This window comes from Falco cherrug, chromosome 8 (genome assembly GCF_023634085.1).
Source record: "Falco cherrug isolate bFalChe1 chromosome 8, bFalChe1.pri, whole genome shotgun sequence".
In the NCBI taxonomy this organism is placed as follows: domain Eukaryota; kingdom Metazoa; phylum Chordata; class Aves; order Falconiformes; family Falconidae; genus Falco; species Falco cherrug.
The window spans coordinates 17932468-18050190 of NC_073704.1; the positions used below are offsets into that span (position 1 = coordinate 17932468).

The 117723-nt window shown below is 38.4% G+C and overlaps 1 protein-coding gene across 4 annotated transcripts; it reads right to left on the bottom strand.

Annotated features, from left to right (window-relative positions):
• Positions 1-4894: 4894 nt before the first annotated feature.
• Positions 4895-113729, bottom strand: OSBPL6 (oxysterol binding protein like 6). Of its 4 annotated transcripts, none has more exons than XM_055719106.1 (25): positions 113620-113729; positions 68154-68391; positions 51676-51771; positions 48382-48504; positions 44968-45021; positions 43553-43666; positions 43270-43434; positions 42641-42773; positions 42101-42204; positions 41109-41201; positions 36698-36772; positions 32299-32464; positions 31222-31352; positions 28996-29103; positions 26461-26598; positions 25023-25110; positions 24569-24822; positions 22143-22280; positions 21735-21798; positions 21049-21127; positions 19620-19764; positions 18366-18510; positions 17212-17338; positions 16503-16625; positions 4895-15562 (listed from the first exon to the last, which is right to left on the bottom strand). In XM_055719106.1, exons 2-25 carry the CDS (start codon positions 68253-68255, stop codon positions 15454-15456), a joined length of 2874 nt encoding a protein of 957 aa, XP_055575081.1. In that variant the 5' UTR covers positions 68256-68391; positions 113620-113729; the 3' UTR covers positions 4895-15453. The 4 variants fall into 4 exon arrangements, with proteins under 4 accessions (XP_055575081.1, XP_055575082.1, XP_055575083.1 ...); XM_055719107.1 differs by lacking the exon at positions 113620-113729 and adding an exon at positions 113410-113497; XM_055719108.1 differs by lacking the exon at positions 36698-36772.
• Positions 113730-117723: the final 3994 nt, after the last annotated feature.

Genomic DNA, 117723 nt, shown 5'->3' on the forward strand with positions numbered 1-117723 from the left:
TGGAGTTTGTCTAGAGACATATCCCGTTGTATAAGCAAAAACAGTCAGTTTAAAATCATGATTTACTATCACTTCGGAGCTCCTGAGTATGAAGACAGTACCACTACCATGTTGAACTCCTGGTCTAGCAATTTGCAGGGGTACTGGGGTCATTTGGCATAACGCTAACAGCAGTCGCAGCTGTTACCAAAGCATTATGGTATTTACAGACTATTGTGGGAAGAAAAGTAAGTTAAAGCAAGATGAAGGTTTTCAGCACTTCGCTTCAGCAGAGATAGTTCCATGTTGGATTTCTTTACTGTATTGTTTAAGTGCAGTGAAAATTTTAAATCAGTTCACAAATGCTATTTTAATTATACAGTATAGGGGAACAATTAAATTAGCTATGGCGATATTTTAATTTTGTGGAGACTTACTTTATTAAGCTTTCAATTTGGTAAACAGTAAAATAATGTAGTCACTTCCTGTGTTTCTGGAACTTGATTGGTTCCTTATGGAAACCTCTCTGTGCAGTAGGATAAACAGACCATATCAAAATTAGAGAACTCAGAAATTCAAAGAGGCAACTCATCGGAAGCCTAGTCCTAAAATCTTTTAAGTTCCCCACATTCAATGTTTTACTTCTTGTGGAACCAGACCCTTTTGAATATTCCACTACTGTCTTTAGTCTCATGAGAAAATGTTAATAAAAGCCCCTAGAGGTAAGTATTTTAATGGACTTTTATGTTTTATTTATATGAGACTTCTGTGTGTGAGCAGTTTCTTCACCAATTAGAATGGATTTGAAAAAAAAAAATTAAAAGATGCTGGAAACACCGTTGTCCTTTTCTATACAGATCTCTAAAACATACCATTAAGGCTATTCTAAATTATTTTCAAGGTCACTTTTAACGGTCTGTTTGGAAGACACATACACATGCTCACTATTACTATGTTTCCTATATAATAGTCCAGGCTTACAGCTCAAGTAAACTCTGTTGGAACCTCCTTCTGTTCTGTCACAGAACAGACTGCAATAATACATATTCATAGTCTGTGCTACAGTACACATAAAAGGTAGATCTCCTGCCAGGAAGAGCTGTATTATAACATGACACTTGCCCAGCAATCAAAGTATTAAAAGCTGCACTGTACTACTGTAAGCGTTACACTAATGAACAGATACAGGACGTGGAGTTCAACTGGCTTCTCTATGGCTTTTGGTTGACATCATCCCCCTTTCACCTTTATACAAGCAACATCTGTTGATTTGATGAAAAGGGAATGTGTTGCACAGTTGGCTCCTTTGTACCACTTCACTGCCTTCTCACTAGAGCCATGTTAATGATGAAAAGGAAACACAAAAGAGATTAAGGAGCATACATTCTGGTGATCGTTTATAGGCTCTTCCACAGACTTACCTTTCAGGTTTCAGACCTTTGTTCACGGATGTGCAGACTACTTAACATATGCATCATGTGTTCATCTTCAAATAATAATGATATTAAATGACTATCACTGGCTAAAGCACATGAAATATCTCAGCTTTTGACTCTTTGCAATTGCCTTAATATTACTGGCAGTATTTTTGGCAGATGGATGTGTTAGCTGTGAAGCATTTACTAATAAGAAATTGAGAAATTTGCTGAGACAGTGTGTTTGCATTTAAACTTACTATCTATAAGAAGCAGGCACATCTCTTAGCCAAAAGAAGTGGTCGTTTGTTACATAAACATTACTGCATACAATGATGCTACTTTCATCATCTAGCATTATTACTTTGTGAAGACAAATCTGGAAACAAACAAGGTCAGTGTGACCTAAAGTAGATTTAATGCTGCCTTCCCTTTGGATGATGCCACCTGAAAAACTAAATCATTTTTTCCAGCGTCTGCGAGTGGATGTATGTGTGTTAGAGGACAGCTTTGTGGGCTTGTGCATCCACTTGTATGAGGATGCGGAACTGTGGCTGCTGCTGCTGTGCCACTATGTCTGAAGAAAGATTGCAAAACAAAGGATTTGTCTACTGTGATACAACTCACATGCTGATTCTGTCTGATGGGCACTGGTACAGTTACCTCTATACAATACTTCCTTCAGTAGTAGACACATCTCATTCCTTGCTTCTCCTGTTTTAATCTGAGCAGCAGGCTTGAACTGAATTTCTTTTTGGCATCGCCACTAGCTGTTCTCTAATACTGGGCGATTAATCTCAGTCTGTGAAACCTACTGTACATGTGGCTGTGGTAATATATCACTTCCCTGAGCATGATACTGCTAAGAACTGTCTAGTATCATAAAGTACTCTCAGATCTTTGGATACAGAGTATTTATAAACAGACAAAATGAAGTAGGTGTTTGCAGGTCATGCAAGAATTCAGTATCCTCTTTCATAATCACCTCCTCTATGCTTATTCAGGCTATTCCTTCTCACCCTACAAGAATACTTCCTCATTTCTACATGTGTAGGCATAAAATAAGAAGATATTTGAGCAGTTTCGAAATACTAAATATTTTAACAGACACCTGACAAAAAATTATTGTCACCAAACATAAAAAGCAGCCTGAGTAATATTGTATTACTAGATTGGCTGATGAGCATTTAAGTGAAATCAGCTCTTGAACTAGAATTGAAGAATGGGTGTGCTGTTGTGCTAGATCACCTCAATTTTTTTGACTGCAAAACATAATGCCAGGCCCTCAAATCTAACCTACTTAAAGAGGAACTTAAAAGACAATCTACACATTATATTTTATCAGTTAAAAAAATAACTCAATGTCCTTACCAGAACTTGTAATCCACTTGCAGTCCAGGAAGTGTAACCTTTTGGAAATGTTTAATTATACTTTTTTCCTCAACTGACTGGTCAAAAAATCTGCTGAAGAAACCTGGGGTAGTCGCGACATTTGAGCTTGTAATTAGTTTCATTTCTTTGCTGAGGGAAATATAGCCAGACAGCCATCAGTGAGAAAAGCAACTACATATTTGATTTCACTTAGGAACTTTTCCATGTGATTACAAATGTAACCTAATGTAATCTAATCACAGGTAAAAAACATCTTCACACCAGATTCATGTCTGTAACATACATTTATGCATACTTTATTATCTCATTCTGAATTCTTTTTTAAATTTACTATTATTAATAAGCACTTGGGATATAGATATGGGATGAACAACCTGTCTCTTAGTTACTCTGCCTAAGTAACTAAGTTACATCTTAGACAAAACTTTCGGAGACAAAACCCAGTCTAAATATAAGACATTTCATTTACTGGCCTTGAGTAAAATTAGAGTCACCACTCAGATAAAATGGAATACCTCCTCAGCTAGCCCTCAGTACTTCATTAGTGCTGAATGATGTTTCAGCTTCATTCCTTTTTATCTGATTTAGCAATGATTACTTACTCAAAAGATAATATTCAGGTGCAGGAAGAGTCAACATTGCACACTTGTGTTTTTTAACATTTACACCAACTTAAATATTTAATAAGCTAATAAGGACTTAGAGAACCATGTGGCTTGATATGTTGGTTGGGCAAAAATGCTGTGTATCATCACATCAGAACAGATTTTTGTACCGGCAGTGAAACTTGGAACAGCTTTCTGTGGGCAACTCCTTTAGCTGAGTCAGGATGAAATCTTGTCAATAGCTTCCCACACTGTCTCACTTCACCACAGCACAGCGCCTACTTGTTTGTGGTTATGAAGTAGTATCATCTGTCTCTTGGTTAGATGAAATTCAAATATAAAATTTACTTCCATGCTTAAGTAATAGTTTTAATGCCAAATTAGATGTCAGATTAGTAGTGCGGCTTTACTGGCCTCTTGCATCTATTCCCAAAGGTTTGTTGTGTTGGGTTTTTTAAACAATTAAGTAATGACATAAAGCTTTTTCACTCTTCACTTATGCACAGTAATTTGGCTAAGCAACAGTAATCAAAAAGTGTTAATTTGTTTTGCAAAGCATTTAGAGGTAAAGTACAGATCCCAAGCATACAAATGTGCAACCACAGCTGAATTTCACTCGTAGAATTGTCTAACAGGGAATAAGCTCCCAGTACACAACCTAGTACAGAGCATCAGTTTGGATGAGATCAGATGTGTACTCTGACACAAGAAAGCAAGCATTGCTATTCATGTTTTCCCTTCCTTTGCTGTTGCTTCCACTCAGGCAATATTCCAGACTGTTTGAACACTTGTTCTTTTTACAATGCCAAAAACCAGCAAAAAACTTAATTTCTCCTCCAAACCAAATTCTTGTTTTCTATTATGCTTTCATTCTAAATAAAATGTAATTAAGGGCTGAACAACTGACAAGAACAAATAATGGAAAAATCCCATGTACTGTTATTTTTCCAAGATGCCGGAAGGGGTGGGTGTCAAATAATAATATTTTTTTTCCATTTCCACACCTCTTTTTTCAATTCTATTAGAGAACATCAGGAACCATTTTCCCTACACCTTCTCAAAAAACTTAAGAAACATACTGCAAGCTCTCTTTAATCATAAAGAGCAAGCTGAAGTGAAAAAAAAGCAAAAGGCTCTTACCAGCTGTAGCATGAAGATAAAACAGGGAACTGCCAAAAATAAAATTATCTTCCTTGAGACTGCAGTTGGTAGCTCCTGCCAGATTTAAAGAAACTGCACAGAAAATCACATGGGAAAAGTTTTATAAAAATAATCCTGCAGCTGGAAAAGGTTAGAAAGGAAGAGGATGATGCTAGTGAGAAGCCGCTGTTTCAAAGCTATTGCTGCCACTATCACCCACCTCTCCAAAATCAATCTGTACAACATATATTAAGAATTTTATGATTAATAGTCAATTCACTTAACTAGTTACAAACTGTTCATTCAAGAACCATACTCTAAAGTGTTCCTTACATTAATAAATCAGAACACAGATGACAGCAGTTTAAACAGTGTACATTGAGATTTATTAGAACAAGCACTAATAGCAGCAGTGTACAGAGTGATGGAGACAATGTACTGTATGCACTGAACAATAATAATTTTACAATTGCACTTCTTCAGAGATCTATTAGAAAATGCTTTTCAGTAAACAGTTTCCCAAATCTAGCATTGTTTGGATTTGCCTCTGAGGAAAAAAATACAAAAAATATGCTTTTTTTTTTTGGTAAGGCATTAGCAACATTCATTGGCAGGCTAAACAAGTCATTTGTACATGCATTATCCAATTACATTGCAACAGGTAAAAGAACATCATGTTTCCTCAAAAACTAGAATTGTGTGTGTGTTTTTTAGACACAATATCCTGGTAAATCCAGCTCAGCCTGAAGGAAACAGATGACATCTTTTGTTACATTTTAGAGCACAACACAAATTATAGCATAGCCAAGTTCACCTTTATTTTCTACCAGAAGCTGTAGGATCTCCCTCAGTTGGAGTTGGTATTATGGGTATTGTGTATACCACATCCATCACTGGAATAAAGTCTTAATTAAATTATTTTCTTTTGTTTACTATACCCCCCCAGCTGCCACCTCCCTGAATCATGTGGCCAAAAGATGCTTGACTGTAATCAACATTAACTACTGTATGAGCCTGTTTTTTATTGCATGAGAGGTAGTCAGCATGAGGCCTCATCTGCATTCTGTACTACTACAACAGTATGTTCAAAACCAACTCACAAGTGCAAAGACACAGAATAACTGTTGCAGCTGCATTGTGTGGGAACTTAAAACTGGTTGTCTTACTGCTCCTTCCTGGCTAGGTTCAATCTCTGAAGCAGCCAGAGAACTTGATATGCCAAAAAAAAAGCAATTCTATTTATGTGCTATAGCCCAGAAGGAGAGAGTGGAGACACTTTCTCACATTCATGCTTTTCTAGGCTGAGATTAGGAGCATGCTTTTGGTTAGCCACCCCCCTTCTTTGCAAATCAGAAAAAAGGATTCTTACAGTTAAGCTTGCCAGAGTGAGACATAATATGATGAATTGTCATTGAGTTAATCTCCTGTTCATTCTTCCAAACATCACACATAATTGAGCTTTGCAGACACACAAAGTTAACTGGGTTTTAAATACTAAAAGCCCCAGAATAAGGTCCCAAAATGTGAGTCAAAGGAAAGTCAAATATATTGCTCAGATGGGCAAGCAGTCAAACCAGCTGTATTTCACACATTTATCTTCCACAAGACAGTGCACACATTCAAAATTAAGCTTAAGTGTAACTAGTTGAATACCTAGGCTTGACTGTACATTAGGCCTACAGCTGAAATACATTTGGGCAGCTAGATCATCCACTCACCTGGAAGTTCAGAGTTCAATGGAGTACCAACAGCAGCTCAGCCTCATCTGCATAGGTGGTCATTTGTTTAAGCATGTAGGATTTTAAATTCATGTACTATAAAGCCTGGTGTAAACAGGAACATAGTTTTGATTTCTTAGGAATGTCACCGTTCAGCCTTTTTATTTGAACTTTAGTACCTACATCTTTTAAACTGAATTCAATGACGGTCTGCAATGTTTATGCTAAGTACCTATTGATGCCTGTGCAAGATCAGAGTCCAAGCAGATGAAACCGAAAAGAAATCTGATATGCATTGCTGATTACCTCTTGCATGTGAAATTAAAGTCTATAGATTTGGAATATACAAATTATATCCTACCTGTGTTATTCCTCAGTTGTTGACGCACAGTAACTGTAAGCAATAAAATTGTTTTTACAGGCACAGTTACAGCCAATATTTGGAGTCAGAATTAATAAGATGTAAAGAAAAATCATCCTGAAAGATATTCCAGACTTGTGAATAGTCAAGCACAAATGAATGCATTTGCAGGAAAGCAATCAAGATCAATCAAAAATTTTTTTTAGATGTTGCATTACTGAATGTACTATGAAGGACCAAACTTGCACATTTAAAGTTTGCAATACTTTAAGTAGTTTATACAATTTTCAAAACAAATATTTTCAAATCAATTTTCTATTGAGTTATTTAGAAATTATGGTACTGACTTTTTTTCCCAGTATCATTTTCTTCTTCATCTCATTGGGGAAGTCCACAGTGAACTTCTGAGCATTAAATCAAGGGTGCTGCAGATGAGGTTTAGTACTACAGTGATCAAAAAGAATGCCTTCTGCAACATTTGGGTAGCTGGATACATAAATGCTTCTTATTTTCTTTCTTTCCCTTAAGTAATTGTTTTCTGTTGCTTTCAAACAACAGAAAAAATTGTCTGGTGCATCTAGGAACAGAGACCCTTTCTAGTTACACTCTGTTATTTCCCTCTGAAACAGACACTGTCTACCCAGTATTCAAAAGTCGCACTGGCTCTATACGTTAGACTTCTAGAAAGCAACTATTTGACTTTAAAATTTATCTTCAAAACTGTGAAACAAGTTTCTGTATACCTTTCTAGCGAACATAACAGCATAATCACAGTGGAAAGACTCTGAGGACCTCTTTTTACAAGTATGCTACATAAAGAGATGTACAAGAAATCAGATTTGGGGTCCTTCTGTAGAATGAGCACAGGGATATGGGCAATCAGCAAAGAATGCTCTTTTAGCTATTTAGGTTTTGACATTTTGGCCTGCTAAGGATATGGTGCAGGGCTGTTTCCCATCTGAAACTAAAGGCTGTTAAAAGCAAAGAAGCTCAGTAAGGCAATGTAAAATAGACAACTAATCTAAACCTTACCCTTTTAATGGCATTCTCAGAGCCTGAGCAAGGTATAAATACTAAAGCTTACTACATTTCATACATGTGCGTATGTGATCTGATCTCACAAAAAATGTGTGACATTATTCCCAATTCATATTAACTTTGTGCAAAAATGAGACAAAATGCAGAATTCTTTGCTCTTGAAATACTGAGAATTCATAATTCACCAGACAGTTAATTATACAAAGGAAAGTAGATAAAGACCCAAAGCAGAGTCTTGCTACTGGTTACAACAAAAAAACCCAAAAACCTAATATCCTAATACAGAACTATCATAATGATCTCTCTGGACACCATGGTAGTTTAATTTTATGATGGCTTTCTACGTGCTAAATAAAGTATCCTCTTCAGACATCTAGCAGCAACAGATAAAGAACAAGAAGTTTGCTATGCATTTTGGTGAAGGAAATATTTCTGACATCAGATGCTAGCAGCTTGATTTCTTACTTATTATATAGTAAATAACATAGAGATAAATCAATATACAAAGAAGAATCCCATCCAGAAAAGCCCACTGATACTTCTTTTTGGTCTAAGGATGAAATTTTAGTGATTAAGCACTGTAGGTCCACTCTGCTCTGAGAGCTGGAGATTTAGCAAGATCTGAGCATTAGGTGCAAGCCAGAAGCCCTCATGTCCGTGGAGTTCCAAACATTGTTTAATTTTTAAAACTCAGACTTCATATGTAATTAATTCTTAGTGAGGAATGAATGTTTGAAAATAATTAGTTTAGAAATAATTATAAAGGAATGAAAGCAATGCTTTTGCTAATCAGAGCAAAAGCTTAACTAAGTTAGAAGTTGCTGTCTCTGCATTTATGCCTCCATACCAAAATACACTCATCAGCATTTATTTCTCAGTTCTTAGCAAGGTCTTGTTTGAGACTTAGCTGAAAATAAAATTTACTGTGATCTGGATTTTTATAGTGTATTTCAACCCCTAAAGAATACCAGTAGCACTTATTTCAAGAACTAAATAGACCTAATTTCTAACCTCAAATTGGAACAATAATTCTCAATGTTGACTTCAAGATAGGTGACAAAGCAAGTTTAATATATTTATGTATAATTTTATTATTGGTGATCCAATCTGAAAATATTGTCTAAAATATTAAGCAAATACAAAGATAATTGAAGATCTCATCTGTATTTGTTGAACAGTTAAAGAAGTTATCTTGAATTTTCCTTTGCCTGGAAAATACTGAGGATTAAACATATTAATTTTGTTAACATTACTGTAATAGTCCTTGTTCAGGTGAATTTAACAAAGGAAGACAGAGCATTGTATTGAGCACATGACTACTAGAAAAGAAATCTGAGTTTGCAATCTTGACTCACACTGATTGTCCCCAGTGAACCTGACAAATCAACCCCTGGGCCACAAGTGCAATCATAAATAGTAATGCAACTTCAGAAAAAGATGTTCCATGTGTGGATACACTGACTGGCACAATGAGTGAGTAACTCAATGGAGAATAGTTCTGGCTGAATATTCATCACTCTGTGTGCTGCTCTTGTATAGCACTTACGTCATTTTGATGCTCAAGGTATAAAAGATGTCACCCACTTCTGATTATTTGAAGCAATCTCCTCACCTATTCCCTTTTTGCATCTCTAATGTTATGGACCAGCAGCATTCTGCACTAACATAACATCCCTCTTTCATTAATGGAGATCGTTAAAAGCAGCAGTCAATGGGGAAATACATTTTACTGTTTCATAGGAGACAACATCTGGATCGTTGCTCCAGGAGTACAAATAAGTAGCTTTACCATACTTCAATGAATTATTCATAGGTCAAGACAATATATTACACACTGCTGACTATATATTCATGGTTTCCTTATTCATAAAATACGTAACTTTTTTTGTCCACATTACCAACACACCTTCAGCCAAATGCTGGCTACAGTCATTTTTATTTATAAAAGAAATATAACCTTCCCTTTACCTTCAGAAGTAATTCTGAGGAAATATCACCAGTCTTCCCTTTTTTCATGCTGTCATGGATCAGTGGAAAGAAAAATGGTATTAAGATAACTTGCCTGAAACGGCTTCAGCAGCTCTGCTGACATTTTAATTCATAAAAGTTAGAAAACTTTCTATTTTGTTACACCTGTGCCACTGACAGAGTGGCTGACTGTTTTACTGTCGTCCATTGTAGTCTCTCCCTCCCTTTTCTGAGGTTTGTCAAAGATAGCAAAGAATGGGAAAAAAATTAAAGATGAGTTTGTAATACCACAAAACTTGACAAAGGAGGACATGAGTATATAAAACACATACAAGTATATTTCTATCACTTTTAAAAACTGCAAGATACCATATAAAAATCCTTTTATAAAGAGGCATTTCAGTTTAGTGGAAGAAAGACATAGCTTACACCAAAGCTAATGAATGAAGGTGGTTTACATTCCCTAGTTTAAAAAGCAAATAACATATTTGCTTTTGTAAGTAGACTCCTTAAAATATATAATACAAACATAAAATAAATTGCTGTAAATAAGCCATTTCTCTGAGCTTACTGAAATTTGCAACGTTCTTGTGGGTGCCATTCACTGTTCTAATGGAGTTCTGTGAGACAGCCTCCCCAGGAGTAATTAAACCTTTATTAACATTAGTCTAGATTCTTCTGTTAAAAACAAAAAGAGGAAAAAAAATAAACCCACAAAAGGCCTTTCTCCATGAAACAACCAAAATTATAATAAAAATCACAAGGGATGGTAAAGTAGAAAATTATATTACTTTTTATACTAAATATACTTCTGCAATTTTGAGCACATTAACAAAAAAACGTAGTTGCCACCATATCCCTTCCTACCTCAAGTTCTATCAATATAAGCTGTAAGAAAAGAGCAAATACAGGTTTTGTAAAATGTTGATGACTGCTGCTTAATGACATACATGAAGAAGACCCAAGATAGTATTTGCAGCTCCACTAGCTGCCCAGGTAAGTGGTTACGACACTTTTAGCTTTCTCCCAGGTCTTTGTATAACACAAGGTGACCAGTGAGGCCATTCCAGTGTTTCTTACACATTTCTGTCAATATTAACATTTTTCCCACAGCTGGACCAAACTCTCTAACTTAACACCTCCTGTCATTTCAGCATGTGAACACCAATACCCTTTCCTTTCAGGTGGATTTAATCTGAAAACTCCTTTACTTCCATTACGCAGCTCCAGCATTAGTCATGACGTCTACACTACAGTTAATTCCTCAGATTATGACTGCAGCCAACAGCACATTAAACAGCTAGTGTTTATCTCTGCACCAGGCAATATTCAAAACCCTATAAAACAAGGAGACCACACAAATCTTCCCTATACAATCAGAGCTCAGCTAATCAAAGCAAGTTCTGCAAAACTCAGAGAGAATTGGCATATTCAGCCCTCTTGGTTATTTTGTGCAAGTGCAAGTGAACCTCTCCTCCCTTCCAGGGTATTCCTAGACTTGGATTTTTGAGAAAAACTCTACAAGCAAGACTGCATTGTGCTGGGCTCCACTCTGTCTGGTTTGATGGTGAGAAAATCCCATGATACCCATGGGAAACAGAGGGCATGGCCCACATACTAGCTCCTCACCAGGAGCCCATCAGCACAGGATCGGTGCTGGCTTCTAGTATGCTTTAAGGTTTGTGCAACTTGCTTCCATAAAGCTCTGACAGTGTTCAGTAAGGAATTTAAGGGCAGTATCTTTCAAAATTGTGTCATGTATATGTACTGCAATACTTGACACATGCCTAGCATGTGCTATTTAAATAAACCCCACAAATGCCATACAAACCAGAAGTTCAAAATAAGACCAAAAAAAAAGGTAACATTATTTGTGAGATGAAAAGAGTGTTATAGTAGGGAGTTCACTTTTAAAGCCAAACACAAAAAAAGTTTATTTCATGCAACTTACATCTGTCTAAAATTAGAATAAGTGTATAGATGACTTTTTAATCACAGTGATACTGTACAAAAATCAACTCATATGCAAATTTTATCTCCCAGTGAGATAACAATTTCTAATATGCCAAAAAATCTACCACCTTATTAATACAGATCTAGAAGTGGAATTAAGCTATTTAAGTCTTTAGAAGACATTACATTTGATGAAAATAGCTATTATGACCCTATTATATCTGCAGTATCAAAACAGGGAACAAATTAATGTACACTTTTGAAATATTAATGGAAAGTACAGTTCACTATTGTGAAACTAAAGCATAAGGATTGTGTATTTTATACAGAAGTGTTTTAGAGAAAACACAGGAAAAAGCAAAGGACATGTCTTTGTAGGGAAAGTTAGAACAAATTTTTTAAAGGTTTTAAATGTCAAATTCTTTGCACTGATTTTCATCACATACCAAACCCATAGCAGTTAAATCTACTGAGTTGATAAGTATTTTTCATGCTTTCCAAGAGGAAATACTGCCTAGATGAATGAGGTGGGCTGAAAACTGCCCGAATCCCCAGGCTTGAAGGGCGCTGATCAATAGCTTACACCCCACTGGCAGCCAGCAATGAGGACTGCCCTGCAGGGGTCAATTTTGTGGCCCATGTCAATCAGTGTCTCACCATTGACCTGGGCAAGGACAGAGACCATATATTAACAAGTTTGCAGATGACATTAAGTTAAGAGGACAAGATGGCATGCCAAATGGCAGAGTTTTAATCTGAAAGGACATCGCTCTGCTTGAGGACTGGGCCAGAAGATGCTTCATGAGGTTCCACAGAAGTGCAAAGGTCTGCACCTGTGGCAGAAAAAGCCCACGTGCTGGGAAGAGACGGCCAAGCAGCAGCCCTGCTGAAAAGCAGCAGGCACTTACAATGCATGCCAGCGTGCAAAGGAGTTCCCATCGCAACATGGGAAACACCATTCTGTGCTACACTGGCAGGGAATGTGGAAAGCCTGTAATCCCCTGTGACTCGGTGCCGGTAAAATTTCACAGGTTGTCTAAAAATTATAATTTGGATAGAAGCCCCCAGACCTATCCTCTGTTAACTCATTCTCCTTAGAAACAGCACAAAATATGCCACAATGTCCCCCAAGGCTATAGGAAAAATTTAATAAAAGATTTTGCACAGAATCCAGATAATTCTGCACTATAATTGCTTTATGGTACATCTGCTAGCACTTTTCAATTTCTGCTAAAGACTGCAAATATTTTGTGATGCATTGTTTTCTGTTTCTTTACTTACTAATTAACTAATTTAACATTCAGTAGGCTTTAAAACTGCCTTCAATAGAAAGGTTTAGTGTATCATAGACTTTTAAAATTTCTAAAAATATTGGTTTTTTTTCAGTGAGTGTCCAATCAGCAATTGTAAAAAATAATTAAATCAGTGATAGCATCTTTAGTGTTCACCAGGTTTCAGTTTGCACTGTAAGTAGTTGCATTCACAAAGCATTAGCAGAACACTGTAAAATTAAAGACCTTATTTCTGTATTTAAATTAAAAGCCAATTTTCAAAAAAAATTTGAGGACATGCAGTTTCTGTCCCTCACATGTACTTGCAGTCATACACACACAATGCTTTCTAATATCACGGTGAACTGCACAAAAGACTGGAGCATGAGGTGGGCAAATGTTTAATAATGTTGTTTCTAAGGAAAGTGACACAGAATAATTGCTGTTTTGCACACAATGTGCCAATTTGATTCATACTGCAATGTCATTAAAGCAAGTATGATGAAGTTAACCAAGTATGATTAAAAAACAAATTTTGATATATTTCCATTTTCTTATAATAACAATTGCAGAACAAAAAAAAAATCAGGGTAAGTTAAACTAGGGAAGAAAAATACAGCATTCTTTGAATAACTCAAAATTTGCTTTGGAAGAAATCCTGTTAATCTGCACACAGGTTTTTTTATACCAAATATTCATAAGCAATCCATGAGCATTCAGAATTCTTAACAAGTCTACTTAATATTTTCTATAGGTTTTCATAGATCTTCCTGATAACAGAACTGTGTGAAGAAATCTGAATTCAATAGTAGCTAGTTGCTCTGCCAGTTGCTTTGTCATACAAACAAGGGGGAGAACTAAATGCATATTAAATAAAGTAATCTCAGTTCTGTAGGGACCTGATTGCAAAAGGAAGAAGAAGGTGGAGAACTAGGTATGTGTGGTAATCTACTGAGAACTGTTCAAGCAGCTCTGCTGGCAGGATCACATACCTATTTCATCATTTTTTTAGGTCTCAGTACTGGAATCAACCTCAAACAGAAAAATTCAAGTGCGCTATGTATGCCATGTACGTATTGAAAAAAATACAGTGTACATGCATGAAATCTAACCTATCATCAGTGCCTGGATCTCTAATACACGCATAAACGGAAGACTAGATCATACCATATGGAACGCAGTTTTTACCTAATAAAATTATTTTTTCCTTTCATTAAAATCTGCTCTCCTACTGTTTAATGTTTCAGAGATTTTCAAATAGAAAGTGCCAAGCCTTCTCCCACATATATTAACTGAGACTTAACAACACCTAAGAGACTTGTTCTTAACCAAAAATATAGAATCACTTTATGAAAAACTGTAAAATATAATTTTGCACAAAAGCTATTCTGGCAACACAAGAAGTAGTTGTTAGCTACAACGCATGGGAGCCTCTGCCATACTATCAAATATAAATTTAGATTAAAAAAGTGGATGAGGAAAAAACAGAGCCAGTAAAGTAAACCTTGTGGCAGAAAATAGTTGCATTTACAGTACTATTCAGTTTCTGGAGAGAAGCCAGTGAGACCTTCCCATGAAATCTTTCTGTGTTTTCAACACTGTTGCAAAGCTTCAGGGAATTCTAGTTGTATAAACAGTTATGGGGAAATGAGATTCACTGTGAGACTATGTCCAGCCATGGTAAAAGTGATGATTGCATCTTGGCATCAGTCATTTAAATTATGAACTTTCTGACTAGCAATTTATATGCATTTATCAAAATTGTCTCAAATTCAACCATTTAGCAGTTTCTTTTCAGTCTGATTACACAGTCAGCTTCCCAAAGGTAAAGCATGTACAGTTGATCTCATTCCTCTGAAATATAGTTAGATGTTTCGTTGTCTTTTGATTTTAAATAATGCAGGTTCTCCAATATTTATATCATGATAAAATTCTAGTGTTTTAAAAATCTGCCCTTCACACAAGCCTAAGCATACATATTTTAAAATTACTTACTGTACATCTTCATATTTTGTTTAAGGCATGAACAATGGCATATGAGTGGGAACAGCTTCCAGAAAAGCATATCTTTTTGACAAGGGCTAGTCCAAGCACATCACACCAAAGGACTAACCTGAAGCCAGAAATGACAGTGTTGTGACCCAAAAGTTTTTAACAAAAATAGGTTGAAACAAAATGGATTTTTTTTCTCTTTTTCATCCTTTTTTTTTTTTCCTCTTAATTTAAATTACATTACTTTTAATGTCTGTTTAAAGCACCGGTTGCAGTTCTGTGTTTACCGCCTCTTCCGAGTGACTTTGGATAACTCATCTGCTTCTTTTGCTCTGAATTTTCAGTGTATGAAACTTTAAAAGGTTTCTGGTTTGTTTGTGGTTTTTTTTTTTCTTTCTTTCTTTCTTTCTTTTTTTAATGGCTGCTGCAAAATTAAAAAGATCCAGAAGTGGTCAGGGGCCTGGTCTAATGCACTTTCAAAAGTCCGTTATAAAGATGAATATAAATGCGAGTGATAGGTTTTTCCATAGACCCACAAACCACGCTTAGCTATAAGAAACATATTGTGCATAGTTATTTTTTTCTTCAGAGTGATATGTTTACTAGATCTACATTCTCAGTCTACCAGAGTACGGGAATTTCTACTTTACTAAAGCCAGGATCCTTTCGTAGTTCCCAGTAGGTGTCATTGGTAACCCAGGCTTCTCTTTGATTAGCATCAATAACTTTTCTGTAGAAAGAAAAAAGAAAACAAAAAAAAGAAAAAAAGAGGAAAAAAAAGTTCTGACCATAGATCTCTGTTCTTATACAATATGAAATCAAATTCCATAACACTCTGATCTAATCCAATACTAAATCTGATTTCATATTTCTAATGGACACAAGAACCATCAGGGTTTTAAAAATCAAAATCAACCTCTAGCTGTGTCAAAAGTGGAAGGTTTTGAAAACAGCCAAGATTGCAGATCTGTTGTCTGATCTGTGTAAGCAGGTCTTAGAGCCATATAAAGCCTCTTTGGCCATTACAGATTCTGATGATGCGCAGTGGATCAATCATGAGATCTAGCTTGACGAATGCAAGCCTTTTATCATTTAATCATTTGTCTCCTCTGTATTTTGCTCATCTTCTACTACAAAACTGCATCAAGCATGTCCAGTGTTTTCACTTTTGATTCCTCATGCTAAGCATGAGGCTATCTGATATGACTATCACTTGTTTCAGAAAAATGCTTAATTAAAAACAAAAACAAAGACCCTCCACATTATTTATATAGACATTTTATAGAGAGTTATATATGTATGATGTTGTTATTCAGATCACTATTTATTACTTTGTTTATGCAATGACTTAAAACAATAATATAGTTAAATCTTAGAACCTAATATGCTTCTATTCCACTTCAGAATTCAAAAAACATTGGCCAAGGGGTGCAGCAGGATTGTACAGCTGTTGCCCATTGTGGGAAAATAATGTTTCAATTATGAAATTTTAAACTATGTATAAACTGCTTCAGGCAGAGATTAGGTAACTGATTTTTTTTCTTAAAATTGCCATTTTCCAGGCTTTCACAATTAACAGGCCTTGTTGGTGGTAATTCTTGTAGTACTTTGTCCAGTCATACTATAGAAAACACTTACTATTGCAATTAATATGAAGAGAATAGACTCACTTAAAAAATTTTGGTACATATTCAATGCTGTTTTCTTCCATGTACCGCCTCCGACCTCTCTGGAGTTCCTCTATTCTTTGCTTCTCAGATGCTGCTGCTTCTATATTTCCTTCTTCCAGAAGCCTGTAAGAATAAGAGCAGGTCCTATAGCAATCATACAGTGTCTAGAACAAGGAATTTTCTAGCACGAATCATCACATAAGACAAACAGAAGCCAAGCCTGTTATCTGCATTGTACTACTTTTAGGTCTAGTCATAACCTCATAAAATAAACTGAGATGTAACTGAGATGTGACTCCTTAGTTACATGTACCTGACCTATATATAGCCTAAGGCATACACTTTCTTTAGTAACTTCAGCATATCATGAACATTCAAGTACTGTGAATTGAGAACGAGGAGGGAATTAATGTTGCTTCCATTCACAGCAGAAAGCCATGACATTTCAGAGCCTGTCTTTCCAGTTTTGTTATGAGGAATCCTACCTCTGCCCAAGGATTGCACAGTTCTACTAAACCAACAAGATCCTTTCTACTTTCCCTCAACTGGGTAAAGCAGAAATTTGACTGCAATACTGAATATCTTCTCTTCTAGCAGAATCCTCCAAAGCTTAGTTTAGACTGTAGTGAAGGCACAGACAGAATTCAATACCCAGCCAAACCCAGCCCTAAAACCACCAAATATTAAGTGCATAAACAAGCATTCTTGCCTTTGATCTGGCCTGAATCGCGCATCTGTTGTAGGAAGAAGATCTTTCAGTAGAGGATCTAATTCATTGAGCTCAATAGCAAACCTCGTGAAGCCATAATAACGTTCATAATTGGTTGGCATGGAGCCTGTATGAGTATGTATGAGAAAGAAAAAAGCTTTTTAAACTATTACTCTAAATATGCAAGAGATTCATTTATTTATTAAATTATAACTGCAAAAATATTAATATATTTTACTCTTAGATGCAACTAAAAAGCACCAAAAGCTATTTTCTAGATGGAACGACATTCACTAAAAATTTCAACTGCTTATCCTGCAGAGGTTGTAATGTCATGCTAAGAATCAAAACGTTCATGATTCTCCTTCCTTTTTAAATAAAAATTACTGTTTTCAGAATTTTCGAGTTAAACATAGTTTCCTGTTCTCTGGAAAGTGGACTTATCAAATGTCTGTATAAAAGCTAACCTTAACTGATCTTCAGAGTTAATTCTGGAGTGTAATGCTCACTTGCAGACTGATTCAGCACTGTCCAACACCTTTAGCACTAACAGAAGTCAGAGCTGGTGTTGCAGAGAGTAGGGTGCAACGTAGGGTTTCAAATACTATCAATACAGAGTAGAGTTCAAAATATTAATGATATTGACAATTCCTGGATAATGACTCTGCATGTATGAAAGATACTATAGGTGCAAACGATGACTAATTCAACCTCAGTGCCTCTAATCAAGTAGAAAGTTGAAATCAGTTCCTGAAATCACAGAAGCTTGCCATCTCTGAAGTCCAATCCTTTAGGCTAATAAAGCATTAAGACAACAAACTCAGTAAATCGGCAGCTCCTGTTTGTTGAATTCAAAAAAGCTGTCCTGCTCTCCGTGAAAAGGCAGGCCTAGATATTAATTTTTTTATATATATTTTGTTCTTATGTTGACCCTAGTGCCCCAGAATATTTGACCAGCAGTCAGACTGAGATGTAGAAGACTATGCCCTTCCATTTACTGTTATTATAAACCCATGTAAATTCTTGGTTATTTGTCTAACCATAAAATTAATCTCCCAACAGTATTTTGAATATTTAAAATGATGGCCAAAACAGCTTTAAATAGTTTAGGGTTACACTACAGTGCCTGCCAGAGTTTATTACAACCTTCTTACCTGGTCTCCATATGCATTTGGCTGAAGGTGCAACCCCACAATAAAGGCCCTCATGCCACTTTCCAAAAAGGCGATGTACCACCTTCCCTTCTTGATCTATCACAACACCCTGGACCTCATTTACATTTGAATTCCAGTAGTTCACCTGCAAGTTTAACAAAGAATTAATAGTTCACACTGGTTTTTGCATTACCCATTACACCAATACATATACTGCATGAATGAATGTGGCACCAGCCATCCAAATTTTGTATCAGAACACCTCACCTGAACCCCTGAATATCAGAATTCAATATTCAGGTGATCTGAATATTAACTGATTTAGTATATGAGTAACTGAATAATTTGATACATGATTTTGGTATAAAGGTATTTCGATTATCTGCACATCTGGCAACTATATTGTTGTTTATTAACCCAAATCACAAAAAATTCAGCAAAATTGACACTTTGAAAGTTGCACGATCAGAGCCAGCTAACTCTCTTCTTTCCATATGGGAAATACTGAATATACCTGTACCCATAAGGGAATCCTTCAACAGGTGCTGCACACTACACTTTGCAGCAGGGGAGAGGTTCCGGCAGTATTACTTGTTATTTGTTGCCTTCTGTTTCTCTGTTTTGCTTTTCTTAGACATATTTATTTCTTACACCTTCCGCTACTGAGCCAGTTGCCCATTCTCAGAATCTACATCAAAATATTAATTTCAGATTTACAGTAACATACCATTGCTGATACTTTAATGGTATTGATGTATTTTGTTGCAATATGAAGACAAACTTAATTTTAGGGAAAATAATTGAGTTACATAGCTATACAGTGATCTGTTTTTATATATAGTCCTTTTCTAGATATTAAAATACTATAAACCAAAGCGGCATTATTTAATCTAAAGACATAAAATATTGACTGCCTAATTCCAGTAAAGGCAGAAGTAAAATGGCACAGAAGTGTACAATTATTTGCAATTTCATTGTGGTAATAGAAGAGAAATTTTGACATTTCATTTTTAACCAAAAACCAACAACAGTATAGCACGCAGCTATACAGCAAGGCAACACACTGATATCAGATGTTCAATGGAATAGTCATACTACTTAACATAGCACTCATCTGGCAATTTAGATGTTTACAAATGTTGATAAGACAAAACGTGGAATGTGGAATTCAGGAATACCGAAGAAACAGCTTGATGTATGCTTAAACTATACAGTTTTATGATTATATGATATGTATTAGATTACATATGTTACCTTGACAAATGTGAGTTTACAAATACAAACACTGCTTTTTGTGTTCCTGATAGTTATCTCTCCATAGTGTTCTATCCACCTCCTTCCACTAAGTATATTATGTATGCAAGTAGTGACTTTGTTCCAGACATAGTAGTCTCCATACCTAAGAACAGATTAACAAGTAGTTGGTAACATAAATTAGTCACGATCGTTACGGATAAAAAAGTAAACTGTAACTCCATTACCATAAATACAGGACCATATTCCTCAAAAACTTTTGAAACAATAGCTTAATTTAATAAAGCATTGGTTCTGGGTACATAACTAATCCTCCATAGAGGAGCTCACCTAAGCTCTAGATCAGAGAACCGAAGAACTGTGCTATGGGTCACAAATCAAAATATCATGAACTACCAAAGCCCTGCATGGTATATTCACTGTCCCTAGAGCATTAAGTGCTTTGGCCACAATTCCTTTAGGGGCAGGACAGTGACCCAAAGATCAACATTAGGTTGAACTGAGGCTAAAAGCAGACAATGTAATAAAATTACAAATAGAATAAACAAATACAGAAAGGAGATAACAGAAAGGAAGTAGGAAGCAGGAGCTCTGTGGTACGTTATCCCTTCCCCTCTGTAACTACTCAGAGTCAGAGCATCTCTATTGTCAAACAATGGAATAAAGTGAGGGAATTACATCATGCAAAGCACATTCTCCTTCAGAGCTGAGGGGCAAGCATGAAGACAGTAGACAAAGATGCTGTTGAGTACATTTACTTCAATTTCATGAGATGGATAAAGAGGTGGAGTGATGCCATACCATTACAGGCAGAAAGAAAGGCTGGCTGCAATATCCAGGAGCAGGACAAGTACTGCAAAAGCTGCAGACACATTTAAAGTATCCCCCTCTTGCCTACTCTCAGGATTTACAACTTGCAACTAGTCTTACCTGTGGGGAAACAACTTCTTCTTACTACTCTGTCAACATCTGAAGAACACATTTTGGCTTATCTACATATTGAAAAATGACCTTACACTGTTACTAGTGGTTGTTCTGAGGGAACACTTAGCAGTATTGATAGCCTTAGTAAGGACAGTACTAGCTGCTGACAGTCCTGTATTGCAGTCTTGTTCTGAGCAGTTGATCACTACTGTACATGTAAAACTCGGGTTGTCACTCCTAAAACATTTCTATCCTCCTCTGTCTATCGCTTTCTAGAGACTTTATATATTTTTCCTCCAAAAACCCAAATGGATCTTCAGGCTCAAAAATGCTTTAGTATAGCCACCTGTATACTAAGGCAAGATGTGAGCTACACACTAACTCTCACCAGTACCATTCATGGGATGTCTGCATACACTTCCCACCCCATTCATGAGGCGTAACAGATTAGATTGCAACAAATAAATAAAATGTGAAATAAAAAGGAAATAGGACAGTAGCTTACTTTGGAAGAGTCACATTCAAGGTTCCAACTGGTAGAATTTCCATTGATTTCCCCCAGAATTTGTTTTTCCACCTGATATCTGAATATAATAGTGAAAGATTTACAAAACTGGAAAGACCAAACTTTACCCCCTTGCAGTGATCTGTGTGGCACAAGATGATCTATGCTAGACCATCCAGTTTAAAAAGGACAGTATGAGGTTGCCATGAAGATACAAAAGAACAAAAAAAAAAAAAACTAGAAAATTACATTAGGTCAGCAAAACTAAAGATATGTTTCATTTTCTTCTAGGAGTCACGCCTGTGCTACATAATTGTCAAATCTCTCATGAAAACACTCAATACAAATTAAAGGCATATGCCAGCAGATAGAAGAAAAGAAAGCTGCTTGTTCAGCTGTGTAAAAAGAACTGCTTGTGTTTGTAAAAAATATTAATTTTCCTGGTAAACGAACTTCTAAGTGGAAAAGCATAAACAGACTGCAAGTGACAAGGGAAGTTGTAACATGTCTGCTCACTCTTACTGAGAATTTGGACTGAAATATTTCAGATCAGTTTGTACTATGTTACTACAGAAAGAATAAGTATAGAAATTTTTAGTAAGTTCCAAATGCAAAGCTCAGCTTGTACAAAGTTTTTACTTGCTAATAAAAAAATAAGAGTGTATGCTTTTGAATTAAAAATATACCTTGCCAAAACACAAAATTCTTCGATTCACAGTGACAGGCTGAAATGGGAGGATGGTGGCTAACCTGAAAAACAGTTTGGCTAAGTTAAAACAAATCATTTTCCTTTCTAAGACAATACAATTTTTACTGCAATATGAAAGTAATAAATAGCTATTAGCCTATGTTGCTATGAAAACAGATGCAACCCAAGTTTGTACTTAAAATGTTATGTACTTAAAACAACTCCTTATAACTACTATAAAAATATATACCTTCTACCATTTAATGAAATTCACTCATACTAACATTTCTTTACTACTAAAAAAGCAAACTATTCTAACTAGAAAAAAAACCCCAAGATTATTCTATAAAAAAAAAGAAACCAAAATCTGAATTTAAACAAGTGTCTATCCAGAAATATGCTTTACCTGCTCTGAGAAAAATCGAAACCCTTTGTCTTCTCTAATACATTCATAAGTTTCACCAAGCACTGGATTAAATGGCTTGCTTCCTGCTCTAAAGTATGTAGAGGCATAGCCTGATGCTGCAAAAGCAGCTATGAGAACCTGTGAAAATACAAACAGGAACGAAAGTGAGAATAGGCAGAGATTCTTGTGTATATGCCATCACTATATGATATCACACAACTCACTCCACTCAGAGTGAAATCTGGGTTAATGAAGCATGCCTCAGAGTGAAGCCATGCAACCCAAACAGAAGCAGTATAAACTGTTATTTCTTTAGTTGATACAATTTATTTTTCTTCATGGCCTCAGTCAGTCTCTTTCAATGGTCCCCTACAATAACAATCTGCACAATATACTGTTTTTCCACCTTTAACCAGGCTTATCATTAATAATCTAAAACACAGAACCAGCTCTACTCTATGCTACTGGTGACTAAATATTATATGACTACTTCAATGATAAGATTGCATACCATTTTCCTATGGGAACTATTTTATTTAGTGCCAAACATAAACAGCTCTCACTCAGGATGTCCTTAATCATGAGTTATCTCAGGATCTTCCATGCACGTACCACCCTATCAGCCCCCTTGTCTACATGTACAACCAAAACTCAGGAATCTCTAAACCAGGCCTAGCTGGGAGTAATAAACTAAATGACATGCCACAGTAATTTAGATTGCAGCTCCCTTTAGCAGAGTTTAAAAAATCACAACAGGCACTCAAGACATCCAAACAAAGCTTCAGTAAAGCAATACAGGGATAAAAATCTCTCAGCTGTGGATAATCTGCTAACAGCAGGCTGAACCTTAACCACATCCCACTCCCCTCATACTAGCAAGGATGCAACATTCATGTGAGCTTTCACATGCTTTGTTTTCTTCGAACAGTGTAATGGGTGCTCCATTCTTTATTAATTTCATATTATTCATAAGTGCAGCATCAACAGAATTAACGTTCTCCAAGAGCTTTTCTTCAACAGTAAAAACCTTCATTCTTCCAAAATCTGCTTCATGAATTTAACTATAAGACACTATAGAGAAATGAGGGTGTTTATCCTTATGATATATATCTATTCTTATGATATATAGAGCAATGAAAAGAAAAAAGTTTTTCCTATTTTTGGATACTTATTTAAGATAGCAACGTCCTGATTTTTCAAAGAATGGTGACAAAGCAGGTAACATATTCACAGCACTGCTACCACTGATGCTTTGGATATTCAGCACTTCTGTAAGGTAGTCCCACATGTCTCAGTGTGGGTGTGCGATTCATATTTTTAAGGTGCTTGTAATTTGGCTTGTATCCCCAGTATTGCAGTAGATATCTGTAGATATCTGTAGCAGAGAAAGGGATTGAATCCACATTTCCAAGGAAGCTTTCGGTTGCACTGTGGCTTTTCCTTTCTGAACTCTCCTGACTCCTTCAATACTCACCTTCCAAGCTTTTCAACAAAGGAGGCAGAGTCCTACAGCCAACAGGCTGCTTTATTCAGTACAATCCTGCCCAGTTCTTACAGGGTCTCCCTTTTGTGAGGGACATAAAGACTCTTGTAGGAAAACAGCATGTCATGATAAATAATCCAACCCCCTGTATCATAAGGTAGGTCCAACGTCTTCAGTGACAAGGAAAAAATACCAATGTTTAGGACCCCTCACTCTCCTGCAGGCCACATGAACATGGCAGTTCATGGACCTGAGCATGTGGTCATATGACAGCCCCAGGCAACTTCTCTTCTCCCAGTTAACCACAGCGCTGCCAACCCATACCAGGGAACAGTAGATATGTTCAGCAAGAACACTGCCAACTTTCCCCTAACAGCCTTTCCCTGCTTCTTCTGAGGAAAAGGAGACACAACAGACCAAAACACCCTTAGAGCTGAACATAGGCTGCTGGCTGTCAGTTAAGAAAACAAGACATACTTACAGGGGAGCTGAAGTCAGGCTGCCCAGGCAAACTTTGTTTTGGTGTTTTGGAACTTCTCTATTAGAAATTGCCTAGGATGACATCTTATTGACATCTACATTGATCATAAGCCAGCCACAGACTTGATTAGCTCTTGGAGGCTGCTGGACTTGATCACTGAAAGCTGGGAAAGGATGCTGCAGGGTTAGAAACTGCCAGTGCCTACATATACAGTCATGGAGAGTGAGATCAGTTTTCACATCAGTGAGTCAAAATTGCAGGACTTCGTTTGAAGTCAAGGAAAGGCCCTCAGCCTTGTTCAGATCAAACCTACTACTTGTAATTGTTCACAGCATTCATCTGACCCAGCAGGGAGGTCTGTTGTCTGTGAACAGGAAGAGGGAAACAGGGCCCTGCAGAGACCTTCACTCAATAGGTCCCTTTTTAATATAGACATAAGAAGTGCTACATTAAATTTATTACCATGCGTTCATACGGATCATCTGTTTCAGCAGCCTTGTCCAACAGTTCGCTGTATTCCAGCTCTTCACAAAGATGTTGCAAGGTATTCAGAGGTTCATTTAGCTCAACTGGCATGGATACTTTGGAAAGATCTTTGCCAATGTTATTTCTCAAAATATTCCACAGATTGATGTTACTGGTGTCAGGGCTGGGAGCTGGGAGACAAGTTCTCCGTCCGTTCCTGAATGCACCTCCCGTTAGGTCACCATTAAGAACTGGGAAGGGAAAAAACTATTATCATAAAAAAGCACCAGATTAAGAAAAAAAGACTTATCCATTGAACCAAATCACTGCCAGAACAAGCAAGCCCAGCTTCACTGATTTCAGCTGAGTTGGTCTTGTACAGACATGCAGTAAATCTGGTACATGAACACAACCAAAGTAATTTCCCAAAGTTTAAAACACAGCAGTATACTTTGTCGAGAAATGTTGTCTGCAACACTGGTGTTGTCCTCAGATATATTATCACTCACGTCACTGATATAAGATTCATCATCAGAAGCCTAAAACATAAATAAAATATTAAGTCAAATGCATATAAAATATACTGTCAAATTAGAAAAAATATAATTAATTGAAACAAAAATATTCAAAGAAATCAACTCTAATTAGAGCTTTTAACTAAATCAACTGGATGTTTCAGTCAACCCATACTGCCAATGCACTAAAATGTCAAAACAAATGCTATGCTCTCCTTATGTTTCTGAATTCTTTATTATGAAGTCAAACACAAACATTAAATTTCGAAAAGGGTGACTACAAATGAGTTCAGAGATAAACAAAAAATTGACAATGTAACGTGCTGGGGATGGGAGGTGAGAAGAGATAGTCTGATTTGTACTCTTTATAAAAGAACCAAAGAATAAAATGCAGCTTGTTTTTCAGCAAAAAATTATACAAACATCAACCTACCATTTTGAAAAACAAGAACTACATCAGTGTTAGATTATTTTTTAGAATTTTTTTAACAAAACTAACTTTTTCTCCAGAAATATGACTTTCAAAATATTTTACAGTTTTTACTGATGACACAGTATTTATTATGAGGCCTATATCATTTGGGGGTGATTTTGTAAAGATTCCATTTTGTTTATACCATACAGATGCACCAATACTCCATGCTGATATAGACAATCCAGACTATTGAGATAACATGTACTTTACAACTAGAGAAACAATAAGATAAGGAACCATTCCATCCTTTAGATGAACAACTCCAGCTGTGGTTGTGCTAACTCATGGCACATGAGCAATCCCTGTCAAAGGCAAAATATGGTGGCATCTTACAGAAGAGTTGTGGTAGACCACAGCACTACTGTGGCTTTATAAAAAGGTATTTTAAAAAAATAAATATTTTTTTTAAATGGTAACATTTATTTAGGGTAGCACAGAAGGGCTGTGGAGAGCAACTTGATTCAGGAGCCTGAACTGTATCTGACTGCTTCAACTTTGAGCTTGAGTGAGCCAATTTTTCAGGCTTTTGTCTACTTCTCTGACAATAACTTTCTATGTATACTAGAAGACTTTTTTTTAAGAGACTATTTTAAATTCTAGATTAGTTGACTGCATAGTCAGACATAATTTCTCCTGTCTATGTCATCCTTACGCGAAACTGCCATCATCTAGCAAAGACACGTACTGAACATAAGCTACTGATGCAAACAACTTTCAACTGTTTTACCAGTGAACTTCTGCACCCCATCACAAGGGAGTCTCAGGTTTGTTTATCTAAACCTTATACGTGCTGATAAATTTTATTCTAATAGCATTGTAAAAATAAAAAAATCATTCACTAGTGGAGTAATATCTAAATCTGTCCAACAGCAAAGCTGCAGCATGCTGTCATAGCCTACCTCATTTTCTGACGAGCTGGCAGACAGAAGCACTTCCTGTGCATCAAAGAACTCTGAAACAGATTCAGACATAGAGAGCCTGCTCTCATTAGAAACTTGCTGAGACAGTGGCAAACTGACATGAATTTGTTCACCTGTCTGTAAATAAAGCACAGAAAAATAGAAGTATTATTTCTAATATAAAATAAATATGCATAGAAGGGGTAAATCACCTGAATAATTTTTCTATGCCAAATGTAAGCATAGATAGGAAAGACAGCATTTTAGCAAGGCTTTGTGTGTACCTAACAGACAAGACTTTGACAATTACAAAATAAAGTGCATTCTGAGCAGTGAGCTACATGTCTTCTACATGTCCTCATTTGAGGCCTGCTCAGCATCAACTGCCAAGTTTTAACAGTGTGAATAATCACAGATTTAGTTCTGTCTCCAGAAGAGTGATTTTGTGGACAATACCTCAACTGTCAGACAAGTTCAACCATGAAATTCAGATGAAAATACACCTGGTCATAACAAATGACATCACTGGAAGCTACCTTTGATCCAATCAAATTTCAAATATAAAGCTTTATAAGGTCAGGGAGTTATAAGTTACTTTCAAAATAAATGCACTTGTCAACCGGTTTAGTAACAACTGTTTGAATGTTGGAATATTCAGGAGGATGGCTATAATATGTATTTATGTGCTTTTATACCACGTTTGTACTCCAAATCTCACTTGAATTATGCCATTAACACTGACTCAGTACTACTATAGGGAATGAACTCTCTATTGTTTATTATAAAAAGAATTTAGCAGCAAAGGCAAGGGTTCAAAACTGTGTTATGTATAGATCAGTAGGGGGGCAGCTAATTTAAACAGCAGAACCTCTTCTTCCTATCGATGGGAGGAACACCAGGTTTCAATGTGTTACCCTATAGGATATTGCTTTAAGAAGGGGGGAAAAAATTATTCTCTCCCTGTACCATTCCACCAAAGGAGCTGCTGCTGTGGAGGGAAACAGGCTTCTGACTTAATCCCTTCATTTTTACAGCATGTTGCTTCTGGGATATAATGCAGATGAAACTACTGAAGCCCTTTTAAACAGTTAACTCCAGACCGCAACTCCATCCCCATTAATCTTCCTACAGTAATCGTGCAAATGTTTTTGTTGACATCTTAATTCTGTAGAATTATTCTATATAGTTGCCTCAAAATGCACCAAAAACAAAAAAAAAAATCAAAAAACCCCATAAACAAGCCAAGAGGTCAAAAGGTCAAAACCCACCCCTCTTTCACTGGGGCTTATAAGCTTGTAGACAGTTTACAATGTTTGATGAATTATAATGGAAACAGAAGCTCATTTCACTGTTATCTTTACAGAAAGTGATTAAAACTTCAAGATTTTGTATAAGCTAGAGGAACTTGGAAAAATACACATACCCCTAACTGAAAAAGATGTTCACACAGGCCTTATCTATACACTGCAAGATTATACATATATAAATATATAAATATATATAACACAATCAAGAGAAGTGAATGACAGATCTGGGAACCTCTTTGAAAAACTCCTTTAGTCCGACACACTGGTACCAAGACAACGATGTACATACGAAAAAGAAACAGCTAACCAATAACAAATCCAAAATAGAAGACATGGTCATTGTTCAGAACTTCACAACAGATTCCTGTGCTGTGGCACCACTTCACCTCTATCTTCTGTTGCTAGTCTCCAACATGCTGGACTCTTGGAAAAATTGCTTGGACATTTTCAAAAAAACAAATAAACAAAAGTAATTGGAAACACATTTTCACCTTCCTTTCTTGTAGGAAGAAATAATTAGGAGACAAAAGTATGTTAACTGAAATGACATATGCATAGAAAAAAATTAGTGGAAGTGACAGATGAAAAATATTTTGGTAAAATGTAAGCAGAATGGTTGTCAAAGTGACCACATTAATTGTAACATATTACAGCTCACAAATTCAGATTTGTCCTTCTCATGAGGGAAGCTGACTTGTTATTAATACAAATGTTAGATAATCTCTTGACTGAGGAAAGCAAAACCAGATGTTGCAAACATGGTATCAGCATAGTATTTGGTTCATAGTCTAAATCTTTTTGATTTCAGCAGTGTCACTTGATATTAAACATCAGGCCCTTTAGGCACTTGCAGGATCATGCCATCACATACTAAACTGCTCTGTTGATTTGGCAAGAAACTAAGATACAGAATTGATTAGCTACTGTGTGTTACATTCAAATACAGTAAAACCTCACTAATTCCCACAGCCAACAATTAATATTGCAAAACCGGAGTCCCTCCTTGTTTCTCTGCAGAGACTAAACTGAGTTGTTTCATAAGATCTGACATATGCAAAATTAAAGACAGAAGTTTTATTTCACATAGGGAAAATATAATCTGACTTTATCTATAAATAAACACTTGCCAATCTGAAAAATCCTGTAATTTGCCAGATGTGTTTCAGCTGTTAGTGAGAATTAGCAAGGTTTGATTGTACTCTAAATCCATTAAAGGCCAAAGTCTTACCTCATCAGGACTAGGGATAATATTTACACTGACAACCTGATCACAAATAACAGATTCTGAATGTATTCTGTTCAAGCGACTCCTTAGTTCAGCATTCTGGTTGAGAGCCTTAAAATAAAAATTGCACATTTCATTTAAAATTTTAAAGTAAACATTAAACAGGGAAAAAAAAAGAAGAAGAAGAAAAAAAAAGAAGTAGCTTCTTCCCAGCAATTTCCCAAGAAAACACAGAACCTCCTTTTTTCCATTTTTAGAGAGATACCTATTTTGAGATCCTCTCTAAAATGATTTAACCTTTTATTTTGCCTTCATTGATCTTTTTCAGGAGGCAGTGGGGACAGATATTCTTCCACAATATAACAGTGGCATTCTACCTTAATTCTTCGGATCTCTCTTTGGCAGGTATACTGGTGGGTTATGTACACTATGGAAACAGGGAGTGAATGCAGCAAGGAAGAATGAAGCTGCAGAACAACAAATGGGAACTACCTGCACAATGCCCAAAGAAGCAATTCTTGGTTTACAACTACTCAGCTCTTTCTGAGCCAAGGGTATCAGCACTTAGACCCTGCAAAAGGAAATGGCTTCCCTTCCAGCAAAACCAATGTAATGGCTAGTATCATTGGGTGTTTGCCCATCCAGATCAATTGATGTATTTGCACACATGTACTCATTTCAAACTACTGATATTAGAGTGTCACAAATACCAACAGCATTCAACTGGTGTCTTATACCTGCTGATTTTTCTCCTTTTTTAAAACCCAACCTAGATTGTACATTTCGGTGCATATATAAATATTGTCTGTTATCTAGAAAGACTCACATGAAAGGCTCTGAAATTCAGAAAAAGCATGTTACGTATCTACAACGTGAACTGACTTCACCCTAATATATCCCCAGCACTGAGGATTATAGAAAATAACATACTGTTTTAGTAGAAAATTACTGTTGTAATGGAGTAAGAACCTCCTTTTGCCTCCCCCTAGTGCAGAATCAGGAATAGATTGCATGAATGTACTGAAACAAAGTAGGACCAAAGTAAAACGGGTTAGTTTAAACTGTCACTAAACAGTTTAAATTACCCCATTTTGCTTTGCACTGAAATGGACCAGGCATGTTCACAGTTGCCATCTACCAGGAAAGAAAGGTGATGACAGCAGCCTGACAGTACCTTCTTAAACTGCTCAAACCTGGTTCAGGAGGCTGATCAAACCCAGCCATCTAAGGTCAAATTTCCATTTATTGCCTATTGAGACTATAAACTAATATGCAACCATGACTTTTAGACTGACAACGGAGGGCAAGAACAATAAGAAAACATGACCACCTATTTCATACAAGTGCTAATAAGTCTCCACAGGTCTTAGTTAAATTTGTATCAATAACCAGAAATGGTTACCCTTACCTCTTGTCCTTAACCTTTCTTTATTACAACACACAGTAATCAATCTGTGTAATATAATATCATCTGTATCTATACAAACGTTGTGCATCAATATTATCTCTTAGCAAAAACCTCCAACCCAATAACAATAACAGTGTATGAAATTATATACACATTTTGGTGAAGTTTTATTTGCCTTTAAACCTCTGCTCACATTTCTGGCAGATGCAGTACTCCATGCCAATGCAATCTTCAGAGTAAAAGCTCTTATGTTTTTCCTTGACAATTAATTAAAAATTTTGAGTTATTTTGCATCCTGAGGACTTACTGTTGCTTTACCTCTTCTTCCCCACTAAAGCCAATGACAGTTTTTCCTTTGGCTTAGGTGAGAGAGACGCTGGAGAGTAACAGATGTGTTATTTGAAAAAATCCAATTTACCCACGACTATCCTGTAACCCAAGATTCCTTTTTCAGTTAGAGACATGGACATATAAAACAAATCTGAAAATATAGAGTAAAAATTTAAAACTTAATTAAGAAAAGAATATTTCCTTGGCTGTGCTGGAAACAGTCCAGGAAAGATATCTAGCATTTGTATAAAAACATTTGATCCTTCTTTGCTTTGGAAAACCATAACAGATGCATGCTTACACAGACAAATGATATCCTTCACCTCCACATGCATTGAGGTCAGACTTATGTCATAACAGAATATGTCTCACAGTTCTGGTCAAGAACTTGGCTTTTTCTTGGCTCCTTCTACCTCAAGAAATGGCCAAAATACAAAAGAAATAGTGCATCTGGCAAGCTAGAAGTGCTTGAAATCAAATCAAGAACATACCTGAGAGAGGGACTGTCTGAGGTGTGCTATTTGAGCATTGTGGCTTGCAAGATCCTGCTCTGAAACAATCTGCTTAAGCTTCTCCTTCTCTATAGCTATGCTGTTAAAGGCAGACTTCAAAAGAGAATGCACTAAGCAAAAAGAAAAAAAAAAACCCAAGTTTTTTCTCAGCTATAGAACTGCTCATTGCCATCTATTACAATATTTCAGCAATAGAGATATTTCCATCCCACAATTACGGAAATTTGAAACAAGAATCTGAACTTCAAGTAATCCATTCCAAAGTACAAACACTTAAAGCTTGAGGTTGTAATGTGCATACAGTAAATTCAAGCATATGTCATCAGACAATATTCTTGGTGCTGAACATACAGTGAGATGCATATTTGGAAAACCTATGTCCAATGTGTGTTGTTTTCTTTTCTTTTTTTTTTTTATTTTATTTTCTGAGTAACAAAAAAAATCAGTTCTGCTAAGAACTCAGTATTGCACTAATAAAGAGTATTACCTGGTCTTTGAACAGGTTTTTGACATTTTTTAAGATATCAGTCTCACATTTGTCCTATGTTTGTTACAGCAACTGATAACAAACCCTTTTAAATAGTATTTTTTAGTCTGTAGGACCATTCATTTATTGGCAATAAAATCGCATTTCTGAGGTACATTCTAGTAATAAGCTCTTCTTCTGTTATTTCCACTGATGTAGAAAACATTGCACAAAAATTAATTGCACAACATTATATAGCAGTGACATTCTGGTTCATCTTTGGGGAGAAATAAAGCATTTTATTGAGAAACAAAATGTTTGTAAATTTAGTCATGTATTTACAAGATACAGCAAGTAGTTCAGAAGACTTCTAAAAAATGTGTCTTATCAGAATTTACCTATCTCTATATTCATGTAATCCACAGAAAGTGTAAGGATAATACATGTCATCTTTATGTAAGCCAGCTGACCATCTAAAATTTCTTACACAATATCACCTAATGCAGATGAATGCCCTGGACATAACTAAGTGAAGGCAATAAACACAACAGAGAAGCACAATAAAGGAAAGACTTGACATTTCCCATTACCTTTTTGCGCCATCAGGCAGAATTCTTCTTGAAGCTTCATGTACTCGGTAGAGCACTCCAGAGGGTCCATTACATGGCTTGGGGGAGTCTGAAACTCGATGTCTGCACAAAGGTTTGGATTGGATGAATGCAGTCGAACGGGTGACATTGTAGCACTGAAAGGGACCTACAGCAAGAAAGAGTGAAGAAATATTGTATAAGGTGCAACCAACCTTTTGGCTTTGTTGAAGCAAAATACAAATTCCTTCTGCAAACAAAAGACTTAGTTCACAATGCAAAGAACATGGTAGGAGTGGACATGTAACTTCTTACTCTCCTAAATCTCATTGCAGCTGATGCAGAATTCTCTTGAAATTTTTCACTGAAACAGACAAAAGAAGGCCTAAATACATAGCTAATAGCTAATGATGGAGAATTTCAATTCTAACATCTACAAAGATGAACCATTTCCTAATGCTTAAAAGATGACAGGAAAATCGAACCATGACATATGCTGGTTTATATCAAGACATCTGAGAATACATGCAGTATGACACTATTGTTATAATATCAACATTTGAAGTATGCAAGCTCCTCCACAGATCTAAAAATAGGATATAGTATCATCAAACACATCACTGAAGTTTTTCAAAACTACTGGTACATTCGGAGTTGAAACTCACTGTACTGGCAACTATGAAGAGGGGAAAAGCATATCGTTTTCCTATATTCCTTCAACTAAACAAATAAACAAAAAAAAAAAACAACCACAAAACTCCACCCGATTTTCATTTAAAGTACATGAACCATAAATAAATACAAAGAGAAACTGTTTAGTAAGATGGAGCAAAGAATTTAGTTTATTATCATTTCCACTTATCTTTCTCCTGTATTTTTCAGACACAGTAATTAAAATATACATGCAATTCTTTAGAAGTTACATACATGTCTCATGTATACTGAACAGTTATCTATAAACTACATATGCGGTGTATGGCTACCACTGTTATATATGTGATGCATGTGTGTGTGAGCCTATGTTGTATTTTATTTTAATTTTACCATTTGCACATTTGTATAAAAATCAGGCCAAGAACCCAATTTTCAAATTTAGATGCAAAGAAAAGACATGCAGAACACATTTTTTTATTTAAATATTAAGCACTGTTAAACACATTGAACACAAATCTAATACATTAATCAAATGTATTAAACAAGAATTTCCACACTGCAGCCCAATGTAATTATTCAGATATGAAAAACAGGGCCAAAATATAAAATGTGTCTTCCAAGGCATGATAAAGAGCAGCAGATAACATAAAAAGTCATATTACTAAGAATTTTTATCAACAGATAAGTTCTATAATACCATCAGTATTTGAAATTGGTACCTTGTTATTTGATTAGATCAGGGAATGGCTTTATCAATCCCTTCCTATAAAAGTTGTCATCAATATACATTTCAGTTTTCCGATTCCCCAGTTAAAACCTCAAAATCCTGTTGGATCTATTCATCACATCTCATTCCACTCGTGAGCATACTCTGGAAAATCCTGTTTTCTATCCTGTTCTTCCTCAATTTCCAAGATACCTATAGCACATAAAATAACAGCTCTATGGCACCTATCCAGTATAACCTTCATTCTCTACTCTCATGTATTTTGAGCTCCAGCTATATCAACAAAGAGGGTATTTTTTATTGGACCTCATTTTAGCCTCATATCAAGATGACTTCACAGGAGGTGTAGAATAAATTCCTTCCATTCATACTGGATATTTAACACATTATCTTCTTTGCAAGTACCAGACTGCCTTTCTCAACAGCCCAACAAAACTAGGTTAATTGACTGATGTGACTAAATGTAGGTTAATTTCAAGTTTCCTTCACAAAACTTTTTCACTTCTTAAATTGGAGAGCACATTCCCAGCACTTTCTGACTGGGAGCATCGCCAAGGTTCAATTGCTCCAGGTGGCTCCAGGAGGGCAGAGCAGGTGGCTACATGATAGCTGTGTGTGCAGGAAGCATGTACCCAGTCCTCAAAGCCCATCCTGAAGGCAGGAAAGAAGCTGCTCCTAAACTATAATGCAGGAGCTTGAGGGAGACTCCCCACAGCCCCATGTGCCTGTGGTGATGGGGCTCGTTGCCCCAGCCCAGCACAGACTGGCAGAGCTGCAGGTAGGCTGCCCACACGTGGAGTGGGGGGTGCTTTTTATTCACTTTATGATGAACCTAGCTGAAGAGACCTGCTTTAGATCCATCATTTCTGCCTCATACCTCAGTTGGCCAGGCTGAAAAGCAAAGTTTCTGCGGTGATATTTATTGGAAAAATAGCATTTTAAAGTGTGTCCTAGAAATAGCATTTACATGTTCTACCAATACTGTCATACTGCTTGCAAGAAATACATTCACAGCACACAGACAAGCAGCTGCTTTGCCAACTGCTTTAAACACAAGAACAAAAAATACTTAACTGTTGATTGACATGAACTCTCCTCGTATGCATCTTTCAGAACAGTTTCCAAGCTACTTTCCACAACAAATGAAAAAAATCCACATTGAACACACAACAGTCCAAGAAACACTGCCAACATACTTCTCTTCCCCTTTTTTCCTTTCACTGCTGTGCCTTCTCTATATATCCATGGTGACTTGATTTTGACTTTACTACCCATTCTTCTTCCGATTGTATTTTTGTTGTTGTTTTGGAGTTTTTTTCAAAATATTTAGTTTCTTGATGCATCACTTCAGTTTCCTCCATACACACACTCTTCTAGACATGACCTCAGATGTACCTTATCCTTTCTGCTTTACGCCAGGGACTTAATACCCACTCATCCATCACCTTCTTCAAAATTATGTGTTCATGTAGGAACAGACTGTTCCTGGTAGAGTGGGTTGTAAGGAAAACCTCCTCTTTCTTGTGTGCATTTAACTGATATAATTCTGTATCCCTCAGTCTATACACACAGCTTCACTGTCTGGGAGAGAAGCACTGTGCTACATCAGCCAGGAAGAATGGGCCATTGCCATGACCACTGCAACAGCAGTACAGTCATTCTGGTGCCTCTGGTTTTCCTTCCTCCTGCTCCAGCTCCCTTTTCTAGCTCCTCCAAGACCTTCCTCAATGGGTCCTCACTTCAGCTGCAGGTAATAACTCAGCGGTTCCCTGGACTCCTACTGCCTTGCAATCTAAGTCCAGCTGTATTTGTTCCCCTGAAGGACTCCTTGGTACAGCTCTTGCCAATGCTATTTAACTACTGCGGAACCTCCTGGTTAGAGCCTCCCACTGATACTGCTCAGACACATAAACCAGGAAGCAGGTTGATTTCTCTGCTAGGCAGGCAGATCGATAAGGTCAGAACATCAATCAATTATTGAGCACAGCATTCAGCGTCAACTGATTACGGGGCATTAAATTTAGATGAGTTAATCTGGGAACTGGAGAAATGCTGACTTCTTACATGTTTTTTAGAAGGGCCTAACAGTAACTGAGTTTTGTGGTTCAAGTAGCAGCAGCCCAAGGTATTTGAGCTTGAGTAGAAGCTATGTCTGATCTAGGGGATTTTAGCTGTGGGCTAGAGCAGCAGACCCTGGAGTACTTTAGCCTGGTGAAAACATTCACTGCTTGGACTAGGTAAGAGGTGTGTATTTAAAGCTCACTTCAGTCTTTGGCTGCACAGGGTCTTCCCTGTCTAGCTGTTGTACTAATCAGTTGATGGATTAGTATTAATGTCTCTGTTGTGCGCCCCTCATAAGTGCTTTCCTGATAAAGCAGCAGCTGAAGATATTCTTTTGATGCTAATTTGATTTCACAGACAGCGCTTTCCCCTCCAGTTCTCAGCCTTTGTCTTGATTTCATAGCTCCAGAAGTCAAAGACTTAAGAGAATTAGCAAAACTAAATACAGACACTAGAGGTAGTAATATGACTTTTTGAACTATGGAATGTAATAGAAAGTGTCTCAAATGAAAAGACTAACCTTATACTACTAAAACCAAAAACAAAAAAACCCAGGAAATTGTGTAATTCCATGGTTGTTTGTAACAACTTGCTTTGGTTCTGCTGTCTTGCTATAGACTGCTACAAGAATCTTTTAACAAAATTTGATCATTTCTTTCCATTTTGTATAGTATATAGCAGAGTATGTCAAGGCATGCTTAAATATTGCAGGGCCCTGAGTCTAAAAGTCACTTGCACTTGCGTAAAGGAGGAGGGATATGTTACCATGTAAACAAGCTCAGACCCACATTTATGGAATTCCTTTGTGTCAGGCTTGACCACTTCTAAGAAACTCAGCCAAAAGTGGGTAGCATGGACACCTCCAAAAAGCGCAAGAAACATTTTCATAAGCTTATTACACATTCAAGTTACACAGCTCCCCATCTTTAGAGCTATCCCTTGATTTTTAAATCCACTCACTGTTGTAGCCACTGCAGCTGCTAGTCTCTGCCGGCGTCGTGTTGTGCTGAACTGGCCCTTCGGTGCCGGCCCTTCCTGACAGTGAATGCAAGAAGAGAAGGAAGTAGAAAAACAGATGGAAAGGGGTGACGGGACACAGGAAGATGAAAGGTGATCAGAAAAGGGAGAGGGAGAGTCTTTAAGTGGATTTCAATTGTGTTAACTCTTATGGCCTACACATTCTGAGGACATATCACATGTTTTCAGTTGTGTATGCCAGAGACATAAAAAAGCTAGATACTTCACTAAAATTATCTCCAGATGAGTTGGACTGCAGTGCACTCACTAAGACTACCAAAAAAGGAAAAAAATTCTATTAGCATTGCCATTCAGAGTCATAAGGCAATTATGGAATAAGAAAACAAAAAGGATGCTATGGCATGGTAGAAAACACAAAAAACAAACTCCTTTTGGGGGTCACTTGACCATCTAGATTACAGGGGTCCTCAAACTACGGCCCACGGGTCGGACACGGCCCCCCAGGGTCCTCAATCCGGCCCCCGGTATTTACAGATCCCCCCCGCCCCCCCCCCCCCCCCCCCCCCCGCCGGGGGCTGAGGGGGGAATCCAAGCAGCCACAGATGACTGCCTGCCACTTCATCTGCGCGCTGGCCCCCTGTTTAAAAAGTTTGAGGACCCCTAATCTAGAAGATGAATTCTGGAAGAGATCACTTTGCATTAGTGGAAGTGCATGAACTGTGGTCACTGAAGATGGATGCATCTCAATGGTAAAACTTTTCAGTGTGTATGTTATAGTGAGCTTGCTTATGTAAACATCCCTGTGCACAGCTGCAGCATTTCTGCATCCATCCTTAAGCCTATTTGTTCATTTTCTCCACACACCACTTTTTTGAGTTCCAGCTATTTTTCCTGTACATTATTAAAGGCTTGGGTTTCGAAGCAACGCAATAAAGATAAGGCAGCACAAATGAAAACTAGGTATTCCAAAAATACTTCCTCTTCTGCATGCCTAACTTGTGGCCTCATCCTGCTTTATTTCGATTCTATTTTACTCTGAAGAAAATTTCATCATGGTACATTACAGTGAAACAAGTAATTGTCTAATACAGAGGAGCTCCACACCTATCATAAACTTTTTATTTAATGTCTAATCAAACCATTATCATTTTTAAATCATTCTAAGATTTTAGAAGACTAGAAAAGCCACCTTTCTGCTTTTAGAAAATTATTTTCAATCCCATTACATTTTCCTTTCCCCATGTCTTCACGTATAGCCACTTCAGCATTTCTAAATCTATACACATTTTTACCTTTTCTGAAAAGCAGTCTGAGTGCCATATAAGTAAAAATGTTAAAGCAAAGAACACAGCATATGCATCATGTAAAGCACTTTGTGCTCCACAAAAGTATGTCTATTCTGTGAATAAGAGTCTGGAAGCATATTCTTGTTTAACTAATAGGGACGTATATAAATATTTATGTGTACAGAGAGAGAGATATGCACAAAGATATATATATATATCTACAAGATTATGAATGCAGGTATACATTATTAAAATGGGAACAATGACTCCTGCAGAACCACACACTCCCCTCAACACACTAGAAAGTGAGGTCAAAATCTGAGTTACAATATAAAGAAGTATTTATTCAAGGGGAAAAGTAATAAGTCAGCCTTTAGGTCTGGTTTCGTTTCTCAGCCGAAAGCCTCAGTAGAGCAAGATGACTTTTCAGGTTGCTCCATACTATATAGTTTTCCATTAAACTACTCCCCGGGTGGAGGGGGCAGGAAATAAAAAAATAAAGAAAAAAAAAGAAAAGAAGTCTTGGAATTTCACAACTCTGAGCTTTTGAGGAAAATTAAATCATCATTATTTCATTTTATTGCTTTTCAGTATTTTTTTTTTCTTTTGAAGATCTTTAGAATGTCATGAGAATGACAAATTGGTCTTTTACATGAAGGGAAAAAAACAAACCACACAATTCAAGTTTTGTACAAAAGCATCATTTGTAAAATGAATGAATACAGGCCAACTAACTTGTTGCAGGCCATTTTCATAAGACTTTAAATAGGCTTTTTAAAAACAAAATAAACCTTCATAAAAGCAATCTTTCTTCAGAGAAGAAGTCCATGTATTACTCTTGAGTCTAAGTCTGTAAATTAAACTAATTCTAAACAATTTAGCAATACTAAATACCCAAACCTGCAAACGTATATACACATGCTATGCTCAATTTTACTTTGTGGAGTAACCCCACTGTAGTCATTGGGATTAGCTGTGTGAGCCAAGTTAACTGCATACAAAACTGGTATGCCTAATTGGTAAATACATATATCTAAGACAAGCAAGTAGCTTTTCATACAAGAAAAAGTATGTTTTAAACACATTATACATCTAGCATTCGTCTTGCAGAATGTGTTATCAGGAATGCAACAAAAACTATCTTCTCAACAAAAAACTGCCAACCAGTACAACACAAAATCTGGATGGGAGAATTCCCTCTTTGCTTTGTACGCAGTGGATGCTAAGCTAGCAAGAATTACACCCTTGTTCCCCATTACTCATGATCAAGACACCTATATATAAAGCTCCCTAATTTTTATGCTCCCCAGAAGGATATTTCTCAACATCGTACTATCAGTGTCTTTTGATGGTAGCTAATGACTGCTCATTCTAAAATAAATACATGCAAGTACTTCAAATGGAATTAATAGTGCAACTAGCTTAGAGTTAATGTTAGTATTAGCATTATCCCCTAAAACAAGCAGCCAAAAAGGAGTCTTCATCTTCCATACAATTTAGAATAGTTTTAATTTCTGTTTCACTGCAAATTAATATATAAATCAGTCAACAATAATTTAGTGCTTTGCTCTAACAAAATAAGCTTTACATTTCCAGGATTACACTTGCCAGGAGTTAATGCTGACCCAAATTAGGAAGAGTTTATTACTGCGCAAGAAGTGACAGACCCATGTAAAGCAGTGCTATGCACACAAACTGTCTCAGGAGAACCTGTAAACCGACCACATTTGAGAATTTTAGGAGCTGAGGCACAACTGTTAAACCACAAAGAGCAGTCTGAGAGTCAGGTGCCAAAATGACAGAAGCCTAAGCCAGTGTCACTTTGGCAAAGTGCAGGCAACACAGGAACAGCTTGTAATTCCTCATGACCCATCCTAGATCATCATACATTAAGTGCTTTCATCATTTTTTCATCATTTTTTTGAAGAGGAATTTCTCTAAGAGCACTGTGGCATGAAAGAAAAACATACAGTGTTGGCACTGTCTCTTCCTAGGCACCAAGTACTTGCATTCATTTTCCTGATATTTTTATTTGTCTATATTATTCAGCAGCAGGGAAACACATTGATACTTCAAATGCAGGTAATTGGACATCATCAATAACCAAAATTCCTTTGTTACTCAATCATTTTCATCCTAACATATGCTTCATTGTTTAACCTACTGTGATTTATCTAGTATAATGGGTAGAAAGAAACCACCTATAACAGCTGCAATGAGAAAGCTGACGCAACTACAATTTCTTCTTTCCTTAAGGTTATTAATTTTAAATGAGTCACAGAAAACTCCTTATTACGCCTCTAGGGGAAATATTAAAGGCTTTCAAAGTTTGCATGAATTTCAAGGAATTTAAATGGATCAAAAGTTGCTGACACTTAATTATTCTGTAGCAGTGGTGACTGTTAGCACCTGTAGTCAGTTGAATATAGTCTTCATTAATGGTTGCTCAACCATTAAAAAAAATTGGATTTTTGATTAGACCTCAAAATACACAACTACTGACAAAACACAGTAAGACACCCTGGATCTAGCAATAATACAAGAATATTATGCTTATTTCTGTGCTTTTACTTTTCAGCTCTAAGGCAGGATGGGGTCAATTTTTTCTTCACGTAACTTATTCTTTGGTTTATTCCCTTTCTTCCCATACTAGCCTTTTCCATAAGAGACGGCTTGTGAAAATACTTCTTATTGGTAAGGTTCCTAGTATAGGTCTGAACAAAGACAACTGGTGTGTTTAGTATTTCATTCACATTTCCTTCTTTTAGCTTGATGTCACCTGTTCAACAGCCCTTCTTGGCAAGTTTGAGATAGAACATCAGTATCCCCGTATGCTGCATGCATATTGCCTTTTTTGCACCTTAATTGACTAGTATTTAGATACCACTCCTTTCCCTAGATGGCAATGTTTTCATATGAATGAAAGTAAAATCAATACTTCTCTCACTACCTTCTCTGAGTTTTAAACAACAAACTGAGATTTAATTTACTTCATCAGGAACATAAGAGACAGTACACCGACTTCCTACTTTCAGCTAATAAATCATTCCATGCTTAGAAGTTAATCTAAAAGTACAGTGAAAAATAAAACATAGTGCGTTCAGTACCTGAAGTTGAATTTTTGCATCTTTGCTGACACTTTTTGTTCTCCATCGTCTCGTGACCCGCTTGTCTTTCTTTGAAATATCTACACAGTTAGCCTACATTACACAAATAGTTAAAAGTGACAAAGTACTATTAAGTTGACAGAAGCAACACAGACGGTACAGCAAGTTAGTAAAGAACTGTAGCATTAGACATCTACAAATTAGAAAGTAAAGAGAAGAATGCCACTGCTGGGGCCCGCAACTACTACAGTGACCAGCTGTAGCTATCCATACACTTCTATAAACACATGGTATCCTTAGCTCATTTACCAAAACTACTGGTATACTTTCTTCACGAGTGCACAATACTTAGGACCAGATCTTGAAATCCTCATGGATTTCTATTCTGGTACTACTCAGAGAAATGAAGAGTTCACCTCTTCCTGAAATCAACGGTAAAGTCTTGTTACCTCACTGGAACTAGACTTCCCAGTGCATCAGCACCACTGGGAGATGTGTGTACTCAAGGGAACTGAGTGAAAAAGGAAGAAAGTATTTAGGATTTACGATCTGCTGTTGCTTTCTTGTAGTCAAGAGGAAAACTCACCCTGAACTGGGAAATGGTCCAACCCTTGGGACCTTTGTACTTATGCCCTCTTTTCTAAGGCATGCAACTTCACCTCTGAGGGTCTTTGGGTCTTCTCTCCTTCAAAACTTAAAATATCTTGTGCAGCACAAAAAAAAACTTCTTAAATACAATTTCAATGTATACAGATATCTCTATTTTAACAGTTCTCACTTTTGCAAATGACTTAATCATTTATTTAACCCAAATAATTAATGTCTTATTACACATGATTAAAATAAACATATACGATAAAACTTTTCATACAAGAGTTAATATAATTTCAGAAAATCATTCTGAGTTAACAGACATCACTGTATTTCCTTTAACACAAAGAGCAAATGTTTCAGTGTGATCAGTGTGATGATTTATATTCAAGCATATTTACCTGCATATCTGTGAAATTTGGTGCTGACTGAGTTCTCTGTAGTATTTCTAAATTTTGAAGAAGTTTACTGAGTTCCACAAGGTTTGACTGACAGTGAGCAAGATCTAACAGATATAAAACAAAAATACATTAGGTGTTTCAGTTCAGACTTTTTTTTTTTCACCATTATGTACATCATTGGCACCTTATTGCATTATAGAAGTTAAATGTCCAAATCCCTAGTAGTAAGTAAAAGCTTATTTTTAGATATGTTGAGCACTTGTTACTTCTATGGAAGTCAGCAACAAGTCTAGACCTCAAAAGTTGATCATATTTTAACAATGCCATCCATTAAGATAATAAAGATTACTAAGATAAATTTTAAAAGCAACATCCTAAAACTTGCAGAGAAGGAGGTTCCCACCACAAGTATCTACCTACCCGAAAAGCTACTTCATGCGCATGTAAAGATGCAACTTAACCACTTTACTGACTGTTTCTTATTTTATATGAACAAGAAGTTTTGCTGAAAGAACAAGCCATGAAAAGGTTAAGACTAACCTTCAGCACATCTGTCCATTTCTTCTGAGTCCTGCAACCAGGCTGCTACTTTACTCTGACCAGTAGTGCAGGTGGCAGGAAGGCTGTTACTACAAGGTATAGAAGACTGCCAGGGGAAGCTATTTTGTTGCACCTACGGCATAATAAAATGCTTAAATTTACTGTTGCTGTGTTTCTCAGTCAATGTGATCCCCATGCTATTTCAGAATAAGAAAACGAAATATGCATTGTGATTTCAGTGACATCTGTGATTTGACTATATAGTTCCCCAAGATGCAGATTTTTCTGATCAGCATACTGGAGAACCAAACCAAGAACCTCACAAGCCAACTGTGTTTGCTAACCACCAGTTAGAAAAGCTGTTGTTTAAGAGACAGAAGGTTATCAAATAGTAAAGAGACAGATTTATCCCTGATGACAAAGGTAAGTATAAATTCTTGTGGGGATGGTGGACTCTTTGCAAGGTCTCTACAGCAGCCCGTTAATGAAGGCTGCACAGTCTCACAGCTTTTTGCTGGCCTTTGGTTCCCACAGTAGAAACTCCTCTTTACTGGCATTACAAGCAAAGCCCACTGAAACTGCCCACAAGCAGGCCCAGCAGGCATGAGTTTTCAAAGAACACAACATACCTTTCCATCCGACACATTAGCAGCTGGTGAAGACTCTGTAGTAGAGGCTGAAGGGAATATATGAAAGCTAGCATCTCTGGGAGATCTCACAATCTCATTCTGACGGTACAACCGGTGGTGGCGTAATTTTGAAACCCATGCATCAAATGAATCCTGGGACTTCACCTGGAAACAAATTCACTATCAAGAAAGCATTCAAAATACTACTTTTCTGCACATCTTTTACATTTTTATTTATTTCCACTGCAGATGAAAAGAGATAAGTATTTGCAACACTTTTTACCTTCAGATGATAGATGTGTTCTTCTGTGTCAAGATCTATTCTACGAGCCTTCTTTTTTATAGACATAACTGATAAACCAACATCAATGCTCCCATGGACTTTGCCTTTTTGTATCTAAAATCAAAAAGTATGGTAAGAAATTGGTAGTAACACAAAATTCTCCACTATATCTAACAGAAAAATATCTGGCTGAAATCACTTCGCATTTTATGAACAATTTAATATAAAGCCATATTAAAAAATAAAACCTGTAGTCAGACTAACCACTGTATGTATAGACAGAAAAAAGCATCTCACAAGTGCTTGGTGCAGAGCCAACTCCAATGTTAAAAGAGTGTTGGTTCACACCAGTACACAGCTACAGGTAAGTCAGAAGCAGAGAAAATTAGACCATACTTAGCTCCCTGCTGCTACCGCTTGATAGTTATTGGTAGCAGATCTAATTTAACACTACCCTTCACATCTCTTGAGTACATTCTAATCAATTCTCTGTCTTATCCACACATCTCAGAATAATCAGCTCTGGCGGACATAAAAGTTGAAAAATACATGAGGCTAATCTCTCAAGTACCTTCATTAAATAAACTACTTTAAGTAATCTAGTTTTTATTTTCATAGAAGTAAGAAAAGGTAGAATTCTTGAGGACAGAATTAAAACCTTACACACTTTCCATACAAGATCTCTCTTTGAATTCATCAACAACTTTCACGTGTGCGTTGTCATAAATATATGCCCTGGTTTCAGCTGGGATAGAGCTAATTTTCTTTTTAGCAGCTAGTACAGTGCTGTGGTTTGGATTTAGTATGAGATCAATGTTGATAACACACCGATGTTTTACATATTGCTAAGTAGTGCTTACTCCAAGTCAAGGACTTTTCAGTTTCCGGTGCTCTGCCAGTGAGGGGGTACACAAGAAGCCGGGAGGGAGCAGAGCCAGGACAGCTGCCCTGAACTAGCCAAAGGGATATTCCATAACACAGAACTTCATGCTCAGTGTATAAACTGAGGGGAGCTGGCTGGGAGGCTCAGGAACTAGATGGGCATTGGTCAGTGGGTAGTGAGCAATTGTATTGTACGTCACTTGTTTTTCTTGGGTTTTATTCCTCTCTCTCTCTTTATCTCCTTTTTCATTACTATTACTATTATTATTCTCATAATCACAATCATCATCATATTTTACTTTATTTCAATTATTAACTGTTCTTATCTCAGCCCACAGGCTGTACCTTTTTCCGATTCCCCTCTCCATCCTGCTGGTGGGCAGGCAAGGGGGAAGTGAATGAGTAGCTGCGTGGTACTTAGTTGCCAGCTAGGGTTAAACCACAACAATATGCCCAGAGTGTGCATGAGATTCGATCACCCTGGCAGGCTGAATTCCAATACAAATTTTAAAATGGTCTTCACCTTTACTTACATCAATTGGTGACTTTGAATATTTCAACATTCCATTATCCAGGACAAAGAACCTCTGAAAGAAAAAGAAATCATTCTTTTTTAATAAGCACATGCAATTTAAACCATGTGTAATAATTCATCTGCGAAAGCAAAGGATTACTCTGTAGCAATTAAGGAATGTTTGTGGTTTGGAAAGAGAGGATAAATACAGTACTGAATAATTTTCTTGCTTGTTTTTGACAACATTTGTCCTCTAAGCAAGAAAAACTATTCTTTTTTCAACATTATGTTCTAGGTTTAACTTAACAAACCTCAATAACGAAGGGTATTTTTTCAGTTTTCCAGCCAATTCAATAAACTCTATAAGAAAGACATTGTAGGTCAAGATTTACGTCTGTTTCTTCATTTTCTTCCCGTTTTCCTTCCACAGAAGCTGGTCACATTTAAAATTAACAACCTACTTTCCCTATCCAAAAACTGAAAAGACTTTCCTAGTGCAAAAGGAAGACCCACATACGGATGTTCTTGTGGTCTCCTTGATCTCCAGCTGAGAAAAAAACCACAGGCTGTGAAATCCGGCTCTACCACCCAAAACTCTGTGCCTCCTGACAGACCTCTACACAGTCAGGTAAAGATGAGATTGTAATTTGTGCTGATTATACCTTTTCTAGCTGTAATCTAGCAAATACAGTTATCAATACAAGTGTAACAGCATTCCCAGCAACATACCCAAGTCACATGAGTGCTTACATTTTGAGCGTTAGCCATTGATATGGTATGAGCCACCATATCTTCATTGACAAAGTCCCCGGGGCTAGGCTCACCTGACGATGCCTATCTGTGCCATTGCTACACCTTCATTTTGCTGACTGGCTCTTACAGCAGAGAGCAGAAATCTCTATTCACAGTGTGTTTCTCCTGCAACTAAAGTTGCCCTAGCTTGTGTATGTCACACCACCCAAGCTGCATTGCAGACAAGTTAGCATAGACTTTGGCACACAGTATAAAGATACAGCCTAGCAGGAAAATTAGACTTGAAATAAGATTCACTAACCTATGTTTACCACCACTAATTTTGAAACATGCTAATTAACATAAATTAATTCATATTTTTAGAGTCTAAACTAAAGCACTCACCTGTGTTAAAATCAAGATCAGAACAAAATATTATCCTAGACTCTCTAAGCTGTCTGACATGGAAAGGAAGGACCGTGTTTTCATGATGTGAACCTGTTAAATTGACACTATGAGCAGGGTCAGTAGTTAAGTGGCAGAAAACATCTCCTGAAGATGGTTCTGGAAATTACGTCAGTCACACAGCAGACGGTACCTATATCTCATGCAGGGCCAGAAAACAGTGCTTTCCTAGACACATAACTTCTTGAATAAGATATCAAAACAACAGGAGGGGTATTGGTTCTGTTGTTTTTTTAACTAGGTATGGTCGTTAATTGACTTCACAAGAACATGATACTCATTTCATGCTGGTCTGAATCTCTAAGTCACACACACAAAAGACAATTATTTTTCCTCATATTTTGTTCCATAGCATACTGCACTTCAGAAAATGAGAAGCTACTCTCCAAGTTGTACGTGTCATACCTGGTATGCTATTAAAGCACATTCAGAACTGTCAGAATACGACTTGCAGCGTTGAATAGACAGAGGATGCTATGGCTTTGGTAGCAACACTAACACAGCGCATGCTACAATTACTGTCTCTAGAATTCCTCACTGGCCTCTCACCACAAAGTATTGTTACAGAAATTGCAGGATATCAAGGCAGCAGGTGAGGGGGAAAAGGGAAAAAAAAAAAACAGGTGGAAAAAAAAAAAAGAAAAAGAAAGAAACTTATTAACCAACCCACAGTTTCAAAACATATGTTCGGCGTAGATCCTTAGGTGAAATGTAAGGCAGAGTAGAGGGGGATGCTGAACTGTGAAGCTCTTAATCACATTAAAAATTGTTTTCACAGGTAACTTCTCTAAAGTCAGCATGAAAAACAGATAATCAGTAGTGATCTCCTTTATAGAAACTGTGACAGTTGGACTCCCCTTGCTCTCTATAAAGTTCCTTACATAAACAGACATGTCCAAGAAACAGAACATTAACAGAATTTATTTTAAAGCAGTAGAATCAATGGGTTATTTCATATATTCTTATATATCCGATTAACTGTTTGGGGTTTTTGGGTGATGGAGGTGGTTTTTGGGGGTTGTTCAGGAGTTTTTTGGTGTACTTGTTTGTGGTGGGTTTGTTTATTTTTTTTAATAAGCTCTCTTTTTCTGTTCTTTCAGTGTTTCAGGTATGTCATTTGAAATTCTTTAAACCCCTTAGACTGAATTCAAGTAGCGCATATGTATTTGGTTGCTGAAACTACAAACTCTGTTTAAGTAAAACAAAACCAAAAAATCAAAGGTAGCTAGGCATGCAAAAAAAGGGTGGCAGGCATATGTCTAACATACAAGAAAGAACACAGAAATTAAAAAAAGGTGTAACTTATACTAGTATGGCCTGCATTCGGACTCAAGACCTGAGTAGGTCCCACAGTATTTAGCAAAAAAACAAAGTGAATGCTTTCCCAGAAAAAACACCATGTATATAAAATGGCACCACTATCCTTTGCAGTAAAAAGCATTCTGTCCTAGAAAATAATCCCGCTTCAAGTACCCTCAGCTACATAAAGATGGCTGAGCATCGATACCACAAATCTTGTTGCCATAAAAGGGGAAAAAACTTAATTCTTATGGTATAAAACACAGACAAAAGAGTTTATGAGCACCAGGTTTAGGGCTAAAATAAAGTAGAATTATACATGGAGAAATGTCTCCAAACCAACTAAACAGAAACAGGAGATTTGGGGTTGAGTTTTGGGGTAGTTTGGTTTGGTTTGGTTTTGAATTGAGACACCTAACGGCAAAAGTGCATTGTCCCACTCCATGCCCACACAGAAGATTGCAATCAAGACAAACAAAATTCAGGGACAAAACTGAGCAAATCTGCCCAGTCAGCATACCTGAAGGGAAATGTTATCCCGCACAAACACCTTGGATCCATGCAAAAGTCCCTCAGCTCTCCTCTGCTATCCTGTGTACTTTAATGTAAACTCAATGCAACCTTACAGTACATGGCTATATTTTGTTATAATATATCAGAAAGAACAAAAGGGATATTGATTAAACCTCTTAAACCACAAGGCATCTGCTGCATTATTTACAACTTCCACTTGGATTCTGAATACATTAGGCAGCAGGCTCTGCAATCTGGAAGCCACAAGCTTCTAGCGCGCAAAGTAATTCTTTACACAATTTGAAGAAAAAGTCATACACCAAAATCCTTGGCGTTTATTGGACATTTTAATTTCCTCTAGACAAAAAATTCCAACTCATAAAATGAAGTAATGAATCTTTTGACTGTTTTATGAGACATTTACCTTGTGCCAACCTTTTAAAGGCCATTTTCTCTTTTTCAGCATGAAACCTTCATGTTTGTCTGGCTTCTGGACATTGGTCTGGCCTATTTTCAGACCCTCTATGATTTCCCAGCTGTCAGGTTCCTGGTGAAAAAGCATGAATACAAGTTGATAATTAACTGTGCACACACATGATAAAAAAATTCATTTGCATGTAGCGCACAAATCCTCCAGTGCAAAACAAATTGTAAAGAAGGGCTATGCTTTTAAGTTAGCTTATTTAGGTAGCAAACTACATGGTCACTGTATTATGTCCAGCTGTATCTCATTTAATGCTACTGAATAAGAACAGTTTCGGAAGTCTAACCCTCACCAGGTAACTAAAAGGAAGTTGAAGCTTTTAAAGAAGTCTGACACTGTAACTGAGTGACAATCTGAGGGTGGGTCTGGATGTGCTGTTGACAACAAGGACTGCATCCCAATGAAATAAATACATCCAAATACAAGACCAAATTGTGGCTGACCTAAGTATAAGAAACGTCAGACCTGCTACAGGAATAGAAGTGAGGTGGCTCTGACCACTTGTTAAGTCCATCTAGAAGGCACCCCGCAAATTAGCACTGCACTGTAGTAACTAAAAGGACTGAAGACATTTTGCAAGTGGGTTATGGGCAGTTTACTCAGATGTAAATGTACCTTTCTTCCGAGTATTCCTTCTCTAAAAAAGATGAACAAAGGAGCAAGAAACCATATTGTTAAATATATGGGCATACATTAACAGTGCTCTTTGTGGTATTCCCCATCACAAAAACCTGCACATTTTCTTATCTTTAAAGTACAATATTTGGTTTGTGTTATATTTTTATAATTTTAATTCTTTATATATTTATATTTATATAAATAAATAAAATATTTATATATTTAAGATACATTGATTCTGGATATTCTAATTTTTCCTTAAAATCAGAAAAACAAGCAGAAGAGGTTGGTTTGTTGTTGGTTTTGAATGTAGCCAGCTCTTGTCTTCAAAGGCACTTTATGACAGTTTCACAGGCTAATTGCGCATTTAGAAATCTGCAAAAGGGATTTTTATTTTTTTAAAATCTTCTTGCATTCACTTTCACTGCATTAAGAGAAATTTATAGGAAAGCTAACTAATTTTATCTGTGGAGAAAAGAATAGGAACTGCATTATTTCAGACCATATATAACCAGCTGTATGCCTTTCAGGGAGGGGAGCCAATTAAAGCATATTTCTTGTACCTAGCACTTTAGGCATGTTGACTGTACAATTCAAGCCAGACTTACAATATATCATAGTGAACAACTAAAGAACAACATTTTTAAGGAGGAAAAACAGTCATGCCTTCATTTCTATTCTCTTTCTGCTGCTATAATCAACAAAATTCTGTACCAATTTAAAAGTTTCATATTGCCTGCTCATTAAGACTAATTGTATCCTACAAAGTTGTAAAATTGAATTTTATCAGCTGATCTTTCACAGCTCCCAACAATTTTATGAAAAGTTATTGAGAGAGGAAGGAGGTCATATAGTAACAAACATTTAAAGGGAAAAAAAGTTTGCCTCCATTTCACACAAAACCGTTCAAATCCAAGCACTGTCAGCCTTTTGTAACATCTCCAAGTAAGTTACGCAGCCCTGATAACGTTAATAGTATGATTATGATAATATGATTTCAAAAGTAACAGCAAATTACAAATCTACAATTTTCAGTAAGGTCTTGTTATTTTGAGAAGGGTGAAAAGCTCTATCCCAAATACTACATACTGCAGTAAATGTTAATCGAAACGTTTACGTAGTTTAGTTTTCCCTGCATAACTATAAAACCAGAACTATCTTGGTGCCTATAAATGCCATGCTCAAAAACCACCTTTTTCAATTCCCTGTGTTTTGCTTGAACGTTCTACTTCCACTACTGTAGAGGGAAACATATATGCATTCATTTTTCCTACAAAAAAACACTTGGCACTTAAGGCGAGCAAATTAAACTATGAGTCCCCTGGGGCGAGCAGAGAAACTCTCCACAGCTCCGCCAACTGATTCTTCACCATATTGATTTTTCCTTTAGAAGATCAGCTGCAGGCATAAGCCTTTTCTCTACTAGATAACATCAGTATTGACTACTTCTCAACTAGAAATCACACAATTTCATATAGCTAGTCATTTAAACAAAAGGCCAGATAGAGAGGGACAAAATGAGCGATTATTCAGCGCAATGTGAATACCCGTCTTCTGCTGCATCAGTGCTACAAGCTGTTCTTAAAACCATCCTAGCAATCCTAACTGTGCCTCATCCCACAGGTTTGGTGTGATGAGGTATGCTTAACACAAGGGACATTATGCAAGAGCAGCCAGAAACAGGAAAACTAGCGTGAAAGTGATATGCTTGAAGGGTCCTCATCTGATGCCAATTCTCAAGTATGGCATTAGTACATTAGAACTTCCGTGATTCTCTACATATTATGTGAGGAAAAGCTCTGCATGAAGCAGCAGGACCAGGGGAACACAAGCACAATTCACAGTCCCAGGGTCTGCATATGCCCCAGGTATTGGGAGTAAGGGAGCCACTACCAACAACCTTCTGAACCCAGAATTTTGACTGCAAAGCATTTCTTTTCAGTAATAGTCTTTTTCATATGAAGTATTGTAAAATGAAGCCTCCTTTATATGGAATTAAACTTATTTGGAATCAGTTATTCCAAAACTTAAGAATTCAGCCAGGAAGAAGTTGACTGCAAAGCACCACTCACAAGGCTGCACCTTTCAGCAACTGGTGATGTTACCCCTACAGTTCTATCCACTTCTCTGCCCCAGGAAATGTATCAGCGAGAGATTTTAAATTTCAAACTTTAAGAAACTACCTAAAAAGAATATCATTAGGACATATTTTTAAAATTTATATAATTATTAATTAGAAGCACTTTTGGACCTGGATATGATTTCCTCTATCTTAATATGAGGACTGAACTGGTTCGTTTTATCAAAGTCCCTTCTAGCCCCATACTCTGAGATTGTAAAACTTGTTCCTGGGGGCCATCCATGAGCAACAACAAAAACAGAAAAGAAACCAGACCACCAGCCCCATCCAAATCCTTGATTTTGTTAATATAATATTTACTAAAGGTTACTGGCCCCTCTAACACCTCAGCTGGGGAATAGGAGCCTCCAGGGCACGTTCACAATATACTCAACAGTAGAATCATATAAAACAATAACCCAAAGCTGTCAGCCAAACTACTTTGTAACTACAGAGGGCAACTCCTCACCCAGATTACATCCCACGTTTTTGCCTACCTTGGATAGAGAAATAGGGTCGCTTTCAAGGAACTGCTTGCTTAAAGAAGGGTCTGTGCTTCCTGAAGAAGCCTTCCGCTCCAGAATATGAACACTCTAAAAAAACCACCAAAAACAAACAAAAAAAATATTTAAAGATAACAACTTATAATTCAGTGTTACTGTTTAAAATACATGTTAGGTAATCAATGACTAAAAATTACACTCCTTGTATAAAATATCAGCATCATGGCTCAAAATGTACCAAGTACTTCCCACGCATGACATAACTGCAGAAATAGTTTATCTTCTGAGGCCATACATCTCTCTCTCTCCTTCCACTCTTTCTTTTTTTATTATTGGTTTTTAAACTAATTACTCTGTCTAGAAATAACTGCAAACTAAAAAAAAACAGGAAAGACAAGTAATACAGTTCTTACCCACCAAGATGCAAAGTGCTCCTAGCCAGACATACTATGTTTTCTGCTAAGATACAAGACCCTTTAAGTATACATATCATTTAGTTGGCACTGTCCTACATTCATTTCTGAAGCAAGCCATTTCTCGTAAGATATTAAGTGCCTCTAACATATTCATTATCACACCTTAGCATTGTGTTATTGGCTACTCAATTGAGGTGAAGTAACTCAGTACATGAGATCACAAGATCAGTTACTGGATCTCAGCTGATGGGCTCACTGGTGAACATTTAGGGAAAGCAATGATCTTAAACAATTACAGCTGGTTTTATGTATGACAATACTATAAAAATTTGTATCTTCAAAGCATGGTACAAAAATAAAATATATAATGTCACAACTAGTCCTGAAAAAACTTCTATTCTTGACATCTAAAAATGTCTTCCCATTTTCCAGAATTGTTTCACTTGTATTTTGTAAAAGAAAAAGCATTTTTGCTACAGGAGAAAATAACCACATTCTGCCTGTTTGAATTTGCATTTCATTCTCTGGTGAAATTTTGCTATATTTCATATTATTATTTCTTATGAATTCCAGCACAACATGGCAGTAATATCTCTTTGGCATAACATAAAACTATTTAATTTCCAGGACATGTAGCACAATGACAAACTTGCAATTGCAATTACCCTCTGAAAAGGGTAAGTTTTTCTCAACTGAAAATGGCAATTATATTTTGTTCACAATTAAGCGTATTTACCTTCACTGAAAAAGATTACACAGGTACAAGTGACAACAGAAACAATCAGGGAATATAAAAATACATAGAAACAGCAGAGTAAATATTATTGTTTATACAGATAACTAAGTGCATAAGGACTATAAACAAACTAAATGAAAATAAACACAGCTATTCATATAAATGCATATATAACACAGACCCCATCTTGCTGCAGAGCAACACAGACCTTCATTGTTCTCTTTCAATGTGCAATTGTGAATGACATTATGAAAATATGGGGATTGTCTCTGTTGTCGGTGGAGATTAATAAGCATCCCTGCCACTATGCAACAATAATCAGCATTTATTTTCAGTTATTTAAAATATACTTTTACAGTGAAGAATGTGGAAAAGCAGCAGTATTATATTACCTGCCACATTCCACAGGGCCAACAAGCAAGAGCTTTGTCATCTATGCTTGGAAATCTTCTGCTTTATCAAAGGCAGGCCAATCTTATTAGTATGTCTATTGCTAGTCAAATGAGGAAAACATTTGTATTTATGTAGCACAAGTTCCTACATTACATGTCAAATAATTTAATATGCTTGTTTGAGCTACTTGCCACAAAGTTATTAATGATAAACTACGATAAAGTTTTCTCATTGAATATACGAAATGCTACTTATGCACACAGTATCACATTGAAACAATATACAAGAGAACCTGAATCTGTTCCTCCAAGAAAGATTAAAATGTCACTTCATTAGCATAATCAGGACGACTCCCAACTTTCTTGCCAGTTTTGTTTGGCAGGCAGGAATCGCTCCATCTTGAGATGGAGCAATGCCCAACACAGATGTTCTGAAGGTCTCATATGTAGCAGCCCATGCAGTTTGTTGTTACATAACTGCAATATCATTTTGTACAATATTTAGAGTGGAGTAACCCAATAGCCCTTGGCTTGCCAGATTACCAGTGACATTTTCAATTGCATGACTTTAAGGCAAGGGGGTTTTGTGCCTTTATTTTTTATTTTAAATCAGCCCTCAGTCATTACAGTTCCACTTCAGTTACAAAATACATTATTAGCTAACAGCACTTTAATGAATGCTGACTTATTCAGCTCTTTGTTTGGAAATAAGAAAATGAACACTTTTGAAATAAAATTGCCTTCTTTACAGTCTTTACTTCAAGACATCTTGTCTTGTTTTCTGTAAATGTCTGCTTTCCAATTTTTTCTGTCATGACCACCATTATACTGACACAAAATAATTTCTTTAAATTTTTTACATGTCTCTAGCATAATATTGAGACATTACTTGGTGCAAAATGTTTTCCATTAATGCATTTTGTTTTTCTGCAAATGTACAGCTAGAAAATACACATTTGTTTGATACTTTGGTAAGCAGATATTTTTGTAATGCAGGAATTTAGTTATTTAGCGTCACAGAAATAAAAATTATTTAGATCTTGGAACCAAAGAATGGTCTGAGTTGAAAGGACTCAGGGCAGGGACACCTTCCACTTTTGACCAGGATGCTCAAAGCCACTTCTAACTTGGCCTTGAACACTTCCAGTGATGGGGCATCCACAACTTTCCTGGGCAACTGTCTTGCCACCCTCACAGTAAAGAATTTCTTCCTAATACCTAATCTAAATCTACCCTCTTTCAGTTTAACGCCATTACCCCTTGTCCTATCACAACATGCCATTGTAAAAAGTCCCTCTCCAGCTTTCTTCTAGTTCCCCTTGAGGTACTGAAAGGCTGCAATAAGGTCTCCCCAGAGTCTTCTCTTCTCCAGGCTGAGCAAACCCAACACTCAGCCTGTCTTCACAGGAGAAGGGCTCCAGCCCTCTGATCATCTTCATGGCTGTACTCTGGATTTATTCTCATCCTTCTTATGTTGGGGGGCCCAGAGCTGAATGCAGTACTCCAGGTGGGGTGTAATCAGAGCAGAGTAGAGGGGGAGAATCACCTCCCTCAACCTGCTGGCCATGCTTCTTTTGATGCAGCTCAGGATTCAGCTGGCTTTCTGGGCTGCAAGTGCACGTTGCCCAGTCATGTTGAGCTTATCCACCAACACCCCCAAGTCCTTCTCCTCAGGGCTGCTCTCACTCCATTCTCTGCCCAGCCTGTATTTGTGCTTGGGATTGGCCCTACCCATGTGCAGCATCTTGTATTTGGCCTTGTTGAACTTCATGGGGTTTGCACAGGCCCACCTCTCAAGCCTGTCAAGGTCCCTCTGGATGGCACCCCTTCCCTTCAGTGTGATTGCCACAGCACACAGCTTGGTGTCATTGGCAAAATTGCTGAGGGTGCACTCAATCCCAGCGTCCATGTTGCCAACAAAGGATTAAACAGTGCTGGTCCCAATACTGACCCCTCAGGAACACCACTTGTCACTGGTCTCCACTTGGACATGGAGCCATTGACCAGAAGTCTTTGAGTGCAACCATCCAGCCCATTCCTTATCCACTGAGTGATCCATCCATCAAATCCATGGTCTCTCCAGTTTAGAGGCAAGGATGTCATGAGGGACAGCATCAAATGCTTTGCACAAGTTCCAGGTAGATCATTTCGGTTGCTCTTCCCTTATCCACCAACACTGTAATCCTGTTGTAGAAAGCCACCAGCTTAGTCAGGCACAATTTTCCCTTAGTGAAGCCATGTTGGCTGTCACCAATCACCTCCTTATTTCCTGTGTGCCTTAGCACAGTTTCCAGGAGTATCTGTCCATGATCTTGCTGGGCACAGAGGTGAGACTGACCGGCCTGAGGTTCCCCAGGTCTTCCTTTTTTCCCTTTTTAAAAATGGGTGTTACATTTCCCCTTTTCCAGTCAGTGGGAACTTCACTGGACTGGCATGACTTCTCAAATATGATGGATAGCAGCTTAGCCACTTCATCTGCCAGTTCCCTGGATGGGACCCATGGATGCATCTCAGCAAATCCCACAGACTTATGCACCTTCAGGTTCCTTAGGTGGTCTTGAACCTCACCTGCACCTATAGTGGGTTATTCTTCATGCTACCAGTCCCCGCCTTTGCCTTTTGTGACTTGGGTGATGTGGCTAGAGCACTCACCAGGGAAGACCAAGGCAAAAGAGTTTTGATTACCTCAGCCTTCTCCATGTCCTGGGTAATCAGGTCTCCTGTCTCCTTCCGGAGAGGGCCCACATTTTCCCCATTTTCCCTAGTCTTCCTTTTATCACTGACATACTTACAGATGCTTTTTTTGTTGCCCTTGACATCCCTGACCAGATTTAATTCTGTCAGGGCTTTAGTTTTTCTAACCTGGGCCCTGGCTGCTCAGACAGTTTCTCTGCATTCTTCACAGGTTACTTGTCCTTGCTTCCACCCTCTATAGGCTTGCTTTTTGTGTTTGAGTTTGCCCAGGAGCTCCTTGTTCATCCATGCAGGCTTCCTGGTGTTTTTTTCCAGACTTCCTCTTTGTTGGGAGGCATCGCTCCTGAGCTTGGAGGAGGTGATCCTTGAATATTAACCAGCTTTCTTGGGCCCTTCTTCCCTCCAGGGCTTTACCTCATGGTACTCTACCAAGCAGATCCCCAATGAGACCAAAATCTGCTCTCCTGAAGTCTAGGGTAGCAAGCTTGCTGTGCACCCTCCTTGATGCCCTAAGGATGTTGAAATCCACCATTTCATGGTCAATGCAGGCAAGGCTGCCCTTAAGCTTTGCATTCCCCACCTGCCCTTCCTTGTTGAGGAGAACAAGGTCCAGCATAGCACCTCTCCTCATTGGCTCCTCTATCACTTGGAGAAGGAATTTACCGACAATATATTCATTAAGGAACCTCCTGGATTGCTTATGCCCTGCCGTGTTGTCCCTCCAACAGGTATCAAGGTGGCTGAAGTCCCGCATGAGGACCAGGGCTTGTGAATGTGAGGCTACTGCTGTCTATAGAAGGCCTTACCTGCTCAGGTCTTCCTGGTCAGGTTGCCTGTGGCAGGCACTCACTGTAAATGTCACCTGTCCCTGCCCTCCCTTTAATTCTGACCCATAAGTTCTTGGTTGGCTCCTCTTCCAGCCCCAGGTGGAGCTCCATGCACTCCAGCTAGTCATTGACACACAAGGCAACATCCTCTCCTTGTCTCCCCTGCCTGTCCTTCCTAAAGAGCCTGTCTCCTTCCATTCCAACACTCCAGTCATAAAAGCCATCCCACCATGACTCCATGATGCCAACAAGATCACAGCCCTGCAGGCCTGCTCACACCTCTAACTCCTCTTGTTTATTCCCCATCTTTAAGTTATCATCAAGATTTTTTTGTTTTAACGAGAAAAATAGTTAGTAAAGGAAGCAGTTAAAAAAAGCTAGTAAGAAAAAGAAAAAAAAGAGGCAGATCAATACAGCTTCTGGGTTTTGTTTATAATCACATAGAAAAATGAATAATCCATTCATCCAGGCATATCAATCAACCTAGTACTCATTCCTTTCAATCCAACAATAGAGGCAGACAAAATCAACCTCTGCACTGCTCCACTCCACACATCCCTCATGTTTCAGGATTACTTGGGCACTATAGCTGGCTTGCCCTGGATAAAAACATCAGCACCATGAAATTCTGTGTGCTCTTGGAAATGAATTCAGCAAGATTACAAATTTAACTGAAATTGCTTTGTAATTCCATTGTTAAATCTTAGTCCTCACTACAGTCCTTCCTTCAGCTGAGATTATTCACAACATACATTATGTATGTAAAGCACATATTTGCCCAAAATGCTGCTAACAAGCCTACACATGGGGAAAACAAATGTTGATTTCTGCCCTGCATTTTTTTCCTTTTTTTTTCCCCAAAGACATGTGAGGATCTTCTCTAGAGGCGAAGAATGGAAAATGTGTTTTACATATCTTTCTATATATCTTGACAACTTCATTTCTCAGTTGAAGAGTTCAGTGACCCATTCACCTCGTCCTCCATAACAAATACCAGCACATGGAGTGTCTGATCTCCATCAGGCCAGAGGCTGAAGACCCTAACATTTCTTAACTGACTCTGACTTCCCATTAACAGAAAAGACATTCAACTGTTTTCAAAGGGAAGGTAAGGAAAGAAAAAAGATACTGGGTAAGCAGAAATAGGAAATCCAGTGAAGGACAAGTCTGGCACTCGTGCCTCTCCTTTCTGCTTCGCTGCTTAATTACTTAATGGAATGAGTAATATTTAACACAGTGAGTTCTCTCTAAATTGTAATTTATTCATTTCCAAGAAAAAGACAAGTTGGTGAGGAATTTATCACTCACATTGGACACATACTCTCTTTAGTTCAGAAATGTGTCCAACGTGGCTAACAGTTAACTAATGAAAAAGATTTGGTGGGTCATTTTGTTTGCTCACAGCATTCAGGAGTCTTCAACACCCATAACCACAGGGCCTAGACATACACTGTTCTATACAGTAATTCAAAATAGAGTTTTTCTGTCTGGGTTTTTTGTGTTGTTTTTTTTCAACCCAAAGGGCTCACTACTGTATCTTTTATTATCCACTATTCACTGGCATTCTTTTTGCAACACAGCTGCCCCTGCACAAACCTATGCTTATTTGAATACCATTTAGTATGAAGTACAATCTTTAATCACTTTCTCTCAAACTAAGAACAACAGTATTCTCCAGTTATCTGAAATACAGCAGCAGTAATAAGGTAGACACAGAATTGACTGCAGACGTACCAGGTTTTACTACCTTTTAAACAAAGCTGTGACATATGCTGAATTAATCTGCAATATTATTTGCAAAGGGAACAACCTTGATGCTTGCTTTTATCTCAGTCAGTTTTGGCTTTCATTTTGTTGATAGTGGAATAAAGAAATTCTTGAATATCATTGTGAGAGAAGCGTGAGTATAAAGCAAAACAACCACATCTCTCTATCAATGTATTTCTCCTTTGTTTCTTCCAGCACATTTTTTTTTTAATTTGTATAAAGCAACCGTGGTCCTATTCTCATCCTCAGTCTCTTCTATTGACACTGCTCCATAGCTGCTTTCAACAATCTCAGCTATCAACCAACAGACAAAGGAACTAAACAATACTTTATGAATAGCACATGTAGTTAATCTTTCTTTTTTTTCTTCTTGTAGCACATGCTCATCTTGTACAGAAATGTGCTTAAGTGCAACATTTTCTCTTTGTAACCTTTTTACTGAAAGACAAGTATATCTAAGCAGCAGCTTGCATGTACGTGTCTACTTCTTTTCTGGAACATGCAAAATAAAACACTTCTTGCATTACAGAAATGTCAAGGATTTGTTAACTCATGAGCTCTCTGTCAGCCCTTTTCGGAATTCCAGCTCTGTATTGTACGTGGTACCTCAGAACAATGCTTTTAGGCTCTGGAAGCAAAGAAGCTTTTGCTTTTCAGGGTACTTTTTGACAAACTCTGAAGAGAATTAAGTTCTTACTCCTCTGAAGAGCTTCTCGAAGGGAAGTACTAGCACAACTAGATAAAACAGAAAGAGCTATCATTGCACCAGCGATCTTCTCTTTGCTATTGTAACAGCAATCTTCTCTCTATGGTTTGGAACGCCTACCAGGTTGCAGCCTGATTCTTTAATGACAATCTTCTCCTTTCACACTTTAGATGTTGACACACTTATCTCAAAAGAGACCAAACAGATAAATTAATTGACACATCTGAGAGAGAGAATTTAAATGTTTGGTAGTGATGCAAAGCTTTTCTATGACTATAGAATAATGACAATTAAAAGGATGGATATTTCACTAGTCTCAGGCTAGCAATTAATTTTATAATTGCTGATATAGTTAATAAAAAAAGGAGGAAAAATAAAATTACATACAGAAAAGAAAACCATTCCTTGATATGTTATTTGGTTAATTAACGAAACCACTTTAGACAAACTGAATGGCCTTCAGAAAATATATGCAATTTTCACTTTAATGAATGCTTGCAAAGGAGTCTAAATTAACAGAAATAATAGGCAAAAAAGCTGGAAACTCACTTTAAAAAGTGTGTAGATTCAAAAGAAAGTCCTTTCTTCCTGGGACTCTCTTTCACATCCTTGTGTAAGCTACCCACTTAGACTTTCTCAATATTCTTTAAACTTTAATATATGCAGTACAAAAATACAGGAGCTAGCAAAAAGGGGGGGTTGAAAAACTTCATCACTTTTTGTTTTTTTTTACAGGAAGTCTTATTGTACTGGGGGGGGTGGGGGATATTGTACTGGGGGGGGGGGGGGGGGGGCTGGGAAGTTTGGGTATAACAGCTTCATTTTCAATCCCAGTATAAAATAGAAGGATGTCAGAACAGCAAATACTTTACTAAGGCATATATTTATTCTGCCTAATACATTTGCATGTCTTGAATGTGGATAAACCCAATCATGCATGTTGTCTTGAAAACAGAAGCCTTCGTTTGAAAGCTGCCATTAACCTCCCTCCCCTTTTCACTTTTGTGTCTTTCCTCTCCACTGAGGAAATGAAAATAAAATCATGCCTCTCTTTGTTTTCCCCCCATTTCCCAGAAATCCTAAATAGCACTTCAGAAGAGTTGCACTTTTTCCCTCTGAATTCATGTGTGTGTGTACATACACATTCCTCATTGATCCCAGACAGCCCATTTTGGATCAAGTTGCAGTTAAAAAATGAGTGCATGTTATGATAATATCACTCAGTGTTTGAGGACACTTTAATTGTATGAATATTCATTTTTTTAAAACATACAACCTGATATTTTAGTTTATATTTTCAAGGAAAGTGAGACATGCACACATAGCTATGGATGTGCATATATGGTAGAGGGGAAAAAATAAGAATGATACAGGAAGAATGTTAAGAGTGACCATGTTCTGAAAACACCACTTTATCTGTCATGGGTAATTAAGCTTTTATGTGAGCAATTTCACAGCTTTTGTAATAGAAGATAACTACATATGCCATTTCTAATCAAACTGACACAGTTTAAAAAATTAAATCTTTCTTCATAGCACATATCTGAACTTTAGCATTCTCCATGCAGTCTATAAAGCACTCCTAGAGGTAAGATAACTCAGATCGCAATGTTTATGCAGCTCAGAGAACACGTACGTGTGGCCCCGTGGGGCAGCGTGGCATGCACACTATCACTGTCAAGAACGGGACCAAGTCTCCCACACAGCCTTTTTTCCCCTCACAGGTCTTTCAGACATTTTATTGTGCTGGTTTGCCTTGTTGTCGTGGTTTAACGAAAACGAGGACACTTGTACACTAGGCTGTCTCTCCTTGACTTCTCCAACCATTTTATGTCTTTAACAGCTTTAAGACCAATTTTTTCTTAGAAAGAGGCAGCATCTCCCTCTATTAATCTCCAGGACTGTACTCTGGGAGATCTTGTGTTCAAACCACTACAGATATTACCAAGGGCAGGGGCACTTGTGATCCAAATATCAGATTGGAAAGGGTCTATCCAGTGCACATGCACACAGATGTACTTCTTCTGGTTGCCATGTATTAACTGAGTAAATTCTAGGCAGAAATATAGGCACAGGATGAGGGACATCTGCTGCATGCCTGCAGGCTGGCTTCACAACATACAGACAGCGAGCCGGCTGCATTCAGTCTTAACTGGGCTCCTGGGCATGTTTTGCTGCCAATACATGCCAGCAGCCCTGCCCCCAAGGATTCCCAGTGCCAGAGCAGGAATGTCTCATACTTTCAGTGCACCCATCAGCATTCGTGCTTGGGGGGCCTGCCTCACCCCTAGTGTCAATCTGCACCAGTCCCCTCCGAGTCTCACTTACACAGGTTCCTATCCCATCACCAGACAAATCTGTAGTCCAGAGCACTTCACTTGAAAGTCTTTACGTTCTACTGAAGGTCTGATTGTGCCACCTATAAATGTTAGCTCACCAAGTAGTTCACTGTTACCCATTTGAGTGATGAAAAAGGAATCTTAAACAGGCCTGAGATTTATGATTTCATTCAAGACAAGTGCTATGACATTGAACTTAATGTAACTCACACGGGTGTTCTACAGCTTCATAAATTACATTGTTTCAGACTTTTTTTTCAGATACTGAAGTAAGACCCCCTACCTCCTGAACTTAAGGAACATGTCTAGACTCTACTATAGGCACAGGGAAAAAAAATATGTTGTGGAGTAGCAGCAACTAACCAATTTAAAGAATAGTTGCATGTTTTTCTTAACAATTTTGGCACTTTATTATTTGGCTTCCTCAGAACATTTGCTTGCTCCAGTGAGTTGTTGCTTTTAAGGTATTCACTTAACACTTTCTGCTCTAATGCTGTTTCAACTGTATTATGTGAAGAGAGTTAATTAGGAAAAAAAGTAAAAGATAATTAAATCACTGTAATAACAGTATTTGGCATTTAGTAGCATCTTCAGTTTGAAATTCTTAAAAGATATTAATAATTATTATTGAAATAAATCTCATAAACTACTGAGAAGTAAAAATGCTCTTAGAAGTCTAAACTTTGCTACAGAGCAAAGCTAGGAAATAAGGCTCCATGTTCTCAGATGTGTACCATATCTACTAGACGACTGTTCATCCCTGCCTTCCTTTCTTTTAAAGTCACAGAGAGACAGGAACAAGTGAAATTTACAGGTAATCACCAAGATTTTTTTCCTAGATGTCACATCAGGCTGACAACAGTGAGCGAGCACGTAGGTTGCTACTCAGTTTAAAAATAAAGAAGGGATATAAATGTGCTAAGACTTCTCTTCCACATAGAATATACTACATTATATTATATTCCAATCTTGTATGAGCAACACTGTCTAAGGCACACTGGACAGATAGGCAGGCATGGTAAAAATGCCAATTGATTATATTGTCATTGTTTATGAGGCAGAAATCTATAATGAAGCCACAAAATTGTCCTTGATATTATGTCACTGATCCTAACTGGTCATAAAACCAAACCAACCAAACAAACAAACAAAAAAAAAGTTGAATTTGAGGCATCTCAATATATTACAACCAAAAAATTAAACTACATGAGCACAAACACTCCTTCCTATCCCTTCACAAACTCTCAGACACCCAATTGTTCCCAGTCTGCCAGGAAAAATAGGACAATGAAAAGAGAGAGATTCTTTCAAAGCACTTTAACTTCCACCAGGAAAGATGAATCTGTGTACGTGATGGACCTCACCCTGCCAACCTAGCCTACCAAGGGAAAAGCACTAGTGGCTGAAATGCCACTGCAGCTGCTCCTGCCATGACCCTTCCCATTGCCACTGCTTTGCTACTTCCCATTGAGCTGCCCAGAAAGGTGTAGCAGCAACAGGAGCCAAAGCAATAGCAACAGCAGGTCTCTCATTTTAACCCCCAGCATTTTACCTTAAGTACCTCCAGTCTCAAATACTAGACCACTTTTTCTGTGGGACAGATTAAAAGTGAATCTGCTATTGCTTAGAATAACCCCATAAAAAGAGCTTCTTAAACATAAAGCAGTTAGAATAAAAGACTGTTTGTACCTATTTGGGTTTTTTTTTTCTTCTACACACCAATCAGCTCTCCCAGATACTCCTGGTCACAAAAAAACCCCACCACCTCTCTCCTTGCTTTCCTTCTCTCTACTCTGCCCTTACTTTTTCAGCCAGTTGTTTTTCTCCCTACAAACCAGGCCTTGCTTCTTAGCTTCATGAGGTTGTAGGACATGAAACATTTGGCCCACCCAGTTCTCTCTGTCCTACTCATTTCTTTCACCTATTCATTTCCTAACCAAGAGTCTCACTCTCTAAATCAAGTACCTTTTCCCCTCTGCACTGCACAGCTCAGCACTCTACTTCTGGCACTTCTCACTTCTCCCCCAGCACCATGCACTTGCTCTGGCATGCAGACGGCCTACATGAACTCAGCTTCACAGAACCTGATGGTCCTGCAGTACCATTTATGAAAAATTTGCAGCTCATTTCTGGGAAAAAACTTGATGGCAGTTTTCTTAGCCAAGAGACTTCCCTTCATGATTCTACTTTTCTTAATCTTAGCTGGAAGCATGAAACTCTAGAAATGACATAGAAGCCATGACATTTTCCTATTATGCACATCTTTTCTCATTATGCTTTATCATTAGTTAATGAAAGAGACAACAGACAAGTCACCTCTCTTTTTCTGCTCCCAATCTATGTCCATCTCATCTAATCAGCACTTTATGCTAGTGACTACCTTTTATTACATGCTTAATACAGTGCATAGGACTGTGAGGCCTAGATTACTACTGTATCTCTATATCTAAATAATGATTAATAGTCCTTTTTGTCCTTTTTTTCAGGTACTATGCATTTTACTCCCAGATACACCTACTGCAATAACTTTGTTATAGTTCTCCAGATACTCTGTAAACTAAGGTTTAGTTAAGGTTGCTGCTGACAAATGACTTGATCCTTCCATCATCATTACAGCCTGTTTATCTACAAAATGCTGATACCTGCCTTAGGAAATAATGCTTTCAGGTGATTACTTAGGCAACTAAAACACAGTGGTTATAAAAAGCTAACCAGGCATTTTCCAGCATAGACATCTAGGCAAGACCAGAGACTTGACTTTGCAATCATGCTCCGCTCCTAAATTTCAAGACCAAGTAAACATCACCTGCCCAAACTCAGTCCTTTCTGTCTCCCTTGAGTACATCCTTTCTCCTGTTAGTCAATATTGCTCTTAAAAGAAAGAAAAAAAATTTTGGACTCAAAGCTCAGCGCAATAAGACTAAAAGCTTTTCTCCTTTGTGTTTGCTGTGTGGGAAAACAACCACGGATTTGTTGAAACAGCAGTCTGACAAAGAGAAACAGAGAGAGAAGGAGATAACAGCTGGTCATCCCTGCCCCGAAAAAGAAAATTGAGACATTGGAAGATAAATCCTTGCATTTAAATAACAGGCATAGCTAAATCCACTTCACATCATGTATTAGCTAGCCTTTAGATGTTGGTCAGAAAAGTCAAAATCTTTCCTTTGTTCAGTTTCATTATTACTCTCCTATATCACTCCCTCTGTTTAAATAGCTTGAGATCAGGCCCCAGTTTACCAAACTGCACGCTGCTAACTCTATAATGTATTTACTTCCTTCTCAGTACAGTATTACTACACATGCATTGCAGAGAATATATAACATATTACAGCATGCAGTGTGACTTGCATACTTAGTCAATAAATAAAATATGGAATATTTATACATAACTCACACCCATCAAACTGAATACACAACACGATTTTATCATATTCAGCTGTACTTTCTAAAAACGGTATTAGTTTTCCTCCTTTTTGTTGTGCAACAGAATACAACTAGCCTTTTCAGAGTTTCACGAGGGATGAAAAAAAAAAATCTCCCTTTCCAGCACAGCCCACATAAAAGGCTGTCAGAACTGCAGTTTTTATGCACAACTTTGTGTGGGGACTCTTAGTTTTCTTAGGGAGATCCCCTAACAGTGGAAATGACAGGGGTTCTATGCTCTGCAACAGCTCCACAGTAGGAAAAACTGCTGTTGCTCCATTCTAAAGTATTCCTATGAAGGACACTACAACTGCCCTGCCACTCCCACTCTGCTCAGCTCAGGGGTTAAACAAACCAAGTTGGTCCTAGGCCACATTCTATCTAATAGTCCAAATTAACCATGATTTTGATGAAAATTAATGACACTGAAATTCCTACGACGACAAAAATCTGAACCCAGTTTTTTGGTTATTGCTGGCTTCAGTAGTCTGTTCATTTACCAATTACTTAGTCATGGAGCCTGCAAATTGGCAATGTCAAAGCTTTTGCTGACTGCTAATTCTCTTAGGTGATGTATATTGTGCAAATAAGAAAGCTGCCTTAAAATGCCAGCATAATGCAGCATGACATTTTCCACTCTCACTGAAATGATTTATCAGTCATGTTCACATTCATTGAGCCTCCTGTGCCATAATTTATTGGGAAACTGTTCCATAATTGCCAGTATGACTTTGACAAGAATTATATGATGAGAAGACTTCAGTCATTAACTATCTAGAAATATCAAGTGCTATCCTCACATATGACAATGAAAGCTACATTGACACTTCATCCAGTCACATCACTTTCCACACCCATACATATTAGCCCTTCAGGAAGGGTGCTTTTCTCCTAGCTGCTATGAAAAGTCCAAGGAGACAGCAAGGCACAATTTTCAAGCCTTTTCAAAGTAAAGCCCAACAGCCCCTGAACCAAAATCCCCTACCTATCATTGAATGTGAGGGAAAGCCTATGAAAATCAAGATAAACACAAATAATGCCAGAAGAAAAGAAAGAAATTAGAAATACAGTTGTTACAGTAGCTGGTATGATGAAGCTGGTTGATTTACTGTGTCTACATGCACAAGGGAAACATTTGTATGTTTATTTCCCTGAATATAGTATCATTGCACCTCACACTGTGTTGTATGCTGTACCTCAGTTTCATTGCAGAAAAAATTGCCCACCCATTCGTTCTCCTGCATATTTCTCTGCCTTTAACACTGAAAAGCACTCTAAAGCAAAAAAATTAACGCCTAGCAGTAGCCTTTCCAGTCCACATTTACATTCCTAAATATGCTTGTTAAGCACTATCAGACATTATTGGATCCAAGAGAGCTCTAGATGCATTACACCGTCGACCTCTTCAGCATTATTTTAAAATCATGCTTCACGTTTCAGTGACCAAATATGAACTTAAGCATCCATTTCATTATGATGACAGGTATACTTTGCTCTACCCCGTTGCTATGGTAACAGATATGGTAGCCATTAGTTTTACGGCAAAATGTATTCCCAAAAGGTAATTTTGTTTTTATTCTCACTTGTATGATCATACCAAACTACTTAATTACATAAAGAACTCAAAGACTATGCTCTTAGCTGAGCTCAGCAGCTCCTACAAGTCTTGCATTCACCTTACTTGGCTATAAATGTGGAAGATAAAATATACTGATGCTTTAAATAAAAGATGTCAAAATTCTTGCTCCAAATGGAACTACTAAAAATTAAGAGGAAATCATATGCTAACCAGGACTTAACTGAGTAAAGTATCCCAAATCCTGTACAGCATGAAAGGGAAAATATTTACCACCTGTAAGAATACAATTTTTGGCTTCACTGAAAAGCAATGGAAATTATTTTTAAAATTCCGGAGTGATTTCTCACATGTTATTGAATACACATCAGAATTCTTCTCCTGGTTTAACATTTTGAACATACCTTATGGTAAGAATATTTACATTCAAAACTGTAAATGTTACAGTTTTCATCAAAATTCTCAGTTTTCAAAATTTTTATAACTCAGGTAAGGGAAAAAAACTGTATCAGCAGCAGTTGAGAAAAGTGTCACAGCTGCCATACAAGTAGCTGTGAAAATGTTCTTAAGCTACAGCCATTCAAGTAAATGCATAACACAGCAAACAATTATTTAAGTTCTTTCTCCTGCCTCTTTTCCTTGTCAAGCTGAAAAGAAGCCAATATTGCATTAATTTAAAAAATTTCACAATATTTTAGATTATGAAGTCATTATATTCTTACATTTTGTACATTTCTTTTTTAAACATAATTATGTTAAACTAACTCAGACGATGATTTAGTGTTCAAGATTTCCATGGATCAAAGTTTTAAAGTATTATGTTTCTGTTCTAATTTTTAGTATCAACCTTTGCATTTGTAAATATACAGATAACAACTATCTGAAATTTAGTGGGTAGCTCTGATACTTTCTGAAGTGATCCCACTGATACTGCATCCAGACTATACTCCGAGTCCTAAAAAAACCACAGGAATGCTCCGGCTGTTTTGAGGGGAAATATTACAGCCCTCATCTCAAATGGATCCTTCAGAAAAGACAAATTACACCCATATAGACAAGGGTGTCGTGAAAATGGAAGTCTGACGTAACTGAACTAGTACTATATGATCTGGGACAATCAGTGTAAATTTTTAGTAAATCAAATAATATTTAAAATATCAGGTGCTTCTATAAAGGATGAACAATGTGTTACTTAAATTTAATTGAAATATCACCTTGTAAAAAGATAATATATCTCTGTAGTTACATTTACAAAAAGAGATATTCATAGAGGACAAAACAATTGGAAGCAGGTAGGTTCATGCTGCCCAAGAAACCACTTCCCAGAAAACTTCAAAGCATGTTTCCTAGTTACCCACATGATTATAACCTTCCTGCTCCAGTGCTACACGTAGTGCCCATGTTGCTTCTGAATCTTTTGTAAACCACTTTAGAAAGTGGGAGTGATTTAAAAAAAAATCAGCAGTTCTTGGCTATAGTAATGTTATCCAGTGCTATAAGCAAGTGAATTTAGAGCTAGTGAGAACTAACAGCCATATTATAAGAATAAATGAATAATTTCACCAGATGTTACAAACATCTAGATCTTTTCCTTACCTGCCTCCTGTCCCTCTGAGACGATGATGAAGAGGAGGCACTTCTATGTGATGGAGTGGATGTTTTGTGAGCTGGAGATACACTCTTCTCCTCTGAACTCATCTTTGCAGCAAACTTGTAGTAATGATCTTGTGCTCTTATCACTCATGTACAAAAAGGCAAAGGATAGTCTTCTGCATCCTCATGTTTCACAGTTTATTGACAGTCAAAGAGGAATTCAGTTTCAGCTGAACTGCACCTTAATAAAGAAGAATGTGAGAGAAAGAGTGAATGAATACACCTTCGCTCCAAATTAGCTCTGCAGCAAAGAAATATGTTGACAGTCACTATTTAATCCAACAGATCTCCCACTTTTTTACTTCCTTTCCTAACAACTACCTAGTACAAACACGTATATATATTGTTCTGCATTCTCACAAAAGATGAAAGTGATATCACATTATTTCAAAAACTCCTACAGAAAAGCTTAAGGAATTTACACCACTTCTCAGGCAAAGTTTACAAATCCTTGACAAGGGGTCGTTATCCCATCTTGCATAATATCAAAACATCAAGTAATTCCTTCGGAGTTCCTGTACAACACACAAACCACTGAACACCCCATTATATTCAGCACTTCTTAAAAATCCTGCCAATTAGACTGAGGACTCTGCAAGTTGTTTTTTAAAAGCAGGCCCCTCTTTCAAAGATGGTGGCCTTGCTGAAGGGCTGGACAATCAAGTTTCACAGATCACCACCTTTCAGATTGTGCAGAGCTCACCACACGCTCACGTCTCTCTCTCAAAGATGACTGAAAGATAATACAAAACGCTTCGACCAGAAAACACTTTCAGCCACAAGACTGTGGCCTGGGGTTATTAATCTTTTCATCATGTATTTGTTGAATCCCAGGTTAAAAAAAAAACCCAACCAACTACTGATGAAGGCAGGAGCTACCCAGGGCCAAGCTGACACTGTGGCTGCCGTGTTGGGTGTTCTAGGCACGCAGGCACAGCCGCGGGGGCTGTGGGGGCGGGCGGCCCCCCTGAGGCACGGGCAGCCCAGGGCCAGACACAGCCAGTTCCAGCCAGCTCTGCAGTGGCCCTGCCGCAGGGCGCAGCTGAGCCCCTCAGTAAAAAGATATTTAAGAAAAGGCACAAAACACCATAAAGGCAGAGGAGGAGGAAGGAGGAATAAAACAAGTGACAAACAACCCTGGGAACACCAGGGTCAGAGAAGGTGGGGAAGAGGAGGTGCCCCAAGCACCAAGGCAGAGACTCCCTGCAGCCGTTGGAGGAGATGGATAATCCTGAAGGAGCTGCAGCCCGTGGAGCACGCATGCTGAGCAGATTTTTCCATGAAGGACTGGAGCCTGTGGGGAACTCATGTCAGAACAGGGGAAAAAGTGTGAGGAGGCAGGAGTGAAAAGGAGAAACTACTATGTGCCAACCACAACCACCACCACCTCCATGCCACTCAGGGCAGGGGGAGACTAGAGGTGTCAGGAACAAAGGAGTGATGCTGAACATGGAAAAAACAGGGGGAAAGGTGGTGTTTTAACGTCCTTCATTTCTCACTACCCAAATCTATTTTAATTGGCAATAAATTAATTTTCCCTAAGCTGAGTTTTGTCCATACAGTAGTTGATGAGTAGTCTCCCTGCCTTTATCTCAACCCACAAGCTTTCTCATCCCATTTTGTCCCCCCCATGCCACTGAGGCAGGGGAGAGTGAGCAGCTGGGTGGGCATATGGCTGTTGGCCAGGGCTAACCCACCACAGACCACAGCTACAGGGGCCATTCTCTTTACTGTTTACTCGGCCGCTGTGATGTATATATACCTCTTTGTGAGTATTAGATGCTTTCTCTTACTTCTCTCCACCCAAGCATTTAATTTCCATCCGAGAACAGAAAAATAGATACTCAGAACTGCACAGAGGATATTTGTGTCAACAGCCAAATGCTACCTATCAAACACTGTCAAAATATTGCAAGTACATCACCAGTTTATCACGACAGTTCAGCAATGGAGTTATAGTTCTCAAAGTTTAACAAATTACTTTGATCTTGCTTCAGTTGATAGATACTATGTCTGATCTTCCATTACCCTAGGATAAAATCGTTCCCTGAATGATGTCACCTGTTTGAAACTCTCATCTATCTACTCCACCACCCTCTAATTTTATGGGGTTTTTTATATATATATATAAATAGTGCCCTTCCCACATACACTGTGATAACAGCACACCAAGGGTCAGCACAGCACAGCTAGCTTTAGGTGGGTGTGGAGAAAGGTGCTGTCCTGAACCATGTTAAATGAGACCAGGACAAAAACACATTAACTAAAGCTCAGATATGACTGCAACCTCAAGAAATTATGACATATTGAAGACAGAGCTCTGACTTCTCCAATCACAATCCAATCACAAAATAAATGGTTGACACAGAAGAGAGAAGCAGCCTGTCAAAATAAATATTAGCAATATCAGAGGTATGGATTTTGCAGCTATCTTGCTTCACGAGCCTCCACCATATGGTAAGTCCATTGACACTGATTAGGGAATCTCTGTCCTCTCCCAAAATCTGAAGATGTTCGACCGAGCCTGGGAAACTGCACCAACTGCAGTCCAGTTTGTGAAAAAGCTGTTAGTAGAAATAACGAAAACATACAAATACATGACTTGCATAAACCCAGTGATAAATAAACCTGCATGTCATATAACAGATAAATGGAAGTTCTCAATGAGTAACTCCAAATAAAATCTGTTGTGTTGTTCCTTACTCTGATTAAGTCTTTTCTGCAAGAATGCCCAGAATGCTTTATAGACTACTTAATATCTTGTGCAGTATTGGGAGTAATTTGAGAAGACAATTTAGGGTGCAAAACTGAGTCTCTAGACATAAACAAACCAAAAATACGTGACTGTCACTGGCATTTCAAGCAAAACATTTTCACACTGATCTATCAATATGGGGCTGTTTCTCATTTGGGAGGGAAGAGGTTTTCTGTGGTGCTCTGTAGCTGTATAACACAATCATTCAATATTTGAGCACTCAGTGGAGGCCAACCTTTGTTCTTACATTATGAGGAATATGTAACAGTCTGTTCCCCCCTTTACTACTGACCTTTCATGTAGGAAAGTCATAACCAGACTTTTGTTACAGTACATGAATGTTGCTAACCCAAGAATATAATGGAAATAAAACATCTCAGTGCGGTAGCAAAGCTGTGGTAATTTAATAGACCACTTATAGGAAGTAAGCAATCTGTCTTTTTTTTTTTTTGTAATAACCCAATCCCTTTAAAGCCACTATATGAGAATCAGCCACATTATTTCAGCAAAGCATCCACTTTTTAAGGAAAGGCTTTAATCAGTTCATTTTGAGATTTGTTTTATTTGCAAATCCTGTCAGAAATAATAAAGGGCCAACTCCAGATTCAGGAAAGTTATTGACATGTTTACAATAGGGGAAAAAAATAGAGCAAACTTTTCTCTTTTAACTCATAATCAGTAATTTTCATCAAGAAAATCCATTTCCCTCATTTTCCTGGCAGTTTTAATAGCGTAATTGCTCCAGCAATAACTTTCAAGGTGAAAATTTAGAGAAGTCATCAAAAATCACATGTTCACCTCTGACCACTGAATTTTAAACCCTAGACAGATACCAAAACAACACTGTTGATCTAAGGGGACCACTGATTATTTTCAGGTCCAATATTTATAAGTAGGAATAAATGAGGTGCTGTAGGAAATCTCAGAAATCTTATTAGCACTAAAGGGTTTTTAAGGTAGAAGATATTAGAATTCGTACGACTGTGTTACCACTGCTCCTTTCAAGTATTTTAAAAGCTGCGTATTCAAGACTTGGATAACAAATGTACACATCTAACTGCAGGCATTTGTAACAACACTGGCATATAAAAACTCTCAAACTGATACTATAAATGGCAATACATACTGTGCCTAAATACTGCTATAAATAGCTCTTTAGCCCATATTCAGGAGGATCTAGAACCTGGCTGTAGGTAGGAAATGAGTCAAGCCCAGCAATACCCCTGGAGAGGAGGAGCTCTGGTACAGACCTAAGTGCTGTACTTGGTCAATGCAGTTTGCAATTTCCATGATCACAGAATCATTTAGTCTGGAAAAGACCTTCAAGATCTTGTCTAAGACCTTTAACTCCACACAGCCCTACAGGCTTGGGGAAGAGCGGCTGGAAAGCTGCCTGACAGAAAAGGACCTGGAGGTGTTGGTTGATAGCCAGCTGAATGAGCCAGCAGTGTGCCCAGGTGGCCAAGAAGGCCAACAGCATCCTGGCTTGTATCCAAAACAGCATGGCCAGCAGGACAATGGAAGTGATTTTCCTTCTGCATTCAGCACTGCTGAGGCTGCACCTTGAATACTGTGCTGAGTTTTGGGTGCTTCACTATGAGAAAGACATTGAGGTGCTAGAGCATGTCCAAAGAAGGGCAACAAAGCTGGGGAAGGGACTGGAACAAAAGTCTTATGAGGAGCGGCTGAGGGAACTGGGGTGGTTTAGTCTGGAGAAAAGGAGGCTCAGGGGAGACCTCTTCACTCTCTACAACAACCTGAAAGGAGGTTGTAGGCACGTGGGTGTTGGTCTCTTCTACCAGATAACAAGTGACAGCACAAGAGAAAAATCACCTAAAGTTGCACCAGGGGAGGTTTAGATCATATATTAGCAAAAATTTCTTCTCCAAAATGGTTGTCAAGCATTGGAACAGGCTGCCCAGGGAAGTGGTTGAGTCACCATCCCTGGAGGTATTTAAAAGACATGTAGATGTGGCGCTTAGGGACATGGTTTAGTGGTGAACTTGGCATTGTTAGGTTTATGGTTGAACTCAAGGTCTTTTCCAACCTAAATGATTCTATGTGCTGAACCAAGCACAGCAGTGATGATGATCTTCCCAAGAGCATGGAGTCAACCAGCTGCCTCTCTGCTGTGGGGTGATCAGGGCACACCCTCAGCCTCCCTTCTACAGCCAGCACACTGCTGGGCTTCAGCAAAACTCTGAGATCTTGTGGTCGCTTATAGGGTTTACTATGTGGTCAGATGTTGGCACTCCTTCACCTCACGGATTACTTGCTGATTTAGCTAAACATGTAACTAGATGTACATTGTAGCAATGCAACCACTAAACTCTGATTTAAAAAAAAAAAAAGCAAAAAAAAAAAGCCTTGCTATTTTATGTCTTATTTCACATGACGATAGACAAAAGCAGTATTTACCTGTTTTAAACATGCAATTTCCTGTAAACTCTTTCAAGATCAGATAATTAATTGGCTAAAGCACATTGTTTATGTCAATGAGAGCAAAGTCTAAACCTGTTTCACTATTCTTAATTAGGCTACCACTTCTCCTGGACTGATAGCCAATCATGCAGGAAAAGTAATGGAAAACAATACATATTTCATAGATGTCATGTTTTACAGCCCTACATTTGACAACCTCCCATAACAAGCATTTGCTGGAAGAATTGTCAAAGCAATTAAAATGAATTAACATGGTATTTCCCAAAACAGTGAACAGTGACTACGTTTATTAAATGCAGTGGGTTTTGAAGTCCTTAGGCTTTGCTCTGGTGGTTGGGTAAATGGGTAGGGGGTTTGAGGGGGTTGATTAATGGGTAGGGGGTTTGAGGGGGTTGATTGCGGGTGGTGGTAGGGGAGGAATTTTGTGGGTTATTTGCTTTTAAGGTCTACTTCTGTACACAGTCTCTACATCTTAAACAGCATATTCCACAGGAGACTGCAGTATCAGCAAACATCACTGGACACTCTTATTATCATGTCATCCTTAACAGAATGTATTGCCCCCAAACATTTTACATCTGGTATAATTTCTTTAACACTGAGGTATCTTTTTTTTTTTTTTTCTTAGTGGCTAGTCCAAGTATGTCCCAATAATGTAAAAAGTAAAAAAAATACTTAAAAAAATATTTGTATGGGCATATATATCCTGTAAAATACACAGTTAACAACAGACTTCATCAAATAAATGGATGAGGTCAAAAAACAGATAATCAGATTCAGGCAAGAAGAGGTCAGTACATCTGCCTTCCCTATTTTCTGCTTGCCTACATGATTAAGCCAGAGTTTTCCGCTATTCCAGAAACCCTGAAGCATACATGGTAATTAGTGGAGTTCCACAATATCCAACCCTCCAGTTTAAATGATAATTTCAAAATAAGCCCTCAACTCATTTGCAGTCTCTGAGGATTGCCTCAATAGCTGAAGCGACCCTAGAATTTTCATTAGGATGTCTTTGTTGTTCCACATTCCTCAGGCTATCACAGTAACAGAATACTATTGATCTGCTTGGCATGTAAAGATTTTGCATACTACAGACGCAGCACATCAAACTGTGTTGTATGTATTTGTAACAGACTGCTGTGAGCAAAGGGTTAAGCATGTATACAAACTTACAAATTCATAAACACAAATATGCAATATATACCAGTTAAACATTAAACAGGAAAAAGTAACGGGTAGATATTATCAACCCTTCTAGACTATCCTAAGTCTAGGACTTTTTTAAAAAAAAAAAAAACAAACAAAAAAATACCACAACACATACTAACCCATCCCTCCACCCCTTTTATAAACTGAAAACATTGCTGGGGGATTTTTGTTTCCATAAAAATTATTTCAAATATCACATTTTTCAATTCTTGAAAAAAAAGCCATAGAGATTGAAAATTTTCATCAAAACTCAGGAAATGCTTTAAAGAATAAAAAAAGTTTCATGTATCCTGATGTTTTTCATGCGAAACACCCTCACAATTTTCAATAAACTCTTAAAAAAGAAAAAAAAAAACCAACCACCCCCATCTCACCCCAAAAAAGAAAAACAAACCCATGACTTTTTTCCTTATTTTGGTAATGATTTTTTTTCTTTAGTACTGGGCAACTTGGACAAAGGAAAAACAGATTTGAAGCCTAAACACTCTTAAACTGGTTTTTAATTAGTGTCTCAACTGGACAGTGATCTAAAGCAAAGAACCTAATTTCCCTTATTAAAGGGCTAGAAAATGTTTTCAGAAAAATGGTACTAATCTTGCAGAGCACTGGCGTCTAAAAGGTGCTTGTGCCCCTTGAAATCCATGTCTGGCTGCATTTTACTGCCTTTCTTTTCTTAAACTATCTCTTATTTCTCTGCATGTTTTATTTCCACTACCACACAAACATTGCATTTTTGCCATATGGTTCAAACCTACCACGTAAAATTTTGATTCAGAGTAAATAACTGCCTATTTTATTGATCTTGAATTTTAAATGGCATTATCATCATATGCTCGTAGGGAGGATGCCACACAAAAAAAAAAAAAAAAAAATCAGTGCTGCCTGAATATAAATACAATGCATTTATGGAAGCAAATACAAGACTGCAGTTGATGGAGTTTGCTCAGGTCAAAGAGAACAGAGAGGGAAGATTAGTCAAAGCTTCCACTGAACCTTTTTTTGGGGGGATGCTAAACAGAAGGTCACATCCAGGAACAAAAAACAGGATGCAATTTTATTCTTAGAAGCAATTAGCTTGACAAATTAGTGTTTGTAAGTGTAAGTGTCATGGCGGATCACAGCTGCACAGGATAATGTAGTTAATGGCTTATATATAATTTGGGACATATCAAGAAGGAATAGGCAGGCTGTATTACCTTTGTGACTGCTAGTAAATCACTGTGTCCAGTTCTGCTGCCAACATTTCAAAGACAGTCACAAATGGGTTCAAGAGAGAACCATGAGCATGTCAACAAGATTGAAAAACATCACTACTAATAAAAGATTTATAGAGGTCAGTCTATTTAATTTGTCAAAGAGAAGATTGAAGGGTCACTGGATGACGATCTATAGCCCACTACATGGTGAGGGGCAGGGTAGGATGAAAGGAATTTATTATTAGAATTCTTCTCAAAGGTATAACAAAATCTAAGAGGAGAAAAAGAGAGAGATAAATATACACGGGTTAGAAATAAGGCACAGATTTTTAACAGTGAAGATAATTAAACACTGATAAAACACACTGAGGAATTCATTCAAGGCAGTCTAATGGCCTATTCCATGGTAAGAGCTCAGGCTAGATGCAGCCTCTTCCACTTCCTTCCCACAACTGAAACCAATCCGTGAACAAAAAATCCCAGCAAATTAACCCAGAAAAAGAGGGATAAAGAAAAAGGAATAAATTTCTTTTTTAAAATTTTTAATTTTTCTCATTTTTAAGAAAAAAAATCCTTAATCCTGATTCTGGCGCACCCCAACAATCTGTCCACTTGCAGTTCTCCAATTGTATCCTCATATGTTGCTAGGCATTTATTAAACCTGATCTTTTATATGGAACTATGTTAAGTGTTCTTCAAGTCTAGAGCAATATATATTCTGATTACTGCTAATATTTCTTTTTCTTACCACTTTAAAGAAAACTGTCTCACTGACATATATGTTTAAAACATAAGTTTCCATGGAAGAGCAGGAGCACGTAATTTTTAAATCTCATTACTAACTGAATTTCTTTGCACTTTACTAAGTGATGGTTTCATTAGAAAGGTAGAGAACAAAAATAAATTATTATTGTCCATTTCAAGGAAGTACCAAAAATGTCTCAAGCACTTCACAGAAGAATCACAGGCATGACTGAAAAGACCATGAGATGGAATAATCGCTTTTGAAGTTCCTGCAAAATCTAAGATATGTTGACTGGAATTAAACTGAGCACAAGAACAGCCAAGCTGCTCAAAAGTAGTTTCCTGACAGAGCAAATCAGTGGGGGAAAAAAAAAAAAATCCCTTTTCTTTTAATACACAGCCGGGTTACCTCTGGATTCTCTTCCAAGAGGGAAATACATACTATTTCCTATCACCACACTAAACACCAAGTCCTGCATACATCAATAGCTAGATATGCTTAGTTCTTCCAACTTTTGAAATACTAATTAATCAGCATTCAGCTGCACTGACAAAAAACAGAGTGTAAAAACACTCAGAAGTAACATTCATTTTCCACAGAAGGAACTCTCAACTTCAAACACTACTACTGATTTCAGCTGAAATGATACTACACTAAATTGCCTCCTCCTGTGCACCAAGAATGATCTGACACACGAACAGAAATGACCTCAGGCACTCTGCACAGAAAAAAATATCCAAGTAATCCTAGAATATTCTTATCACTGAAAAGCTGTACGTTTTCCATTGGTCACTGATTTCCAAAACATAGACAGAAAACTACTCCTAATATGTATTGATTTTTATACATAAAAAGATTATAAAACCAGAAGATGACTGTGGTCATCTAACATAAAAAGGACCAAGGGAATTTTCCCATTTAGCTTGGGTTTAAAATAAACCATGTAATTTTGTAAATCATCCAACACCAATGCAAAAGCATCCAGTGGTGTGAAGTGACGACAAAACCTACTAAGTTCTTGCAAAAATTAATTTTGCTGCATTATTCAAAATATGCATGCTATTTCTCTTTAAATATGTCTAACCTTAAACCTTAGCTAAAGGCTCTTGTTAAACCTTTGTCTACTACATGGAAGAGCTCTCTTCAAATGCAAAATTTGCTAGTGCACAAATATACCAGTTTTATTATTGATACAACACTTTAGGCATCTAATGTCAGTTTTCACAGCTTTCTGAAAGATTTTTAATACCTTTGATAAAGTTTAGAGAAGAACTGGCAGAATTAAAAAAACTGGCAAACATTTCATAGTCTGATGCACAGAAAGCTCTGTATTTAGTTAATTAGGAGGAGGGTTGAAAGGCTGCTTGAGCAATAATAAGGTAACTTCCTTAGTTCTCAGAGCAATGCACTTGTTCACAAACTTCTAGACTTCAGCATGCTACTTAATCACATTGCATACAGTAGCAGACATGACGTGCTTCAACAGAAGAACAGTTAGGTGTATGCTCAAGCAATTATTCCAATCACAGATGAATTTCACAATAGCCAGTTGCTTATATACCCATAATAACCCACACTACACTCTTCCACCAGATTTATGCAAAACTCACATAAGCTATGCAAGGCACTAGTTACCAAAGAGACACTTCTTGTGAGGCTGTTAAGGCTTTACAAATTATAACAAGAAGCCTGAGGGATGAAGGAAGGATCAAATTATAAGAACATGTCAAAAAAAAATCACAAAAGTTTTTGGTCACAATTAACTTTTGTATATCCAATAACTTAGCAATACAATAAACATGCCAGCTGGCAAGTAGTACTCTCCACTATTTCCTTGTGTGCTGAGAAACAACCATCATTCCCTCCTAACATCAAACGTGAGTATTCTCTTTGAATATAATATACATAAATTCTACTTACACTTCCCGTAATTAGGGACAGGACACTTACATTTAGTACCTTTTGGTGTCTTATAGAAAGCACCAAGGTTAGTAATGCCCAGCTGAGAATCCTGTTTCATCTCTCTAAAAACAACTTGCCTTTTAACACTTCAATGAGTATGATCATTATTGTATGACCTGCTCGATTAACACCGCCTGCAAGATGTGAAATTAGTTTTCCTCTACTTGACACAAAATAAACCACAGTATGTACAACAGCAGCAACGAATAAGACTGAGATACTCAGATGAAGCTATGCAACCTGGAAATCAGGCATATCAAGCTCCGTCAATCAAATGAAAAATAGGTTAATTTTACATAGACCAGAGAGGAGGACTATTCTGTGCTGGCGACCAACATTCACACCTGCCAACCTAGCTAGGTGCTTGCAAGCTATCTGATGCTTAATAACATCTCCAGCCCCCAAGTGCCATATGAACAACCTGTGATAGCCAGCACAGAAGACTTGTAGGGATAAAAGAGCACAGATCCCTAACACGCCACCATATAACATCTTACCTTTTTACTACAAATTTATCCCTCCCCCCCCACTTTGTGATCTTGCGTCACCCCAGATTCCCACAATTACTGTGGGAAATCCCAGATTCCCACAATTACTGTGACAGGTCCCCTTTCCTCTTTCTTTATTCATGCTACTCTCAATAACTGTACACAATCATAATCCTCTGAATTTATCTTTCCTTTTCTAACCCAAGCTCTATACGTGCCCCATGCTCTTTGTTACACAGCCCAGCCTAGAAGGTCAGGTCACAGCAACAAATACTTTAGAAACAATTTGAAACATACTCTGTATTTGCAAAAAACTGTTCCTTCTGGGAGAGGCCACAGCTGCAGATTCCAGTTGTAAGAAAAAAACAAATTAGAAGAACTACAATTAGAATTAAAAGACTTAAACATCTGCACCCTGCCACTTTGCAATACACAGGCCTTCCTCTGTCTATGGCTGAGGTATGAGAAAGTTTTTCTTCAGCTTGATCTGAACAAAAACTAAATGGCATAACAACAAGTGAAGTGTCTTATTTCAACACTGCAAAACCTGTGGCAGGCTATCATTTTATCACAAACTGTTCGGAATTTTCTTTGCAAAACAATTTGTAATGAGGGGCTTAAAGTTATGCCAGCAACTCAAGTGTCAGCACTTACACGGTGTTTTTCAGCTGTACTTCTCAAAAGCATTTTAAGAAATAGTAGTTTAATTTTAGCATGGAGTCAAGTCAGTCACAGCAGATACAGTTTGCAGGTTGCAATCAATTCTCACAAAGTTCTCATTAATGATCTGAAATAAGAGTTCCATTCAAGCTCTAAATGGCAAGTGGCTGCCAATTATGCACAACACCATTTGTCATTGTGCTTTAGCAGAAAATTTACTAGGAACTAATACATTTTCTTTTGTGCCCAAATGCAAAATTCCCAAACTTATCTCAAGAGAAAATTCCAAACTGCCTAATTTCAATACAACTTTAGAGACCCAGAATAATTCTTCAGCTTCATTAGTAAGAAACAAATTCAATTTTTGACAAATTAAATCATGCTTTAGGGTTGCATCTAATTTGATAGTCTTGAGAGCAAATAACTATTACCTAATGTTAATAACAAATGTGAGTAACCTAGTATATTTATCAAAATCTAGTACACATTCCTAACTAAAAACACCACACAAATCCAGTATCTCATATTCAGTACCAAATTTTCGAAACTTTGATTTAGCAGTCTATTAACCCAATAAAAGAAATAAATGAAATACATTTTTTAAAAGGAAATGTTATCATTTCAAAAAATCAATAGATTATACAGGAAAACAAATTTCTTTATTTTAATTTCATTTTTTTTAACTGTCCAAATCATGCTATATTTACAAGGTGCTTATATATCTTACTTTGTAACTACACTGATAAGGACAAAAAAGTTTTAAAAGCCCTCTGATTATTTAAGGTGAATTAAAAACTTTCTTAAAACAGACAACACATAAAATGATATATTGCTTTTCTGTGAATGTCACAGTTTCGTATCTTACATATGTAGAAGCAGACATGAGAGGTGCCTTTTGGAGAGCTGCTCAGAGTAACAGTGAGCTAGGTCAAATACAAAACCTGCAGCAAGCTTTGACACACATCACAGAACTCGGAAGGTCAAAAACTGAGGTTTATTTTAAGCTAACATGAGAGAGAAGGCAAATGGACATTAGGGGAGCCGGGGGGTGGTGGTGGTGGTGTTTCCTTCTTTTCCTGAACAACAACAAGGGCCCCGAGTTGGTCAGCTGCTAACCAAACATGAGCAGTCAACTGTGAGGTTCCATTGTGAAAGCAACACTCAAGCATTCTGCTGTCTGATAGGCATTAATGTCAAAGCGAATAGCAAATGCCACAACTGAAAAGAACAGCCAAAAGGCAAACCCAGCATCTGGCCTGCGCTGGCCAAAGGGAGTGACTCAGCTACAGTGACAGCACATAGTAAGAGACGATGCAAAATCTAGTAGTCGATAGAATTCCTATTCTAGTGCAGAAAGCCGACGAAGATAACAAATACAGCTGAAAGAGAGCTGTTCTGCAGTCTTGACCATTTCCACATTGGTTGGCTGGACAGGATGAGTCATCAGTCACACAGTGATGGCTTTTCATGAATACTGACCTTGCTTAATGCATAACGTTTCTTTCTCCAATACATTCAGTTAAAAGTAACATCAATTAAGGATGAATTTAGATTTGAATTCTGTCTGAATTCAAATAAATAACAACATCATCTAAAATAACATCTTGCCCTCTCATTCTTATGAACATCAATGAAATAACAGAAAGCCTTGACTGTTCAACTTCTGTGTTTCCTACTTAAGACAACAGTTAATGTTGTATCATACGCATAGGGAGGTCTAAACAGCTACATAATATACCACTGAACTACATGGGGGTTTTACCAACTCAGAAAATGAAATCTTTCATGCACACGAGGTAACACAAGATTGATCAAGAATAACGAGTACAGTTCAGGCCTAAATCTGCCTCCATTTCAGCTCATGGAAAGGTCAACAGTGCAGGAACAACCTTGAAAAGGAAACAAAAAGAAGTTGGAATTGTTCCTGCTTTGTGCTGTGCGAAAGCCTGATTTCTTTGGACTCTTGTGATGGACACACTATCATCAGTTTATCAAAAAAATGGAAATGACAGTGGAAAGTTAGTTATAAATCTATATTACAAATTGTAGAAATTTTCACTGTCAGAACTAGGATTACAACTAAATTTTCATAATAAAGTTTTTATACACACACACACTTTACAGAAAAGGGAAAACAAAAAGACACTAAAAATATTTTTAAAATCTTGGAACATTTTATTATAGTTAAAAGTTGAAATGAAATATTTATTTACTGCTCTTCAGTTGTTGCTTAATTATTAACTTATATGATTATCATGTACTATCAACTCAAAGAAATCTAACCAAAATATAGACTGTTTTCCATCTAGGTATGAGTAGGATGAAGAACCAAACAGGAAGCTGCTCAAAGTCTCTTACAGTTCACTCCACCCAGACAGCCTTCAAATCCCGGGAGGAGGATTAAGTACCAGCACCAGATGTTAGCAGTGGTGGTCACATCCTCATTTGGTTAGGTTATCCCTGATGGCCATGCTGCACCTGTGTTTTCTGCATGGCATTGGACAAGTTAGTATGAGAGTTCATATGATGTATTCACCTGTCTGAACAAATCAGTAATTCTAAGGAGTACCTGGAAAATTTTACTCCTATTAGTTACACTTTGTCAATACTAAGGAGTTGGATTACCAACACAACTTTTTTATATGAGCAGCCTTCTGGACTTGGCCTGCGAATACGCCACGTAAATGAAAGGAAATGTGCTTTCAAAACATAATTCAGAGGAGCCTAATTTTAAAATTTAACTTAGTAATTCACAAAAATTGAGTAAGCAAACTGTAAAATACCTCACTTTTATTTCAAAAACAGGCAAGCAAAACTGTCCTATCTAAATTTAGTAAGCAACAAATAACCATAAGTTAAGACCTCTGCATTAAGACCAGTGAGCAACTGCAAACCAAGCTTTATCTGCAGATGCAAGGAAGTTAGTATGACTCTGCAGTATTTTAACCTTCCTTAGTAATTCCTGAGATTTGGGGCAGTCTACTCAAGGGGAGAATAGTCGTTTGCTTTGTGATGGGCTTGTAATGAAAAGATACAATGAGCAGTATTTCAAAAGTATGAAATTTTTAAGTACTGGAAAAAGCACCAAAGACAATCATTTAATCAGCATGCACCTACTGTCTCAAATCATCTGAGTGAAACACTTGCTGCGCTGTATACACAGGATAGCATGTGCAATGGTAGCTAAAGATGTGGCTGTAAAAGTGCTATGCACTCTCAGCACAGTGCCAAGCAGGTTGCATGGTTTTGTCCTAAATAAAACATAATAGAATATGGTCATAACAGTTTCCAAGTTTGCAGCAATCCACCACAAGCTTTTACAATCAGAAAATGTTAATGGGACCATATAAGGTTTTGCATTGAAGTCCACCAATTCCTAGCAACAGTGTGAAACATTTCCAATTTGTGTTAAGACAGCCAGAAAATCGGGGGGGGGGGGGGGGGGGGGGGAGGGGAGGAGGGGGGGAGTCTATGACCCTACAGCAACTTCTGAAATTATGTCATGAAAAGAATGCCCTCCCATGTGTTAATCCAGTGCTGACACACATCTGGTTTCAAAATGAAAGCAACTAGTTACGACACTGGTATTCATGCTTTCACTGCCTGAATCAAATCCCACTACCTACCGCTTCAAGTACACAAAGCGCCTCTACATCACACTATCTATAATGTAACAATCCTCCATCTTCATACAATGCCTCGTTACCAACAAAACCCAACAAATATTTTTTTATTCCCCGTCCAGTTTCCTCTGCTTGCTCTTCCTCTGGTACCTCTGGCTCTATCTCCCATAAAGTTCCATAGCTGACAGCTCAAGAGCATTGCACTCCACATCCATCCCTTGCTTACTGGAGCATGTCCTGGTCTGCGGTTGTTTCATTTACTCTCCACTACCTATCTAGTCTCAACTGAAAGGCTACACATACAACAACTGAACAAACAAATATATATATATATATAACATATAATGTTGTGCTACAGGAGTTATTACTTATATTGTTGTGCTACAGGAGTTACTACTTGTATTGCAATGATTATATTAATATATATTATAGTCCTCAACAAAAAAAAAAAATGGCTTTTAAGGTAGCACCAATTAAAGGTTAAGAATCTGTGCAACTAGTATGTTCCAAAAATAAAACTGATGACTCCAAACACCTCAGGGATTATTCATTCTTGACTGACAAGGCCTTTGTAGGAACCTTCTGCCTCAAAACTGGATTCTAAAAATTTTCTTGAGAACAGGCCCAACATGTTTTACTTTAGAAGAGCAGGGAGAAACTTGCAGAATGTAAACTGCAGATAGATCGTTAAATCTATTACTTTTTTTGCATAATTGTGTCACATTTCAGATGAGTATTTCCCTGACATACTATATATCATAGATTAGAGATGATGGTACTAATTGACCGTTCCTAAGTATAGTCAGCCTGCCACAGCACAGGAATGTAAAAACAGAATGTACAACACAGCTATCTCCACAAGGCAACACTGAAATGAAAAAGATTTTGTCAGTGTCTGGGAAATCATAGCTGGGTATTAGACTTTGCCATTGGCTAAGAAGGTATTTCTGGAACTATTTTTGCCTGCTTTTTAAGTGTTGTTCTTTACACTAACAAATCATTCACAGATTGTGTTTGTCAACACGATCTATAAAAAAAATGTTTTTTCTCACACTACACAACAAAAAGCTGCCATGTTTGAAATGCTGATCTTGGCACAAAGTATTAAACCAAGCTCTGCCCCCAGCCTCCAGAGAATGGCTCAGCAGGAGCTAGCTCCCAAAACCATTTTTATAAAGACGACTAGCCTGCTTGCCCAGACCATGTTTTTCACACAGAGGTTTAAAGAAAAACCCCGTTTCATTATTTATAATGACTATTTCTAACTCATCCTAATGAATCCAAAAAGGAAGCTATAGAAAACTAAAGAGCTTTTATATTCATTAACAAAGTAATTACATGTTGTGGTTATTTGCTTAAACAAGCCTGCAGCGATTACCCTTAGGAACCTGTGGTAGCCAACTGCCAATACCACAGTGTTTGCCACACACTGCATTAATCCACACGCCAAAAAAATCAAAGGCTAAGGATGTCACGGAGAACACGGCAATATTCATTTTACCTGCTAATGCTGTCAGCTTCTTAATCACATCCATTACAGAGAACCTAAAGTAAAAAGAACTGGCACAGCAAGTTAGAAAGCTGTAGCAACTATGCAAGAGCATGTGTATGGTAATGAACTGCTGTATGAAAAGGAATCTGAGGGAAGTTTTTCAGTGGTCGTAAATATTTTGGGTCAGAGAGCTTTCCAACATATACAGAAATTTGATTCCAGCACCATCAAGGATGGTAAACACTTGAGGAAAGGTAATTTATGATCAAAGTCAGCAACATCCATAGGATCAACACTGTGTTGATGCCTCCTTTACCGTCTCAGCATAGCAAAACTGAATGGTGAAGTGCTGACATGACAAATCATGTTCTTGAGATGCTACTTTGAACACAGCTGGCTCCTTTCAACATTGAGGGAGCAGCAACTAAAACATAAAGCAGCAGCAAGTAGAAAGAAAAGGTCCTAGAATTAATAGGGTTCTGCTCCTTATAATATGAAATTTTTTTTTTTTTTTTGGTCCTTTTAACATGAGGCAATGATGCCTTTAGCTTGACAGGAGACAAAAATCCCAGTAATAAAAGGATCATCCAGCAACTGTAACATAAGATTAAGACTGCAATATTCACAATTGCAGGATGATTCAGCACAGAAGATAGTTAAGAGAAGGATGCATTGTAAACTACCTTTAAATTGTCTTTGAAATTTAATTCAGCCAAATATTATGATTAACCCAGCCTATCCTCTAAATGTGGAAGCTGTCTAAGAAAGCACAAGTAAGAGAAACATTAAGCAAAATACTGAGTTTACATTTTTCTGTGTATACCTAGCAAATATTCAGCTATTTCCCTTGACTTTAAAATACGAAGCAAAAGCAGATGGCTAGTATACAATGTAGAAGTCTCATATTGTTTAATTTTATTAAAATGTTTGCATGTTCTCTCAAACCCTTTATGACACTACGTAAGTTGGTCTACCACAAATATGTATCTTATCTTCCTCTCTCCTCCACTGCCTCCTGTTGCTCCTATTGCTCTGAGGCCTTCAGCAAACTAGAGCTGGCACTGCAAAGGTCCCTTTTCAAAGGGAAAAAGCACCAGCTGGTGGATGGCTTGTCAGTACTGGCAAGACCAAGTCAACAGTGAATGTAGAACGTAACTGCCTAGCACACAAAGGACTCAACAGCGGCACTGATGTTGGGACTTTTCTGTACAGCCTCACTCAGAACAGGGTAAAAGACAAGGAACTGGCTTTGTTCTGCCACTTCTATATCAAAAAGACCACAAGGACTTCACTTTTGTATGGTCCTGAGCAAAAGGGTTGTCACATTTCTGTTGCCTTTCTCTTCCACTTCACTTTTGTATGGTCCTGAGCAAAAGGGTTGTCACATTTCTGTTGCCTTTCTCTTCCCCTACCACCACCTTTATATATTTGCATGGCAACCATCACCTCACTAGCCTGAGTGAAGTAAATGGAAAACCAGCAGTTCAAGGAACTTAGCAAAAGAGAAAGAGAAACCTGTCATACACTGCATTTCATTAATCCAACTACTGCTGGTTATACAAGACAAACTATTTCAAGAATATGTAATTAAATCATTTATTCTATTACCTAATTGACAATACCTTCCATTAATTGTAGATAGATTTCAAGCATGTTTTTCTTCATAAATTCATCCACGAGACAAATAAAAGCATACAACATGGAGATGCTAGAGAATTTCATATGCAGATGTCCAACATTCCATGTTTTTATTCAGCCCTGGCTGTCACGCTAATTTCAAAACTTGGTTCCTTTATAAATTGATTTTATTTCTTTGCCTGAGTCAGAAAAGACTTATTAGCTAAGTTATGATGAAATGTTCCAATGATGGTACATTCAATCAAATGGAACAGAGCCAAAGACTTGAGGTACCCTTTTCTTGAAGCATCTTCCAACTACAAATACATTATCTGCTCCAGACAGGCATAAATTGAAGTTACTACTCTTCCCTTTAAAACTGCTGATCGTGACCCTACTACATAAAATAAGGAGGTGAAAACCAACCTGCCTACATTTAATGTTCTAGTCCCACCCTGTCTCAGCTAAAATACTCTTACATTTTGCTCCACAACAAAAAGTTTTTATTTAGAAATCAAAAGGAAAACATCACCTCAACTAACGTCATGTAAAAGTCTGCCACAAAAAGAAGCTCCAATATAGGATCAGTTACCTGGATATCTATCTCTACAATTTTGAAGCTGAAAATAATGCAAGACAAGAAGTACTGCAATAAAAGCTCCAATTCCTTATGTTGTCCTGATCACAATACACCCTGATAAAACTATTCACAAATTTTAAACTAAATCCATTATTCTTCACTATGAGGAAGCTTGATTATAAATGGAATGGATAGTCCACACCTATTCATCAGTTCAAGTCTCTTTTTGATCCAACTGCTATGTATGTTGTACAGCACCATCTTCATAATCCTTAACAGTAGATTTAGCCGTAATATAGACCTGCTTGGACAAGATGACAAGAGAAGTGGTATTTAAAAGGCCTGTCACTGAACATCAGGGGGACTAGTCTCCCCTTCTGCCAAGCACTTGGGAACTGTGATGTGCAGCTACCCCTTCAAGACAGAATGGGTTTCATGAAAATAGGGAGCTCAAAGCAGCATGCTAGAAAGTAAAGAACAGAGGAAGGTAGTCATCAGGCCAGGACTCATCATTTTCATATGGTTCACTGCAATTCAGTAATTAACTCAGTAGTTCCTTTTTTTTTAAAAAAAAAAAAAAAAAAGCCAAAAAACCAACCAAAACCACCAAAAAAACCACAAAAAGCAAACCACCCACACCCCAAGGTATTAACTCCAAGACATTTCTCTCTGTTGATGGCATTATTAAACATTTGAGTTTATTAACATGTAAAACCAAAGTGACATTCTACAGCTGACGAACAGGACAGAAATAAATAATACCTACCTCTTGCAGTATTTTCCCCACAGTGTCTATTTAATTGTATTTTAATAGTGGAAGAATGCTGAGCTAGCTCTCCTTGAACTGTTGTTTCACTGTAACAGGGATAAAGGTTTGTGGATCTGCAAATATCCAGACAGCACTTAACTGGCACTTGAAGAAAATGGTACAATAACATCCCAGGAAAAAAAATATTAAAATATCCCTTTTCAATATTTTTTATATGTTTGGAAAGAAAGGAGAAATAAAAGGTAGAAATTATAGAAAACTGAGATTTTTTATAAAATTTCCTAAATGTATATGTTGTAGTGTGCTTCCATATCAGAACAAACACAAGATTCATCATTTCATTTATAAAAGGAATCTCAGTAATTTCCTATCCAGCTAAGCTCGCACACCCAAGTCAAATACCAGAGCTGCAACTCACAACTCAGAAATAGTCAGAGCCCACTGGGTCACATTTTCAAAGCAGACGGAGAGCAACCAAATCCCACTTTTCACTAACACCAGTTTGTGGTCTACCGCATGCAAGAAGGCACTGGTGTTACTAATGCAATCAATAAAATCTTTCCCATCACAACAGCCACTATGACTACTGCCACTCTGTCTTGCCTGAAAGCCCCTGGAGAGAAGCCAGAGCTAAGGAATGCAGAGTTTGCATTATCCTCCCTCCTGAAGCCAGTTAAGACAGAAGAACATTTATGACTCACTGCCTACACTCTACACTGCAGATACCGGGAATATTCTGCAGTGTCCTAAGCTCTATAGTCACCCAGAAAAATTAGAATTTTCAGTCACAGTGACACTAACTATACTAATTTAAAATATTTTATTTATCCTGATATAAAACTGTTTTAGACTTCCACCATTTGCCTGTCTGGTGGGCTGAAAGGCCACAAGAGCCAGTCATTACAGCAATACTTTAACATACCACAACAAAATACTTCAGACTTTAATTCTGTAACATGAAAACCAGCATCCCAATTGGGATTATTTAACAAATGCTTTAAAACAGAAATGCTGGCAAAACTGTAAAAAAAAAAAAAAAGAGGGGGGGGGAAGCCCAGCACACACATGCAAGCTACTGGAACAGGGCTGCCCTCCAGGAACAAACAAGCACCATCAAAAATGCCAGCACTTCCTGAAAACCTGCAAGTATCACCTGACAATTACTATATAATAGCATTTCTACACATGACAACTGTCATCACAAACTTTAGACTAATTAATCTAAGTAGCATATTTCACACTTGAGACAAAGCAGCTGAGAGGAACTCTGGATGCTTTGCAATCTTCAGCAAAAGACTCTAGTGTATCTTGGTGTACAAGATCACCTTGGAAAACTGGAAAAAAAAAAAAAAAGTCTATGTAACATAGCCAGTTCAGAGATATTACACATGTACGTATTTGTCACCAAAAGAGGGTCATTGAAATCAACACTGTCATTTAATGGGTCTCGTTTCTTACTCTAAGTGATACATGGAAAAGACATAAATCCTTTCCTCACTGCGATCTATCACACAAAAGAAACAGACTGGTTCCTCAGGAACATGTTCCTCAGGAACAAAGCAAACCCACCAAAGAGAAAATAGTGTCATTTAAGTACTTGTTCACTGGAAGAAGCTAACACACTTATGAAGACTGACTGTGCTGCAAAGCCGCAGATGCTGCTTGCATTGCCTTTCTTGAACCAGAAGAGCCACTATTAGAGCCAGGACAAACAGAGCACACAATGCCAGAGTACATCATCTTTACACCTGCAGTGATACTGTCCTGGTTTCAGCTGGGATAGAGTTAATTTTCTTCCTAGTAGCTGGCATCATGTTGTGGTTTGTATTTAGTACGAGAATAATGTTGGTAGCACTGTGATGTTTTCAGTTGTTGCTAAGGTAGTGTTTCAGCATGCCCTGCCAGTCTGAAGACTGGAGGGGCACAAGAAGCTGGGAGGGAACACAGCCAGGACAGCTGAGCCCAACTGACCAAAGGGATATTCCATACCATACGGCATCATGCTCAGCATATAAAGCTGGGGGGGAAAGGAGGAAGGGGGGACTTTCGTAGTTACAGCTTTTGTGTTCTCCAGTAACCGTGACACATGATGGAGCTCGGCTTTCCTGGGGATGGATGAATGCCTGCCTGCCAATGGGAAGTGGTGAATGAATTCCTTGTTTCACTTTGCTTGTGTGCACAGCTTTTGCTTTACTTATTAAACTGTCTTTATCTCAGCCCGCAAGTTTTCTCACTTTTACTTTTCTGATTCTCTCCCCATCCCACCAGGGGGGGGGGGGGGGGGGAGGGGGGGGGCGGGGGGACAGTGAGCAAGCAGCTCTGTGGGGCTTAGTTACTGGCTAGAGTTAAACCATAACAGCTATGAACCAAGTTTTTGAAGCCGCTTGAGAGATGATGGTGCAGCAGTTCCAGACCAAGGCCAAATACAAATTACTTAAAGAGCACCCTCAAACTTGACACACAAATAAAATTATTAAAAAAAAAAAAAAAAAAAGTCAAAATTATGAGCCCATTGCTGTATTGTTACTTCTTCAGGAAAGCATTTTAGTAACAACTATTCATGTACCAGAATGGAAAAGAGAGTATTCTCAGTCTTGTAAGAAAAGGTTTTCTCTTCGTATAAACAATCAAATTACTCTTCTTTAACAGTTCATACCCTGCTCATATCTGATCAGCTTTGTTGCATTATTCAGCCATTTGTCATTCAGAATTCAGAAAGAAACAGAATTTCCATTTTCAACTAAAAAAGTTAAATCCTTCAGCACCAAGTTTGCCTGCAGTATACCAACTGAAATGCAAAGATTTTAATACTGCAGAAATATCTTATTAGACTATCAATAAAACTAATACTCCAAATTCTCTCAACAGTCAGATCAGCTGCAGTGTAAGAAACCACAGTTCAGTCTTTAAGTTATTTTGACTAGATTTTGTATTGCATATAATCCTCTCTTTGTTTTCTTCCTATTTGAACATAACCTTGTTTATTAATTGCCATTATCCTGTAAAATACAATAAGCTGAAATTATGACAAAATCTATTATTTAATCCAGTGTATCAAATTAATGCTACAACAATTAACAGCATGGTGTATCTTGGAAAACTATCTGCTGTCTAAGCAAAGAAACCCAGCCCTGGACCAGTGAAGATGACGTGCAAGATTCACCACTAGCCACAGCACACTGGACTTCTGCATCACCATTCTGGTCATCACAGTTTAGCAAGTGTTATTGACAGAAATTCAGAAGTCACCGTATACCCTTCCTTTTCTCTCTCTCCCCACCATCTCACCAAACCCATCTTGTCAGTGGGCTTTGCAATCTTGCCTTTCTCCAGCCTCAAAAATGTGAAGAAAAATATTTCTGAACTTACGAGACAATGTAAATTAAAAAAAAAAAGGTCACAAATAACATCACATTGAGTAAGAGTTCATACAGAAAATCATTTGTGACCTTTTTTTTGCCTTGGAATTGACCCTGCCAACAGGACTACTATTGCAATTACAGCTTTTTAAAAGTGCTGTTGTTTCCTTCCTCGTTGCATGCACTTAACACACAGCACAGTTTTACCCTCATCACCAGTGCTCATACTAGTGTGATTCACAAAGTCTTGGGTTTCAGCCTGCTCTAAATTCAGGGGTTTGGAGAGAGAAATGAAGCACTGCTCTCAAGTTGAAGCTAACATTTATACAGAAATAAAGTACACATTTTCAAGCAGGACTATTGGAACAACTTGATTTGTGCTCAGTTTGTCAGGTTTTGCAGAAATGGGATGACAACAGACATTGCTGGAAGGTTTGTTGACCAACACTGGCTTTGCTGTTTCTTTTTTCTTAATTGAGTTGGATCACATTCCAGTGTTGGTGCCAGAAGTCCGCCCATCCCTGGAAGTGCCCTATTCCTCCACCATCACATTTCCAGAGATCCTGAACCATGAGAGATTTATGGAAGGCACAGGTCTGGTACCAAGCAGGAAGCACTGATGATCCTAATGGCAATGAGAAGCTTCTCAAGAACTTGCACATTTCCAGAATTAATCTGATTACCAGACCCAGGATCAAGAACAAGTTTTTCCTCTAACTGAAACTGCCAGGGCTTACAGAGAAGCAGGAAGAAAGGAGCACAGCATGTGACGTGTGAGTATGAACACTTTGCTGGGGACACATCAATGCTTCCAAGTCATTGGGGTACCTCAAGACAATCAAAAAAGTCTTGTTCTCTTGGCAGTGCAACTCATGGTTTTATCTCTGGGATTTTGATACAACAGAACTTACGATGCTGGGCATATGTCTGACTTCTGGCCCCAGCAGGTGCTTTTACAGACCTTCTGGACTTACTTCCCACTGCTGAATTGCATATGATGCTGTAGGCTGGATTCAATAGTTCAGATGGTTTCTTCTACACTGTTATGTTTCTAAATGGAGTTAGTATAAGCAAAGAGTAGAATCATTGCAAAAAAAAAATATACTGCAGATCAATTGAACTGTTACAGGAATAATAAGTGAGTGTTTTTCTCTTGTGTTATGTAGCAGGTCAAGCAAGACAACCATCATCTCTTCCTATACTCTCAACACTTCTCTAATGCATACACAAGTGCAGACCTGTTCTGAATGTTGCCTCTAAAAAAAGGTATGTTATTTGATTGGTTTCAAATATAAAAACTCGTTATGTGGTTATTAAAAGAAAAATATTTTGGCACTATCAGTCCTGCAAGTGTATCTTGAACTGTACTGACACAAAACTCTGTAACTGGAATAGAGCCAGTTCCTTTCGGTTGTGACGTGCATGCTAGTAAATATTCCATCTTATTTTGTTCTGTATCTGTACTGCATCTGCCACAGTAAAAAAGTTTTAAGAAATAGTAGGAATATATCAGTGAAGTCAAGAGAGGTGACTCATTACCAATGACCATAAATCTCTGAAAGATGGGGGGGTTGACAGTTAACCGGATTGTAACATCATAGTGACTCACCAATCCACTTGACTTGCCTAAGTGTTTATGACAAGGCACTCCAACATATGAGTACAAGGAAATAAATAAATAAAACAGCCCAGAGTCCCTTCCCAATCATATTAATAGCAGAGATACAGAAAACATTTCAGGTTCTATTTTAATCTAATAAAAATAACAATACATAGAGATCTCCCAGAAAATATGGGATCAGAAGAATAAAAACTAAGAAGTTTACACAGGCTGCAGGTAAAGGAGATAAATGGAAGAGAAAAAAAATCTACAGATATAGAATGGTCATTTTCTTTTTTAAAGGAGATGATGATGACTAGAAGTACTTTCAGTATTATCATGAATGTATTCTTTAAAATACAAGAAATTTTAGGTGCATCAGATAGAATTTACTGAACAATCTACGGCTGAGGGAACTGGGGTTGTTCAGTCTGGAGAAGACGAGGCTCAGGGGAGACCTTATTGCTCTCTGCAACTACCTGAAAGGAGGTTGTAGGCAGGTGGGGGTCGGTCTCTTGTCCCAAATAACAAGCAACAGGACTAGAGGGAACAGCCTCAAGTTACACCACAAGAGGTGTAGGTTGGGTATTAGGAAAAATTTCTCCACTGAAAGGGTGGTCAAGCATTGAAACAGGCTGCCCAGGGAGGTGATAGTGTCACCATCCCTGGAGGTGTTTAAAAAATGTGTAGATGTGGTGCTTAGCAGCACAGTTTAGGGATGGGCTTGACAGTCCTGGGTTAACAGTCAGACTAATCTCAAAGGTCTTTTCCAACCTAAATGATTCTATGAAATATACAACTGTGTACTTTGCAAAGTAAACATTTTTTATTGAAGAGTAAATAGATGTTTTTCTTTTATAGAGATATATGAATATTTTTAGTCAATATACAAAAACTACCAATTTCTATATACACATACCATAAAAGAGATTTTTGACTCCAAGGTAGAAGGAAAAAAAACCCTCAGTAAAATTTATTCTATTTTCTAAATATTAGGGAAATTAAGCTAGGTCTCTGATTATTATTTACAACATTCATACAATGATAGGAAGAATTTTACCTGCAACTACAGTTTAAAAATTTACTATCATTTATCATCTAAAATAAACACAGAAAAGCTCTATGTATATAAACAGACACGCTTTAGGCTGAGGACAGTGTACCCAAACTTACCAACTTTTCATTTTAGTTTTATCTTAGAGATAAGAGTCAATTTAAGAGTAAATTATTTATTTTTAACAAGGGGGATCCCAAAATTAACCTCCTAAGTCTGTATTCAGACTTGAAATGTAAATAAAATAAAAATTCCCAACTGCAGACTCAAAGCTCTTAGAAGTAATCTGCTCAAATTCCTACAGCAGGGTGACTATTTTATACACCTATCTATTGCAATTTATAAACATTTTAGCAAAAAGGGAACTCTGATCGAGTGCAGACTCTCCAAAAGAAAAACGACAGGTCCTTTGAAGTGGGATGCTGCCAAGACTGAATTTAGAGGGACAGGACAGGACAGGTACTCTTATGTAGCAGGTTCATTATGTTCTCCTACTTTGGTAATTGATGTTTGTATAAGAAGCTAACTAGACAATCAGAATTTCACCTTGCTGTCTAAACACCATGCAATAACATGAGGAGATGTTGGTCAGATTCTAATATAAATAGGACATGAACAGAAGTGGACCCCATGAAAGTATCAAACAAATTCTTGTCAACTACTGAGCAGTCCAGAGAAGGCAGGTAAGTTTTGCTGTAGCTAGCATTAGAGCTTTGTAACTTATAAACCAGTGCACCCTGCTTTCTAAACCAAATTCCACGTGCACAAGTCCTCTGTAGTAACTGTGACTGTTGGCAGTAGCAGCTACATTAAAAGAGCTGACAGAGCACAGTACTACAATAACCAGCCAAAACTGGATTTTAATACATTAGGACACATTTCAGTTTAACAGATTTTGTTGATCCCATCAAACCACACTACTGGGGAGGGGGGGAAGTCTTAAAGATTACATCATCCATAATGAAATTACACAGCAGAAAAGCTATGTAAATTAAAAGACAATACAAACACTTCTGGAATAACAAGGAATGTCTTTCTGTAAGAACTGAAGAAACTACCACCTAAGTGGCAGAATAAACTGACTCTTAATAAGACCTCAGGTAACAAACAAATATATACACATCAGGAAAAACACTGAAAGAGGGTATTTGTTATTTCCTATTCAGTTTGTTTTGTTCTCTTCTCACACATTAGCTTTTATGTCAGAAGACTGCCATACATTGTAATTCTTTACTGGCTAAAGAAAACAGTCAAGATCCAAACCTCTGAATTGCTCTGAATTTATTTTAAAGCTCAAATGTGCTGAACAGATGGAACAAATACTTCATACAGCACACGAGCTATCCAAGAATTCAGACTATATGTGTATAAAACAAGAAAAAATAGGTGGGTTAACAGCAGGAAAGTAGCTACAGCATCCCACAATAGATGCAGAGATGTGTGAGCTGTTTGTCTGGGTGGGTGCCAAGGCCTTCCTGCAGTTATCCTAGCTGTAAATAGGTAGCTCTTCATTCAAGCTGAGAAGAAAAAAGGCAGACAGATGTGATCCTAGCCATATTGCTCCCCTGTGTGCTGTTGGCTGCAAAATACAAGTGTGCCTTAACCACACAAGACCAATAAGCCACCTGCACCCAGAAGGGATCTTCGGCAGGTTTTGCATTAGGGAAACAAATCCAAGCATCAAAGCATTAATAAGTCTGTTGATTTCTTTTTAATTAAAAAAAAAAAAAAAAACAACCTGACATACAGATTTTTCAACAAAGACAAAAACTGTACCTCTCATGAGGAAATAGTTTTAAAATAAGTTACTAGATGCTTACAAAGAGACGTTTCCCATTTTTACCCCTTTATACCACCTCCTTCAGCACTTCTCATATTTTCTTCATTTGCTTTTCTAAATGGCTTTATTCTATTTAAATGCTTCTTCCACACTGACACACTTTTCTGGTTTTCTCCATTGTGTCCAAAATGCAGAGCATCCCCACCTCTCTTCCCCACAGGATTCCATTCCTTGTTCATGTTGCTTTTTAAATTTTGTTTTCTGTTCATCTGTTTACTTCATGCCTTTGCTTATTTTCTACCACTTCAGCAGAAAAGAGTCCAAGCAAAGATAAAAAGCAAATGGGAAGCAAAAACATTCCTTCACTACTCCACTGTTTTGCGTGTGGAAGCATGCCACTTCTGACGGAACGGTCCAACTGGCATCACAGCAATCCCTGTGGTATTCAACAAGGATGTTATGTTGCTCAGGCAACCATTCCTAATTGTCTTTTGGGATGCTGAGCAAACAACATGGGTTTTTTGCTGGTTTGTATGAAGGTCACGCTAGCCTGGTGGCAGCGAACACAGGTTACTGTATAGCAAGCAAGGCACTGAAAAGAAAAAAAGAGGAGGCAGCGCTGTATGCAATAACATGTCAATCACATATAAAACCCAATCTATCCAACAACTACAGTCATGTAACATAATGTGTACAACAGTTGTCATACAAGACTACAACAACTACTATGCCAGAGACATTAATGTTATTCTAGACTCATGCTGAAAGCAAATCTGAACATTTCTTCTGCCTTGAAAAATTAAATATATAAATAAAGGTATTTATATACAACAGCATCCTACAAGAAATAGATTGTCACCAACAGTCCGGCAGGGCACTATTAACATCTTTTAGAGAACGGGAAGAACAAATTTCAGAAAGTAAACCTCTGCTGAAACAAAGGCAGAAGCTTTAAGAGCAGAAGCTATTGCCTCAAAGTTCCTCCAGAAGGTTCATCTGAGTATATGAATATTTTGCATCTTAAAAGAAAGACACCATATGCTGGGATGGCTTTTCTTAACTAGAAAAGTCTGCCTTATATTTTTGGAACAGCCAAGTTTTTCCTTGGGCATGTTTATCGACATGTTTCATAAACCTCAAATCCTCAACTGAAAAAAGAACCTACTTTGGCTTTGGTATCAACAGTGGATTTTTTTTTTTAGTTCAGAGACCAAAAGTAGGAAGAAAGGAAAAATTTCAAGTAACTGGGGGGGGGGGGGGGGGGGGGGGGGAGGTGTCCAATTCAACATCAAGACGCACCAAAATTATCATTTCATTGCAAACATATTAAAATGAAGTTTCAGCTTTTCAAATTTTTCTCCATTTTTCCTTTTATAGAAAATATTTGCTACATTTAATCCAAATTGACTAGCAAAGGTACAAAACTGCACATTTTTTCAGAGTAGAATGAACCAATGAACTGCACTTCCTAATCTAACAGAATCAAAACTCCCCTTCCGTGGATCCAAGTACTGCCTCTCTATTTTCTGTCTGGCCCACAGCAGGTACAAATCCACCTGAACCTCTGAATTTTTCCTCGCCCCTGGAGAGCCCTCTGGCAGATGCCAGAAGTTTCCACAGAAACTTACAGTGGTTCTTTTAGAAACCTACTAGAAAGATACAATATAACCCAAATTTTTCTTTTGATTGTGTTTACTCTGCTTTCACTGTAGCCTCTGCCCTGTAACACATAAAGGTTTCCCCAGCCTACGCTAACCAGCCCACATTACTGGATGCAACGTCTATCCTCCCCAAGTTTCTTCAAACCTACACACACTGTAGCATACTGTAATAAGCACATATAAATACTAAATGTAAGGTCTAGGAAGGGACTGGACCAGCTAGAGAGGGAAAGCTGTTTCTCGAGCTACCTGAGATGCCTCCCAGTCCGAGAGCACCTGGGGCAGCAGGGCTGAGAGCTTCCTTGTGCTCCCTGCTGTGCGTTACTGCCACAGGCAGGACGGAGCTCAACAGACCTAATGTGCCGCAGCCATCCTATGCTGATCTTTCACGTGGAGGAAAGGGAAAAAGGGAACAAAAAATATTTCCAAAGCCATTAGCAGTACTTTCCTAAGGATGCTGTCTTAACTATAACCCCTTTCTTCCCCATGGATCATCCCAGTTCCCAAAGCCTGAGAATAGCTCCCACTAATCTGAGTAAGAAATACAACTTTTGCAATTTCTGGTGGACATATTTAGCCACAACTGGTCAGAAAGCTCCATTATAATGTTTGTTTAGCTAGATTTGCAAGCACTTTCAACTACTTTTGGCCAAAAAATTTTCTTGGCCTCTATTACTTCCAGAATGGGTGGTTCTTTCTTGTAACTGTTTTACATTTTCAGATATTTTTCCCACTCCAAGGAAAGCACTCCCGTTCTCTAACATAAGAAAGCAGATTTAACCACTGAGAACACTTGAACAAGACCGTCGGAGAGGCCCAGGTCACAGATAACTATCAAAATGTTCTGCATCCTGCAACAGTTATCGCTAGCACTAATACACCACCAAGGTCAGTGATATCCTGCCATTATCACTCAGGGGCTTTCAACTTTCACAAAACATACTCAGAGGTATTTTCAATTTCATAATGAATAATATAATAATAATAATACATAATATAAATAGATATGAAAAGATACTCTCATTAAGGCTGGAGGAAGAGACACCAGAAGTCATATTTGTCTATTGTAAATCATTATGCATTCTGAATCGTTAATAAAACATGTGATAGTGGTGGACTGTACTCAGGAGATCAATAACAGGAAAATTAAAGACTTGTCCTTACAGCTATTATTATCAACAGTGTGTTACTTTTCTGAGGAGCTACGTGAGTAAATGACACATTAAAACATTCCTTGCACTATTTGGTGTTACAAAGAAAAAAAAACCAAAACAACTTAACTTGGGTTTTTGTATTTGTATTCTGTTTCCAATGTTGAGCTAATTTTTGCAAGGCACTTTTGCTTGTACAGATATTCTTGTGCAGGCCTTGGAGTTTACAGCACGCATAGCCCTTCATCTGTTCCAGTGGGGCTCCAGCAGGATGCTGCCTGACCACTCCAAATGGCAGGGCAGAGCTTTTACAGACTCGCAGACTCTTACTGCACTTGCGTATCCACACTGAGCTTCAATAAAATAATTGTTAAGGATTTGGTACTGTATTTAAAAGTAGAAAGACAGGAGGACACCCTAAATTAATAAACAAACTCGCAGCATAAACTATCAAATTATTTTAAAAGCCACATTTTTTTTATCAAAGATTATAAGCTCAAATTTCATAACACATACTAGCACCAAAATGAACAGCGTTCTCTGGACATTCTGTACTGACATACAATCAAAAGAGAAAGCATACATGGTCTCTTTTACTTAGATTAAAGGGTGACCTAAATCAATGCTGGGTTAAAGATAACAAAAAGACCTGCAGCAGCAAGCAGCCGAACATAAATCTGGTTGTTTCAATTACTGTGGTCATGATTTCTCAGGAGAAAGAAGCACAACATTCACCTGCAATTCTATTAGGACTGATTCTCAACCTGAAAAGGAGGCATTACCATTAAGCTATATATACTCATGCTCAAGAGAGGACAATAAAAATCTTCTTTCATTATGACATCAGCCTTCATTCTTGTATCATTAACACACACCCCAGTTGCCAGGATCCCATCCACGCCTCCACCCCTGCTGTTAACAGCTACCCTAAGATTTCTATCTTCGGTCTTTGTCAGAGCCCAGAAGATGTGCCAGCTATCAGAGAGTGTGCTCAAACGGCGTTCATTGAGTATTCCTCCTCGCTCTGCTCACAGATTTTGACAAATCAGGGAGCACTGTCCCCACTCTGAGAGCTTCTGATTCTAGTGTGAAATGCCAATAAATTTGGATTTTCCAGAGCAAGAGTCAACAAAACACGGAGAGGATTCTAATGATAAATTTGTGTGACTAAAACTCATGACCAAAATACAAGCATCCTCTTCCCTCTTCAGGGAATTCACACATGTTTATGAAATGGAACAGTTATGTATACCTGTTGAAGCAGAAAATGGGATAGAAGGGTTTACAAAGGCCATGAAGACCTTAACAGTTTGTGTCAGAAACTGCAACTCAAGACACCAGGTTTTTCTAAACTTCTAATGCCATACAACCCATAGTTTGAAGTTCAGCATCTCCTTTTTCAGCTTCTCTTACTGTTGCTTACTGATTACATAGCTACTGAGAAATCTCCTAACATTATCTAACAGCAACCTCTAGGTATAATAGTCCTGAAAAGTATATTGCATGCAAGAGTAACGCCAAAAGTATAAACAATAAAATGCTCATATATTAAAAAACATAAAAGATACAGCAAAAATAAAAATGCAGATTAAATTTCTCCCTCTGTTCCTTGTTACCATTCATAAATTAAAAACTCAGGTTATATGCAGCGCAACTCGGTATTTTTTATAAATTCACTAGAATAAAAATGTTGGGCTCCATTGACTTAGAGTCATCTATCACTTAAACATGAAAATAAATTGTGATATATTTATTTATACATAAATGTAATGTCAAAAAAATTATGTATTACCAGTCATGATACTGTCATTTTTTACAAATAAATATATCTCCAGAAAGTTATACGAGAGGACTGAATGACAGAGAAGCACCCAAATTCCACTTAAAAGTGAGTCCTAGTCAGCATTTTTCAATTGAAACATTTCATTAATGTGTATATTGCCACTGAATGAACAAAGATAGTCAACTTAGTCACTTTTTCTTTTTTAAGGCACTTTAGTACAATTTCATACTCAAACATCATAAAATGTTTTGTTAACCCTGACACTTATCTCAATATCAACATTCAAGTTTTGTTGCAAAATTGCTTCTTCCTTTGGAGGGGATATCACTTCAACTGTAAGGACACCAGTCATTTTCTTAAGTAACTCATTTTATTTTTGCAACATTCCTTAGTCCTTGACAATAGCTGGTAAGTCAGTGTGTAGCCAAATATGTGTCAGCAGCCGCAGCCAAGATGCCCATAGCCATTTACACGGAAGAGAAACTCCCCTGCTGTATGGAATACCTGTTCCAAAATTAATCAGCATCAGAAAATAGCGGTAAAATAATTCTTGAAAGACTACCAAGCAAATATGCTAAGGAATAAAAAAGGAGTTGCAAGGTTAATTGCACTACTGCTACGTAGTGACATCTAACAAGTAAGTGTTTTGGGACAGCTTCCCAACTATAAAAACTCTAAAAGGCAGATTAACGGGGGCTGGGGGGAAGCACTTTAGATAGTTGGAAAATGCAGTGTTCCAGAAAGAAAATCTCAAATTCATCCTTATTTTCTCTGATTTTTAATAAGCATCCTGAAGCAGGAAAAATTGCAGCAATTCTACCAAGCAGGGCTTCGCCCATGCATTGGGAAAGAGGAAATTTACTTCTGCCACTTCTTTTTTGTTTTCCTTTTTTTTTTTTTTTAAATCTCTCTACAGCTGTGCAGGGCAATGGTCCCCGGTTCTACACCAGCCCAGTTAGACCCTCAACAAGACAACAGGCAACCCTGACAAACAAGTGCTATGAATTTGAAGTCTACCAGCTATTCCTTTCAAATATTTTGGTCTTCAAAACTATTTGTAAAATGTCATATTCTCTCTTAAATCTAGCAATATCACTGAAAGTAGCTTGTTTAATTTTTACTTTCTGCCATTTACTTTCTCCTTTACACATTTCTCTTTAACACTGACTTCGTCTCTTACAGCTAAATAGTTTAGTAACAAAGATAGGAAAACATGGTTTTGTGAGCAGAAAGAACTGGAACGTGGTACTAAATGTACTGAAGCACATAAAAGGTTAATTACAGTGGAAAATACTGAAGTGTGTTGCTCAGCTCACTGCAAGACTGCTAACCAAAGCATATAGCTACAGAGGTTTGTAGATAAAGCACAGTTACGGCCATTGCCCAAACTGGCTGATGTCTGGCTGCGCAGCACACGCTCACACTGCGGCTGAACAAGGTACGCAGGTTTAAAAACTCATTCTGAACCATCCGTGGCAATCTGCAATCGGGCATAACGCACAGGGGAAAATATTCTGTCTCTGCTTAAAGTTTCTGACCCTGCATTCTGAACAACAGAGCCCTTTTGCTAAATCTTGTTCTCCCCACACCCTTTTTCTGAGATACGCATTCCCTATTTTTATTTATGTTGGTCTTTCATAGATCGTGAAGCGAAACTTCATGCCACACGGTCCATGTCAGCCACTGCTAACAAGTGAGGTTGCTCTTATGTTGAGGCAAACTGCAGCAACAGTAAAAGCAAACATCATGGGAGAAACTAGCAAAATTCTAACATCAGTATTTGCAAGATCTGTCTCCTCCTAGAATGGGCCACCACTGACCTAAAATACTTTATTTCTCCACTCATCTGCAAAGCAAATGCTGTTGCCTCTTGCATTTTGCTCATACGCGTGTATACCCTTATTAGCAAAACAGAAATAATAAGCAAAACCTAAATTTTGTGATTTGCAGTCTTTCACTTCTGACCCGTTCTGTTGCCTTTGACTGTGCCACTCTTGCTACTCTTCATCAGTTTATGGAAATACAAATGCAAAGTGTATGTTTGCTTCAGATAATAAAAAAAACTTTTTTCTAATTCATATCTACAGTATTTCCAAAAAACACATACAGGGATATCTAGAAGATCATTAAAGCAACAATTGCATTCAGCTTGCTGCCAATACATTAATTGGAAACTTTTGTTCAGGGATATATAAATCATAACATTTCAGTTTATAAAAATTCAACTGAAGAACAAACCCTCCACAGTACCAATACTTAAACGCTGACAAATTTCAGTGACTACAAAGATAACACAAGCCATCACATTACTGAATGAGCAGAAAACTAACATGATAGGGATCATTTTCAGTTTCTTACAAAGTTTAATTTCCTCAGATAAAACATTCACCCTCTTAACTTGAGGTTCTTCAACAAAGGCTTTAAAAACGCACCACAATTCCATCATTATTGAACTTGTAAACATAAGCAATGATTGGCAATGAGAATAAAATGACAAGCACTAAGTATATGTTATACAAAATATAAAGATAAATAAAGATCAGCTGGGAAGCACACAGAAGTCAGAGAAGACTAGGAGCCTCATGCTTCCTCATTTATCCTTTAATGGAAAAAATTGACATTAGCTGAAAAAGTATTGATTTTCTGTGCTGCAGTTTGTGGGAGCCTAAAGAGCTGAAAGTCATTTTTGCAGCATACTGAGACTGTTTAAAAAGAAAAAATTCAGAGAGGTCTGCTTGAATTACTTTCTGGATCTCACAATACACACGTACATTTATTTCTGTTCAGGCTTGTCCTTCTATAATGAGAAACTCGCATATGGAAGTTGTACCATTACAGGTAAATCTGCTTCAGCATGGTTGAAATGCCTAACCCACCTTGACAGAATCACCAACATAAAGTGCAAAAAAAATTTCACTTGCTGCCATTAAGAAATGGCACCTTCCACTGCTATTAGGCATAAGACCCATTAGGAAAATAGCAGATTTCCCCCAGTATGCTTAGCACTCAGAATTTCCAGGCATTTTGCTCTTCCCAGCCCCTGACAGCCCCCACCGAGGATCTCCTGGCAAAGGAGATGGCAAAGGACCCTCAGCAGAAGCACGGAAGACTGCATCAGCCAGGATGCAGGTGGGGCAGCTGGAGGGGAGAAGCACAGAGCACTGGCAGCCTGGACAAGGGCACACACCTGTGTCCCCAGAGGGGATCAGTGAGGCTGGGCACAGGACCGAAATTCAGAGAGGGGTGTATTGATGGGTAGGGTGTGACCCATGGAGGAGAGCCAGGATGACAGAAGAGGGCAAGAGCTGAGAAAGCACATCTCAGTGCTGGAAACCCAGAGAAGTAATGAACACAGCCTTGGTGCACTTTAAAAAAAATGAGTTTCAAAATTAGTTTGTACTCATTACATTTCCTTGTTAGAAACTAAATTTCACCTATAAACAGATTTATCTAACGTTGGTGGTTTTTTCAGTGTTGTATCTACACAGCTATGACACATTTTTCATGGCAAACCACCCAAGAACCAGCCAAGAAAGCAGAACTACATGTTCCTCAAGAAATCTGTGGCCTAAAGAGCAGTTTGTTTCCATCAGCTTTCAACGTGGGAATGTTGCCAGAGATGTTAAAGTATGAACTTAATAAAGCTGCCATGCCCTCCACAAGCACGTTCTGCATTTCTCAGCACTGAGCATGGTGTCTGCAACCAGACAAAGCAAGAGAACAGAAAACAGGGAAAAAAGAGAGCGCGTTTGCTATCAAACACACACAGCATTATCAAGAAATAAAACTCCTTTGTTAGTAGATACTGCCCCTTTTTTAGGGCACATTATGAGCCTAATTTACATCAATCCCAGCTTAAATAGTTCTGGTTTAGTGTACCTAAAACCCCTTCAACTGATGTAAGTTAGCATACTTCTGTTGTCCCAAAGGGAACATCACAGTGTTTATCAAGTCCTTGTTGTTAGTCTCTACTTATTTTTACTTCACATCATTCTTTACTGCGTCTTTGAAATTATTTGTACTGACTTACTACAAATAACACAAGTGAAAAAGAATGAAAAAAATGTAGAAAATGCTGAAGTCAAGATATTTACAAAAGAGTGCTGTGTAACTTAAAAATAATTTGAATAGTAAATAGTACATAGAATAGTAAAGAGGTACAGCACAGCTGTGTGACTGACATTATTTAATAGCTTTTCCCAAAACGATCAAGTTGATGTGCTCACAAAGTTAAGATGGAATTTCCAAACACTGAATAAATCTCTCAAAATTCTAAACATTGGAGGGGGAAATCTCATAATAAATATATCAGAAAATAATTACACCAGAAATACCGTAAGGTGGCAGGGGCTAATAATACTACAGTGTATTTGCACCATGAGCTGGCAGCCAAGGGCCAGTACAGCTCTGGACTGGACAGTCAGCAGGTACCAGAGCTGAAGGCAATGATCCTCGCACCCCAGCCCACCCCACACACAGCCCTGGTACAACTCATTAACAGTCTGAGTAACATTTCAACTGTTAGAAAGTTCACATGTCATAGAGGACAAGTACATATTTGGATCCATAAAGGTGGTACAGTCAGGAGAAAAATAAGGCAATCAAGAAGGTACAAAATGTCAGGAGAACCATGAGCAGCGATCTGTCACACCACCTCTGGGGAGCTGGTCTGGGCATTTCAAGCTGGTAACCTAACACCTAAGGGTATTAAGACAAATATCACAGCTTTGGGAAAGACCAAGTCGTTGTTTTACCATCTCCTTTACCTGAACTTACTGTTCGTAGCTTCATGTTACATTAATTTGGCCAAAATACTATGAAAAATATAAGAAAATTATGAATTGCAATATAAATTTTAAAGGCAAAGACTTTGCCACTCTTTCCTCTTCCTAGTGTAATTCGCAAAACTATTTAAATTTGTAGCCCATTTTCTCTTCTGCAGGCAGATGGACACACAGCAGCTGCTGTGGAAAAGGTAAGAGCTATGTGGAACCCAAGCTGCCACTTTCATTGTTACATTTAAGAGCAATCAACTGCTTTGCAGATCTGACAGCAACCTTTGCATCGCCAGAAATGGAAATTAAAAAGCATATCATAGATTACTTTTGAAACTCCTTCTATTCCCTAAACTCACAGATACTGCATATCCATGTGGAGCTATGGAGGAGCCCCGCAAGGGTCTGAAGGTAAGTCAGTTTGGCTAATTCTAATCCTCACACTCTGACCTGTTTTGAGGCGTACCCCATTAATCCTCAACTCACATTTTACAAGAAAACACAACCGCTATTATATTAATTAGAGACAGAAGCCATTCTAATTATTAATTGTAAACTCTGTCACACAACGGTATTTATGATGACTGGGCAGGGGACAGTGTGTGCAGCTACAAAAGAAAATACCTTGTAATTTTTTTTAAAGGTTGTTTTGCTCAGCGTGTCACTGTGAATCATACACTGCAAACTGACCATGGGGTTTACATGTAGGCTACACCACCAGTCACAGGAGACACAGAAGCCTGCTCAATGGATCACCATATGTTTTACATTTAGCTCCCCACAGCATATTTGCACACCCACACAAATACAGGTCACAGTTAAGGAGAGTTTTAGAACATTTCTCCTTTTTTTAATTCAGTCATCATAATGTCAGCCAAGAACATTAAACCAGGTAGCAACGACCTGACCATCATTACCAGAAGTTAGATGCATAAAAAAGCACAGCTGTCATGTGCAAGTGAATTTGGAAAGACAACTTGCACTTAGCCGACAGGAGCAGGGGAAAAGGAAGATGGATTTGATGCATCAACAGCCATTACAGTGAAAGAATTTGCACAGCTACAGAGCTAACCTGCCAGTACAAAAACTACACTGATACTTCACATCCAGACTCATCCTCCAAGTACCCTATAGCTCCATTTCGTATCATACCCATCTTTCTGTTTTCTGCAAACATTTTCTGCAGAAAGCTTGTTTTCCAGAAACAGATTAAAACCAAGAAACAAAGACTTTAAACACCAAAGAGACATAATTATTTCCCAGAGTGATGCATATGTCATGCTCACATTGGGGTCAGAGGGACCCCAAGATGACTCAACACCAACTGCCAGTTTCAGATCTCAACAAGCTGTTTTATTTCAAAGCTTTTCCTTTTAGCCAAGTATCATGTCCACCACCAGCCACCACCTTCTCACCCAGCTGACCCACTGCACTCTGAAACATTTGTCACTAAACTAACCATTTCAGCTTCCCATTTACAAGCCAAAAGTCCTTTTATCTGTTACATTTGTTGCCATTTCTGTAGTTCTCCATCAGTGATTCTGCTTGAATCACAACTGGTAAGCTCAGTCCTTACCAGGTGGCAACATGGCTAACCAGCACCCTAAATGTAAAGGTATAAAAGACAGTTGCCCAGCACCACTTCCCTGAAAGTTTTCCTACTCTAGCAAATAAATTAAGAAGAAGCTTTTCTCATGTGGCCAAAACCTCAAAAACCATAATCTGTGAAGATGAGCCACAGTTTATTTGGATTTATCTCACTCCCACTCCTCAAATCGCAGTGCCATTACTATCCAAGCAAGACTGAATTTTATTTTCAAAGACAGGACGGCAACAAACAGTTAAAGCTGTTTTCCTGAACAAGATCACAAGGATGTCAGGCAAGCCTGAGTAGGTCAGGCACAAAAGCGCTCATACCCATCTGCGGTCCTGCTGCAGAAGCAGGTTGACTACATAGGAGAGAGGCAGTAAAGGCAGAGGTAAAAAAGGAAGGAATCTCCAGCTTTGAACCATTCCTGTAAGAAGTTCCCAGAAACTTCTCTTGACCCAAATCCTGTTTAACATCACCTTATCCATGCTGGTTTGTCACAGGGGAATGGGGTGGGGTGGCAGCAAGAACAGAAGGACATCAGTCTGTGCCACATGATCTAGTTGTGTTTTATTAAGCAGGATGGCTGCGGCATTTCTGTTCCAGCTTGTCTGTTCTATCACACACACACACACAAATCAAGGTCCAGATGGCACTGCCACCAGAGACCCTGGGGAACAGAATGCTCACCCCAACTGCCCAGCATGTCCAAGTCCTGGCTGGTGGCCTGGACCTCACACCAGGCTGTTCCCCTCCAGCTCAGCCTTCCAAGTGTCAGGGGTATGTGCATGTCCTCATATGTGCTCCCTCATATCTCCCACACCTGGGATTGCTGCTTTATTTATTGCTTTCTCATTTAAACTGTCAGCATGAGCCATCAAAGGTCTCACCAATTCCACAGCCCATATCTAAGGTCATTTAGCAGTTGCCACCAAGGTTTCTGTAACATTTTGGTCTCCCACCCCAAATGTGTCACAGGGATTTTGAAGTCAGCAACAGTTACGGAACAAAGTTATTCTATTGGGTTTTTTTCATTTTCCAGGATTAATCAGGTCCGCTAGAGTTGGGCAGATGTAGCCAAGGTCTCCTCTGTTGGGGCAGGCAGCCTTCACCCCACGGCACAGGTTTCACATAGCCTTTTCTTTGGGCAACCTGAGCTTATTCCACTTCTCAACAGAAAACTTCAGTTCATCATCCAAAAAAAGGATATCACAGTCCAAGATAAGGTATCCTGAAATCAATCTATAGATCATTCTTACACAAATGTTACTTACTTAGAGTTTAGTTGTTTTTATAACAATGCAATCCCAGATATATGCCCTACTGTACTGATGCAAAAGATCTAATATATGTTATTTTAATACCTTTGAATCCTTCACAAACAATTCACTAACTTAATTGGAAATAATATATGCTATAGAAAATATCTGTATCAATAGAACAGCATTTGTATTAGAGGATGGGACTACATCCAATGCCATAAACAGATAAATTAATCCAGCCTTTAAGTAAAGAATCCATAAGTTCCTTAGCATCTGTGCTTGGACTAGAAACATGCAGATCAATAGGGACTAGGCATACCTTTTGTGATTGTCACAGTTTTCGTGTCAACTGAAAAGTACAGGGGGTTTATGTAGTTTATAGGCTATAAGCATTTTCACCTCTCAATTTCCACTGTAAAACAGGGAAAAGAAAACTTATTTTAGCAGAGTTACAAATGCAAGCAGTCAGATTGCACTGTGAGAGATCATAACGAAGACTGGACTTCCTATCTGCTCAATTCTGGGTAGCTTCAACCCAGCTTATTGCCAGTATCCTGAAATAAGGAGGAAAAGATTCATTGGAGTGGGAGGAGAGGGTGAGGGGGCTTCCACAGATGTGAAATATTTGGTTGAGGAACATAGAACCTTAAAGAGATGTCACAGACCACACTCTGCTAGAAATACAGATACCATGCCCCAGCAAGAAGGCAGCAAGACAACCAAGTTTCCCAGAGGGAAATTGATTTTTTTGGTAGAAAACGTAATCTTTGAATCTAATGCAATATGACACCTGCTACTTGAAGTTCTTGCAACTCTATATTAAGCTCACAATCAACTAGAGATTTCTTTTCTTTACATCTCCAGTCAATGTATCCGTTACTTCCTTTAAGAAAAGTGCTTTCAATTAGTATTAAAATATATTCACCTTTAAGGAACTCAAAAGACCCGATAAGGAGATTATTTAACTTGGTTTCAAAATGCAGCTGTTCACTCTGCTACAGTGAAGCATTTATAAGGACCATTATAAAGCTCTCCTAATCTTTAGGACATTATAACTGCCATACACTCCAGACCCATCCTCTTACTTTTCTTCAGTCTACAGCTTCCTCCTCTCCCTTCAAAGCTTTGCTTTTTAAAATTATAGGTAAACAAGTAATGAGATACAATCTTTTTTGTTTCTGAGTTGGTGCTGGAGGGGCCCACGATGACACCATTTAATTCAACCGGCCTGTAGCTTTCTCAGAAAGACATGCTTGGAAATTCAGCAGCTCCCTCACTGCTGCTACCACCCATAACTGTATATAGATTTCAGCATGTACTGACACATTTTACTTGGAACCAGATCCTAAACTAGCTGGAAAATCTGTAGGATTAATACAGATGCTCCAGAAAAAAATAATTCCGTTTCTAAGCACTATCTATTTTCCATTGTAAATAGAAAATAGTAGTGGCTGGGTTTTGCCTTTAATGCCAAAACAGAATTACAGAATAATTTAGGCTGGAAGGAATCTCTGGATGTCACTTGGTCCAAACCCCCTTTAAAAAAAGAAAAGCACGCACACAAAAAACCACTTCAACCCTGTTGTTTCCTCTTTAAACAGTTGTCTGTAGTATTTTGGTATTGTTAACTTTTTTCCTCCCTTAATATCTTAACAAGTCTGTTCAGCCCAGAAGTTTCCCTAAAAGACACAAGTTTGTCTACACACGATAATTCCTGCGGTCTTACTCTATTGTCCACATTTAGCTATCCTCCCTTTCACTGGCTTATCAGCTATCAGCACTGAAAGGTTCTTCCATCGTTTTTCAGCTCTTCTGAAAGGAAGAACCCTGAAAGAGGGATATGCTAGGAACAGCATTCACTGGGATATATACAGTGGTGGTCTTTAAAGAAAACTTACAACTGCCTTCACATCTGTATTCTGACTTACAGGAAATAGCCAAAAGCTGAGGGTTTGTATTTACAGCTCAAAAAACCTAGGTATGGAGATAGTAAAATTAATTACATATATAAATAGCATCATTCCTAGCATGAACTCTACTAGTAGGGCCTGTTGTGATAGGACAAGGGGTAGTGGTTTTAAACTAAAAGAAGGTAGATTCAGACTAGATATAAGGAAGAAATTTTTTACAGTGGGGGCAGGGAAACACTGGAACAGGTTGCCCAGGGAGGTGGAAGATGCCCCACCGTTGGAAACATCCAAGGTCAGGTTGGACGGGGCTCTGAGCAACTTGATGTAGTTGAAGACGTCCCTGCTTATTGCAAGGGGGGTGGACTAAATGACCTTTACAAGGTCCCTTCCAACCCAAACAGTTCTACGTTTCTAGAATGTCATATTCCTTAATATTTCATAATACTACTGCCAAACTCAGTTCAGTGTTACCTGGCACCTCATTATGCAACATTCTCATCATTAGACTTCTCACAGCTGGAGGGTTTCCCTATCTATCACCTTGTTTTGGACCTGCAAAAAATCCAACATCCCTCATGTGGCCTGAGCATGTTTACTTTCATTTGTACATAATAGTACCTGTTGTTGCTTCCTTTGACATCTAGAACATTGATATAGCAAATACAACCAGTAAAAAAAAAAAAAATATCAAAAGCAAGCATGTACTTTAGCATTCCACTGGGAAGAATTTATTTTTTTTTTTAATCTCATTAAACTCAGCTTAAGAAAGAAACACAAGCCTGAAAGAAATTCTTGGGAAAATTCCTTTTAGAAGGACAATTACCCAGAGGAACATTTCCCATGAAAATTATCTACAGAAAATGCTGCCTTTTCCCATGCCAGCATAGTGAAATTCTTCAAAACCAGCAAGCATTTAGTTACCGGGGGGAAAAAAAAAAAAAAAAGAAAAAGAAAGCCTCCCAGTTTTTAATCATCACATGCACCAGAAATCTCTGGGAATTGTTTGAATTGTTCAGCATTTTAATAAAAATATTAGAAAAGACAGGATAATGAACAATTGTTTTCTGCCTTATATATGAGGCATAAGGATTAATTAAACCATTAGTATGGGCTCACTGTATACATACACAAACACACACACTTCAGCAGTGAAGCACTGGCAGTTCCCTCCCCATCTCCCACTGCAATACCAGTAATCTGTGACAGCAGGTTCTCCAGGGTGGCACAGAAGAGCTGACCTGGAGGACTAATGTCCCTTAAGAAATACAACCCTCCTGACACAAAGCCACGTGGTATAGAAGCATAAGTTCTCAGGAATCTACATGATTATATGCCAAAAACATAAAAATAAAAAATCCCCAAGAAAACCCATGCTGATATCTCATGTATTTGGCAAAACAAGAGCAAAAACATTCATTTCTGTCACACGGAGAAATCCAGTGGTAGGTCATACCTTTGAAGAAATTTGAAGCACCAAGGGCTGCATACACACACGTGCCAAAGGACCAAAGGAAAATGAAGCAGTACTGTGAACACCCTTCGCCTTCACCTCCAGCGTGGGCTGGAGGAACAAGTGGGAAAGGAGCGCAGCCCCATCTCCAGCAGCACTTGCAATAGAGCAGGAGGTAGGGGACTCCCCTACTAAAGAGATCACAAGGCTTTATATTTCCATAGCCATGACGGCTTTGTAGTAAGGTCTGAATGGCCGCTTTGTTGCACAGTAACTCTGGCGCCTGTGAGCAAAGTTATGTTTTTGATAGTTGCGTAAAAAACACCTCCAAACATATAAATAAATATAGAGAGTACAGCCTTTCAACACCAGCACTAGAAAAAAAAAAAACCCCAAACTTGGTCCTACAAATATGCAAACCAATGTTTCATTATTCCTGACCCAAACTGAAGCAAATTAAAGACTAGAAGAGCCGCAACAGGAACTTGGGGCATCACAGAGATTTATGAACAAGCTCCCAGAATGGGCTAAGAACAAAAAAGGTCCAGTAATAAGAAAGACTGCTAACAAGACCCCTAACAGTACAGCTCATGAGCGCTGCGGAGGATCTGGGAGTGTAATAGCAAACTAATAGGAAGTGGAAGCAGCGAGCTTGAGGAGCTATAGTACAACAAAAGGTACCTCTTCCAGCCCTCAGTAGCAAGGGAGAATGTTTAGGATGTCTTCAGTCACAAATCCTGCAATATTTTGTTTTTCCAGACATATATTCTGTCACTTACTTGTACAGAAAAGGTACTTTAAATATAAACCTCTTTAGGGTATTTTAAACAAGTACTGTATGCATATCTGTTAATTTGTCTAAAAGCGAGAGAAAAGAGAAAGTAGTCCTCCCCTTGTATAGTTTTTAAACAAGAATGAAAGAAAACCCTATTTATTTTATATATATATATATATAAATGTTTTTCTAAACATATAAGATATTGTGACCTGTAACAACCACATCTGCTTAACCTCTAAAGGTCAAGGTCATATAGTTTGTACCAAGATTAAAAAAAAATCTAATTATACTATCTACAGTTATATGGACAAAAGCTGATTATTAGAAAATCACTATAATAAACCAAACACAATTATATTATACAGAAACCATTAGATATTTGATGAGATTTTAATCTTTGCATTAGTATCATTCTGCAAGTTAATCATCTGGAGAACAGAAAATTTGTTAGGAACACAATTAAATGTACTAGTTCCATTAAAATTGAGCTGATATAGTTAATTGTAGTCCTAAAATAGCTATTTCCTCACACCTTCACTAAGGAATTTTTTTCATCTACTGAGTAAGAGTCTATTTAAGGCACACTTTTCACTTAAACTCTCTAATAAGATTTGCGAATACTTTTGCTCTGTTACGTTCCTCCGCACAAGTTGCACCGCAGTTCGCTGTTCGACCTTGGATTCCTAATTCGCTCTGCGAAGTACAGCGAGGTCTTTTGTTTCAGTTACTACCAGTCCATAGTATCTGCATTGCTGAAGCTTTTGGGAAGAATATCAACAATGTAGCCTTGCAGCAAGCAGAAGCAGTATAAAATAAGAAATAAAGGGCCAGCGGCAAAACCCCCCTCAGACGGTAATTTTAAGCATCAGCACTCCCAGCAAATGAATGATTTCCAGACAACTGTTCAAATGAATCCATACACAGTCAAAGTACTTGCAAGAAGGTTGCGGCATTGCCAGCAAATTGGGAATACGGGCCATTCCTGCCTTTTTTTTTTTTTTTTTCTCTCCAGAGATAGAGACCGAATGAAAACAAAAAGGCAGCCCAGGAGCGCATCAACTTCTCCGCACCTGATCAGCAATTCGTTCCCGCAGACCAGACAGTTATCGGGGCGTTCCGAATTGCTCTGCACGGGAACGGGGGGTGGGGGACAGCGACCTGGGGGAGCGGCGACCCCGCCGCCGGGCCGGGCCGGGCCGGCAGCAGCGCATCCCGCGGCGCGGATGCAGTTACGTAACGTGGCCCCGGCCCCCCGGGTCCGGATGCTCGGGCTTCGCCCCGGGGCCGGCCGCAGCCGCCGCCGCCGCCGGGCCAGGCCACAGCCCCGGCACCGGGCCCGCCGCCGCCGCCGCCCCCCGCCTCGGCGCCCCCAGCGCCGCGCAGCCCCCCGCGGGGCCCGGCACCGCCGCCCGGCGCGACCCGCCCCGCCGCCCCCCGCCGCGGCCTCTCCCGCCGCCCCGGGCCCCCGCGCCGCCCGCGCGCGCCCCCAGCGCCGCCGCTCCGCGCCCACCTCCTCGCCGGCATCCGCGGCGCATCCCCGCTGCGGCCCGGGCGGCTGCGCCCCGCCGCTCCCCGCGCCCGCCCGCCGCAGCTCCCCGCCCGTCTGACGGAGGGAGGGGGCGGGCAGCCGCGCCGCGCCGCGCCGCCGCCGCAGCCCCGCCGCGCCGCCCCCCGCCCCCGCCCGCCGGCCAAGGTGCCCTCCGCGCCCGCCGGCACCCACCTGCGGCAGCGGGCCGGGGCCCGGCAGCGGGTACCGCGGGCCGGGCCGCGCCGCGCCGAGCGGAGGGGCCCGCGGCGCTGGGATGCGCCCACGAGTGCGGCTGCGGCCCGATGCGCGGGGCGGCGCCGGGGCTGGGCCGGGCTGGGCTCCGGCTCGGCTTGGCTCGGCGCATCGCCGGGCGCTCCCGCCGCCGGCCCCGGGGCGCGGAGCGGAGTCGACGCCGGGTGTCGGGGAGACGGGGCAGCGGCGGGGCCGAGCGACGGGCGCGAGGCCAGGGCTGGGGCTGAACCGGGCAGCGACGGGGACGCGCTCAAGCAAGAGACACCTGGGGGCCGGGGGTGTCGGACAAGGGGTGCCGGGGGGACACCCGCGCCTCAGTACCGGGTAGGGGCCCTGCCCTGCGCGGGCTGCCCAGCGCGAGCACACACACGACATGGCTCTGGCACCTCCCCACAGCTCACCGTGCGTGTGCTGGTTTGGCCTTTGGCATCCAGTAATGGGAGCCTGTTGGAAAAAACCTGTTACATACTCCTGGAAACTTCCAGAGAAATTACTCCCTTAGTCTAATTTATATTGGCTTGTTTATGTTTTGGGTTGGGTTGTGGGTTTTTTGCTTTTCTTTTTTTTCTCCTTTTTTTTTCCCTGTACATTTCCACCACAGCACTTGTGACATCCTTCTGTGCCTTAGAGACACCTTTGGGAAGGGGGAGCTGGACTGTCCTGTGCAGAGCAGCTCCTGAGCAGCTCACCTGGGTGGCCAAGGGCTCGCCTCTGGCATCCTGGCCCCGAAGGTCCAGCCCGGTCCCTCCCTGTCCCCAGGGCTGGCACACTGTCCTGCCCTCCAGGGACGGCCCAGAGCCTCTCCTCCCGTAGCAAACTGGACTCCTCTGGCTGCCCTGTTTAAATCCTCCAGCTTAGCCCTGCTGTCTGGCTCACGGTAACAAGATGGGATGTGTATTTTGTCGTCCAAGAAAATCAGTTTGAACCCCTAGGGAACTAGATGCCACTGCCAACAAATTTCAATAAGAGAAGGGGGAAAAAATGGCAAATTCCTTAGAAAAAGTAGAGAGATTTACAAGATTCAAGAAATCTAATATTGAGCCTACACTATTCATTAAACAAAGACAGGCTGTGTGATGCTGGTTTATGTCTTCCCCATTTCTCAAACTGGCAGTTCCAGATTTGGCAGCATCCTCATGCAGCAAAGGATCATATTGAGGACCATGGCATACAAAAAGCCGTGGCTGTTTTCCTGTCAAAGCCTCCAGAAAAGGTTCCCTTGACACAGTATTTTTTGTGTAACTTCAAGGATAAGCGTATTGGGGGGAAAAATGCTTTATTCCCTCAGCTGAACCTGCAAGTCTCATTCTGAATGTAGCTGAATAAAGTCAGGGAATTCATTAAGTAACACAACTTTATATTTTCTGTGTTCAGTTTCCAGAGCTGAAGCAGGAAAAACATTAAGCAGGATTTTGGGAGGTGTCAAAGTTTTCATATAAAATCCATAGAAAGATTAAGTAACAAGCCACATACATCATAGAAAACTTAACAATATCAGGAATGTAGTCACTTAATTTTCTCCTAAAAGAAATAAGTAACAGCACAAGGAGATAAAGAACACAACTCTTAATCACATCTTAAGGACACCATTCAACACCACCATTATTCATTTCAGTCAAGAGACCACTCAACTTCTGTGGCCCAAAAAAGTGAACCATGGATAGAAAGAAATTACAGGAAACTCTGTTGTTAATTAGCTGGCTTGTTTCTGAAAAACTTATTCTTTCATATTCTTTAATGATCTTGATACCAAATTCTTAGGTGGCTATTCTACAGAGATTTTTAATTTTTTAAAACTAATTTACCTATACTTAAACCAAAGAGAAACAAACACTTAGAAAGGCAGGTTAAATATTTGGTTTAAACAGTACAAATATTACATAAATGGCAGATAACAAAATGCTAGTAAAGTGTATGATACCCTCCGCATCTTCTAACGGCTTACCTACATAAAACTTCAGTCCTGACATAAGCCATTATTTATATGGATTCATATAGACATTTCTTGAATAACTGTAGAAGATTATAACCATACCACTTCAGAAACACTGGCAAGAAGTGTTGATATAAGCCAGCCCTGTGTAGTCTTACATAAACTTTCTTGAAAATCAGCGCAGTTGTTACCCAATGACATGAGATTTTTTTTCACTGATTTTTACTCATAATTCACACCACCAGGAGCAAAGATTTGAACATCTTGATGAAACATTGAGGTAAGAATGCAAACACAAGAAAGGAGCTACATTCTATTTTGTCCACCCAAGAACTTCTCAAGTTTAGTCTCATTAACGATTGGGAGGCATTGTCTCCAAAAGAAAGCTGTAAAACATAGTTTGATTCTCCATGCAAACATAAAACCTCCACAGGTTAAACGATAGAATTCGTTCCACAATTTCTGGCAAGACACTAATGCCTTTAAAATGTCCCATTCTTTAATTCAGGCAGCAGGAAAGTTATACTAATTATAATACGTAATATTTTCTTACCATCCCTATGCTGAGGATAAGGAGATCTATGAGCACTGAAAATACTTACTTACAGAGTCTTAAGAAAGTATTTTTATTTTCTCCTGTAGTAGCAATATTGTTATTTCTTTACTGTTGTTCGTTGTTAGGGTTTGCGTACATTTGGCAAAACGGTATCCTGAGGCAAGCCATAGGCAGGAGGCACATGTTTTTATTAAAGATTTTTGCAAACTACTGCTTGTCTTTTTTGCAAATTAATTCGAATTATGCAAAACTGTGAGAGTACAGCAGTAGTAACCAGTGAACTGGAAATGCTTTGAACAATGAGAATGAAGTAGAGCACCAAAGAGCATTAAAGAGCGTCTGATAGTAAAACAAATTAGGCAAAGGGAGAATTCAGGAGGCAGTGGGAGGCTCATAGCAAGCACGTTCTGTGAAGGCAGCAAAAGGCAAGTGGCAGTGAGATGGAAACTGGATGTGCCCTAGAGTACAGGAGTGCCAGAAGACTGAAGAGCCATCTCCAAGAATCAGAAAGCACAGCTGCCATCAGGACCTATGTCAGGTAACTCCATTCTGCATAGGATCAATGTCTTCTTTCTTTCACAGATGCTGACCACCCAACACAACATTATTTACTTTCTTCTTTGAGTCCTCCTTAAGGCTGATTTCCTTAGAATCCTTCTGGCCCAGCACTGCTGCACCTGAACAGCCTAAAATTACTTCTGTGAAGATCGTTGGTCCTCACAGTTTCCTGATGATGCAAAAGTACTCAGTAAGCAAACCAAAAGCTGACTGAGCAGTTGCAGAAGGACCTGACAACAGTGAGTGACAAGGCAGTGAGATGGTGGCTGGAAGTCTATGCCAGTAACTGCAAACTAATGTAAACAGTAACGAAAACAACGCTAGCTAAACATGCATAATAATGAGCTCTAAATTAGCCTTTATCATTTGGAGCCATTGTGAGTAGTTTTCTGCAAACATTAGCTTACTCTTCAGCAGTAGCCCAAAAGGCAAACAATGTTAGAAATTACTCCAAAAGCAGCCGGGAACAAAGCAGGAGAGCTCATTACATCCCTGTGTAAATCTCTTGTGCACTTGAGTGCTGTGTACAGTTCCAGTTCCTTGATATGAAAATGTGGGACTAGGAAATGCATGTACACAGCTAAACGAGTATCTGCAGGGGTATGGGAATACATCTGTGTGAGGAGACAATTTCTAGCTGAGGAAAAGACTGAGAAAGGGTGGTCTTATGATCTACAAAATCCTGAATGGTACGTAGGATGCTGACATGAAAGAATCATGCTATTTTCCATCACACAAGACTTCAGGGAGACTCAGTAAACGATCAGGCAGCAGGTTTAAAATGACAACTGGGAAAAACTTTTCCATACAAAGTGTTATTAAATTGGATGGCTTGCTGCTATACAATACTATGGAGCTGAAGAGACGGATGTTCTTAAAAGCAGGGATTGTACAAACGAATAAAGGATAGCTGTAGCTGTTAAGCACAGTATTTCCTTTGCAGTTCCTGCTTAAAAAGTGCCTGCCCATTGCCTGCTGCAAGTTGCCCAAGAAATAA

Coding starts and splice junctions, on each gene's coding strand:
- OSBPL6 (XM_055719106.1), bottom strand. CDS start 68,255: ATGAGTTCAGAGGAGAAGAGTGTATCTCCAGCTCACAAAACATCCACT. Junction 42,774..43,269: donor CTAATGTGTCGGATGGAAAG/GTATGTTGTGTT, acceptor ATTATGCCGTAG/GTGCAACAAAATAGCTTCCC. Junction 21,128..21,734: donor GAATTTTGTGTTTTGGCAAG/GTATATTTTTAA, acceptor TATTATATTCAG/ATATCAGGTGGAAAAACAAA.